The sequence below is a fragment of the Marmota monax genome, unplaced genomic scaffold (genome assembly GCF_021218885.2).
Source record: "Marmota monax isolate L192 unplaced genomic scaffold, Marmota_monax_Labrador192_F-V1.1 WCK01_AAM20220418_F8-fsc00051, whole genome shotgun sequence".
In the NCBI taxonomy this organism is placed as follows: Eukaryota; Metazoa; Chordata; class Mammalia; order Rodentia; family Sciuridae; genus Marmota; species Marmota monax.
Genome location: NW_026695202.1, coordinates 10,264,348 through 10,401,718, shown reverse-complemented (window position 1 = coordinate 10,401,718; position 137,371 = coordinate 10,264,348). Strand labels below are relative to the sequence as shown.

At 54.8% G+C, this 137,371-nt stretch overlaps 3 protein-coding genes and 2 long non-coding RNA genes across 12 annotated transcripts; 3 read left to right on the top strand and 2 right to left on the bottom strand.

The window, feature by feature from the left end:
• Window positions 1-21,283: 21,283 nt before the first annotated feature.
• On the top strand, window positions 21,284-54,668 carry Csnk1e (casein kinase 1 epsilon). Of its 5 annotated transcripts, none has more exons than XM_046429475.2 (12): window positions 21,284-21,372; window positions 34,742-34,829; window positions 43,904-44,014; window positions 44,091-44,239; window positions 46,006-46,234; window positions 46,837-47,007; window positions 47,482-47,630; window positions 50,625-50,685; window positions 51,362-51,554; window positions 51,653-51,792; window positions 52,608-52,672; window positions 53,485-54,668. In XM_046429475.2, the coding sequence occupies exons 2-11, from the start codon at window positions 34,754-34,756 to the stop codon at window positions 52,622-52,624; spliced, it is 1,296 nt and encodes a 431-aa protein (XP_046285431.1). In that variant the 5' UTR covers window positions 21,284-21,372; window positions 34,742-34,753; the 3' UTR covers window positions 52,625-52,672; window positions 53,485-54,668. The 5 variants fall into 5 exon arrangements, with proteins under 5 accessions (XP_046285431.1, XP_046285430.1, XP_046285433.1 ...); XM_046429474.2 differs by lacking the exon at window positions 21,284-21,372 and adding an exon at window positions 31,720-31,840; XM_046429476.2 differs by lacking the exon at window positions 21,284-21,372 and adding an exon at window positions 34,574-34,592.
• A 2,112-nt stretch (window positions 54,669-56,780) lies between these two features.
• On the top strand, window positions 56,781-65,958 carry LOC131423621 (uncharacterized). The gene is made up of 4 exons (XR_009225393.1): window positions 56,781-57,258; window positions 58,752-59,674; window positions 60,162-60,300; window positions 65,827-65,958. It is a non-coding gene; the product is annotated as an uncharacterized LOC131423621 (long non-coding RNA).
• On the bottom strand, window positions 63,014-66,003 carry LOC131423620 (uncharacterized). Its single transcript, XR_009225392.1, has 3 exons — window positions 65,887-66,003; window positions 64,871-64,947; window positions 63,014-63,764 (listed from the first exon to the last, which is right to left on the bottom strand). It is a non-coding gene; the product is annotated as an uncharacterized LOC131423620 (long non-coding RNA).
• A 402-nt stretch (window positions 66,004-66,405) lies between these two features.
• Tmem184b (transmembrane protein 184B) lies at window positions 66,406-112,533 on the top strand. Of its 2 annotated transcripts, XM_046429549.2 has the most exons (10): window positions 66,406-66,519; window positions 91,555-91,802; window positions 93,197-93,362; window positions 102,858-102,948; window positions 103,349-103,424; window positions 106,068-106,159; window positions 106,860-107,029; window positions 107,462-107,656; window positions 109,400-109,420; window positions 110,186-112,533. In XM_046429549.2, exons 2-10 carry the CDS (start codon window positions 91,611-91,613, stop codon window positions 110,425-110,427), a joined length of 1,245 nt encoding a protein of 414 aa, XP_046285505.1. In that variant the 5' UTR covers window positions 66,406-66,519; window positions 91,555-91,610; the 3' UTR covers window positions 110,428-112,533. The 2 variants fall into 2 exon arrangements, with proteins under 2 accessions (XP_046285505.1, XP_046285506.1); XM_046429550.2 differs by lacking the exon at window positions 109,400-109,420.
• Window positions 112,534-113,812: 1,279 nt separating this feature from the next.
• Maff (MAF bZIP transcription factor F) lies at window positions 113,813-125,136 on the bottom strand. Of its 3 annotated transcripts, none has more exons than XM_046429641.2 (3): window positions 125,053-125,136; window positions 116,052-116,118; window positions 113,813-115,561 (listed from the first exon to the last, which is right to left on the bottom strand). In XM_046429641.2, the coding sequence occupies exons 1-3, from the start codon at window positions 125,064-125,066 to the stop codon at window positions 115,109-115,111; spliced, it is 534 nt and encodes a 177-aa protein (XP_046285597.1). In that variant the 5' UTR covers window positions 125,067-125,136; the 3' UTR covers window positions 113,813-115,108. The 3 variants fall into 3 exon arrangements, with proteins under 3 accessions (XP_046285597.1, XP_046285598.1, XP_046285599.1); XM_046429642.2 differs by lacking the exon at window positions 125,053-125,136 and adding an exon at window positions 124,824-125,046; XM_046429643.2 differs by lacking the exon at window positions 125,053-125,136 and adding an exon at window positions 121,273-124,540.
• Window positions 125,137-137,371: the final 12,235 nt, after the last annotated feature.

The window sequence follows — 137,371 nt, the reverse complement described above, 5'->3', positions numbered from 1 at the left end:
CAGAAATTTCACTTGGTAAAATTGGCCCAGTGTATCTTTGCCCCCTCCCCAAGCTCCAGCGACCTTCAGGGACACCCCTACTCATTTCTGACTGCCTCAGATCCGGCATAAAATTCCCAAGGAGGCCCTCACGGGAAGCCCCAACCAAAAGTATTTGCCTGGAGCTAGTGGTCAGCACATTTGTCCACCCCGCCCTTCACAGAGTCCATCGTAGTCAAAAGGCCTGGAAGTGATTCGTGATAGATTTTAAAGAGCATCTCATTTCAACAAGTATCTGCTAAGCACCTACCGCGAGCAAGGCCTGTCCTACGAGAGGGGATCCAGTGATAAACCAACAGACCTGGCCCCCAGTCCCCAACCCTGGCCATGACTGGAGAGGAGTTTTGGGCTAGGAGTCCAGGCCTGCCCCTGCTTGGGACCATGGACAAACCCTGCCACTGCTGCTCAGACCTCGGACAGCAGCCAGTGTTCCTGGGTCACAGTCACCAGGCTGCCCGCTGTGGCTGCAGGTGCTATGGCAACAGCACAGCCCTGTAGGATGGAGGCTGTCATGGGCTCCCACAGTGAGAGGAAGGCCTGGGGACCCTGGGGGCCCCACACGCAGGAGGAGGACAGGCCCTCAGTAGTGGGCTTGCAGACACACACCGCAGGGTGGCCCCTGGCCTCATTCAGAACCAGGCTCCTTGTCCCAGCCCCAAAGTTATCACCAGGGTCACCTGCTCCTGGGATGCAGCCCCTGGGATGGGGGTCTAGAGGCAGCACTGGCCAGCCGGCTCAGCAGAGCCAAGGGACAGCTCCCCTAACCACCTCCTGGTCCTTGTCCAGGCCCGTCCAGCCCCTTCTTCTCCCTCCTCCTGGGCCTCTGTCAATACCAGGTCTGGGGGACGAAAGGCGAGTCCATGGAGGTGTGAGGGGCCAAGGGAGGGGACAGTGCCGTGAGGCCAGAGCAGCTGATGGAGAGAGGGGAGGGAAGAGGAGACGTGGAAGAGAGACAAGGTAGAGAGATGTCCGGCTGAGAGAGGGCCCGGGAGGGGAGCGAGACCCAGAGCAAGTCAGAGAGGCGAGGGAGACTCAGCAGCCTAACAGGAGCACAGCCGGCCTCCAGGGGGAGGCCAGCACCCACGTGAGGGGACAGAGGCACTGGCTCACCCAGGGGTGGGGAGAGGAGGTGCCTTGGCTGGGACAATGCAGGGGAAACGGTGGCCTCCCACCCTCTCCAAGGCCTGGTGTGTCTCTGGGGAGGCAGCTGGACACTCCTGGGGCTCCAGAACACAGCTCCTCCGGGGGGCAGACAAGAGGGGGCTGGGGCTGAGTGAGGGGCGTCCCTGAGGAGAGTGGTGGTGTCCCTGGGGAAATCCAGAGGAGGCCGAAGGGAATGCAGGGTGGGGGACCACCGGGCTGGGGGGGACCACCCGAGAGATGGGGCTCCGAGGTCTGCCCTGTGGGGTGGAGACAGGTGGCACCCCTGACCTGACTGTGAGTTCCTCCCCAGGACCCTCATCCCGTCACACACACCCACCCAGACTCTTGGGAGGTGGGAGGCCAATCCAGCCTCCCTTACACGGAACAGTCACAAGGCCCTCCCTTTCTGGGCCCCAAAGCCCTGCCCTCTGATTTTTGAGGTCTGCTCTCACCCCGTCTTTACAGCTGAGAAGGCTCAGAGGGCCACCGTGTCTGACCCAAGGTCAAGTGGCAAGTCTCGCTGGCCCTTCAGCTCTGAATCACACAGACTCTGGCTGACAGTGGGGGGAGGCTGGGGAAGGGGTGTGCGGCCCGGGTGGGTGGGGGAGGCAGTGCTGGGGAGCCGGGCCAGCAGGATGTCAGTGAAGGCACAGGACCTTCTCCCGCAGGCCGCAGGGAGCCCAGGGCGGTCCAGGAGCGAGGAGTGAGTGACAGAGGTGGCACTCAGGAAGCCGCATGTGGCAGCTGAGTGGGCTGGAGTTGGGGAGCTGGGGGGGAGGGGGGGGGGCTGCAGACCAGGGCAGGCAGAGCGGCAGCCGGATGGGACCCAGCCATCCTGCAGCCTCTGCCAACCCCCAAGTCTCAGGGACAACTGAAGAGAGCTGGAGGGGACGGCAGGGACAGAAGGGGTAGCCTTCCGGGCTCAGGAGAGACAGGCAGGACCCTGGAAGCTGCCAGAGGGTGAGGGAGGGGCCCCAAGTGGGGGAGGCACACGACAGACTAATGACAGGGAAGAGGAAGGGACAGTGGCTCCAGTCCTCTCGGTGACAGGTGAGAGGAGGGAGGCCATGGGCCACTGAGCAGGAAGGAAGAACCTGCTGTGAGGGACAGGCTATTTATGGCCCAGGCTCTGCAGGGAAGGAGTGAGGGGCCCCAAATGACCCTGCCACCCGCTGGCAGCCGAGGACCCTGGGGGGGGGGCAGAGGAATGCGCAGGCCCAGCCGCCCAGGGAGGGCGGAGCTTAGCGGGCAGGGCTCCAGGTTCTGGCCCAGGCCACCCTCCTCTCCAGGGAGTCAAGGGCAAGCTACTCTCCCCCCCTCCCTGGCCACAGGTGTCCTCCCTGAGGGTCCCGGTAAGTGGGTTTGCTGGGAAAGGCAGGCTCAGAAAGGCCTCTGTTGTCCTGGCCACCCCAGCTCCCTGTCAGCTCCCAGGGGACATGTCACAAAGCCTCAGAGCTGAATGGGTCCTTTGGGCCTGACCCATCTCAAGTTCAGATGGGGAGGTTGAGGCCCACTGCAGGGACTCAGGTGCCCACTGAGGCCGGCCTGTCCTGCACCTGACTTGGCCTTGACCGTCTGTGAGACCAGGATGATGAGGGCCTCTTGCCAGGGTGGGGCCCAGGGCTCACCCAGCGGGTGTGCACAGAGGGCTGGAACCCAGTAGGTGCACAGGTTCCTTCTGCTTGCTGAGGTCACAGCTGCTGTGGCCAGGAGCCAGCTTGGGCTTCAACCAGACCTGGGTCGAATCCTGGCCCTGCCTGCCGCTCACTGCTGAGTGACTCTGGACGAGCAGGCCGGCCTCTCTGAACCTCGCCTGCCCCTCTGTCAGATAGGGGGAGCCTCAGCGACCTCCTTTTGGGGTGGTTGTGAAAATGGAGTGAGGCAGCCGCAACATCAGCCCCAGACCTCTAGCACCTGGGCTGCCCTGTCCTCTCCCACACCACGGCCTGCACCCCGCCTCGCACCCACCATCAGAAATCACACAACGCGCTCCTACATGGGTGGGGGACCCAGTCTTAAAAACACTGGGGCCACCTCTCTTGTCTGGCAGGAAAGTGGCTCCCCCTGCCCGAGGCCTATTTTAGCCTCCTACTCCTGCCTGGAGAGGCCCAGAGCATGAGGCCAGGGCCTCCACCACCGTCCTTGGAGCCCTCCCTGACCCACCTGCCCTCCGTGGGGCAATCTGTGCCTGGGGGCTCTCCTTTCTCCTGGTCCCTGTCCCCTCTCCAGGGTACTGAAGGCATGACCAGTGGGCATGAAGAGGCCATAGTCTCACTGGGGGACCTGAGTGGCCTAGCTAGGGACCCTGCAACCTGGGTCCAGAGTTGGGGGAGGCCAGGGGACTGAGAACCAGGAGGGGAGGGAGGAGGGAGTCCAGATGTTGGCCCAGGCCCTTCCCGGCGTCCTCTGCAGCAGCGGAGGAGCCAGCTCCTGCCCAGGGAGATACTGGTGTCTCTGTCCCTGGGGAAAAGCCAGCCCAGGCTTGAATGGCCCGAGTCCCTACTCTGGGCAGAACCAGGACTCTCCCAGGGCTCTGAAGCCCGGGCTTTCTGCCATCACAGCGGCTGTTGGTTGAAATAATGGGGGTGCACTTCTCCGCCTCAGTGTCCCCTCCCCAGGAAAGTCCAGCCCGGACACTTGTTTCTAAGAACTCCCCTCTGGCCTCCACCAGTCCTGTGGCCCGGGATCCCTACGCGGTCCCCGGGGTCGCTGTCCCACAGCGCCGCCCCGTGGCGGCCCCGGGAAGGCAGGAGGACGGAGCCGGCCCCGGGGACCCCGGAGCAACCTCGCTGGGCCCTTCTCAGCCCGCAGACCGGCCCGCCTCCCGGCCCCTGCACCCCGCTGTCCAGGCTCTCGGGCTGGACACCTCAGGCCCATTTTGCAGGCGCCGAGGCTCTGAACACAAGGGGACTTCCAAGGTCACGCCTTGGAAGTGCTGGGACTCAGAGAGGAGTTGCAGGTGGATTTGGGGGGAACCCGAGTTTACAAAGAGCATTTTGCAGACATTATTCAACCCCGTATTTCCCCCAGGGTCCCCCGACCCCGCGCCGCCCCCACCCGGGCTGTGCTGCCCCAAGGCAGACACCACAACCCATCTGAGCACTCAGCTGGTCTAACTGAGAGAGCTGTACCTGTGAAACACCCCTGGATTGGCAGATAAAAAAGAATGCAAAATATCTTATTAATAAACTTTAATTATCGGTTACATTGTTTAAATGACAATATTTCAGATACAGTGAAAGTATATAATTAAAATTAATTTCACTTTTTTTTCCCCTTTGCAGTGCTGGGGATCAAACGTTTGCTAGGCAAGGGCTCCACCACGGAGCTACATCCTCACCCATTTTCACTGTTTTATATATTACTAGAAATTTTAAATTGACATGTGAGGATCATTTCTGTGGTGCACATATTTTCATAGAACATCACTGGACCAAAAAGACAAGAGATGCCATTCCTAGCCCCACCTTGACCCTGGCATCCTGTCAGGGATGCAACAGGCCCCAAGTGTTCAGAAGCTTTCTTTAAGGAATCTGAAGACCACCAAAATCTGAGATTTAAACTGCAGAAATCTCTCTGGCTTGGTCACCATTATAATTCTTAGGATCTTGCATGGGACCTGGCACAGAGTAGGTGCTCATTAAATACTTGTCCAGTGAATTATCTCATTCAATGTTCATCGTAGGTAAGTAATGGAACTAATGGAGCCCGTATGTGTTAAAAATAATGACTTACAGGGGTCTGTGCACCTGCTAAAAACCCCAAACTTGACTTGTATGTACTAAGAAGAAAGATGTCCCATTATATGGCTATTTTAAAGACATTTAAAATTTGTACTTTTTAAAAATATTTTTATTTAGTTGTTGATGGACCTTTATTTTATTTACTTATATGTGGTGCTGAGAAGCGAACTCAGTGCCTCACACCTGCTAGGCAAGCGCTCTACCACTGAGCCACAACCCCAGCTCTGTACTCTTTTTTAAAGTTGACAAACAAAAATGGTACATATTGCCAGGTGTGGTGGCTCACGCCTATAATCCCAATGACTTGGGATTATAGCCTGAGGCAGGAAGATGAAGAGTTCAAAGCCTGCCTCAGCAAAATCAAGGCGCTAAGCAACTTAGTGAGACCCTGTCTCTAAGTAAAATACAAAATAGGGCTGGGGATGTGGCTCAGTGGCCAAGGGCTCCTGAGTTCAATCCCCGGTGCAAAAAAAAAAAAAAAAAAGGGGGGGGTACATATTTATTGTGTACAACAGGTTGTTTTTGAAATCCGTAAACTCCATAGAATGATTACACTGAACAATTAACATATGTAACATCACATATATTTTTGTGCTGAGAACACTTTAGATGTACTCTCTTGGGGCTAGGGTTGGGGCTGAGCGGTAGAGCACTCACCTAGCACGGGCAAGGCCCTGGGTTTGATCCTCCGCACCACATAAAAATAAACAAAATAAAGGTATTGTGTACAACTAAAAAATAAATATTTATTTAAAAAAAACCCAAAAGATGTACTCTCTTAGCAATTGTCAAAAATATAATACAGGGCTGGGGATGTGGCTCAAGTGGTACCACGCTCGCCTGGCATGCGTGTGGCCCTGGTTCAATCCTCAGCACCACATACAAACAAAGATGTTGTGTCCGCCGAAAACTAAAAAATAAAATATAAATAAATATAAATATATATTACATTGTTATTGCAGTAGCCCATGCCAGCAACTGAGGAGGCTGAGGCAGGAGGATGGCAAGTTCCAGGCCAGCCTCAGCAGCTTAGCAAAGTGGCCCTAAGTGAATTAGTGAGATCCTGTTTGTTTGGTTTTATATATATATATTTAGTTGTAGTTGGACAAAATACCTTCATTTCATCCATTTTTTTTTTTAATGGCGCTGAGGATTGAACCCAGCACCTTGCACATGCTAGGCCAGTGCTCTACTGCTAAGCCACAGGCCCAGCCTCATGAGATCCTGTTAAGAAATAAAAAATAAAAAAAAAATTAAAGTACTGGGGGATGTAGGTCAGCGGTAGAGTGCCCTTGGGTTCATTCCTGGTACAAATATGTAGAGATGATACACTGATGACACATTATTATTAACAATATTATACAAGAGAATTCCTGAACTTATTCCTGGTCTAACTGACACTTTGTATCCTTTGACCAACATCTCCTGCCTGCGGCCTCTGCCCCAGCCCCCGGTAACTCTGTTCTGTGCTGCTCTGAGTTCAACAAACAAATGAGACCGGTTGGTTTCTGTCTTTTTGTAGCTGGTTTATTTCACTTGACACAGTGTCCTCCAGGTTCATGTGTGTTATCACAAATAGCAGCATGTCTCTCTTTTTAAAGGCTAAATCCTATTCCATGTGTAGCTGGACCTTAGGATTCCAAATCCTGGCTACTGTGGGTGACACTCCAGTAAACACAGGGCTTAGGGTGGTGGGCACACTGATCCCATTCCCATGGCTCTGCCGGGTGTGAGACTGTCACACCCTCTCTGGCATATATTGTCCAATATATGTTGTTAAAGGTCATTATATTTATAATTTCATTAAAGACACTTTTGTATAAGGGACAAAATTACTTGATTTTTTCAATGAACAAATTGTAAGGAAAACGAGAGGCAGAGGAGGAACCTTTAGATTCACTGAGATTTAAGACTAAGGTGCCATCTATTCACTTTATCCACATCTTGTGAAAGATGATGTTTGATGACATTAGGGAATTATAGAATGGTAATAGTATAGATTTTTTTTCCAGTACTAGGGATTGAACCCAGGAGCCCTCTACCACAGAGCTACGTTCCCAGCCCTTTTTTATTTTTTTATTTTGAGATGGGGGTCTTGCTAAATTGCTGAGGCTGACCTCAAACTTTCGATCCTCTTGTCTCAGCCTCCTGAGGCCGTGGGATTACAGGTGTGTACCACTGCCCCCAGGAAGAGTTGTTTTTTTTTTTTTTTTTTTTTTTTTTTTTTTTTTTTTTTAGAGGATACATATTCAGATATTTAGGGATTAGTTTATATGACGTGAGATTGGCTTGAAATTAACAGGGGAGGAGGAGCAGTGGGAATAAATATGTTGACTTGGTATATGTCTAAGATGGCTGATGGATACTTGAAGATTCATTTTCTATTATTCTGTACTTCTGTATATGTTTAAAAGTTTCCATAATAAAAATATTTTAAAATAAGAAATTGAGTCACCTCTCGCAAAGGCCAACTGGAAATTTGGAAGTGATTGACTCAGATAAGAAGAGGGGGAGGCAATAAAATGTCCTTCTTTGTCTGGAAAAAGATCAAAATCAAAAGATTTGTCATTATATTAATGTCAGACACACTAGGGTTCAAGGCAAAAGCACTATTAGAACAGAAAAAGACTATGGAACTCCAGGAAGATCCAGCAGGTCTAAACTCTTATACACCTGATAACATTACCTTAAAATGTAAAAAGCAAAACAAGGAGAAATTAACAATTCCATTGTCATAATTAGAGGCTTTATCACACACTTTCAGTGACTGACACATCAAGAAGATGAAAGAATCACCAAGGATGTAAAAGATATAAACAAAACAGATACTCAATATCATTAGTAATCAGGGAAATGCAAATTAGAGCCACAATGACTCGGAATCTTACTCCCACTATTTTGGCAGACATTATGAAGTTGAACGGTGCCAGATTTGGCAAGGATATGGATCAGTGGGGACTCTCATCCACTCTGGGTGGGAGTGTGAATTGGTTCAATCTTCTCAGAAAATAATTTGGCCTTGCCTAATAAAGTTGAACATGTTGCAAACATGATAATTTAACAATTCTCATTTCAAACTCATTATTTAAAGAAACACAGATGTGACCAATCTGTAAAGAAAATCATAAGAGGAAGGAGGAGGGGCCCAGGGGTGTGCTTGTGAGGTGCTGGCGATCTTTAGGGGTGGCGAGGACCTGGGTGTCCCCTGCTTTTCTTTAAATTGTATGCCTTTGGAATGTATATCCTGCCCTAAAATGCTATGTCTGTGTGATTCACCTATCACCCCTGTACCTAAAAGCAAAAGAGTTCAGGGAGGAGACCCCAGACTGTTCACAGTGGCTCTTCCAAGAAAGCATTATTGGGGGAGTGGGGCAGAAAGGGAGGGGACTCATTTTAGATATTTCTGGATTCCTGGAATGTTTTTACATAAGTATGTGGGACTTGAGGAATTTTCTTTTATTATTATTTTTAAAATTTGCGGGGTGCTCTGCTTTGAGATTCCTAACCACCCTCCCCCATTTTTTTTCCCTTTCTTTTTTTGAGAAAGTTGCCCGGGCTGGGCTGGCCTCACACTTGCGATCCTCCTGCCGCCTCAGCCTGCAGCGCTTCAAGGATGACAGGCCTGCGCCCCTGTGCCAGCTGACTTGGGTGACTTTAAAGACCTAATTAAAGCAAGCAAAGCAAAGCAAAGCAAAACAACATTAACCTGGGTGAGTGGAAATGCCCAACAGGCACTGGTGTGATGGAGAGATGGGCTCCTTTTTGGTGAGTCACGTGACCTGCCCAGGGCTCCTCTGTAGAATAGGCCCAATGGCGTCTGCCTGGTCTTATGGGGTCCGTGGCTGGCAGGTTGGCAAAGGGCCGGGATTCACAGGGAATGTTCAGAACATGGAAAGAAGGGACAAGTGTTCTGGGAATTCAGAGGAGAGGGTTGGGGGCTGGAACAAGGGACTGGAACAGACTTTCCTCTGTGGGCCTGGGGGACCGGGAGAAGGGAGCAGGGAGTGACATATTTGGCTGAGGGCAGGGAGTTTGTCCAGACCAGCCAGCTCTGGAGGGGCCAGATTTCCTGGGGATCCGGCAGAAGTGAGGACAGGGGATAACACAGGCTTTATTTGGAACTAGGGATGTCATGCAAATATATGCAAAAATAATGCAAATGAGCCTGGCTGAGTGGCCGGTAGGAAGGAGGACCCAGCTGGTGATTTTGTTCCCAAAGTGTGGTCCAGGACCACCTGTGACAGAATTACCTGGGGAGCTCATCCTGGTCCCTGCCACCCCCAGACCTGCTGCTTCTATGCTTTGGAGTCACAGCTCATGTTTGGGGAGCTCCCCAGGTGATTATTTACTTCTGCATTCATTTATTGAACACGCACATGGGAGCACATTATAATCATAACACATTGTGATCTGCGCACGTTGTGATAGAATACAAACATTCAAACACAAAAGTAAGTCTCCCTTTGCCTTCTCCACCCCCACCCTCGAGCCAACCAGGGGTCCTTGTGTTTCCTTCGGGAAGCTCCTCTGCACGCGACAGGGCCACTCAGCCTCTGATCTTTTAGCTCCACAGCATCTTAGAGTCTTAGGGTGATGCTCTGGGTCACTCAAAACGGAAACTGTCACTCATGCTTGTCTTTGTTGGCTCACTCACAATTCAGTAGGAGCCTGCAGGATGCCAGGGCCATGCTGGTGAGAAAGGCTGCAGCCCTGGCCCAGGAGTCGTGTGAGAGGACAACCTTGCATTCGCAAAGGGCAGTGCGGTCTGGTGGTGAGAGCAGGGCGGCCTGGATTCCCAAGACTCGCCCTTCATCTCCCTGTCTGCGTCAGGTGTTGATGGCACCTGCTTCCCAGGGCCTGATGTTGTGACTCAAGATCTCATGAGCCAGAGGAGAAGGGGAGCCTCTGCCTTCAATCAATGGGGGCTTCTTTCTGGAAGCCGAGGCCTGGCCTCAAGCAGAGGCCATGGGATGAGTGACCCTGAGGACACGGGGTGGGGGGGCCAGGGGAAGGGGAGGGGGAGTGTGCTCATCACCTGCCTGCTTCCTGGGCACCTGCCACTGGGTTTGGCAGTTTCATGCTTCAAAAAAATCTAATTCAGCCAGGCGCAGTGACACTCGCCTGTAATCCCAGCAGCTCAAGAGGTTGAGGCAGGAAGATCAGAGTTCAAAGCCAGCCTCAGCAACTTAGCGAGGTCCTCAGCAACTCAGTGAGACCCTGTCTCTAAATAAAATATTTAAAAGGGCTGGGGATGTGGCTCAGCGGTTGAGTGCCCCTGGGTTCAACCCCAAGTACAAAAAAAAAAAAAAAATCTAATTGACTCTTCCCACCCAGGGCCTGGGGGTGTGGCCCTGTGGAAGAGCTCTTGCCTGGCACTGAGGCCCTGGGCTCCATCCCAGCACCACAAAATTGTAAATCAGTAAACTTAGATAACATCTCCCAACCCTTTGGGAGACAAGTGTTTCTGAAACTGAGGCTCAGAGAGATAAAGTGACTTACTCAAGGCCACACAGGGAATCAGTCTCCAGGGGGGACTTGAGTTTGCCCTGTCCTCTTCTTGGCTTCCTGTCACCTCCCAGGGCATGGGCTGGGACAGCTCAACTTTCAGCTTCAAACACTCATGGCTGGGTAATCCTCTTCTCTGATCTTGGTGATCTCATCTGTTAAATGGGGCTTGGCTGGCCACCAAGCAGCCTCGGAGGAAACCTGTCTCCAAGAGCACCTACGCCTCTAGCTCTTCCTGCCTGCGCCCCTGGAGTTTCCCACAGCCCTCCAGCTCAGGGGCTCCCCACAAGCTCGGGAGCCCTTCCCTTGCAGGGATCTTCTGATCCCACAGCCCCATTTCCTGAACCAGAGCCCTTGGGGTCACCCTCTTCTGCCTGCACATGCAGTCCTGTTAGCGTCCCTCACCAAAATGCCCCAGCTGGCACTGGTCCCTACAGGGCTTGGTCTACAGAGCCCTCCCATGGGAGGGCTCCTGCTGGCTCAGCTCAGAGAGGTCCATTGCAGAACAGGGACCGCAGCAGGTGCTGGCGGGAGGCGCTGACCCCCTTGGCTAGCTCTGGCTGAGAATCCATGGAATCTGCGAAGGTCACTTCCAAATCCACACCAAGTTGCCAGGGGAGCCAGGCCCCAGAGTCACCACCGACTCACTCAGTTCCTTCCTTTCACAGTCATCCAGGATGGGCACATGTCGGGCCAGCAGGGACACTGCCTGGACTGCGGCAGCAGCTTGTCTCCTATCAAAGAGGAAAGGCAGCAGGCAGGGGCCCCAGCCAGCAGTGGGCTCAGAAGACACCTGCTGTGTGGAAAGTGTGCCCAGAACCCTGGCCACTCCCTCCCTCCCGAGTGGGGAAGGGAGATGGAGGCGCCTGCAGCTTCCTGCCTTCTCACCCCACTGTCTCTTCTGTTGACACACCTGTGTGCTTCTAAACTATTTTTACATAATGGTTGAAAACTTGCTTTTAAGTTAAACAGTTTTATTTTAAGGACTGGGGGATGTAGCTCAGTGATACAATATTTGTGGGTTGGATCCCTGGCTTGGGAAAAAAAAAATATATATATCCAGGCGTGGTGGCACGTGCCTGTAATCCCAGCAAGTCAAGACGGAGGCAGGAGGATTGCTAGTTTGAGGCCAGCTTCAGTCACTTAAAGAGGCCCTCAGCAATTTAGTGAGGCCCTTTTTCAAAATAAAAAAAACAAAAAGGGCTGGGGATGTGGCTCAGTGGTTAAGTGCCCCAGTGCCCCCTCCCTCCACAAAAAGAAAAGAACGATTTTATCTTTATTTTACAAGGGAGCTTCCGATCATCAGCGGAAACCACTTCTAACTTGCCATATAGAAAAGATGGAAATAAGTACAAGAAACTCAAACCGGGTGTCCCCACTCCTGCCAGGTACTCCTACCATCGGCGTTGGCAAGGCCAGGGAGGTGAGAGTGTCACAGGCTGACCCTGTCTCCTGCCACCTTCCAGGGAGAAGGGCCTTGAATCGGGACGCGCCTCAGCGTTGCTTCCCGCCCAGTCCCTGGGCTGCAGGCGCCGGAGCCATCCCCGGGAGGCGCAGTGTCCTCCGCGATTCCGGGCGGAGGCTGGGACAGTGCTCTAAACACCTTCCTAACTGGTGGTCACGTGCCTGGAGGGGGACGGGTATGAGCGACCAGGTCCTGCTGAGCAAAAGGAAGTTGAGAGAGCGAAGGACGGCTGGGTCCCGCGCTCCCGAAGGCTGGAACCCCGGTCAGTTCCAAAGCCCCCGCCCTGGCCGGGGTCCTGCAAGGCGGGGCGCTCCCAAACCTCGGGACCCCCTGCTCGAGTGACCCCGCCTGCCAGAGCGTCCCTGGTTTCCCGCTTGGAACTGAACGTGTCAGGTCACGTCTCCAGAGTTTCAGGCAGGGTCTTCTCTCTGTCGCTGCCCCCACGTCCGCCCTGGACTTGGCACAGAGAGGCCGCCCCGCCCCGCGCGTCCAGGACCTGGGGACACCGCGGCGCCTGGCTGCAGTACCCGACGGCGCCACACGGGGGCAGCAGGCGCGCGCTGCCCCTCGCTCCGGCCGGCGCTGGGCTGGGGGAGCTGAGGGCCGGGGACGCCTCGCGCCTGGGACCCCAGACAGGTCGCTTCACTCCGAAGCTTCAGCTTCCCCATCTGTCAGATGGCAGAGGCTTTAAGTAAGGGCGTTTGATATCCTGGCAGCCCCCGAGGGTCCCTCCTTGGTCTCCCACTAGCCTTTCAGACCCAGTGGAGACAAGTCACTGGGGGCAGAGGTGAGTCCCCTGAGGTCACAGGACTCCAAGCAGGGCTCTGGGTCGTGGAAACCCCTCTGTACAGATGGACAGACTGATCCCACAAAGGAAGGGGATCTGCCCATGCCTCATACCAAGGACAGTGCCGGCTGGCCCTGGGACCCCAGGTTTAGAGGGGGTCAGAGGCGGGGCCAGCACTTGAACCTTCCTCTCCCCAGGCCTGTCTACACCTCTGGACTGTCCTCTTCACGCCTCAGGGCAGAGGGATGCCGGCTGAGCTCTGCCCTGGCCCTGACCTGAATGAAGTCCTTACCTCCCTGGGTGATCCCGCCAGGCCACCCTGTGCCCACTTACAGATAGGCTGGCGCCTGCTTAGCAGACTGGACTCTGACTCCCCAGGTCAGAGTGGCCTGAGGTGTGACTGTCTCTTGGGCAGGGCCTCAAGGGCTGCTCACCTACGTGGCTACAGAGCCAGGGGGTGGCAAGGGAGATTTCCCGGGTGTCCTGGGCAAGCCTCCGCTTCCCCAGACCTCCCCACTCAGCAGACTGTCCAGCGCACCGGGCAGCGAGTTACAGTGGCCGGATGGGGTGGACTATGGGGCAGCCTGTGGGCAGCTTCCCCTGCTGGAAGATAAGGCCCAGGGGCTAGAAGGGCCCTTGGTCTCTGGGACCTGAGGCCGAACAGTCGGGGAGCCAGGGAGCATTCCAGACCAGCCTTGCGGGCCCCCTAGGCTGGGGACAACCAGGGCTACCACTGTGAGCCTAAGGGCCTTGGAGGAGGGGCAGAGGGGCTGGGCTGGTGCCGTGAGAGCCCCAATCCTCTCCCACGACCCTGCAGAGGGTGGAAAAGGCTGGCGCTGGCCTCCGGACACTGCCCAGGCTTGAGCGAGCCACCAGCCAGAGAGCCAGAGATTCTTCCTGCCCCTCATCATGGACTTCAGAGTTTCCTCCTTTGGCCAGACCGAGCTGTCCGCGGAAGCAGAGGCTGGGGAGGAGCCCTCTGGAGGCCACAGCCTTTTGGGTTCTGGGCTGGGGGTGGGGGGCCCAGGGCTTGTAGCCTCTGCCTGACTCCTAGGGAGGCGCAGCGGGTCCTGGAGCAGGTGGTACCCAGGGAGCGAGGATCCATAGACGGAGGGGACTCCTGGGTGCTGGGGCTGCAGGCCGGGAGATGGTTGACAGGGGCAGAGTCTCAGTAGGGCGGGAAGGGAGTTCCCATGATTGATGGTGGTAAAGTTCACACCTTAGAAATGGTTAAAAAATAACTTCCTGTGGTGTCTATTGGTGTCTATTTTACCACAACTTGTAGAATTACTTTCACTTTAAAAAAAATGAAGAAGAGAGGACAGTGGGGGGTGATGGGAAAGACAGCAGAATGAATGGGACAGAACTTTCTATGTCACATATGAATGCGCGACCAGTGTGACTCCACACCATGTGCCACCACAGGCTGGGAAGCTAGACTCCACGCAGGTGCCATACGTCGAACACACTCCACCATCACGTATAACTAAAAAGAACAACAACAACAAAAACCTTTTTAAAATGAAGGCATGATCAGGAATTGGGCAAATAGAACAGGAGAAGAAGATTCCCCAACATTGTACAGGGGTGGGGAGTGTCTCCAAAAGCAAGGACAAGAAATGGGGACACAGAATGAGAAAGGGGCTGGTAGGCCCAGAGGCAGGGCATGGCCAGCACACACTCATGTCCTCCTGCCCAGTCCCCACCTCCCAGCCCCTCAGACCCCACCCTGCCCACACAGCCATACTAGACAAGACCCTGAATGCTCATGACACCTCTGAGCCACCGTACGTCAGGGAGTCAGAGTCCTACAGTCCTGCATCTGCCCAGCTCACACACACACACACACACACAAACACACACACACCCCTGCCTGCCGGGAGACCCTCAGGTCTGGCCTCAGCTGACACTTTCTGGAACACCATGATCTACAAAACTCTCTTCAGGGCTTTGGTCTGGGGTTCAAGGCACCTGACCTGCGGACCTCTCCTGTCACTCTTGAGGATTGCTGGGCCCCCACCCTGGGCCAGATCCTGATGAGACCCTGCGGGCACCATGCCCACCTCCAGGAGTAGCCTGGCAGGACCCCTGCTACAGCCTAGATCCTGAAGCCCACCTTGCCCCACCTCCCAGCCCTTGGCCTCCGCCCTCCCTCTCTCTGGGAATGGCATCTCCCAGCCTTCAAGGTCAACTTTGCTCCCCCTTCTTAGTGCTTCCTGTGCGGCTGGTGGGGGCCCCTTCCCTGAAGTTCCCATGGTGAGAACTCCAGGCCCTCCCTGGTGCCGGTGCACAGTCCGGGATCAGCCAGAATCAGGGGCTCAGGGGCTGTGGGTCCTGCCCTGATCCAGATTTGCTGCGTGACCTCAGGTAAGTGCCTCTCTTCTCTGGGCTTTGCTTACAACCTTCTAGGAAATGTGGCCTCCTGGGCAGTCATTCCTATGGGATGTGCTCTGTCACCAGGCAGCAAGAGCCAGGGCAGAAGGAGTCACGGAGGACTGTGACCTGAGGGTGGGACAGAGTCAGGTGACACTCACACAGATATCCGGAGCTACCGTCAGCGCTCAGCTGAGCCTGCCCCAACCTGCTGGAATGTCAGGGCGGGGCCCGAGCTTGTCACCGCCACCATCCCATCCCATCAGCATCCAGAAGTTCAAAGAATTTCCTCCTCTGGAGGCATCTCTGGCCAGGGCCAGGACTGCTCTCTGGACACAACAGACTGGACAAAAAGAGCTTTCTGGACTGTCTGACCCTGACCTCCTCGAGGGGTGAGAGAGGAGAGAGAAGGACCCCACTCTACTGAGCACCTGCTGTCTACTGGGCAGTGGGTTTCACCTCTGTGGCTTCAAAGGCAGGATCCGTATCCCCATTTCACAGGCAGAAAAAGGGAGGCTCCCAGGGTGGTGAACCTCCTCCTCCAAGACCCTCCTGCCACCTCCCGGGCACAGCTGGCTGCCCCTCAGCAGCCTCCCTTCCCTGTGCAGTTGGGGGCATCTGGCCAAGAGTCCCGAGCGTTCCTGGCATCCTGGGATCTGCCAGTGCCTGACTGAGTGTGTGCACATTCCTGTCCTCCTCCCACGACTACCGGCACCTCCTCACCTCCCAGGAGTGTGGGGAATCTTCTGTCACCCCATCTCAGCTCGGCCTTGTGCCCCGGGAGCCGAGATCCTCCACCTTCCTGTCTTCCTGCTCCATCTCTTCCTGAGCCTGGACACCCCCTGGGTTCAGTCCTGCCCTCCAGGAGCCTGGAGTCCTGACATTCCCTATCCAGGGGCTGTGTGATCTTGGGCCAGGGCCTGCCCGTCTCTGAGCCAAGAGCCACTCAGCTGTAAAGAGGGAGAAGAACCAAGCTGAATGGTCCTGTGGCCTTGGGGTCAGAAGCTTAGGTCAGTCAAATTCACTCCTGTGGATCAGATCCCCTGCTCAAGGACAAGGTCTCTGCCAGGTGCTGGCAACCAGTAGATCCTGTCCCCAAAGAGCTGAGCCCCTGATGGCAGCAGTCCTGAAAGCCACCTGGTGTGACCAGGAAGCCGGGCGCAGGCAGGGTGAGGGCTGCCGTGGACAGGAAGAAGCAGCCTTCCACGAGATTAGCCAAGAAGTGGTGGGAGGCTCTGTCTCCCCTGGAAGCCCCTGGAAAGGTCTAGAAAAGCTTCAGAGAGAAAAGGAAAATTAAGTTTTGAAAGAAACACCATAATTCAATCCAAAAAAATACCCCGTTAATTTTGTCAAGGAACCAGTTAATTGAATCGAATTTCTTTCCAAATCCAGGCCTATTCAGAACCCAAGTTCTGCTAAATTTAAAGTAAACTCCCTAAATAATCCAGCGAATGGGCCAGCTGAGTCCAGTCCCTGGTAAATCCAGCCCCGAGCCATTCCAGTCCCGTGACCACTCTCTCAATCCGCTTAGCCAATTTTTTTTTCTTTTAATAAAATGTAATTTAGGCAAACAATGGTCCACTTTGGTCAAATGACCAGAAAGTTTAGACCGAAGGGGCTGGCGCCAGTTAAATGAGAAATTCGTCACGCCAGCTGGGGTGGCATGGTGTGGGGCCAGGGCTGGTGGGGTGCCATGGATGGGACTTGTGAGCCCAGGTGCCATGCTCCCACTGTGACCCTCAGTTTCTTCATCTGAATGAAGGAGAGGCAGCTATGGAGACCAAGCCAGGAACCTAGGGAAAGAGCCCTCCCAAGACCACCAGAGCAGGTTTCCTGGCTTCCCAGCTTCCCCTGGCCCTCCCTCCCGCCCTCCTCCATTCTGGTAGGGGAGGAGCTAGCCGATTGCTGGCCCATCTGGTTTTCCTCCCTGTAAAATGGACCCTGAAATTCTTACTTTTAGTTTTCTTGGTCCTAGGGATTAAACCCTAGGTGCTTAAGCACTTGAGCCACATCCCTAGCCCTTTTAAATATTTTATTTAGATACAGAGTCTCACTGAGTTGTTTAGGGCCTTGCTAAATTGCTGAGGCTGGCCTTGAACTAGCAATCCTCCTGCCTCAGCCTCCCGAGTTGCTGGAATCACAGGCATGCGCCACTGCCCCGGGTAATTCACTTTTATTTTGGGGATAGAAAAAGACTTCATGTCGGGCAAAATTCAGTTACCAAAGAAGTAACAGGTCTCCCTGGTTCCTCTCTGTCCTCAGCCACTCTCGTCTCTCTGGGAGGAAACCACCCTGTCTCCAGCCTCTCCGAGTGCCAGCCAGAGACAGCCATATCAACACATAGAAAAGGCTGGTGTGGCCCCTCCCTGCCTTTGTACAGTGAATAACCACAAACCGGAACCGTCCTGGGGACCCCACTTCCCCGTTGACAGACACTCCGTGCAGGGCTTTCTCCATCTGTACGGAAAGAGCCTCTTGATCCATCTGCACGGTTTATTGGGTTCCATTGGTTGGATGTTCTGTGACCATTTCATTATCTGATATTAATGCTGTGCACACAGGGGCTTAGGCCACTCCCTCCCAGGTGATTAAAACACACCTGAGCATGAATTCCAGGGACAAAAGAAATGTGCAATGTCATTTCCACAGACACAGCCCTCCCAGCTTCCGCGTGTGCCAAGGTACTCCCCAGGTGGGGGTACCTGCTTCCTTCCCTGGAGCCTCGCACTCAACGGGACCGATTTTCTTTGTCTTTCCTGAACCCACAGGAAAGAGTAGAATCTCAGTAGGTTAAATCTCCTTTTTTCTTATTGCCAGTGGGGTTGCCATCTTTACCTGCCTTTAAAAAGTCCGTGTTTCCTTTCTTGTGAACTCTTGTTCATATTCCTAGTCATGTTTACATTCCATTTTTTTTCTTATTGACTTCTAGATGTTCTTTACATATTAAGGAAAGCATGGGCTGGGGATGTGGCTTGGTGGTAGAGCCCTCGCCTAGCATGTATGAGGCCCTGGGTTTGATCCCTAGCACTGGGGAAAAAGACAAAACTATGTGAAGAAAGCATGACCTGCTAATAATGTCTTCCTTCTAGAACCTTCCAGAGTTATTCTATTCACATAACATCAAATACATTATAAGAAGCACTTTGAGTTAGGGTTTGCAGGAGTTCTTTCCAACTCATCATTTGGGGTATCTGGGTGGATCCCTGTGGCCAGAATCCTGGGGCTGGTGTTGAGGACGAGGGCTGGGGAGGCTTCTTCCTTCCTGGGGCGGGAGCTGCTGACCTCCCAGGCCTCTTTCCATCAACTCTTAGGCTCTCAAGCATCACCCAGGCCCCTCTCGCAGCCGGAGGAGGTCCACTCATGTCCAGCGCTCCATGCACTCTCCATACCTTGTTCTCACGGCCTAAGCATGCAGTGGGCCTCGCCCTCTTCCTCCTGCCCAAGGGCAGACATTCGTGTGAGGTCCTGTGTGGTGAGGAACGGAGTCCTTGGCCACAGCCCAAGTCACACCTCAGGCCTTACTCGGGTGGAGGGTCCCCTCCGCTGCCTCACTCCCCAAGGCGAAGCCTACACAGAGCGGAGGCTGCCTCGGTCCCTCCCTCGGGGGAAGACTTCCCGGACTCCTGCCTTGGGGTCCTCTGACTGCCCTGTCCTTTACCGAACAGGAGCCGGGCTTCCCGTCTCCCTGTCCTGCAGAATCTCCTGGTGTGACTCACGAAGGGCCATCGTAATGTTAGGCACCCACAAAGGGCAGTTGAGAGGGTCGTGGAGTCCGCTCCTGTGAAGGGCTGCACCGAGCGGCGCACACAGGGCTGGTGCCCCCAGCTGCTGCTTCTCACCCAGGGACCCGGGGGTTCTCTCGGCTTGGCCGAAGGGTGGAGTAGCAGGCCTAGCGGACGCCACCAGGGGACACGGTGGGTGAAAGGCGGATAGGAAGCTTGATGACAGAAGGATGAGGCTAAGGACCCTAAAGCTACCGACCAAACAGTGTCCCTACAAGGTGGGACGGCCACACGGTACTGTGACTTCAAATTGTTGTATGTTTAAATTTTGCCATTGGGCGGGGGCGGGGGCTCAGCCATAGAGCACTCACCTAGTACGTGCGAGGCCCTGGGTTCCATCTTCAGCACCACATACAAATAAATAAATAAAATAAAGGCATATATATATATATATATATTTGCAATAATAAAAGGTAAAGTATTAAATGGGTTGACTTTTTTTTTGGTACCAGGGATTGAACTCAGAGGCACTTAACCACTGAGACTTTTAAAATATTTTATTTAGAGACAGGGTCTCTAAATAAAATATTTAAAATATTTAAGGCCTCACTAAGTTGCTGAGGCTGGCTTTGAACTCGCAATCCTCCTGCTTCAGCCTCCTGAGCTGCTGGGATTATAGGCGTGTGCCATTGGCCCAGCGACTCTTCTTTTTTTCTTTTTTGGTACTAGGGATTGGACATAGGAGTGCTTTGCCACTGAGCCACATTCCCAGCCCCAGGGTCTCACCAAGTTGCTCAGGGTCTCAGTAAATTGCTGAGGCTGAACTCGAATTGTGATCCTCCTGCCTCAGCCTCCCAAGTCGTTTCAATTACCGCCATGCCGAGTATTGGGTTAAATTTTATTTTCTACTTCATATTATATTGAGTTCCCCAATTTTCTACTAAATATCTATTACTTTCATAATCAGAAAAACATATTAAAGATATAAAATTAACCGAGGTGGCTGAACTAGCTGACTTCTTAGCCTTCAACTCCACCTTGGGAGTCTGTCTTCCCTGAGGGATTCCAGGCAGGGCTCAAAACCTCCTGGGTGGGAGAGAGGGGCCCCCTGTCCAGGGAAGGGCATGCTGGGCTCTTTCCCCCACACCCCAGGGCCCCTCTTGCATCGCCTCCCCTTGAAATTATTACCAAGGGTGACAGGACAGTTCCCTCCTGGCTCCTGTCAGACAGTTGAGTCTGGTGGCCCTTTTAGCTCAGCGGATAATGAGGAGACTGCTTAAGAGGTCCCCTTGTTGGTAACACAGAAAGGCCTGGCTGGCCCTTGGGACTCATGTGACCCTGGTAATGAAACTCTCAGAACTTCTTTTCCTCACTAGTAACATGAGGGATACAATAATTCTTACCCCAGGGCTGGTGCAAGGATTGTACAGGGGCTTATAAGATCATAGTAGGTGCTCAATTAATGGGAACTTAAGAAACAAAGGAATTTCATAAGAGTGAAATAAGTCCACTGGATGTTGAAAATGTGTGAAAAGAGAAGGATAAAGAACAAGCCTCAGCCAGGTTCAAAACCAGCCTCAGCAACAGCGAGATGCCATCAGTGAGACCCTGGCTCGAAATAAAATACAAAAAAGGGCTGGGGAGGTGGCTCCGTGCACAGTTTCTTCCATGTTCCTCTGTACGAACAAATTGTATTTTGTTTTGAAGTTCAACTGTAATCCTGCTGTCACTACATATTTACACCCTGCTTTTATTCTCTCCGCATTGTAACATATTTCCTTATGTGATCATAAACTGTTTGTAAACATACTCTTAATGCTTGTGTAATACTCCGTGGTGTTGGTGCTGTTAACCAATGCCCTTTTGTTGACACCCTCGCTCTAATTTTCTTCCTCATAATGAACTCCACACGAACACGCATCTTCTAGACAGCTTCCTCAGGACAGATTTCCAAAAATGGAGTTGCTGGTCCACGGCAAACACATTTCTAAAGCTTTTGGGTAGTGGGCACCTTTCCAAAGCCCTTGACCTCTGCCCTTGACCACCATAAGCCGGCTGCTGCGTCAACAAAGAATTTTGTCAAATACAATCTCAGATAATGCAGAGAAGACAGATACAGACCCCGCATGTGGGGAGATCCCAAGATAGGAGCAGCCAACCGCGGGGCGCCACCCTCCCCTCCCCCACCCGGCCCAGGAGGGTGGGATCCAGGGAGGCACGGGGGGGGGGGGGCACCGACAGAAGGACACCCCGGGACCATCCTGCACCCAGGTGACCTGAACCCGGAGTCCAGGACCAGACAGTTCGAGCTAAACCAGGGGGTGAACCTGTCCTTGAGGTCCCCCAGGCCCCAGGGCCGCCCTGGGAGGCTCCTTGGGCGTGCGCGTCCGTGGAGCTGCGGGCACCTCACCGCGCAAGCACGAGACCACCGACCCGGGGCCGAGGCCCGGAGCCGGGGCGGGACCTGGCGGTGACGTCACGGCCCCGCCCCCGCCCCGCCCCGGCCGGCTCCCTGCGCCCCGCGCGCGCCCGGCCGGCCGACTCCTCACCTGGAGCGACAGGTGTGCGCGTCTCGGAGCCGACCTCCCGGGCCAGGTGAGCGCCGGCCGCAGCTGGGGGTGGGGCTGGGGGCCGCGCCGGGGTCGCGACCTCCCGGGGCGGAGGGGACGCCTTGTCGGGGAGGCTGGTCGCGGGGAGCAGGAGCTGAGCGCGGGTCCCCGGAGGTGCCTGTTGCTCCCAGAGCCCTTCTTTGTCTCCGGGTCGTGGCTTCGTTGTCCTGAGGACGCAGGCTTGGGAGGGATCTGAGGCAGAAAGGAAGTTGAGGAGGAAGTGGCAAGTTTTCAGAGACTTCACCACAAATGTTTGTTATTTTAGAATTTTATTTATTTATTTTTTGGGTACCAGGGTTAGAACCCAGGGGCGCTTAACTGAGCCACATCTCCAGCCCTTTTTTATATTTTATTTTGAGACAGGGTCTCGCTGAGTTGCTTAGAGCCTAGCTAAATTGCTGAGGCTGGCCTTGAATTCACAATCCTCCTGCCTCAGCCTCCTAAACTGCTGGGATTACAGGCGTGCGCCACCGAGCCAGGCCACAAATGTATTATTATTATATATTTTTTTTACATGATATTTTCTTCATTGTAAAAGAAGCGTGAGCTGATTGACTATTTGGTAAATGGAGAAGAATAGGAAATCTTCTGTGGTATTAAGTCAAGTCAGGCATGATGGCTCAGGCCTGTAATCGCAGCTACTCAGGAGGCTAAGGCAAGTTAGAGGCCAGCCTCAGCAACTCAGTGAGACCCTGTCTCAATGATAATAATAATAATAATAATAATAATAATAATAATGATGAAAAGAGTTGGGGATGTAGCTCAGTGGTACAGCCCTTGGATTCAATCCAAGTACTGCGAAAAGGAAGGAAGGGAGGAAGAAAGAAAGAAAAGAAAAGAAAGAAAGAAAAGGAAGACACATGCAGAACCACTGCCTTTACTTGGGTCTGTTCCTTCTAGTCATTTTTATTTATGATCACTTAAATATGATTGTATCATACCCTATTCACAGTTTTTATGTCTTGCTTTTCCTCTCACCATTTTCTCATGGTGTTCTTGATCATTTGAGTCTATGTAATCATTCTTTTTAATGGCTGCATAATTTTCCATGCGATGGATTGGCCATGGTTGGGTACATTTCGGAACCCTCAGAGGAAGGAACTGAGGGGAGACAGGGAAGTGATGTACAAAGAGCCCAGGCTCTGGGTGGGACAGGCCCTTCGCTGCCTCTCAAGCATGTTCCCCACCCCCGCTGGGAAATGGATACCTAAAGCCACTCCCAGGGTGATGTGAGGACTAAATAAGCTAATTTATGCAGGAAAACAGACCGTGTAGTCTGTGGACCAGAGGGAGGGATCTGGACCAGCTGAAGCCGCTGGGGGCCAGAGTAGGAGAAGAGCTGGGGAGAGGGGAAGGAGGTCTTGGGAGAAATGGTGAAGTCAGCGGGTCTGGGGCAGGTCGACCTGAGCCAGCAGGAACCGTCCACATCATCTTAACTCCCTGGCCATCTTCAGAGGGGGCCTGGGCACTAGTCTGCTCAATCACTGGGGTACCTGTGGTCACACCTCAATTCAGATGGGAAATCCACTCTGTGAGAGGCAAACACAGCACCCCTGAGGCAGCCCTTTGACCTCCCGCATCCCAGATGGGTTCAACCTCTTGGAATGTGCTTCTGGGGAAGAGAAGTAGGGGGTGGGGGTGGAGGCAATCAACCCATTATACACACAAGGAAACGGAGGCTCAGAAGACATGATTTGTTCACGCTCCACACGGGGAGCAGTGATGGAGTAGGTTTGGACCTCATGGCTCCCAACTCCCCCAGGGGTCTCTCTATCAGACGAGCAGATGCAGGAGTGTGGGGGATGGGGATGGGAGTCAAGTCTGAGTCATCACTGCATGTGGACCAGCTAAGGCTTGCTTAGAAAGAGCAGAAGTCTCTGTTCTCTGGGCCTCGGTTTCCTCATCTGTGAAATGGGAATAATGCCCCATCTACCTATTTACTAGGCCTGTCCATCAGTGGGTAGCCAGGCCTCCTCTGCCTTCGAGGGAGATCATGTGGCCCCACCCTCCTGACCCCCTCAATTCTTAACTCCCTGGCCATCTTCAGAGGGGGCCTGGGCACTTGTCTGCTCAATTGATGGGGTACCTGTGGCCACACCTCAATTCAAATGGGAAATCCATGTTTCCTGGAATCCACAGTCCCCAGCCCCTGTTCTGGGTTCCCAATTAGGTTTTGCTGTGATGGGCACCCACTGGTGTACTTACCGAATGGGTGACAGGGGACCCTGAGCCTTGGAGGGGAGAGTGCCCAAGTGGCAGGACGACCTTGTACTGAGGGTCCACAAGGCCACCCCAGCCGTCCCTTCCACTTCTCCTGTCGCACAGTAATGGGCAGGTCAGGCTCCCTAGCACCCGGGACCCGGGCGGCTCTCCTTCCTGAAACACAACTGGGGCAGTCACCCCTGGATTTACAGAAACTTGGTGGTGGCTCACTCCACAGTCACACTTTAGTCACTTGGAGAGACAATTAGCTTCAGGACTCAGCATCAAGTCCTGCCTTGGGCCTGGGAAACATCCCTTTCGGAAGCGTTCCAGTCTCTACCACTGGCCTGGTCAGGAACCCAATTCCCGATGATGACCAGAGCCTTGCCCCCAGCCCCCCTGTCCACGAGCTTCAGAGTAATGTTGGGCTTTTTTTTTTTTTTCCTTTTTCTTTCTTCCTGGTACTGGGGACTGAACCCAGGGGCACTCTACCACTGAGCAGCATCCCCAGAGCTTTTTGTTTTTTTTTTATTTTGAGAGAGGGTCTCACTGAATTGCCCAGTCTGGCCTCAAATTTGTGATCCTCCTGCCTCAGACTCCCAGTTGCTTGCGCTATAGACGTGAGCCACTGTGCTGAGTGGCATGTAAGTTCTGCTGCGTTAATGTGTACGTTATAATATACACTGAAATGGAAGAGTTAGAGCTGGGCTTGGTGGCACAGGCCTGTAATCCCAGCTATTTCTTTTCTTTCTTTCTTTTTTTTAATTAAAAAAAATTTTTAGTTGTAGATGGATACAATATCTTTATTTTATTTTTATTTATTTTTATGTGGTGCTAAGGATCGAACCCAGTGGCCCACGCATGCAAGGCAAGTGCTCTACCACTGAGCCACAACCCCAGCCCTTAATCCCAGCTCTTTCGTAGGCTGAGGCAGGAGGATTGCAAGTGTGAGGCCAGCCTGTGAAACTTAGTGAGATCCTGAGTCACAATAAAAAGGTCCGGGGATGTAGCTTAGTGATCCATCCTGGGTTCCATCCCCAGTACCCCCACAAAAGAACTTTTAGAAGGCTAAGATTAAAAACAAAATAAGAATATAAATTCCATTTTGTTCCTTCCCGCATTCTGCTGGTCACCTAGCGAGCTTGCTGGGGCACAGTCATCTACTTGAAGAAAGCTGCCTTCGTGGTCAGCAGGGTCCCTCCCCTGGATGCTTCCAGAGTGGGGGGGTGGGTTCCTGGTGTCTTAAAAGACAAAAGGACTCTTCGGTGGTGGGGGCCTGGGATATCTGGGAGGCCCTGTCTGGGAGCCCTGTCTGGGAGGCCCTGTCGCTGAGGGAGACAAAGGCAGGGTGGGATCCAGGCCCCAGGCAGGAGGCGGCTCCTGGGGGGCTTGCCCTGTGAACGTTCCCTTAGATTCTCTTAAACCCTCTGGTCCTCTGGCTTCTACCTGTAAAGCAGGTGGGGTGGGGTGATCTCCAGCCTGAGGGACTGTGTGGACTCCATGGTCAGGGCCCAGCCTGGGGGCGTCCATCCAGTGAAGTCCACTCTCGCCCCTCTCCCCATGCCGAGCTCTGAGCTGCTCTTGGCAGAGCCAGTGGACAAATGCCATAGTCAGCTGCCTGGGACCAGAGACCCCACCCACCTCCTCCTTCCCCTTCACTCTTCTCCCCAGAGGGAGGGGAGCCCTGGTTCCCCTTGATGGTTTCCCCATAAGGTGCCCCGCCCACCCCAAATGGCCAAGGTTTCTCCTTACTTGCTGGGCTGGGCTGTTCCTCCCCCGACCTCCCACCAACCTTTAAGACTTTAAGACCCCCCCCCCCCCACTCTCTGCCGGCCCAGGAGGTGGTGTGTTGGAATTTCTCTGTAGACAGGTCTGGGAGGTGGCATGTTTGTGGGGCAGGGGACTCGGGGACTGGCCTCGCAGTTGTACTGTGTAGCTTTTCACATGAAGAAAACAGGGCCCATGTGGAGCCCGCAGTCCCAGGCCTGGGATGTCGAGGCAGGAGGATGCCTTGAGCCCGGGAGCTGGAGGCCAGTCTGGGCAACAGAGAGACCCCAGGGCTGGGGGCTTAGCTCAGTGGTAGTGCGTGAGGCCCTGGGTGCCATCCCCACCCAGTACCACTCAGGAGGAGACAGGTGGGAGAGCGGCAGTGGGGCTGCGCAGGTGGAGGGCGTGATCTCTCTGCGGTGCGCCCCAGTCTTTGATCTTGCCCAAGGCCAGCCCCTGTAGTTGGGGGGGGGGGGTAACGCAGGCACTGGGGCCGACCTCTCAGGCTCTGCGGCATCAGGAAATGTTTGTGGACAGACTTGTGACGTGGCAAGGGCCTGATGAGTCGCACAACTCTGCCGGGCCCAGGAGGTTGTGTGTGGGAATCGGGATCATTAGTGGCTCTCCACGGAGTCCCGTGGGCCAGCTAATGAGTGGTTGTGTCTTGGGAAGAGGAATCCTCGGCTTCCCAGAGGGTGGAAGGAGCGAGTTCTGGAGACCGGTGGCAGTGGCAGCAACAAGAGACTTGGTGCTGAGTGGAGGGTCAGCTGAGCCCAGAGGGACAGGGAGCCCAGAGGTAGAGGGAAGAAGAGGCAGGGCCCAGCTCGGAGCAGGGCAAGGGGGCCTTTGGGGACACTGGGGGATTTGTTAGTGCTCCCTGTGCCTGGAGGACATGTGGCAGGGGTTCTTGATCCTCTGTAAATGGCTTCCCTGAAGGAGACAGCAGCATAGGGAAGGCCGAGAAGGGGTCTGCCCACCTCCGCCAGGTGGAGAGGGAGGACGGAAAGCCCAGAGGAAGGGTGGACAGGGTCAGGAGGAGCCACAGGACAGGGCCCGTCCCTCAGGGAAGGCTTTTTGGCACAGTCTGTCCAGAGATGGAAAGTGCCCGGCCTCAGGCCTCCCAGGACTGTGCGCCATCGCACGGGGGTTTACGGGGCACCCACGGGAGGGCTGCTCTCTGTTGGAGCAGATGTTCAAGGATGTTAAAAATAAATGGGTGTTTGCAGGCAATTCTAAGTAGCATAAGGAAAATAAAGCAGGCATGACTAGCAGAGGGGAAGAGTGCGGTCAAAGAAGGCATCAGGGAGAGGTGGCTTTCTGTTTTCTCTTTTGTGGTGCTGGGGACTGAACCCAGGGCCTTGGGCATGCAAGGCAAGCACTCTACCAACTGAGCTGTGTCCCCAGCCCAGGGGGTGGCTTTTTGAGTTGTAACCTGAGCTATGAGCAGGAGGCCTTTCAAGGATCTGGGCAGAGATCTTTGGGCCCAGGGAACCACAGGAGCAAAGCCCTGAGGGCCATGAAGTGAAGCATCAGGCAGGTAGGGGCCAGTTTGGAGCAGGCCCCGAGAAAAGAATGTGAATTTCCTACATGGTGTATTTTCAGTAGCCGAGGACACAATCTCGCTGGTTCACAGGTAGCTACAGGAACCAGATGGAAGACACAAGGTAAGATGCGGCCGCTCAGGAAATAGCTGGGAGAGCTGACAGGCCCTGCTCACGGTCGTTTAGTTTAGCTTTTTTTTGTACTAGGGATTGAACCCAGGGGTCCTCACCACTGAACTGTACCCAGCACTTTTTCTGTGGGGGGGATACCGGGGATTAAACTCAGGGGCACTCAACCACTGAGCCACGTCCCCAGCCCTATTTTGTATTTTATTTAGAGACAGCGTCTCATTGAGTTGCTTAGGGCCTTGCTGTTGCTGAGGCTGGCTTTCCTCCTGAGCCACTAGGATTACAAGCATGGGCCACTGTATCCGGCCCCAGGCCTTTTTTAAACTTTGACACAGGGTCTCACTAATTGCCCAAAATGGCCCTCAATTTACATTCTCCTGCCTTGGCTTCCAAGGAGTCACTGAGATCACAGGTGTGCCCCACTGCACCTGACTACACCACTCACCTTGGAAGATGGGGGTGGCAAGGGGAGCCTTTCCCCACTGAGCCAAGATTTCTGTAACCCCAGAGTCTTTCTCAACACAGGGCCCAGGGTGTGGCGTGTAGGGGATGTTCCCCATCCAGTCCAGCCTCTACTTTACAGAGGGGGACACTGAAGACCTCTAGAGGTCACTTTGCCCAGAATTCACAGAGGACCAAGGTTCCACTGATGTCCAATGACTGGCCTGGGACTCAAACCTGGGCCTCTGTGACCCCACCCTCCTGGAGCTGGAGGAGGTGGGAGGAACCATTGCCCAAGGATGATGAGACCAGGCATGGCCATGTGGTGAGGTCACCTAGGAGAAGCATCTAAAGGAGAGGCTTGTGAGGGCACTTCCCCTGCAGGATTCTGAGGTGGCGGACCATCATAGAGGGTCTGGGCACCGGGAGCCAAGGTCTCACTGGTGAGAAGTAAATGCACTAAGGCAGTGTCTTCAGCCCGCAGGCCTGAGGGGGGGGGCCTCCTGGAGCCCATGGGCCGCTGATCCTCAGAGGTCTTGGGAGAGACAGGAGCAGAACCTGAGAGAGGCCGGGAGAACCCCCCTGCAGCCCCACCCCCAAAGCCAAGACCAAGATGGAGAAGGGGAAGGGGGGCCGCAGCCTGCGGCGCTCGGAGTCCGGGTCAGGTGGGCGCCCGGGTCAGGTGGGCGCGCGGGTCAGGTGGCGCCCGGGTCAGGTGGGCTGGTTCTGCAGCTGCTCACGGACTCAGCGGAAGTGCAGCAGCCCCCGCCCCCTCACGCCGCCTGGGGCCAGGCTGCTTTTGTGCATTATTACCTGTGTGATCCCAATTTTACAAATGAGGTTCGGAGGGTTTAAGGACTTTAGCTGGTGTCACATGGTTAAAAAGTGGCAGCGTCAGCTGGCTCGCTGGACCACCCCTCCCTAGAGGGTCCGGGCAGGAGCCTGATGGAAGACAGCAGGGACATCCTCCGCTACCCTGGGTGAAGTGGCTCTGGCAGGCCGCAGCCTCCTCCCAGGGTGGATACTGGCACTGCATGAATCAACACAGGGCGGGCCCAGCCAGGGGCTGGCTCTTCACGTGTGGTCAGAGGGAGGGAGGCTGCCTCTTCACAGTCCATTCATTTGCTGTTTGTTAAATGCCTCCTAGGTGCCAGACACTATTCCAGATATTGGCGACACAGTGGTGCCCAAAATAGCATTAAGTCCCTGCCTTCATGCGACTTAGTTTTCTGAGTGGGGGATGCAGACAAAAAATAAGAAAAGATAAATAAAAAGTACCATATAGAGTATGCCAGATAGTAATGAGGGCCAGGGGAAACGTGGGGCAGACCAGGAGAGCTGGGCGCCGGGAGGCAGGCCTCCCTGTGAAGGTGACTGAGTTGGAAGGGCCAGGGCTAAGGCCCTTTGGCTGGAGCCTGCCCAGCTCCTTCTATGAGGCAGCATGGCAGGAGCAAGGAGCCTTTTAGAAGCTGAGTGAGGAGAGCTGGGAGACTGAGGACCAATTTTGGAGGGACCATCCTTCACATTTTCAGTAAGACTCAGGCTCCTCTGCAAGGTCCTAAAACCTTTCTCCGTGTCCCAGGGTTTCATCTGTTAACTCATCTGCCTGTGCTGTCCTTGAGGCCTCCAGCCCAGTGCTCTGCAGTGCCCCCGGGGTTCTGAGGGGTCTGAAATTAGGAATCGGGTACAAACCTCAGCTAGGAAGGGTTGCTGGGAGGGGGGACTGCAGCTCCCGAGTCTGGCAGCGCCCTGGAAAGCCAGCACAGCCCTGGTGGCCTGGGATTCCACAGTTTCCATTCATCCCCTGGGTGCTGGGGAGGGTGGCTTGGGAGCTTGAGTGGCCCCGCCCTTGGGCTTTAAAGTTAGGAGTCGCTGAGGGATGTCGTGGAGAGGAAGTTTGGCTGGAAGGAGGTAAGATTTCTTTGCTCTGGAACGGCCTCAGCTCCTTAGCTGATTTGCATCACGTCTGTTTCCCCTTAGAGCTTAGGTGCAGAGCTCTGTAGAAGGACTCACGCTTGGACTCATGGGGGAGTAGGAAGAAATGGGACTTGGACCCAAAATGCAGCTTGTTGGGCACAGGGTATGTTGGGCACAGGGTGTGTCGAGCATCCCTCCATCCAAAGGAAAGAGTGGGTGGGGCCCAAGGGAGAGAGATTGGGAGGGCCCAGGAGCTCTGGGCTTCTTATAGGCCCCTGGGGACCAGAGGCTCTTCAGACCTGTTGGCCTAGGAATTGATCCATCTCCCTCAGGGCTGGTGGGAGTGGGGGGTGGGTGGGAAGCAGGCCCACAAGTCCTGGAATGGGGAAGGGAAGCTGGGACAGTGGGTTGCTGACCTTTCTCTGAAGGCAGTCTGGGTGAGGATTGCAGGAGAGGTTTTTAGCAAGTTCCAGGTTTGAGTCTCCAGTGAGGTTGATCTATGCTAGAGAGCCTCAGATTCCCCTTCTGTAAACGGGAGGCCGGGGGGCACAATTCAATTTATTGTCCTTGCAGAGGATTCAGTGAAATTGCTACCAGGGTGCTTAGTTGGTGCTGTAGACCAGGAGGGGCCAAGTTTGTGAGGCAGGACCCAGGTTGGAAGGCCACAGTGGTGAGGACCAGAGGGCATAGTTGTACCAGGGTCCCACTGCCTGGGCTAATGTGGGGACACAGAATGAGGCCCTTGGGCTGCTGCCCAAGCTAGTGTGGCATGTGGCTAAGTAAGAATTTGTGCCCAGGGTGCTAGATCTCCCAAGGCTTCAAGACAAGTCAGGAATTTGGATCTATAATATGAAGTCTGCCAACTGGGAATCAATTAACAAAACAAAAACAAGAAGAAACCATCAGGCCAAATCAAGCCTGCCACATGTTTGGTGACCTCCTGCCCCAGCAAAGGTGGCACTGAGGGCAGGTCCCAGTTGACTGCCACAGGCATCATCTCTCGGGATCTGCTTCCTCCTCTCTCCTGCTCTTGGAAACGGTCTCTGAGGCCCAGCTTCCCACACACCATTAGGAGAATGGGCTATGTAGTGTGCTGTGTGGTTCTGGATAAACCCCTTGCCCTCTCTGGGCACATTCTGATGGCCTGCAAAAGGACCTGGTCTGTAGGGCTCCCACCAGTGTGAACAGTGTGTGACTAAGTCCCTCCAGCTTGAAGGAAGATGCGGTTATTATGGAAGTGAGTCTTCCTGAGACATGTGCTTCCGGGATTGGGTTGCCGTGTGCTTGGGCATTTTGTGTGTCTACAGCCACAATTGTGTGTGTGAGAATGTAGGTGTGTCATAATTTGGAGCTTCACATGGCACAGTGTAAATATCATCATTTTAATAACCCGGTCTTGAACATGTCATCAGCTGGAAGCCTGTAGGAAGCCTTAATTAATTCTGCCCGTGACCTGGGGAGGGCAGGGTCTTCTTCCCCCCACAAGCTTGCAGCCGGCAGGTGGCTTGACTGGATGTGTACTCAAGTGTTGCATTTACGGGAGTGCTGGAGTGCGTGGGGCTGCTCACTCAGTGAGGGTCTGCTCTGTGCTTAGTCTGAGCCACACGAAGAAAAGGGTCTTTGCCTTTGATTTTCCTCCGGGAGGAAGGTGTAACTGAACCCCCCAGGCTACCTCCCTGGGCCCTTTGTCAACACCCCTCCACCCCTCGGCCTGCACCAGCCCCTGAATCAACAGGGCCTGTGTTCTCCATAGCACTCAGCCTAGAGGTGCACCGAACCCCAACTATCTAACATCTTCCTTTGTGGTGCCAGGCATAACCACGGGCCTTCGGAGCGGAGAGAGAACCTGGCAGGGCGGGAGGGGGCTTTGGGGATAGAAAACCCCGCTCTAGTGCTCCCTTCTCTTTCCCGTCCCACTTTCTCCACCTGGACCTGGTGCTGGTGCTGGCACTGGCTCCGGTGGCGGTGACTGCGTGCGCACCCCGTGCCCCAGGCTTCCTGTACGGTGCTCCTCCAGGGGCCGGGGACACTGCGTTTCCTGGCTGCCCATCTCCTACCCCCCCACACACTCCCCCAGACTGGGAGGGCGCGGGCCCTTTAAATCCTCCGGGGCGGCGACGGCGGGCCGGGGATGACATCAGCGGGCGGGCCCGGGGCTCAATGGGAGCCGACGGGCGCGCGCCGGGCGGGAGCGCGCGAGCCGGCGGCGGGGGCGGGCGGCCGGGAGGCGGCGGCGGCGGCGGCGGCGGCGAGAGCCCAGAGCCTGAGCCGGCCGGGGCGAGCGGAGCGGAGAGGAGCGCGGCGCGACGCGGCGGCGGCGGCGGCGGCGGCGGCTGGGCCGGGAGAGGCTGGCGCGCCGGGCGGCCCCGCGAATCCTCCGGCATCCGCCCCGGCGGGCCGCCCCCGCCCGCGGCAGCCCCCCGAACAGCGGCCCGGCACCGGCGCCTTCCCGGAGGGGTAAATATGGGGGGTCCGCGGGCCCGCCGAGGGGCGCAAACCCGGGGGGAAACGGGGCTCCTCCGCCTCTTTGTTTTTGCCGGGAGCGGAGGGCGACACGCGCGCGCTCGCGCGGGGCTGGGGGGGCACTCCGGGCGCCGCCCGCTCGGCCCGCGAGGACAAAGGCGCGGCTGGGGACCGAGGAGGGGGACTGTTATTTTGCAGGCCTGGGGGGGAGGACCCCTCGGCCCCGGCCGCCTCCGCCTCCCCCAGCTGGACTGTCCAAGGCCCCGGCCGCCGAGGCGGCTTCAGGGCCGTGACTTGGGGACGCCGAGGGAGGGACTGGGGTGCTGAGGGCACCCGATACTGTTGATTCGGGCTTCCCGGCCAACCCTGGGCTTCTGTCGGCTTCGCGGACCATCACGGCCCCCCCTGCTCCCTGGCCCGGGTGCCCCAGAGCCAGGGTCAGCAAGGCTGTTCCGCTGGCGGGAGGGGAGTCCGGAGGTGATGGGGTGCCTGGTCGCCCAGGCCAAGGGCTTTGTTTTCCTTTGTGGAGAGAGGAAGGGGGGTTATTTATCGGACGCGATTCTCCCATTTGTGGGTGAGAAATCCTGTTCTCTAGGTCTCTGGAAGCAAAACTGTGGGTGCCCCGACCTTAGAGAGAGGGTTCCCAACTGGAAGCACCCAAACTCAGGGTGTGGGGACCCCCCTCCCCAAGTTTGCCCTCAGTTTCTTTACATGTTTTCTTGTTGGCCTAACCTCTCAGGCAGAAGGATTGGGGGCAAGAAGGGTGTCCTAAGATGCTTCCAGTACAGGGCCGCGCGTTTGGGTCTCCTTTGCCTGGGGGCTGGGATACCCCTTCAGTTTTTATCTTTAGGGTCCAGTGACAAGGGTCCTGCCTCTAGGGAAGGGAGGAGGTGTCAGGAAGTAAAAAACCTGCCCATGTGGCCCTCTGGTTGGTAGTTTGTCTCATTTTCTAACCCACTGAAACTCCTGACTCCATGTCTGCCTGTTTTTTGTTTTTTTACTTTGTTTGTCTCCCCCCATCCCTACCCCACCCTCATGGGAAAAGCAGCCAGAGAACTGGAAAGTTTCCCCCATTCTCGGATGAACCCTTTCCCTTCTCCTTTGGGGGATGCTGGGACACACAAGGCTCTCCCTAGGGCCCTGGGCCCCCAGCGCTGGGGAGGCCCTGCTGTCTGGGTGGCTGGCACAGAGCAGTTGGGGGGTCCCGGAGGGCTGGTGGTTTGCACCCCTGTTCCCTTCTCTGCAGACAGCCCGGTGAGCGAGGGGGGCTGTGGGGTTATGTGCAGTATATTTATGTAAGACACCCAGACAGAGGGCATGGGTATTTATATAACCCGGCATGGGTATTTATGTAATATAGGATGCGGGTATATTTATGTTTCTTTCCTAACCTGCGGCTCCCCGGCTGCCATGTGTGGTCTCTGAATCAGCGTTGGTGGAAACGGGCTGGGGGGGGGCTGTGTGCGTACTCGCCGGCCCCCCAGCAGGGCTCATTGCTTGTGTGCCTTCCTCACTTCCCTTGGCGGGTACACACCGGGCAGCTGGACGGCGTGTGAATGTGGGGTGTGTGGCGTGTGGGTTTCCTGCAAGTGTGGAGTGTGCTGCTGGAAGCCGTGGTGCCTCAGCTGGGCCAGGCCAGGCATGTGGGCAGAGGCTCTGATGGAGAGCCCCGAGTTTGGCTGCCACCGGGTGGAGGCTGTTTCCTGTGGCTGCCGATGGCTTGAGGCTTCTCCCTGGGAGCCGGCCCTGGACTGGGATATTACTCTGAGGCAGGAGCTCTTGGCTCCTCGCTCTGCCCGGTTCAGGGAAGTCTAACCTGACCACCAAAGGAAGGAGTCTCTCCCAGCTCCCTTCCCAGGTCCCTGGCTTCTGGGGGCAGCCCTTGGCATGGGGAAAGGTCAGCACAGCTGCTTTCCCATCTTCCTGCTTTGCCTTCCATCCCTGGCATGAAAGAAGCCCTGTGTGTGAGGGTTGGGGGCTGGGAGGGGCAGCAGGACCCCTGTCAGCTCCTTGTTGGGACCCTGGCACTGACTGCGGCTGGATGGCATGAGGGCTGTGGCTTGCTCTCTCTGGGCCTGAGTTTCTGTCTGCAAAAGGAGTCCCCTCTTGCTCATGCAGACTAACCCTCTTATAAACATGCTGAGGTCTCTTGGACCCCCCTCCCTGTTTCCCAGTCTGCCATTCCCTGCCATTCTCACCAAAACTGCCTGTGAGTCTCCTCTTTTGCTGGCAGGAGCACAGGTGCCCAGACCAGTACAGAGATCCCTGCCAGGGTGGCTTAGAGGTCCCTGTTGTTGGTGGGCTTGGGGTACCTAGATGAATAGCAGAAGGAAGGGGAGCTTCTCAAATCAGAATGACTCTAGTCCCACAGGGACTGGACACTTAAAACTGGCTTGGGTTGCCCCAGCCCAGGGCCAGTTCCCAGGGAGAAGCTCTCCTAATCTTGAAAAAAGTCAGCCCCAGACAGTCTTTCCAAAGAGATGCAGGCAGAGGGCTGTGAAAGGCTCTTGGTGTCAGGAGTGGAGGACGTGGTGGTTGGCAGGTCCTTGTCCTGCCTCTCCCCCAGTGTGGATCAGGCCCCCTCCCTCAAAACACACTGGGAACTGGCCAGGCTTGGGGGTGGGTTAGAGGTTGGGCCTAAAGGGGGCTGTTTTCTCTAGTGTCTTGTGCAGGACCTGCTGAGGCTGCTCCCAGATGTGTGGGTGTGGCTGCTGGGCTACCTGACATCTGGTTGCCCTCAAGCAAAGTGAGGTCAAATTGCTTCCTGGGTAGTGGGAGGGAGATGGTTGGTCTTCCAAGTCTCTTGTGGCTTTGCCTGGCCTTTGGTGGGGAGGGGTGGGTGAGGCCCCTTCCCAGCTCCCAGTTCTCTGACCCGAGTTCTGCTTCTCTCTGCAGCGAGAGTGAATCATGGAGCTACGCGTGGGAAACAAGTACCGCCTGGGACGAAAGATCGGGAGTGGGTCCTTTGGAGACATCTACCTGGGTAAGTCTGCCTGGCCCAGTTGGAGCCCTGGGATGGTCCTGGGGATGAGGAGGAGAAAAGATCCCAGGATTTCAGGATCTGAAGCCAGAACTGTGCTCCAGTGGCTGGTCTTGCCTCTAGGAGCATCCCAGGGGGAGAAGGAAGCCTCAGGTGGAGGGAGGCAGCTGGGGGATCCTGGCTCTATCTGGAACCCCGTCTGGCAGGGCGGGGCTCCCACTTGCTGTGCTGGGCAGAGGAGGATATTTTTAGCTGCAATTTCCAGCTGCAGCTGACCTGGGTCTCCATCTGGGCCTGGGAAAGCCCAGGCTGGGTTGGCATCCCGTGTCCTCTGTCCTGGAAGAAGGGTGATGGTAGGGAGAAGGCCTAGGCTACCACCTGGCCCCAGCAAGGCTGTCCCTGTGGTTGGCCTTCTGGAATGCAGCCCACACAGGCTTTGGAATGACCCGGGGGTGGGGGGGGTCCTCCTCCTCCAGGGAGTTCTCCCTCCGGATGTGCTTCCTGTTAAATCTGAGTTTGGTCAGTGTTGTCATTTTAAACAAATCATTGACATCTCAGCCCTCTCTGGCCTGGGAGAAGTGGTGCTTGTGCCATTGAGTGCTGCCTTCTCAACCTGCTGGGGGCACTGCTCCCAGGGTCGGGTTGCAGCCCTGCCTCTGAGTGTTGGTCTGAAGCTGGTTGTTCCCTTGATGATGGGCTTGGGGTTACAGAGCAAGGTGGCAAGCTCCCCTGGGGTTTATCCTCCATCCTGTCCCTGTGCCCTGGTAAGCAGAACCGGGCCACATCTGCTTCTCTGCTTGGGAAATGAAAATGAGTTGGTTCTGTCCTGGGCAGGAAATGCGACCCGTCAATGTGCCTGTGCACCAACTCAGACCTTGAGTGTTCCTCTTCACCAGCGGTCAGGGCCCTGTCCCCACAGAGGAGATCTGCTGCCCAGGGGGGCTGGGGCTCTCAGGTGTGGGGCGGGGCACGGCACACGAGGTCTATGAACACTTACCTGGATGTCCTTTCCAACGTTACCTCCCTCATGGAGCCCCTGGAGATGCTGCTGGTGAAGATGAGGCACAGCATAGTCAGGGTGACCACCCAAGGTTGCCCCAGGAAACTGGAGAAGGTGGCCTTTACACCACACGGTCCTGAGTGGGTGCCGAAGACAGGCAGTCCTGTGTTCTAGGCCTCACTTTGTGTGGCTGTCCTGTGATCTCAGGGTCCCCATCTGTAAAGTTAGCCCAGCTAGCCAAGTGCTGTTGGAGGTACAGATGAAGTGACCATGGGAAAGCGCCCTGTGGGCCATGGAGTGCTGGCCTGGTGGGCAGCTCCCCGCCCGGTGCTTGGCAGGTCGCGTCCCACAGTGCTGGGGTTCAGAACAGGAAGCAGGCCTGTGTGGCTGCAGCCGGTTTAAAGATCTTCTCCAGCTGGCGCAGTGGTGCGCAGTCCCAGTCCTTGGGAGGCCAGGTGGGAGCCATACTCGAGCCCAGGGATTCAAGGTTTTCCTGGGCAACGTAGTGAGACCCTGTCTCAAAACTTACTTAAATCAAGGTTTTGCCGCATCTCTGAGCTCCTGGGAGGCAAGCATAGTGTCGAGTTTGCCCACCCTCTCCTGGGCCTGGCGTGTGGCTTGCCCCAGTGGGTGTCCAGTGACTGTCAAGTGGACAAGTGCTAAACCAAGGACCAGGGTGTGCAAGAGCTTCATGGCAGGACTGGAAAAGCCTGGGATTTGGGGACTGCACCAGCTTTGGGTCCCAGTCTTTTCCTGGTTTGCTGTGTGATCTGGGATAACATACTTTCTCTGAGTTGCAGTCTTGTCTGTGTGGTGGAGGTCCCCATCACCTGTTTTGGAAGATGTACAGGTGGGGGAAAGGACGTTCTCACCACTGAGCCTTGGGCTCGGGACTGCAGGGCGCAGACTTGGCTCTTGGCACAGCAGGCACCCGCTCCTAGGCCACCCTTCAGGCCCTCTTTCTGCAGACGGAAGTGGGAGCCTCTGGAGGGAGGGGCCTCCCCAGATCACTGAGAAAAGCCACCGTCTCCCTGAAGGCAGGGCTTCCCGTTTCTCCACAGTCATCTCATTTATTGTAAAAACGTCCAGATTCACCCCTCTTCTGCCAGCTGTGGAGTACATTTGGCCTGGGTTTGGATATCGGTGTTTCCTTTTCTAGCTGTACACCCTGAGCGAGGGGTGACTTCTGCCAACCTTGACTTCTCCATTTTTTTAAAAGTTGTGTGTAGATGACAGTTCTACGGCGGCAGTCGGTTTTCTTAACTTTCCTTTCTCTGACTGCAGCCCTGGGTAGTGGACCAGGGGTGTTCCTACCACCCAGCTATATCCCTCGCCCTTTTTAAAATTTTGAGACCGGGTCTCACTAAGTTACCTCTCACTTGGAATCCTCCTGCCTTAGCCTCCAGAGTCCTGGGATGGCAGGCTGTGCCACTGCACCCGACGGGCTTCTCAGGGTGGAGGTGGGGTTGTGAGGAGTTTGAGGACCTGGCGTGGAAAGCACCTGCTTGCTGAGCCCAGCAGGTTCCACATCATGTCCCGCCCCTGGGCTGAGTTGGGAGTCATTGCTCTCCGAGGATCTGGGTCCTCTTGGGCCTGGGGGTCAGGGAGTCAGTTTGCGCCACCATCCAGACTCCAGTGGTTCGTGGGTGTGGGGGCTCTGCCCTGAGGTGCCCTCCCGTTGGCACCACCCTAGGCCGGTGTCCTCCTGGCCTGGAGACAGCAGGGATTGTGGGTCCCCCCGGCCGGCCTTGCTGGCTCTCTTTGTTCAGAGCTCTGGCCACTGTCTCATTACCAGTGCCCAGGCCAGGGCCTGACTCCAGATGGCCTCTGCAGGTGGGGCTGGACACGGCTTCCAAGCTGCTTTCCAGGATCAAACACTGATGGCCTCATTAGGGGTGCGACTGCGAGCCCCACAGCTGCTCTCCAGGGCTCCCAGCCCTTGTTGCTGAGGGATGGCCAGGAGAGTGCGCCCACTTTGTTAAGGGGCTCAAGTTGGCTGCACAAGGTCCAGAGGCGGCTTGCCCTGGGCCTGCCCACTGACTGTGCATCTTGGGCAACTCTCTAGACTGCTTAGAAACGCTGCCTTAGCCTGGTGTAGTGGCATATGCCTGCAGTCCCCGTGACCTGAGAGACTGAGAAAGGAGGATCACAGGTTTGAAGCCTGCCTGGGCAACATAGTGAGCCCCTGCCTCATAAATGTTTTTAAAAGGACTGGAGATGTCACTCAGTGTAGAGTGTCCTGGTTTCAGTCCCCAGTCCCCCTGCATGCACACACAAAAAGGAATCCCTGTCCTCAGCTCTTCAGGTGGTTATGGGGGTCCCTGGTTGTCAAGGGGGACACTCCAGCCTCTGACACCGGGTGCAAAGGTTGCTACTGCTGCTGTTGCTGGGCAGGTGGGTTCAACCCCTCCCTGCACCCCATGGGTCCCTATGGCGTCTGTTGTGAGCCCCATATGAGGCTGGTTACTCCTGTCCCCACCAGGCCCCCCATGTGGCTGCTATATAACCAATGGGCCACATTCTGCACTTGAAATGGGGCCATTTCTCTGGCTTCCAAGCCTTTCCACCTAGGCCCCCTCCACCATTCCTAGACCATTCACCTCCCAACGCAGCGTCTGCCAGGAAGCTGCGGCCATCTGCCTCCATGGGCCCCGCCCCGCGCGGTTCTCGCCAGTTATGCTTTACTGCATCGGCCGAGGGTGAGCAGAGCTCCTGCACGGGCCTGGGCTCCTGGTCAGGGCTCAGTACCTGTTTGGAATTGGGTGAGCCGGATGACAGGGAAGTGGAATGGAGAGAGAGCAGGGGCCTTGGGAGCATTACTTCAAGCCCTGCTCTGCCCCAGGGGGTCCTGTCCCTCATGGGCCAGGCACTTTCCCTCTCTGCTGCTCAGCCTAGTGGCTGTGAGAAAGGAGGACGATCTGGCAGCCTCAGTGGGATCTGAGGCACCAGAGGGCTGGCAGTCGGGGAGAACACTGCGACAGAAGGTTTCCAGCACTCTGGGGGCTAGAGGCTTTGCCCAACAGCTTGAGTCCCTGTCCTTGGTAAGTTGTGTGGCATATGGTCACTCGACCTTTGGAGTTTGAGGTTTTCATTATGTCAGATAGAGATGTAAGCAGTAGTTCTAGCAGGACGGCGCCAGGGCTCGGGGGATGAAGTGCCCCTCCTGTGTGCCACCCTCCCCCACACACCCCGCCCACATGCAGCTGCTGCAGTTCTCTGTGGCCAAGGCCCTGCCTCGGGCATCATCCACATCTGCACCCTGCCTGGGCAAGGCCACCAGCAGCTCCTGCCTGGACAGCTGCAGTGGCCACCTCCTGGGTCTCCTGACCCCCTCGGGTCCCCTCCAGCCCTTTCTGGTACACCAGTAAATCTTAGTGGGTGCTGACTTTTTCTCCCCATGGGACATTTGGCAAGGTCTTGGAACACTGTTAGTTACTACAGCTTGGGAGGAGGTGGGTAGAGGTCAGGGCACTGCCAACACCCAACAAGGAGCTCCCACACAAGGGCTTCTCTGGCCTCAAGTGTCAGTATCGGTGAGATCCCAGACCTCGTGCCTGGCTGGAGCCCTCAGGGAAGGCCGCACTGTCATCTGGCCTCTCGAGACCTTCAGATCCTGGCGCTGCCCTCGTTTTCCACCCTCCTTCAATGTCGGGGGTCCTGCTGTACCAAACCACTCAGAGTTGGCTGCATGCCCCCCGCTGGCCTGTGCCTGTGCCATGACCTCTGTGCCTGGCTCAGTCCTGCTCCTGTGCTGGGAGCCCTCGGCTGCCCGGGGAGGAGCGCCTTTGCTCCCTAGGGCCGCCCTCACCCCCTCCTTGGCAGCCTTCACATTGGTAGAGCTATGCCTGTGCGTGCCAGAGCCCATTGCTGAGCTCTGTGCCTGGGGCAGCCCAGGAGCATAGCAGGTGAGGCACCTGGGCACAGAGTGCGAGGTGACTCACCCAGGCCTTGGCTAGGAGGTGGGGAGTCGAGACAGGGGTCAGCAGCTTGGCATGGAGAATACCTGCTGCGTTCTGCTGCCTCGTGAACCTGTGGTGAGAAGGGGCAGGGCAGCGGATCGAGGATGCCCTGGCTCCCCTCCCATGCCACGTCTTCACTGTACCCTGAGACCTGTGGACTCTACCAAGCAGTGAATGCCAATGTGTCAGAAGCACTTTACAGTTTGCACTTGCTTTCTCCCATTGCTCACTGGGCTTAGTCACCTCTTCTTAATTTGTGTGGCTCAGAAATCAGAATATATACCTATAGAACTAACATCCAAACACTAAACTGTTAAGTAAAAGAATCAGATCATACAGCTCAGGAGGCTGAGGCAGGAGGATGGCAAGTTCAAAGCCAGCCTCAGCAATTTAATGAGGCCCTAAGCAACTTGATGAGACCCTGTCTCAAAATAAAATACACAGCTGGGTGCAGTGGCGCATGCCTGTAATCCCAGCAGCTTGCTGAGGCAGGAGGATCTGGAGTTCAAAGCCAGCCTCAGCAATGGCGAGGCCCTAAGCAACTCAATGAGATCCTGTTTCTAAATAAAACACAAAACAGGGCTGGGGATGTTGCTCAGTGGTTAAGTACACCTGGGTTCAAGAAGGTCAACAAATGATCATATATGATTCTGTTTTTGTGAAATGTCCAGAACAGGCAAATTCAGAGACAAAGTAGATTAGTGGTGGCCAGGGACAGAGGCTGAGGAGGGTTCTAAAGGGTACCCATGTCTTGGGGGTGATGGAAACATTCTACCCTTGCTCGTACATCCTTGGGAATATACCAGAAACCCGGGAGTTGGCCAGTTGGAGGGGTGTGTTGTTACCCTGTGCGGTTACAGTTCCTGGTGGAGGAGTTGCATTTAACAAAGTATCCAGCGAGCGCCCTGGTCGCCTGGCTGCTTCCTCCTGTTTCTTTTCTGCAGTGCTCTGTGTGGATACAACCAAAGGCAGATGCCGCTTCCCCAGCTTGCCCCGCAGCTGGAAGGAGAGGACAGTGTGGTTCAGTCCTTGGCCCTTCGCTTCCTGCCTTGGAGATCTTCCTCTCCTGCACAGAGAGCCTCCTCATTCTCCCTCCATTGTGTTCTGGCCTGTGGATGGGCTATTCTTTCTCTAACCAGTTCCCCAATGATGGACATTTGGGTCATTTCCAAGCTTTTGCTGCTGCAAACAGCCTGCAGCAGACAGCCTTGTCCAGGCCTCGGCTTGCACAGTGCAGGGGTGTCGGTGTTGGCTGAACCCTCAGATGTGCAGGTGCTGCTGGACTGTCACGCTGGCCACCTGGGGAAGAGCCACCTGTTGCGAGCCTTGCCAGCAAACCTGCCCTATCTCACTGAGGACCTTTGATGGTCCTAGCTGAGAAATGGTCTTTGGGGGTCACTGGAGTTTGCATTTCTCTTAAGAGAAATCGAGGCCTTTGCTGAGCGAGCCCTTCGTAGTTGGTCTTCCTCTGGGAAGGCGCTTCACGGTCTTTGCCCTATTTCCTGCTTCTATTTCCTACTGGTTTGTAGGAGTCTGTTAGCTGTCAGCTTTTTGTCTGTGATAAGAATTGAGTAGTTTTTCTTTCTGCTTCATTTCTGGTGGGTTTGCTGTTGTTTGGGGCGGTGCTGGGGATTAAACCCCGGGCACTGTACCACGTCTGGCATCTCTGCCATACGGGGGGTCTTTTTAAGCCCTGCCTAACCCTAAGGTCATATGGGACCCTTCCCTGGGAACTGTGCAGTTGAAAGAGGAGGCCATTCTTGTCCCTTTCAAGGCCCCTCAGTACCCCTGCCTGTCCTGTCATCTGCCTCCCCTCACAGAGATAACCACTAGTTGACATTTTAAATTATTCCCTTTCATTGAGGTTTTATCACGTTTGTATCCTTAAACTATATCTTTACAGAGCTTTGAAATTGAGACAGATAGAACTGTACTTTCATCTGTCACTTGCTTTTCCTCCTCTTTTAAAAATTGAGGTGAAATCCACATAGCATAAGATCAGGCATTTTAAAGTGTACAGTTCAAGCCAGGCAAGATGGCACATGCCTGTAATCCCAGCAGCCGGGAGGCTGAGGCAGGAGGATTGCAAGTTTGAGGCCAGCTTTAGCAACTTAGACCCTGTCTCAAAATAACAAAGGGTTGGGGATGTGGTTCAGTGGTAGAACACCCCCAGTTCAATCCCCAGTACCAAATAAATAAATGTGCAGTACAGTGGTTTACTAAAACATTGTGCAGCCACCACCCCATCTAGTCTCAAAGCACGTCCCAGAAGAAATCCCCATGCCTGTTAAGCAGCCACTCCCCACCCTGGTGTCTACTAATCTGTTTTCATCTCTATGGATATGGACATTTTATATAATGAATATAATATAATAGAACCACATTTTCTTTTGTGTACGGCTTCTTTGGCTGGGCAGAATGTTTTCTTTCAAGGTTCACCTGTGTTGAGGTATGTGTTACCAGTACTCCGCTCCTTTTCGTGGCTGAATAATATTCCGCATGTATATGGACCACTCTCTGTCTCCATTCATCGGCTCTGGGCCATTGGGTCATTTCCACTGTTTGGCTATTGTGGTGGCTGCTCTGGCCTGCTGTCTTTAGCCCAGTGTTGAGGAGCCGGGAGTGGCCTGATTGCCGGGTTAAAAGTATCACCATCTCTGGGACTCCTTATGTGACCACATTGCTGTCAGCGACTCAGCTGCCAGGCATCAGGGCTGTTGGTTCCAGTGTACATCCTTGTCCTTTCCCCAGATGTCGCCTAGGGCTTGTGTTCAGGAGTGGGGCTGCTGGTCGAGGGTGACTGCTTCCTCTCCTGGATGTGTGCAGAGTGGTTGTACTTTTTTCATCCCCTTCCTCGTGGACCCTTTCGCTGCACTTGGACCCCCTGGTTGTGGTGTCCGCCGTGGGCCAGGGTGTTCCTTGTCTGGTCCCATGCTTTCCCCTGGTTTGAGGTGCCGATGGTATCCTGCCCCATGGGATGTTCTGTATTTGTTCCCTGGCTTCCTGTTGGGTGCCGGTGTGACTCTGCTCTGGTGTTTGGAGCTGGAGGCGCTGCTGGCCCTTGAGGGGAACTCGCTGCCCTGCAGGTGGCCCCAGCCCTGCAGCTCAGCCTCCATTGCAGCTGGAGACACTGAGGCAAGGCTCTATCTGGATTTGGTCTTTCTGGTGGCTTCTGGAGCCCTGGGGCGGGCCCAGGCTGCGAGCTAGGCCTTGGTGTGTTTAGGGTGTTTCTTAGGCCATGCATACCCCTCAAGGCTGCAGTAAGAAGGGGACACAGGGGTTGCAGGCAGGACCCTGTCTACACCTAGACGCCGAAGCCAGCAGAGCTGGGGGTTGACCCCAGGGCTGTGGTGCCCCTGAGCTGCACCCCAGCCCCTTATATATTTATTATTTCTTAAGTGTAGAGGCAGCGTCTTACTGAATGAGCCAGTCTGCTAAACTAAACTAAGAGCCTGCTAAGCCCAGGCTGGTCTTGAACTTGTGATTCTCCTGCCTCAGCCTCCCAAGGGAATGCAGGCAGGTGCTACCGCTCCCACTTAGGTTTTGCTCCCCAGTCCCCCAATTGCCAGCCGTATGACCTTGAGTGGCTCTCAGCCTTCTCGTCTGTGCAGGGGGAATGATACTCCGATAATAGAGGAGGGGACGTCCTGGGACAGAACGTGTGGGCTACCTTTGAGGGGGGCAGCTTTGGTGGGCAGGCAGGTGCTGGTCAGTACCTTCTGCAGCTCAGGGTGTCAGGGGGGGCACAGTGCCCATCCCTCTGGGCTTCTGGTCCCTCCACATACACCTCAGTCCGCCACACCCAACTGGCCGGCCTGTCTCTGGGGTTAAGTGCCACCCCTTCTGTGGTCTGGGCACCATTTGTGTGTCCCCTCCCCCATCGGGCCCTCTCGAAGCCCTGACCTGGGGTTCTCTGAGCAGTTGGGGGCGTCTTGCCTCCTCCCGTGGCACATGGTACTGCTCACTCTCCCTCGGGAAGCCTCCTGGCCACCTCTCTGTCCCTGAGAGGCAGATGCCCAGTTGGCCCCACACCTGAGCTACAGCAGCCTCAAATGCTGGATGGCAACCACCTGGCTGTCTGGGAGTCACCTGGGCCTTTGCCCCTCCACCCTGGGCAGGTGCCAACATCGCCTCTGGTGAAGAGGTGGCCATCAAGCTGGAGTGTGTGAAGACGAAGCACCCGCAGCTGCACATCGAGAGCAAGTTCTACAAGATGATGCAGGGAGGAGGTGAGGCGAGGGCTGCTGTGGGCCGGTGGCTCGGGTGGGGAGGGACCGCCCTGACAGCCCTGTCGCCCCGCCCCAGTGGGGATCCCGTCCATCAAGTGGTGCGGGGCGGAGGGCGACTACAACGTGATGGTCATGGAACTGCTGGGGCCCAGCCTGGAGGACCTCTTCAACTTCTGCTCCCGCAAGTTCAGCCTCAAGACGGTGCTGCTCCTGGCGGACCAGATGGTGAGTCCCGCTGCACACCGTCAAGGTGGCCTGCCCAGCTGCCCTGCAGCGTCCACTTCCCCATCTTGCTAGTGGCCATGGATACTAACCCTGCATCCTGCCTCCAGAGGAAAGTAGGGGAGGGGGCAGGGACAGGGACAAGACAGACCTGTTTCCTGGGCCAGGAACCTTAACTGCTGGCCTCAGCGTCCTGGACATTTGTTTAAATGCAGATTCCAGGCACCAGGCTGCCAGGTCAGGGTCTGGGGAGGGCCCTCGGTTCTGCCCTGTGGTGATCACACAGGTTGTGTCCTATCCCGGTGTGGGAACCCGAGGTGAATTGCTGAGCCCCTCTGAGCCTCCGTCACCTACTCTCAGTCTCCCCCTCCCTGGGGTGCTGGGATTAAGTGGGAAGCCACACAGTGCCTAGGCCAGAGAAGGTGTAGATCCTTAGGCCCTTTCCATTCAGAGGAGAGCTTTTTAAAAATATAAAATGCATAGCCAGCTACTCAGGAGGCAGAGGCAGGAGGACTGCAAGTCAAGACCAATGTGGGCAACTTAGCAAGCAAGACCCTGTCTCCAAAAAATCGAAAAAGGCTGGGGGTGAAAGTCAGTGTAGCGTTTGGTTTAGCATGTGTAAGCCCCTGAGTTCAGTCCCCAGTACTGGGAGGAAAGAATCGAACTTTGAACCTAGTGGGGACCATGCAGATCTTGTCTTGTCGCAAGCACACTCCAATTTTAGGCTGTGGGTGCGCAGAGGAGGATCGTGAGATTCTCACAGGGTGAAATTCAGTAAAGCTCCTGGAGATATTTTGTCATGCCGGAGGCCCAGAGCTGGGCATGACATGCCAGAGGACCTGTCCTGTGTGTGGATCTTAATTTGAGTTTTTGGAAATTCTTAAAGGGCCAGATATGGGGGCACACACCTATAATCCCAGCAGCTCAGGGGGCTTGAGACAGGAGGATCACAAGTTCAAGGCCATCCTCAGCAACTAGCAAGTCCCTAAGCAACTTAGTGAGACTGTGTCTCAAAATAAAAAATAGGGCTGGGGGCGCTGGGGTTGTGGCTCAGGGGGAGAGTACTTGCCCAGCACGTGCGAGGCACTGGGTTTGATCCTCAGAACCGCATATAAACAAATGGATAAAATAAAGGTCCATCAACATTAAAAAAAAAAAAAATAGGGCTGTGGGGATATAGCTCAGCTGGTAGAGTGCTTGTCTTGCATGCATAAGGCCCTGGGTTCAATCCCCAGCACCACCAAAAATAAAATAAAAAAGGCCAAGGGTGTGGCTCTGTGGTAAACTATCCCTGGGTTAAATTGCCAGTACCCCCATCCCCCCAAAAAAAGTCACACCCTGACTCTGGTGTCCTTTGGAAGCCAAGTGGAGTCAGGACTTGGGTGCGCCATCTCGCACCTCTGCCCGGTTTAGGCCTCCTCGGTGCTCCCACCTGCCCCTCCCCCAGTTGCTTGCCTCTGGGCCCCGTGGCGGCAGGCCACTATGGTGGCCCACGGTCCTTCCCCCGCACCCTCCTTCCTGGGTCTCGCCCTTACCTTTCCTTCTGGCTCCCACTCCCTGCCACGACATCAGATCTCATCCTGGTGTCACTGTCTCCCGGCAGCCTTCCTTGGCCTGCACCTTGAAGCCATCCTTCATAGTTGGGGACAAACCTTTCTCCCTGGCCAGGGCAGGGACCCTGGGTGCGTTTGCCATCTTTGTTCTTCTGGGGCCTGGCCCGAGGCATGTGGCAGCGGCCCCTCCACTGACCCCGCTGGCTAACCCCCCAGATCAGCCGCATCGAGTACATCCACTCCAAGAACTTCATCCACCGCGACGTCAAGCCCGACAACTTCCTCATGGGCCTGGGGAAGAAAGGCAACTTGGTGTACATCATTGACTTTGGCCTGGCCAAGAAGTACCGGGATGCCCGCACCCACCAGCACATCCCCTACCGGGAAAACAAGAACCTGACTGGCACGGCCCGCTATGCCTCCATCAACACGCACCTGGGCATCGGTGAGTGAGCTCCCGGACAAGGGCGCCTTGGGCCGCGGGCCGCCTGCCTCCCCCCACCTCAGTCGGAGGCCCCCGGGTACTTTTCCTGGTTGGCCCACTGAGCGTCTCTACCTGAGTCTGCCCTAAGGCTGGGACCCAACGTCCACATCTTCCCTTCATAAGTAGAGTTGTGTGTGCTGGCCACCCCTTCATGCCCGGCCTTGTCCTCCTGGCAACCCCACTGAGTGGGGGGGCCATGCTCCCCAACTGTTCCTCTGGGAAGCTTGGGCCAGTTTAACATGGGCTGCTCCAGGGCACACAGCCTCGTGAGTGCTGGGACCGGATTTGACCTCGGCCCGCCTCGTGCCACAGCTTGTGCTGCTTCTGTGGGGTGGGCAGGTGGCGGGTGCCCACTCATAGTTGCTGAATGAAATAACCCCTGAGCCGAAAAGCTGGACCCAGACTGAGGTGGGAAGGTGCTGCCTCGGGCCCTCTTGCAGAACGGGAGCCAGCGGGCGCTGGAGATGGCTGTCTGCTGCCAGATATGCAGTAAAGAATGTGACCTGAGGAGGAGCTCGGGGCCTGTGTGGACCCTGCCCCTCACCTTGCCTCTGACTCTGCAGAGCAAAGCCGTCGCGATGACCTGGAGAGTCTGGGCTACGTGCTCATGTACTTCAACCTGGGCTCCCTGCCCTGGCAGGGTCTCAAAGCAGCCACCAAGCGCCAGAAGTATGAGCGGATCAGCGAGAAGAAGATGTCAACGCCCATTGAGGTCCTCTGCAAAGGCTACCCCTGTGAGTACCAGGTGGGGAGGACGGGCGCAAGAGGACTACCCGGGGGCTCTGCGGCTGCACGGCATGTAGGAGGCCTGGAGCCCCAGCCTGATGTCGCAGACTGGGTGTCCCCTTCCACACTCCTGCCTCGCCATCTAGAGCCCTCTCCTGGCCCAAGTTGTTAGAGGAGGAAGTGGCTGTTTGCCTGCTGTTGCTTAGATCGTGTTGGGAGTGTGTCCACTACAGGGCCCTTGGCCGCCCTTTGAGCTGTGGCTGCTGTGGGCCACATTCCCCGGAGCAGCTCCGAGAAGAGGCTGTGCTCACGGGGCGCGAGCACTAGTAGCATAGGGAGGCCTGTGGTTCTGTTCTTCATCCTGCCCCCTCTTAGGTTGAAACTGTTGAGAGGGACAGTGGGTGGCTTGGGCAATGGTGGCTGCCGGGGACCGGGGAGCGCGGGCCTCACAGTGACCTCCTCTGTTCCCTGTCACCCCCCAGCCGAGTTCTCCACATACCTCAACTTCTGCCGCTCCCTGCGGTTCGACGACAAGCCCGACTACTCCTACCTGCGCCAGCTCTTCCGCAACCTCTTCCACCGGCAGGGCTTTTCCTACGACTACGTCTTCGACTGGAACATGCTCAAATTCGTGAGTCACCCGGAGGCCAAGGCGGGCTTGGGGGACTGGATGGGGAAGGCCTTGCCTCATAAGGCCAGAATGGCCTGGTGGGGGGCAGGGCTCCCTACAGATGGGAGTTATGAGCTGGACAGCACAAGTGACCTCGCCAGGGTCCCAGAGCCACCCCTATCCAGCCACATCAGTGTGGACGGCATGTGCTGCCACAGTGGGCAGGGCGTGGGCAGGCTTAGGAGGACCTGGCTCAGCCTCCAGTCTGTCCTGGGGGCCCGGGGCAGGGCGTGGACGGCTCTGCTGGGCCCTCCCGCTGCCCTCCTTGCGGCCTGCTCCATCTTGCTCCTCTTGTTCTGCACGTCCTGGGTGACCGCCTTCACCGAGGCCCCCCTAGCCAGCCTGGACCCATTCAGAGTGGCTTCTCTCTTCCTGGTCATGGGACCCTGGATCTTGCTAGGCAGTTGTTCTGTCTCCCTCTTTTAAGGGTCCTGGGGGTGGGGTGGGGAGAAGTGGTCGCCAGCCGTGCCTGGAGCTCTGGAGTCCGTGAAATCGTGTGTCTTGTTTCACATCTCTTCTGGAAAAGGGGGCTTCTTCGAGCCAGGCTCAGCCCCGGAACAGCGAAGCTATTGCAGCACCCCGCCCCCGCCCCTGGCCCTATGCCGGGCCCCCGTATCCATCCACATACTGGTAAGGACCTCCAAGGCCTGGCCCTTCCAAGAGTTGCCACTTGGCCAGCCAGCACCAAAGTTGGACTCAGCTGTGCCCTCTCTGTCCCTTCCAGGTGCCCGGCGATCCTGGGCACCCAAGGCCCCCCAGATAGGCCTGTGGAGGAGGTGGAGGAGATGCCCCCTCAAAACTACTGGCCTGTGGTCTGGACTCCAGGGCCCCAGTTCTGACATCACCAGTGTGCCTGAGCCTGATAGGGCCAGGCATGAGGAAATGTCCCTTGGGATGGTGGGGGCACCCATTCCTGAGGTGGCCCTGTGGTGGAGAGTATTGGAAAAGGCCCTACTTGGGATCCTCAGGAATGAACCAGCTGCCTGAGGCCAGGACGAGCCCGAAGAAAACTGTGGCCCGGCCTGGGGCCTGTTAGGCCCTGGACCAGGACCAGGACCAGGCCCCGTGGGCGGCCTCTGTGTCGAAACTGAACTCATTAAATGTCTCCTGCCTTCGTCCTGGTTTGCTTCTTTTACATCGTGTCCCTCGGTGCTCCACCAGATGCCAAGGGCCAAGGCCGGGTCCTTCTGAATGCTGAGGTTGGCGTGTTGGTCCTGGGTTTCTCTTCTTCTTGGGTCCCAGGCAGAAGATGGCCATCTCGCAGGTCAGGGCTTTGAGGAGAAGGCTGTGTTGCCCTCCTCTGTGAGGGCAGAGAGGGAGATGGGCATTGAGTTCCTTCCAGCTTAGAGCATGACTGAGTGCCTGGGCACCCAGGCACCCCTTCCTCCTGCAGTGCGTTTCAGGGCCTCAGACACGAGACCCTTGCCCTATAGGAAGTTGTCCCCGAGTCTGGTTCTGTGATGGACTTAGTTCTTTGGCTCAGCCCAGCTCTAAGAAAGGGCTTTGCATTCTCTTGGACTGTGACGTCCACTTCCATAACTGCTGGTTACATGGAGAGTTTAATTAAAGTTAATCAAAATGGAAAATGCAGTTCCTTGGTCACATTCGCTACATTCCAAGCTCTTGGGAGCCACGAGATAGTGTCTGCTGCATCCAATGAGACAGATGTGAGCATCTCTGTCATCCTGGGAAGTTCTGTGGACAACGCTGTTCTAGATGGCTCCTTGACAGTTCCCCTTGTGGGACTGACCAGCAAGAAGATGTCTTCTCAAGCTGGGCCAGGCACTCCTCCCCCTTGCTGGCACTCTGACTCCATTCCTGGGGTCCCCTTTGAGTCAGGTTCTGGAGTCCAAAGCTAGGCAGGGCCACTGATAGTCTCATCCATCACCGACGTCTGCAACATCACCTCCGCGTGAGCCCCAGGCAGGAACAGCCACATGATGTGCAGTGGGGACCATCCACAGCCTTCCCCCAAGACCAAGACCCCCACACATACCTTGCAGGAAGCCATACCAGCTGGCAGGACTCCATGCTGGGCACCATGGGCAGTGACTCTCCCATGATCTTGACCTTGACCTTGGAGGAGCCTATCTGTGTTCCTCGGCATGAGGGCATTGGAATTCCTGGACACCTGAACTCTGGGATGCAGTCAGCACGTGTTCTCAGGACAAGCCACCGACAGGAGGAAGTTTCACACAGCCCAGGACAGACGTCCACACAGCAGGGGAGGATGCTCGGATGTTGACAGTTTTATGTTTTCTTATGGGCAAATAAAGGCCAGAAAAGCTCCTTGGCGCGCATTTCTTAAGGGGTTGTCTGGGTTGGATAGCAGCCGGGGCAGTAAGTAGTTCTCTTTCTCCTGCACGTGGACTGCTGGTGGCCTGAGCTGTGGGGCAGCCGCAGGTGGGTTCCGTCTACTCAGCTGCTGGCTCCAGGGCTGGGCGGGCACCCGAGCGCATCATTCAGCCTCCCTGAGCCTGGTTCCCACGAGGGAGTGAGGCCATCCCTGTCATAGGAGTCAAGCCGTGCTGTGGCTCCTGCCCAGCGCCGGCCTGGGGCTGAGTGGGTGGAGCCTTGGAGGGCCTAGGCCTGCCTGGTGGGCTTCTAGTGGGAGGAGTGACGGGTGTTTTGCTGGGTCAGGCCTTGAATAGTCCTCTTGAGGTGCATGGTAGGACTAGGTCCCCAGTTCTGTTCTGGCTGTGTGACCCCAGGCAGGTCGTGAGGCTTTGTGGCCAGGTCAGACAAGGATAAGGCCCGGGGTACCTCTGCCCAGCAGTGGGGCTAGGACTAGCCTGGCTTGGCTCCTTGCTAGGACTCGAGATCATTCTGATCCCAGCTGCTTCCAGAGGTGCCCAAAGGCAGGTCTGCTCCACTTCCCCAGGGCACAGGGCCCCTCAGCTAATTCCCCAGCCCATGTGAGGTCCCCTGCTCAGCCCGCAGCTCTCTCCTCCACAGATGCGGCCCCCCTCACGCCAGCCCCCTGCCCTTCCCTGTGGACGGCCCCGGGACCAGCTAGGTAACACAGCCAGGCCCTGCTCCCGCACCACTTCCTCTCTGGACCTTTCACTTCCTCCTGTGGGGACAGCAGTGGCTAGAGGGCAGGGCCCCGAGGGGCACCGGGCACCCTTCTCCAGCCTTGTCTGTCGCAGGGCAGCTAGCCCGGCTGCTTCCCTGCTCCCCTGAGCTCCCATCCTGCGGCAGGCACTTCAAGGCTGGGCCCCAGGTCCCCTGGCCAAGTCCTGGCCCTGCCTTCCCCGAGCCTTGCGACTCCTGTCCCCTTGATGTTCCCTGCCTTCTGCTAGATGGGCCTCTGAACTCCTTCCCTGCATGGTTTGGAGACCCTGAGGTGCCAAGGGCTCTTGGTAAATGGAGGGGGCCAGGTCGGGAGACCAAGGGTTGCCCTTGGTCACTGTGGAGTGTTAGCCACTCCTCTGGGCTCCAGTGCAGCCTGAGCTCCCCTGCTTCTCAGTGCTGTCTGTCCTTCCTCTGAGTGTTGCGTGGCTATTTCTCCTCTCTGTGACCCAGGGTCATTTCCAAGCCTCTGAGATCAAGGATTCCCACTTTGGGAAGGAGGCTGGGCCAGAGGGTTTGTGAGATGCCCCCAACTCGCTTCTCCTCTGTCCTGCAAAGGTGCTGGGCACAGAGCACCCAGGTCTCGGGGCTGACCAGCATGCCATCTCCCGTCCCTGCAGGGTGCAGCCCGGAACCCCGAGGATGTGGACCGAGAGCGGAGAGAGCACGAACGCGAGGAGAGGATGGGGCAGCTGCGGGGATCCACAACCCGGGCCCTTCCCCCTGGCCCACCCACGGGGGCCACTGCCAACCGGCTCCGAAGTGCTGCCGAGCCTGTGGCCTCCACCCCCGCCTCCCGCATCCAGCAAGCTGGTTAGTAAGGGCCTGGGGCTGTGAGCTTCGGGATGGGCCAGAGGGCTGGGGTCCTGCTTCTGTCCCCAGCTGAGGTCTGCTCCCCCCTCGCCCTCCAGGCAATACTTCTCCCAGAGCGATCTCACGGGTGGACCGGGAGAGGAAGGTGAGCATGCGGCTGCACAGGGGCGCGCCCGCCAACGTCTCGTCCTCGGACCTCACTGGGCGACAGGAGGTCTCCCGGATTTCAGCCTCACAGGTTAGCAAGCGGCCACGGCAGAGCCAGAGATCCCCATGCAGGACAGGCCTCTGGCTCTGCTCTCTTCTCCCTTTGACTTGGGTAACCCCAGAGCAAACCCCTGGCCTGGGCTAGGACTTGACCTCTTTACTTCCCTGAGGTTCATTAGCCCCCCTCACTGAGCAAAGCCAGAGACTGAGGCTCAGAACAATGTGCCCCAGCAAGTGGCAGTTCTGGGGTCTGACCCTCGCTGCTGGGTGCCCATCTTGGTGGGCATCAGGTGGTCACAGCCCCTGCCATCAGGAAGCCCCCAGTGGTCCTCACTAGCTTTGGCAAGAGCATGGGATAGAGGGACAGGTGAGCTTCTATCTGATGGCTTCTCTTTTTGGTGCTGGGGATCGAACCCACAGCCTTGTGCAGGCAAGGCAAGCACTCCACCAACTGAGCTATAGCCCCAGCCCCTGGTAGCTTCTCTTAAGGTCATATTTGGACTAGGAGAGGTCGGAGGGAGGGACTGTGTCCAGCTGGAGGGGAGTGGGAGCCCTGCCCCCATCCTGACTACGCAGGAGAAGCCTTAGTGGACTTGTCCCTGAGAGTGAACCCCTCCTTGGCCCACTGACTTGGGTGTGGCCTAAAGCAGTCACATTGTGTGTCTCTGTGCCCTGCCCCTGCCAACTCTGTCTACAAACGAGGACCTCCTAGGGTCTCTGGGATCACCCCTTCCCTTGATTCCCGGGGCTTACCAGGGGTGGGGCTGAGCTACACAGCAGGGAGACTTAGGTCCTGGCCTTGAAGCTCACCCACCTCTCTCTGCTCCCACCCCACCCCCTGCGAAGACAAGCGTGCCATTTGACCACCTCGGGAAGTGAGGAGAGCCATCGCTGGACCAGTGTTCGCTTAGGTGAGTGGGACCTGCCCCAAGCCAGCCAGCACAGCCAGGCCCGGAAGCACATGGCCCTGGGGTGGGGGGGACGGCAGATGGCACCTGCTAGCCCCAAAACAAGGATCCTCGAGGGAGCGCAAATGTCCAGTCCTGCAGGTTCCCAGCGGGGCTCAGGGCTCATTTGGCTGGGGGTTGACTTCCGGGAAATCAGCCCTCCACCCCCGTCCTTGACACTTTCTGGAACCTTGGTTCACGCTGACCTTCCACAGGGCTTTGGCCTGCCCCGGCCTCCGGGCTGTGAAACAGGTTAGCTCATGGGAAGGACTAGCACAGGCGAGCAGAGAGAGGCTGCTGGCCAGTGTGCACCGAGGTGGGACTGCTGCTGCTGCCTGGCAGGAAGCCGGGTGGTGACTAGGCCTGGCCTAGTGAGGGTGGTCCTCCAGGGAGGGTGGAGAGCTGAGCTCCCTGGGGACAGTGAGTGGCCTGTGTGCAGTGGTTCACCAGATGGGGGACGGACGTGACCTCTACCAGAACACCCTGAGCATGATTCGCTCAGAGCAATTGGCCCACAGACGGAGCTGGGGCGTGGGACTGGGCTCCCTGCCTCGGACGCCCAGCTTAGCCCAGGAGCCTGTCTGTTCACAGCTGGGCAGAGGACAGAGTCTGCTCCCTTCCCAGGGAAATGGAGTACCTACTGTGTGCTGGACTTGCGCCAGCTCTGGGCCCCGAGAGGGGTGGCCTCAGGGACGAGAAATTAGGGTGAAGGGGTCCAGCAGGTGGGGGAACAGAGGCAGCGGGGCGCCTCATGCGTCTTTTTTCTTCCCCTCTAGTGTCTTCACTGTATTTTCTTTAAAAAAACACAAAAAGATGGAAAAAAAACCACTCAAATGAACAAAAAGAAAAAACCCAGCACAAAACCGACGATGGATCTTGTTTCTTTGATTTATTTTGCCAACGGCAAAAAGATGGGATGCCCTTAGCACTGAGGACCGTGTCCCCTTGCACTGCCCGCTGTCCCCAGCCTTCAGGCTGCCAAATGCTCCCCAACAACACCGGCTCACACCAGCCAGATGCCAAGGCCCCACTTCAGCCACCTGTTCCTGCCACCACCATCCGCCTGCCGGGAGGGCGCCCCTCGGTGTGGGAGAGCAGCCAGCAGGGACGCCGGGAGCCCAGTCGAAGGCAGCCAGTCAAAGGCGGGTTCCACCGGGCTCCCTGAGCCTTGGAACCAAGGAGATGCGCACAGTCCCTGTCCCTCTGAGCTGACAGTGGCCAACTTTCTATGCTGGACTTTCCAGCATCCCCCTGAGCATTTGGGTCCTTCCTTTGTCTCTCCATGAAGCCTTGAGTGAGGTGGTGGCCACTATTGCCTTGTGTGTATGTGTGCGTGCGCGTATTTGACCTGTGTCCCAGAGCAGCGATGCCCCGTCCCCACCTGCCAGGCTGAGTTTGTTATCCCCGTGGAAGGGATGTGGGGGTGGACAGTGGCCTCCACATCCCTCAGGGCACAGCGGGTCCTTGCCACCACCAGTCCCCAAATGCCAGCCTGTGGCGGTCCCATCTTCCATTCCTGCCTGGTCTGGGGCAGAGACTGTGGAGACTACTCCCAGCCAGCACCTGCTCTGGGTTATCAGCTACTTCTCTGGTCCTGACAGTCACCTGGGGTCCCCCTCCCCTGGGCCCTGCCTTCTGGGGAGGAGCCTGGGGTCAGGGCTAAGTGTTGGATTTTCCATCCTTCCTAGTTAACACCTGTTTTTGTTTATTATTTTATTTTTGTTTGTTTTCTCCATGTGTGTATTTCCTAATTTATTTACCTCTGTTTCCCCTTTTCCTTTTTTTTTTTTTTTTTAATTAAAGAGCAAAGGTTTTTATTACTTTGTAATTTAAAAAATTGAAAAAAATACTGAAGAACTTTGGGGGGAATTTTGTACTTTTTTCCTGTGTAAATATCGGACTTTTTTGAGCTTTATTGTGGTTGTTAATTTGAAGTAATAAAGTAGAAGAGGATACCGTGGCGCGGCAGCCTTCCGTCTGCGTGTCTGCCCTGCGTCGTCTTCTCCCCAGCAGCCTGGGAGGCGTGCTGTGTGGGGCTGGGGACAAGACCTCACTTCATGGGGCTTCTTAAAGCACAGCCTTTGATCCAGGGGTCCTGGGGCGGGCTGTGAGCATGCGCCCTGCCTCCGCCAGTGATGCCCACGCCCAGGGCCATGCTCAGCAAAGCAGTCCCCTGAAGCTCCTCACCACCTTGTCCACATAGTTCTGGGAGCTAGGACCTCTCGACGGCCCTGCCTTATGCCAAAAGACAGTCCAGGGCAGCATGGCCTGCCCAGGGCTGAGCTCTCAGATGGCAGAGCAGGGTTTGAACCCTGGCCACCTTGCCCCAAAACAAGGGTCCTCAAGGGAGCAGAGGACAGCTAGTGTCCTCCGCATGACTGGCCACACAGCTCTGTGAGAAATAGTACAGGAGCTGGGTTCCAGGGGGTTCCCCAGGTGGGCCTGGGCAAGTTCTAGTGTAGTCTTCAAGGGCAGCCTTGAACCTGGTGGGCCTTTGTCTCACGAGCATGTAAAAGAGTGTCCATCAAAGTGGGTTTATCCGACACAGTTTACTGTTTTTTTTTTGGTACTGGGGATTGAGCCCAGCAGTACTGTACTAATAAACTACATTCCCAGTCTTTTTTATGTTTTATTTGAGACAGGATCTCCCTAGGTTGCTGAGGCTGGCTTTAAACTTGATGCCTCAGCCTCCTGAGTCACTGGGATTACAGGTGTGTGCTTCAGGTGTGTAACGCGGTTTGCTTTTCGTTAAACCAAAAGCACTGTTTGAACCCAGAGATAGCAAAGCCATCTTGCTGAGAGGCCAGCCCTGTGGGGTGGGCTCTGGGAGGCATTCTTTGGGCATAGTTCCAAACTCCTTCCAGGGCTGGAATTTGAAGACCTGGTGACCTCAGCCTGGCTCATGAGCCTGGAACTCATACCCCCATGTGCAAGGTGGAAGCAAAGGTGGGTTCTTTCTTTTTTAAAGTTGTAGATGGACACAATGCTTTTACTTTATTTATTTTTATGTGGTGCTAAAGATCGAACCAGTGCCTCACATGTACCAGGTGAGCGCTCTCCCACTGAGCCCCAGTCCCAGCCCATGGATTCTTATTCACAGACATCAGGTCTGTCAGGGGGTGTCACCCAAAGCCAAGAAATGCCAGTGGGCCCTGGAACTACAGTGGTGAGCAAGACCTTCCTGGGCTGGGTAAAGATGGGGCGCCATGGTCAACTGGTCGACCTAGGATGTGCCTTCCACTCACACACACTTGGCCCAATGAGGCCCTGGGGAACCCCACAGAAAACCCCCCGCCCGTCCCTTCCCTGTTTGGAGACCCTCTGGGCTGGATACCTGACCACACAGTGGAAAGTTACCAACTGTGGCCCTGAGAGAGAAATCTGAGGAGCTTATCCCTTCTCTTAATCTTTTATTTCTTTTACAGTGAAAATTGTAATAACACTAGTGTGTTCACTTGTTTGCTGTATTCTACAATACATTTGAAAATAACAATTTTAATATTACTGCCAAAAATAAACCTGTGGAGGAAAGCTTTTAAAAATATTTTTTTCTTGTCCTTAAAAACATTACAGTGCTCAGAAAGAACTTGAAATATTCTCTGGTTATTTTATCAGTTTTAATAAGGAATTAATGCATTCCCACACACTCACCCCAATTTGGTTTATTATTTTGGATGTGGGATGTTTACAGATACAAAAGTCACGCTATACAAAGCCATAATCAGAATCATTCCTGAGGAGGGCTCTTCCCCTTCATTCTCGCTAGTTTCCGGTTTGTCCTTCCTGTGTTGCTTCTTCAGGGAGTGCACTATGTGGGAGGGGACAGCAGTTGACATTAAGGTAATGACATTAAGCTGAGGCCAGAGGAGTGACCATCATGCATCACCCAGTCAGAGTTTATTACTTAACGCCAAACATTCACCAGGATATTTTGGTCTGACCAGAGAGGGCAAGCATGCCACCTGTGACTCATCTTCCATTAATGCAGCTAACAAGCACCTGACTGGGCTTGTGTGGGTGCCAGGGCTATTTGAGAGGTGCTAGATTGAGATGGGGCAGGGGTGGGGGTCAGGGGTGGGGAGCACAGGGTTGGAGTCCAGAAGGCCAGTTGGACACCTTGGGTACCAGGTCACAGTTTTCTTTTCTGCAAGCGAGCGGATGATGTGTGCTTCCGAGGGTCCTCAGAGTACAGAAGACCACGGATGGGCACAGGGCTAAATTCACAAGGACTCACCTGGGCCAGGCCGTTTCCAGTCCATTGCTCATGACAATCCAGTAAGGTGAATGTAGTGTGATCCCCATTTTGTAGATGACGAGACAAAGGCATGGAAGAGACTGGACTCTACCACCCATGCTCTTGACCTTCACTGCTCAGGTAACTCACGAGTGACGAGTGTAGTAATTACACATTTCAAATTTGAAGTGTGAATCTTGGCTTCCAGAGGCCCACAGCCTCGTCAGGGGAAGGAGTCAGGCTACAAGTGGCTCATCCAAATCCAGAATCCATTGTGTAATGTCCAGTTGTCAACGTAAGGACAAAGGAAGATAAGGTACGTGGTGTAGAGGAAGGTGTTTCAGATACTACTTGACCTTGAAGTAAATGTGAGTGGGAGTTTGCTGGGGGCTGGAGAGGTGGAGAAAGTCATTCCTAGATTGTGCAAAGGCCCAGGAGTTGGATCAACTCCCTTGCAAGGAGTTGCAAGTCCAGGGGATGGGGGAGGCACTTCGGAGCAGCTGAGACTGGAGGAGGCAGAGGCCAGAGTCTGCAGAAGTGGGTATAAATAGCTCTCCCTTGCCCTACCTGCAAGTTGCTCATCCTTCTTCAGCTCTGCTTTCCTCATCTGCAAAATGGGAACAATCAGCTCTAGAGATGCTGCTGTTCACCACAGCCCACACCACTTCACCACCTGACTCATCAGCAGCACCTGCAAGGTGGGGAGAGGACACAGGATGCTAACCTAGGAATGTGAATCTGGCCATAGTGGGCAGGCAGACTGAAGGAAGGAGAAAAGGGCAGGGAGAAGGGTTAGGGAGCTATGGTCACCACCACAGTGGGAGGTATCCAGAGGGCAAGGATGATCCGGAGGCTCTGGGGCTACCTGCCCGGAGACCTGGGATCAGGGACAGAAAGCTGAATGGAATCTGGCACAGTAGCACACACCTGTAATCTCAGGGAGGCTAAGACAGGAGGATCGAAAGTTCAAGGCCAGTCTGGGCAATTTAGGGAGACCCTATCTCAAAATAAAAAATAAAAGGACTAGAGATGTAGCTCAGCAGTAGGTAAGACAGAAAAAGCAAGCAAATGAGGACATGGATGAGGGAGGGGTGCATTTTCAGTCCCAAACCTAGGAGAGGCCACCAGTGAGGCAGATGCTCAGTTGGGAGGGGTAGATCATCCAGGGAGCAAGGTGGGGCCCAGGGGAGGCTCAATGTAACCCAGCCTTAAAAAGGGTGAGGCTGGCAAAACTGATCTTAGCTGATCAATTCCCCCAGGTCCTTAAAAAAAAATCGAATTATAGTGTATGTCTAAAGTGTGCACATCCTAGCTGGGAGGGCTGTGTGGCAGTCATTTCCTCTTGCTAGCCGATTCCCACCGGTAGGGGTGGAAGTGGGTCCTGGGTACAGTTAACAAACAGGAGGCTGGGGTGCACTCCTGTAATCCCAGCGGCTCAGGAGGCTGAGGCAGGAGGATCGCAAGTTCAAAGCCAGCCTCAGCAATGGTGAGAAGCTAAGCAACTCAGTGAGACCCTGTCTCTAAATAAAATACAAAATAGGGCTGGGGATGTGGCTCAGTGGTTGAGTTCCCCTGAATTCAATCCCCTGTACCGCCCCCCCCCAAAAAAAAAATGTGCACATCCTGCATTCAGCTCAGTTGCTTTTACCCATTCCTGTCCAGCTGTGTCATCACCCACTGGATGAAGATGTAGGTGGCTGTGGATACTCCAGCAAGTCCCCTCCTGCTTCTTCCCAGTTTTCTCCTTTATACCCAGTACCCCTGCCCTACTCCGTGCCCGCACGGACCACCGCTCTGTGTTCTCTGTAGGTTTTGTGCAGAGAAGAGTCAGAACAGGAGGAGAGGAGGGGCCTGAACCCAAGGGAGACAGGAAGAGGGGCCTGAGCCCAGCTCTCTGGATGGACGTAGCGGTTGTTGTGAGAATCAAAGGCCTGCGAGTGTTTTGGAGGCCAGAACCCTGAGGGTGGACCCTTCCCTGTACTTCTCTTCCCTGCAAAAATACAAGCCCCTCACATCACTGGCCAGCTCCTTCCCAGGACTACAAGCCACCTGCCCCTTCTCCTCCTCCTCCCTCTGGCTGCCTCTTCTTTCACCCTAGCCTGGAGGCACCACCATCCTCCTCTGTCCCAAGTGAGGCCGTGTCTGGTAACCTATTGGGATTCAGGGAGTGCACCCCCAGGGCTTAGCCTTCCTGGGGCTGGTGGGATGGGAAGCGCCCAGGCAGCTGCTGGGGTGAGCAGAGCAGAAGGCTCGGCCTTGGGCTGCAGGGAAGAGCACTGCCCCTTTAAGGAGGCCTCCCTGGAGGCCCCCCCATCATGGATGCGGGCAGACAGCAGCCTGGCTCCTCCTAGACTCTTGGAGAATCTTCTCAGGTAATTATACCTCTAAGGCTTTCATCCTGGCACCTTCAAAGCACCTGCAATTAAGGTGTACCCCACCCTCCCTTTGAAGCACTGCATCCAGGTTCACCCAGGGCAGGCCGGAGGCCTAATGCGTCCCTGCAGTCCTAGGCCTGGGACACCCAGGTCTCTGGCTCCCCGTCCTCCATTAAATCCTCCAGGACCAGACCCCCAGGTCCCGGGACGCCCCTGACCCACAGGGTGCCTGCCTTGCCTGACGACAGTGGTCCTGGATCCTTGGCAGCAACTAGGGATTTTGTAAAGAACCTAAAACCTGTTCCAGCGACTCCAAGGACACTGGCCGTAAATCCTCCTCTGTGGCCTGCTTTGTTGGTGAGTCTGTTTTGGCAAAGCAAGTTTAAAAAGGGACCCACCTACCTGTGTTGGAGGTACGGGTCCAGGTCCGCGCGCAACGAGTCAGAGAGAGGTTTCTTCCCTCCTGGGTCTCTGCTCAGGCTCGTCTCACAGCCTCCTGTCAATCATCTCAGGCCACGTCTGTGATTCACTCCCACGCCCCAGGTGGTGCCCCCCAGGAATGGCCTAGTTCTGCTTGCTGAACGTCACCACCCGGCCTGCCAGGAGGGCTGCGTGGCAGTCATTTCCTCTTCCTGGCTGATTCCCACCGGGAGGGGTGGAAGTGGGTCCTGGGTTCATTTAACAAACATGCTTGGGGCCAGCTCTGTGCCAGGCTGCTCCCGTGGCATCGCCAAGGAGCGTTGCCTTCCCGCGCCTCAGTTTCCTCGTCTGCCGAACGGCAGTCAGTCGGCAGTCACGGCTGCTTGCTGAGTTCGCCAAGAGCTTTGTGCTTGGCCTTTCTCAGGGTGAGCACTCAGGAAACAGCAGTTGTGAGGAAGACGCTGAAGACACGACTGTCAGTCCCTGAACGTCAGGCTTGGGGACACAGAAAGGACTCGATGGACTTCTAGAATTTTCCTGCTCCTTTAACCGCACACCCATAGGTAAACGTACACGCATACATTTTTGCATACAGGACACAGCCGATGTGTCTTCCAGGGTGTGATGTTTTCTTTTTTCCTCTTAACCACATACCTGGGAAAACTGAAGCTTTATCAGGGACTTGAAGGAATTTAAGAAAAGGACAGGGATGGAGGTCAGAGTGAGGAAGAGTATGTCAGGTGGTGCTCCAGCCTCAGGACACTGGTGTTCAACCAAAAGAGGTTGCTGGAGTGGAGTTGATGGAGTCAGTGTTTGGGGCAGGTTCGCTTCAAAATTGGTCCAAGGAGCTAGGTGTGGTGGCCACACGCCTGTAACACAGTGGCTCAGGAGGCTGAGGCAGGAGGATGGCAAGTTCAAAGCCAACCTCAGCAGCTGAGTGAGGCTCTACTCAACTTAACGAGACCCTGTCTCTAAATGAAAAGCAAAAAGGGCTGGGATGTGGCTCAGTGGTTAAGCGCTCCTGGGTTTAATCCTGGTACAAAAAAAAAAAATTTTGTCCATGAAGACTGTTTATGTTTTCACTTATACACAGGGATTTCAGAAAGGCTTTCTTACTCTGTTTATTATTGTAGGCATCACAAACAACGATTTTTTTTTCTTTTTTGCTGTTTTCGGTGTGGGGATCAAACCCGGCACCTAGTGCATGATAGGCAAGCGCTCTACCACTGAGATACAGCCCCAGTCCCAGAAACTCTTACTGAAGAGCTTAAAATGTGCCAGGCCCTGAGCTACAGAATTCCCTGGGGTATTTCATTTAATTCAGTCCCCACACCAGCCCCCAGAGGGTGGTTCTAGTATGAACCCCATTTCACAGGCGAGGAATCAGAGGCTCACTGAGGCCCGGGGCCTCGTGACCTGTCAGGGCCCGGCTGGAATTTGAACAGTGGTTTGGCCACTGCCCGGACTACAGTAGGCCTCCAAGTAGCCACTCTACATTGATGGCTCTGTCCTTATTCCCTCCATCTCTGCTTTGGCTCCTTCAGGGACTTCAGTCTCCCTTCAGGGACTCAGCCCTCTGAGTACTTGTAGCTTGGAAAGGGATGACTCCACCTTCTGTCTCCAAGCACAAGGCCGTGATCTGGGTCCCACCACTAATGCTCTGTGCTTCTCCACTACAGTGACCGGTTCAGAGACAGGACGGTGACCCAAGCTGGGCCAATCAGAGGTGATCCTGGGGCAACTTTGGAATTCTTGGGAGAGGGACCCTCTCTACCACTGAGGTGAAAGGACACCTGGGAAGGAGGCCACACACACACACACACACACACACACACGGGGGAGGGGGAAGGAGTAAGAAACAGGGAGGGAAATGGCATCCCAGCCACCCTGTGTGAGCCTTCAGTCTAGCTCTTTCTACCTTGAACTTCCTAATTGAGTGAAACCATAAATTCACTTTATTTAACTTAGTTTGAATTTTATTTTGTTAGTATTGGGGATTGAACCCAGGGGCACTTTACCACGAAGCTACATCCTTAGCCCTTTTTATTTTTTATTTTGAAGACAGGATCTCACCAAGTAGCAGAGGCTGGCCTTAAACTTGTCATCTTCCTGCCTCAGCCTCTCGAGTAGCTGGGATTACAGATGTGCACCACTGCACCTGGCTTAATTTTGATTTTAGTTCATTGCAACCAAAAAGGTCTAATATTCAGATGTTAGTTGAGGCGTCTGTAGGCAGTTGCTTGATTGTCAGTCAATGTTTTCATAGATATTTATCAGGACAATCCTGCCAGATGAGTCATTCTTACAATCCAATTATTGATGGGGAAACTGAGGCTCAGAGAGGCAAAGCCACACACCTGAGGTCACACACCTGGGAAGGAATGGGGCAGAGCCTGTGCTCTGGCTACCCCCCCCCACACACACACAGACACCTAGCCAGGTGCCCTATAGCACCCTGGGGACCTTGGGGGAGACACTGTGGCTGCAGGTATATGAGTTGGGAGTGGTCTGGGCCACGGGCCACTCAGGAGCTTGCCTCTCCCAGGCCTCTATTCTTCCCTCCGGGCTGCTCTGGACTTGGCAATGAGGGAAAGTTGACAGCTGGACTTGGGCCTCCCTTCTGCCTTGAGCACTTGGAACTGTCACCAGTGAGCAGCTTCTGGAATGCAGCCCAACTCCCCTCCACATCTGGCACCCAGCAGAGGGGCAGGCTTTTTGTCTGTGCACATTCATGAGCTGGGCGTGGGAGGACCCAGAGAAGTCCCACCTGAGTCCCTATTCTGCAGAGTCCCAAGCCTGGAGCGTCCTGGGGGGAGACAGATGTATTCAGATGAACTATGACAGGACGTGAGAAGAAAATAGAGAAGGAACAATACATCATTTCTTTCAATAACTTTTTTTCCTTAGTTTGAAAATATGACATGATTTCAAACAAATTTTGAAAAATACAAAGAAGCCAAAAAAAAAAAAAAAAGGAGATAATTGTTGTTTGTAATCATGCCACTTAAGAGGACCCACTGAAGCCAGGTGTGGTGGGGCGCACCTGTAATCTCAGTGGCTCTGGAGGCTGAGGCAGGAGGATAGCAAGTTCAAAGCCAGCCTCAGCAGCTAGTGAGGCCCTAAGCAATTCAGTGAGACCCTGTCTCTAAATAAAATCTTAAAAAGGGCTGGGGATGTAACTCAGTGATTAAGTATCCCTGGGTTCAATCCCAGATACTAAAAAGAAAGAACTAATTGATAAACCATTTGTTAGCTTTTCTTGGGATCTTTCCTCTAAGCACTTTTTTACAGAGTTCAGACCAGGCTATAACACAAATGTATTACTACCTTTTTTACCCAATATCATTCCTAATTGTTTCCCCCATGGAAATGATTAAGTGTGTGTAGGAATCTGACATAATATATTTCATAATTCTTAAGTGATTTTCAGGTTATTTTATTTTATTTATTTATTTATTTATTTTTAGAGAGAGAGAGAATTTTAATATTTATTTTTTAGTTTTCGACAGACACAACATCTTTGTTTGTATGTGGTGCTGAGGATCGAACCTGGGCCGCACGCATGCCAGGCGAGAGCGCTACCACTTGAGCCACATCCCCAGCCCAAAGGTTATTTTAAATTTATTTTATTTCATTTTTTATTTTTTTGGTTAGGGAGAAACTAATTAAAACAGAATGGGGAGTCGGGCATGGTGGCGCACACCTGTAATCCCAGCTACTCAGGAGGCTGAGGCAGGAGGATGACAAGTTTGAAGCCAGACCCAGCCACTTAGCAAGGTCCTATCTCAAAACAAAGGTGCTGGGATGTAGCTCAGCGCTCTCCTGGCCTGTGGGAGGCCCTGGGTTCAAGCTCCCGTACTGCAGAGGAACCAGGCGGTAGTCTGCCTTGGTCCTAGCTGTTTCCTGGGTAGAGAGGGCTAGTGCCTGCGGTGAGGGAAGGCTTTCTGCTTCGTTAGCCAGTGGGCTGGGAGACCGCCATAACTGTCCAGAAGTTAAGGTGGCCAAAACCAGGGTGGTGGACACAGGCCTGGAGAGGAGATAGGACAGAGATGGGGAGATCTCTGAGCCTCCACAGAAGGGGCCGATGGGTGGAGATAGGGAGAGGCAGGGGCAAATCTTTTCTTCCTTTTGGAAATCCTGAGCAAAGACCCCAACTGGAGAGGCTTGTATCTCCAAAGAGGAGCAACCAAGGAAAGTTCCCAGGGCCACCTGTTGACCTGCCGTGTCACCAGGCCAGGTGACTTTCTGTCTTTGAGCCCCTTTCTGAGGACCCATGCCTAAAAATACCCACCACCTGCCTCTGCCCCCAGCAGCCTTGGGCCTCTGTAAACTGAGACCAGTGGGTGAGCGTCCTTGCGGAGCAGGGACTGGGTGTGGTTTGGCCTGAAAGCCCTGCTCAGGACAGTGGATACCAGGTTGGGTCTGGTTATAAACATGCGAGACATAGCCTGGTTGGCACCAGGACTTTGTCCTTGTGGAGGGAGGGAGAAGTGGGAAGTCATTAACAAATGATCACAATGTAATTGATAATCCTGGTCCTGAGCCTGCAGAGACTTCGTAACTGGGCTGGGAAGGGATTTTTCTAGAAGGACTTTGCTTTCACAGGATATTTGTTCATGCTACGAATACACTGTGTACCCAGGTTTGCTCTGTTAACTCCTGTGCTAAGTACTGGGGTTACACAGGGGAATTAAAAGGATTAAAAATCTGTGTCTTCTTTGTATTTATGTTCTACTGGGAGAAAACAGAGAGCAAAATAGGCAAACTAATGTGATAGAAATGGAATGTTACTAGGAAAACAGAGCGTAGTGCAGGTGGGACAGGGTGTGCATGTGAGGGGTTTGACTACTTACCAAGGTGGGGGACAATGGAGCAAACCCTTGGACACTGAGGGGGAATCATTCTGTATCTGGGGAACAGTAACAGAGAAAACAGCCAGTGGGAAAGACCTGAAGCCAACTGTGTTCCACTAGTTCCAGGAACAGCAGTGGGTCATGTGGAGAGCCTGAAGGGTCCGAGATGAGGTCAGGCATGTCTGGGCAGGGAGAATGGCAGATCGAGCCTTTGTTCGGACTTGTAAGGGCTCCAGTTTTTATTTTGAATGAAATGAGAGCTGGGCATAATGGCACATACCTGTAATGCCAGTTAACTCAGGAGGCTGAGGCAGGAGGTTCACAAGTTCAAGGCCATCTGGGCAACTTAGTGAGACCCTGTCTCAAAATAAAAAAGAAAAAGGGCTGTGGGTGTAGCTCAGGGGTAGAAGATTTGCCTGGCAGATGTGAAGCCCTGGTTCAATGGGCAGTACTCCCCTCCCTCTCCAAAAAAGAGGAGTCAGTGGAGGATTTTGAGAAAAATGCTGTATTTGACTCAGGATTTACTTATTATTTATTTAGCCGTGCTGTGGATTAAAATCAGGGCCATGCACATGCCAGGTGAGTGTTCTACGGGTTTCAGAATAATTCTTCTGATTCCCACACTGGCTTTGGAGAGACTTGCAACAACCCTGGGTAGACCAGCAGTGGGGGTGGGGTAGAGGAGGTCAGAGCCTAGGTATATCCTGCAGATAGAACCAACAGAATTTCCTGCCTGCCTATGTGGATAGAGGCAGGAGAGGGGATTCAAGCATGATTCCAGGTGCTGGGCCACAGTGGCACATGTCTGTAATCCCAGTGACTCAGAAGACTGAGGCAGGAGGATGGAAAGTTTGAGCTCAGTTTTGGCAATGTATTCAGACACTGTCTCAAAATAAAAAGGTCTGGGAGTGTGGCTTTGTGGTAGATGGCCTCTGGGTTCAATCCTCAGTGCCCCCACCCTACACTACCCAAACCAAAGGAGTTCTGACCCAGAGAATGAAGGATGGAGTTGGCCACAGCTGGTGGGGTGGTGGTGAAGGCTGGGAGAGAGCAGATTTGCATGTGTGTAGAAGGGGTATGTATGACCTTGGACCTCCAAGCAAGAGATGTCAGCAGAGAGTTGGGGGAGGTGGGGGGGAAACATAAATTTGGGGCTCTTGCTCATCAACCCAGAACTTGATTGTATTTTTTTGAATTGTCTTTTTTTTTTAATTGATTGCATTTTATGCTTTTCAGTTCACTGGCTGAAGATGTGGACCTGGCAAACAGAAATAGGTCAGGCGGCTGGAATGATACCTGCAGAGTGTGGCTGGTCGGGCCATCTAGAGCGAGGAGGGGCAGGAACGAAGCGCAGCTAAGTAGAATGGGAAGAAAAATCCGCTTTCCGTGCTTTGCCGATTTGTTTCATGTTCCTGCACACAGCACTCGGTATACGTTCACGCCCCAATTCCACAAGCATCTTTCACGCCACAAATAGACACTGTTTTTAGTTTCACCTTCAAAACAGGCTCAACTGGAAGAAATTAGGGTTAAGAGAATTGAAGCGGCGACAGGACGCCACAGAATTTGTAGCGGGTGGTTCTGAGTCCAGGAGCCCAAGGAAGCTCTGTGATGGGCGGAGTTGCGGGGACGCGTTTTGGTGTGCGAGCGCAGGAGAACCAGGTCACCCCCTCCGAGCGAGCGGCGCGCTGCGCTGGACTTCGCTGCGAGGCTCCTTTAAGGCCGGGTGGGTGACCTCAGCCGCGCGCTCACCGCCCCGCCCTCCCGGCCGCGCGCCCAGTGCGCAAGCGCGCCGCGGCGGCACTCCGCTGGGCTCGGGACGCGCCGGCGGCGGCCGACACTCCGGGCTGCGGCGCCGCCCGCCCGCCCCGTGCGCAGAGCCCGACCGCCGCGCGTCGCCCGCACACGCCCCCGCCATGGGCTCCTGAGGTACCCCGCCCTGCCAGCCTCACGCCGGAGGGGGCGGCCGCGGACTCCCGGGGGCGGGGGGCTGCTCGGTTCGGGGAGGCCGGCGCGGGGAGCGTCGGCCTCTGGTCCTGGGGAGGGATGGGGACGGAGACCGCTGGCCTGGCCGGGGAGGGAGGGAACGTCCATGGCCCCGCCGGTCCCGCCCTGTGCCCCCTCTCCGCGACGCGGGTCGCGGGCGGCTCGTGGGTGTGCCTGCCCCCCCTCCCCGCCAGCGTGGCGGGGGCCGCGTCTGGAGTGTAATCGGACCTGCCCGTGGGGGTGGCCGGCGAGAGGGGCGGTGGACGCAGGCCCTTTGCAAGTGGATCGTGTGCGCTCGGGTGGGTGTGCTGGCGCCTGGCACTGCCGAGTGATGGGGGAGGCATCTGAGCCCTGTGCGGTGGCGGTGACCCTGGGGAGGGTACTTGGCTGGGGAGGCCTTTAGGGCAGTGTGCATGGATGGTGTACAAGCCCCATTCACTGTTCCGCGTATTTGGAGGGGAACCTGGGGCTCCAAGTCTATCTGCCTGCAAAGAGACCCTGGAGGCTGATTTGGGTATCATCCTGTGGGTTGTGCATTTCTTCCCTTGGGCCCCTTGCTTGGATCTACTTGCATCAGTGCCAGGTGACTCCAGGCCATGGCAAGGGAGTGAGGCTGGGAGTGGGCACAGATATCCAGTCCATGTCTTCTGGGGGAGGGGTTGTTTGAGGCCAGACATTTCACCCCTCCCTCCCTTCCAGGGCATCCTGGGCAAAGCAGGTGATTGCATGCCTGATACCTGTGTGTGAGGTGAAAGCCATGTATTATTTATTTGACTGCTGGGTGTTTTATGTAAGGAAAGAAGTAGCAATCTGTGCCCTGGAGGCTGGTGTGCTGCAGAGTCAGCCTGGCAAACAAGCTCACCTGCACCTGCAGAGGAGGTGAAGGTCTCAGAGGTGTGACTTTCTTGACAGGTTATGCATGTAACGTCCCTTTCCATGTCCCTTGTCAACATGCTCGGTGGGCCCTTGGGTTCTGCACATCCGAGTATCTTGTTGAGAGTGTTGTGCATGTTAAAGTTGGGACTGTGGGGTGGGAGAGCCCTCGAAGCCTAGCCTGTGCCCACTTGAGGCCCTGAGCCTCAAGGAATTTTCAGATGGGTGAGTGTACACAGACTTGGAAACAAGTAATCACAATGATGTGAAAAACACAAAACAAAGGAATAGGAGTGCAGAGGTGGGTTTAGTGCTGGGGGAGGGGAATGTGGCACAAAGGGACAGTTGAGCCATCTGATATTCCTTTGTGCTTCCCATGTAGACTTTCACAGTTAATTCTCACAGCAGTTGTATGAGTAAAGAACTGTTGTTATCCCTATCTATGGATGAGGAAAACTGAGGCCCAGAGGAAATTCATGGCTCACTTGTCCATCATGCATTGAGGCCTGAATGGAGTCATCTTTGAGCCAAGGACCTCCCTTGCTTCCAGATCTTGTTGCCTTCTAACTTATTAAACATCTAGTATGTGCCAGATACCATGCTGAAGATGAGCACAGAGATCTGAAGATGAATGGGTTCTAAGGGCCTGCCCTAGGGTGGCTCACAGTCTGCTAAACAGATGGAAATAGAGAGTGACCCCAATCCAGGTGACCCCAATGGCCAGCAGGTAAATGCACTGTAAATTCTCTCCAAGAACCATAGGCAATCTGGGGTGCTTTTTGCAGTTTGGGGGGTTTTGAATGTGTTATAAGTTGCTCTAATGGTGGTGTTGGATTTTACAAGGAGTCCCTTCTAAATGTCCCCACTGGGGTAGAAGAGCTTCCACATACGGCCAGATGAGTGACCTGTTGTCCTAGTTCACTTTGTGTCTGCTGAGTTCTGGGAGCCTGGGCTCCTGCCTGGAGGGGTTTTCTCCCACTCTCTGTCGTGAAGGTTTGGCTGCTGGCTGGCCTGCCCAGCCCTCTCCCTGCGAGGGGCTCAGTGCTATTTCTAGTCCCTGCTGTGCTCATGGCTCTCCATGCATTCCCTGGAGTAGAAACAGCCTTGGCAAGGCAGGGTTCAGCCCTTTGTTTTGAAACCAAGTAGCAGCGGATAGACTGGGGATTTGGTGTGTGAGTTCAGGGAGGCAGATGGGCTGGGGGAGCTCTGAGTGGGGTCTGCTCTAGGACCTTCAGCTGAGGCTCTTGTGGCAGCAAGCACTTTCTGAGTACTTACTGTGTGCCCTGCACTGTGCCAGACTTGGGGAAGAAAGGCCAGAATCATGGGTGGTGCCCTAGAAAAAGCTGTGGCTGGCTGAGGGAGCCCAGCATGTAACTAGTATGTGCAAGACAGTGCTCTACTTGTGGTGGAAACAGAGGGCCCTAAAGGGGCCCAAAGGACAATAGGAACAACAGCTCGTTTATTGAGCACTTACTGTGTGCCAGGCACAGTTCAAAGTGCTTTCCTGAATCATTGTGTTTCATCCTTGCGCCACCAGTGAGAGGGGCGGTCACCTGCATGGAGGCCAGGCTGATCGGACTTCAGAGCCTTGCTCTTCCCACTGTCCTAGGATGTGCGGCAAGTCTTCTATGCTCTGAAGGACAAGGGGCGCTGGACCCATGGAGGAAGGGAGAGATTCTAGGTAGAGGGGGACCCTGGGCAGCTGTGGAGGCTTGAAATGCCTCTCCTCCTAGATGTGGCTGTGATGGGTCTTGGGGAAAACCTTTGAAGACCATGCTAAGGAATTTGAACCTGATCCTGATGTGGTTGCCAAGGAGTCTTAAAAGTTTCCAAAAGGAAGTGACATGTTCACCCTTGTGTCACCTGGCAGTATCATCATCCCACATCGTCCTTCCTTCCTGCAGATAACTCCAAGAAGACCTGCTTTCCTCCAGAGTGCTTTCCCTCTTGTCCCTGCATCCTTTTAGTCCTGCTGGTCTTCATTTCTCTTCTCCCAGCGGCTTCTGGTCTAAAGGCTTGTGTACCCAGGGGGAACCTCTGGAGCCATGGCAGCTGGCCTCTTTTGCTGACTGAGCAGGCTTCACTGAGCTGGAGCTTGTTTTATTTAACGGACTGAAGGTCTCCACGAGCAGGACTCATGGATCCTCACTGACCTCTCATGCCACAGATCTGCCACAGAGGAGTGCCTTGGAAGCCGTGGCTCATCATGCAAGCAGCTCTGTAAATACAGGCAGAGGGGAGCAAGGGACAGTGCTGGAAGTGGAGCAGGGACACTGGGTTTACCTGCTGGGTCTCATCTGTGAGCTCATTGCCTGTCCGCTTTGCTGGGGTTTGCCTGTTGATGCAGTGACAGGCTAGTCCCACTAGGGTGTGGGGAAATAGATGCCATCCCTCCGTGTGCGGCTGAGAGCTGTGGGTTGATGTTCTGGTTGGGGTCTTTGCAGAGTACTCTGAAGCACAGCTGCAGGAGGGATATGGGAGCTGATAGGGTGAAGGATGTGAGGGCAGGAGTTGAGGAAAACTTCTGAATTGGGGGCCTTAGGATAGGAGGATGAGGATTCAGGGAAGGGTCAGAAATGGTCACTGGAAGCATGGGAACAGGTGGGAGATGGGGAGATAATGAAGGGAGCAGTTCTGGTGACCTGAAGAGATAATTCAGAGATATAGTTCAGATCCTTGCTGTTATTAGTCCTGTGGCCTTGTGCAAGTTGCTTACCAGGTTCTAATTCCTGTTCTTTAAAAATGGGGGCGGGGGTGCATAATGTAATATCTTTCATCTGCAAAATGGGAGCACTAATAGTGCAGCTGTCATGGGGCTGTCATGACCAAATGTCTACTTGGAGCTTGTCAAGGCACCTGGCACATAGTACATGCTCAATACACACTAGGTTGTACTGTTACCCTATAAGCCTCTTGCTTCATTCAGAAAAGAGATATTGAGGGCCTGTGTATGTGAGGAACTGCCCCAGGGAGCTGAGTCCAGCTGGGGAGACAGGTGTCAAACACACAAGTTAAAATTGTTTTGGGTGCTATGACGTCATTCTTGCTGGGCAGACACTTTCCTGGTGAGGTGATGATTAAGCTGTCACCATGTGAAAAGGCAGAGGAGATGGGCTGTAGGCAGAGGAACAGCATGTGCAAAGCAACGACTGATTTCACGTCTGCAGAATTGTATGGCAGACCCATACAAGGACTCAGCACCTAGTATAAATCTTCGTGGAATGTGATCTTCAGCCTCAGATCAGAAGGGGAAGCAGGAGAGTAGGAGGGGCTGTGGAGAGAGAATCGGGTGGTCACTCGGTGCGGGATCTTCTCTTCATTCCCCCCCCATCGCCTCCGCCTCTGCCAAAGGGACTACAGCACAGGTACCTTAATGCAGTGCACACCACATGGGAAGAGGGGGGGCTACCGGCTTTCTCATTAGGTGCTCCTTGAACTCTGCTTTTCTGAAGGACTGGAGAGGAAGCCACATGCAGAGGGAGTTGAGAACCAGAACTAGGCTGATACCCAGAGCGCTTCTGCTGTTGCGTTAATGTGGCTGAAACCCTGGGCTTGGGTGCAGCATTGAGAGCTGGCCAATAAGCAGGTGGTGGCGCATGCCTGTAATCCCAGCAGCTCAGGAGGCTGAGGCAGGAGGATTGCAAGTTCAAAGCCAGCCTCAGCAACTTAGTGAGGCCTTAGGTAACTTAGTGAGACCCTGTCTCAAAAGAAAAAGGCTAGGGATGTGGCTCAATGGTTAAGTGCCCCTGGGTTCACTCCCCAGGACCAAAAAAAAAAAAAAGAAGGCTGGCATGTGGTTTCGCATGGGCAGCATTTCCGGTCTTCAAACGGGGCTCAGTGTTGCTCCGTGTCTGGCATGAAATCTTGCACAGATAGGTTCTGAAATAGCTTTTGACTGAGCAGATGAAGAGTTGGATGGGTTAATGGCATTATCACACAGGATAAAACTGGAATTCTCTAAAAGTGACCACAAGGGCAATCAGAACAGAATTGTTAATTGGAACCAAGGTGGGGTCATCAGGCTCCTGTGGTGTCCATTAAACAGATTTTGGTTTTCCAAGGGCAGTCGCCCATGGGAGGTGCAGGAGCTCTCAGGCCTAAGGAGAGAGTCAGGAAGCCTGGCAGACACCTTCTTTCCTTCTTCGGTGGGGAGGAAGCCAGAGGGGAAGATCCCACCCAGAAAACCTTTGTGCCTAACCTGCGTCACTTCCAGCTTTACTGTGTTTTAAAAAGCTACACACAACTCAGCGAATGTTATCCTGGTGAGAAGTTTGCAGTGTTCCTGTCAGTGTTTCCACCTTGAGAAACAAGACACAGTGCTTGCTGGCAAACTCAGAACACAGAAAAGGTTGAAATAATTAAAGGGCTGGGGTTGTGGCTCAGTGGTAGAGCGCTCGTCTCGAACGCACGAGACCCTGGGTTCGATTCTCAGACCACATAAAAAATAAATGAGTGAAATAAAGGTATTCTGTCCAACTACAACTATAAAACAAATATTTGAAAAATAATAAAAAATGTTTTAAAAAAGAATTAAAATCACCCCACTTTCACAGTCAAGAAATGATTTATTGAAGTTTGGGTGGATGTTCGGGCGAGAACTGTGTTATCTCATTGTTCACTTACGCTCCGTCAAATACACTTACCCTCAAAATTGAAGTTAGTCATAGAAAAATCAGAGAATTCCTAAACAGAGCCCTGGTGCTCTGTCTCAAGTTCCCTGCGGGAAAGATGAAGGTCCCAGTCTGTATCCTGGATCACCATCATGGCACCAGTGGTGGACAGGGTACTGGGCTGAGCCTCGGAAACTGGGGTGATAGCCTCCAGTGGGTCACTCGCTCTCTCTGAGGCCCCCCCCTTCTCATACCCCTTCCCTCCTCCCAGTGCCACAAGACTCAGGGGAGTTCCCAGGTTAGAAAGCCTTGAGCCACCACAAGGGCGTGGCTCGGAGTGTGAGCAGGTCACTTGACTGAAGAAGGCAGGAGAGGGCGATTGTGTGTATGTGAGTGAGTGCGGTGCCTGTGTGTGTGTTGCTTTTTTTTTTTTTTAACTTTTTTTTTTTTAGTTGTCAATGTACCTTTATTTCACTTATTTATATTCACTGCTGAGAATTGAACCCAGGGCCTCACACTGCTAGGTGAGTGCTCCATGACTGAGCCACAACTCCAGCCCCTGCTGCTGCTTTTCTAGTAGATGGATGCAATACTTTATTTAATTTATTTATTTCTATGTGATGCTAAGGGGTGAACCCAGTGCCTCTCATGTTCCAGGCCAGCGTTCCACCACTGAGCCCCAGCCCAGCCCCCTGGGTTGCTTCTTTCTCAGTCTGGAGTCTGTTTGGGGATCCTTCTGAAGACTTGCCTCCTAGCTGCAAAGCCCTGATCTGTGGTCACGCTGGTCCCACAGTGGTTGGATGCCCCTCCCCACAAAGCAGGTGGAGTGAGACCTCCAGATGTTACTGCATCTGTCACCCTGAAAGGGATTTTCAGATCAGACAGCTTCCCCACCCTGAGGGACATATGGTACTTTTATTTTTCTCCTGCTGCAACCCCTGTGGACAGTCTGCACTGAGGGTGGCCCTGACCTGCTGGCAAGGGGCTGAGAACTTCCACTCTTTGGGCGGGGCCGTTCCCCCAAGCCCGCTGGGTCATCATTTACAGAAAAGCTCCCAGAGAAAAATAACTCACCCCGTGGTGTGCTGTAGCCACTGGCAGAGCCTCCTGGTTTCTGCCTCCCACACCCGTGGTTTCTGCTTTATCTGGGATGGGCAGTGAAGCTGGGTGCCCGCGCAGCACAGTGACAGGGGTTGGCAAAGGCTGTGTGAGGGTATTAATATTAATATTAGCAACTAATTGTATTTTGTCCTCACTGGAATTTGCGTTGGGCTTTGCCAATTACATTTCATATCTATCTTTTCATTGAATTTTCCCAATGGCCAGGAACCTTGAAAGAATTATTTATTTTTTGGTACTGTGGATTGAACCCAGGGGTGCTTTACCACTGTTCTACATCTCCAGCCCTTTTTATCTTTTAATTAAATAATTAATTGTTATTTTTTAAGTTGTAGTTGGACACAATACCTTTTACTTATTTATTTTTATGTGATTCTGAGGATCAAACCCAGTGCCTTGCTCGTGCTAGGCGAGTGCTCTGCCACTGAGCCACAACCCCAACCCCTTACTTTTTATTTTGAGGCAGGGTCTTACTAAGTTGTTTAGGGCTTTGCTAAATTACTGAGGCTGGCTTTGAACTTAATGATCTCCTGTCATGGCGTCTGGAGTTGAGTTGCTTGGATTACAGGTGTGTGCTACCAGGCCAAGCTATTTTTATTGTTGTTGTTATTTTGTAGATGAAGAGACTGATGCTCAGAGGGTAAATTGCCTGAGATCCTGGGGATGGAAGCACCCAACTTTCTGTCCCTTTCTGTCTTGAGTGGCCACCCCAACACTTCCTGCCCACGGAGAACGTGTGGCAAACTAGAAAGCCCTGCACCTTGGATTGCTGCCTGGACTGTGAAACACATTGGCAGGATTCAGGTCAAAACAGTGGGGGCCTCAGATGCTCTGCCGAGGTGTGCTGCTCAGGATTGCTTGGGACAGGTGGAGGTCCGGGGAGAGCTTTTCAGGTAGTGAGACCACCTGGAGCACACAGGCCCGGGACCCAGGCAACTCTAACTGAGGTCGAGTGAGCCCTCCTGGGGCTCTTGGGGTCCCTGCCTCACCTCCAGGAGATGGCAGTGCATCTGTATGTGAGTTTCTCAAGGGGGTTTAAACAAATAGGACTTGTGAAAATCTGGATTCCAAGACAGTGGGTATTTACTTTATGAAGGATGGTTGATGCACCGTGTATCGATTAGAAAATTATAATAGCCACAGCCCGGGTGCAGTGAGGTGTGAGTTCCCGCTGGCTCAGCCAGTAGAGCTGGGTGGTGCAGGCCGGCAGGGCTGGGAGGGTTCTTTCTCTCAGGGGCATCTTTCACCCAGCCGGGCGAAGACCTTTCCTTTTATCCACGCTCATTAGCAGGGGCCCTCGTTTGGGAGGTGGCAGGAAGCCCTGTCCTGCTCACTGCATATGTTCAGCTGTCCTCATCCTCAGGGAAGACACTCAGTTTCCTTCTGGAGAGTTCTTCCATTCTCCGTGGGTCACTAGCTTGAGCAATGCTTAGATAGCAACAGCTGTTGAGCACATGAGTTATGTAACAGGTTTGTGATGGGCCGGGAACAGAGCCAGTCAGAGTGAGTGTGGGCACCCCCTGTTGGGTCCCCTCTTGCCTGTGGGGGCTTTGTTTTTTTTTCCTTCTCTCTTGAACAAATCCTGCTCTTTGACATGGAAAAAAAAGAGTGAGCCTGGGTGTCCCTCACAGCTGCGATGGCCTGAAGCTTTTGCAGTGGAGGAGCGGTAGGTGCACCCTGCTGGGCTGTGCTAGTCTGGGAGCTGACAGCCCTTGGGCTTTGGGATCTGCCCCGCTGCTGCCTGCGAAGCCCACCCACTCCTCCTCTGTGCACTGGCACCTTTACCCAAGAAGGCCAGTTACAGCTGAGTGTGTGGGGACCCAGTCTGTCCCTTTATGCTAACCCTGGGACCAGAACATCAGAGCCAGAGCTGGGAAGGACTGAGAGGCCCAGTGGGTCTAGCCTTTTTTTTTTTTTTTTTTTTTATCCAATCCCGTTTTTTGACTGCTGGAAATCAAACGCAGGGCCTCACACTGTACCACTGAGCTACATCCCAGCTCCAGGGCTAGCCTCTTACCTAGTTAGGAAAACAACTTTGACCAGAGCACTGAGCAAGTTGGGGCTCATCTGGGTCTAGCACAATCTCCTGACTCAGAGCTCTGCTTGCTGAAACTCAGCTTTTCTCTACCATTTCTTCCTCTGGACATCTTAAAACTACACATGGTCAGTATTGTATCTAACTTTGGAGTTCATTTCTTGGATGAACAGTTTAGGTATATTCTGCCTCTCTAGTGATAGTTCTCAAAACTACATTTCTTAACACCTGGCAACTGTACTTCTAGGAATTTATCGTATGGATGTGTTAACACAGGTGCAGATGACTTATTTGCAAAATTAGTCATTGCTGCCTTGTTTGGAATAGTATAAGATTGGATGCCCCCAGGCATGGTGGCTGCCTGTAATCTCAGCAGCTCCTGAGGCTGAGACAGGAGGATCTAGTTCAAAGTTCAAAGCCAGCCCCAGCAACAGAGAAGCATGCTAAGCAACTCAGTGAGACCCAGTCTCTAAATAGAATACAAATTAGAGCTGGGAATATGGCTCAATGGTCAAGAAGTGCCCCTAAGTTCAATCCCCAGTACCCCCCCTCCCGCCAAAAAAAAAAAAAAAATGGGATGCAACTTCTGTATCCATTCAGAGGGAGCCATAAATTATGGCTCATTTAAATCACAGAAGATGCACAGCTGTAAAAAATAAAGTGAGGATGCCACACGCTGAGACAGAACAATCTCTAAGGGAGGGGGAGAAGCAAGCACACAGGGCACTGGGTCTAAAAACCAGCCTCTGCATAAAAGTGCTTATGTGTGTACAGAGCATCTCCAGCTGGGGGTGTCTGTTTGCTTGTTTGTTTTGCAGTACTGGGGCTTGAGCCCTGGGATGCTCTGCCACTGAGCCACATCCCCAACCCTTTTTTAACTTAATTTTTTTATTTTTAAGATCTTGTATTTTTCTAGTACCAAGAATTGAACCAGGGGTACTTTAACGACTGAGCCACATCCCCAGCCCTTTTTTTTTTTTTTTTTTTTTTTTTGTTAATTTTGAGACAGGGTCTTGCTAAGTTGCCTAGGGCCTCGCTAAGTTGTTGAGGCTGGTCTTGAACTTGGGATCCATGCAGGTATGCACCATTATGCCTGGCTTAATTTTATTTTATATTTTTGTCTTATCAAGGTACTGAGGCTGGCCTCAGCCTCCCAAGTTGCTGGGTTTACAGGCATGTGCCATCAGGCCTGGTGAGAAGCTGGGAATTATGGTGCCTCTAGGGTCAGCTGGTGCTGGAGACCTTGTGTATCCTCTTTTCCTCCCCCACAAAAAAACAGGATCTTACTGTGTTTCCCAGGCTGGCTCCAAACTCCTGAACTCAAGCAATCCTCCTGCTTCAGCCTCCTGAGAAGCTGGGACTAGGCATGCTGTGTTTGTTCCTTTTGACTGTCAAAATATGAATGTATGACCTTTTTGAGAAATTCAGATAAATTTAAAAACACAAGAACTGTAGCCTCACCTCTTGCCCACTGTAGGAAGACCAAGACTGTCCATCTCCTCAAGGACAGCCTCGCTCAGGCCCCTGACTACCATCTAATCAAAAACTTTTATCTAGGCTGGGGGTGTGGCTTTGCCTAGCATTCTCAGGACCTTTAAATCATGCCTAGTTCTTGTGAAGGGGATGAAGGACAAGGGCTTGGGGGTTCCTTGGTAAATACCACCCTCAGCCCAGAGAGGAAATTACCTCCCCCACTGACATTGACTGTCTTTGTCACTTTAAAATCCCTGCTGTGCAGGAAGGACAAGCCCCTGCCTGGGCTCCTTTCTTGGGGCTCCTGTGATTTCCTCTACAGAGGAGGACGAAGAGCAGACCCTACTTGTGGGGGGGGGGGACTTGGGCATTGGTCTGGCTACCTCCAAAATGCCTACATTTAATCAATTTTTCTGCCACTTCCCCCGAAACAAGGCCCACCTACTCCCATGACCTTTCCCTGCACAACCTTGTGGTGATATCCGAGTACATTTTCTTCCCCACTAGACTGTTGGCTGTTAAAGGGTCAGAATCTTGTCGTATATTCCCTTTTGGACCTAACACATAGAAAGTGCTCAAAGGTATGTATTTTTTTAAAAATAGTTTTTTAGATGTCGATGGACATTTATTTTATTCATTTATTTATATGAGGTGCAGAGAATTGAACTCAGGGCCTCACACGTGCTAGGCAAGTGCTCTACCACGGAGCCACAACCCCAGCCCCTCCAAGGTATGTATTTTTGAACTTTTTATGGAGGTCTAGCTTATTACAGTGATGTGCACACATCTCGGCTGTACAGCTGGGTGGACTTTGACATGTGCAAATACCCACGTAACCCTCTGTCCTGGAGAGGCAGGCTGCGCTAGACCCCAGCATATGCAGGCTCCCATGGCCCTGGGGACCTGCTGCACATGCCTCCAACACAGGTGCTTCTTAAGCCTGCTTTTGAGCACCCACAATAGCAGCCAAGAGAGCACTCTGGCAGTTGGCTTCTTGCCTCTGACGGTCAGCCAGGTGGCCCGGGGGGTTGTGTGTGGTCCTTTGTTCTGTTCCCTACAGCAGAGGTGTTTGTGTTTGAACATCTCCCATTCACGCATTCGCAGCCTCTTCTGCAGCCTCTTCTGTGGAGTGTCTTGTGCTTGCCCTCTGGCTGCTGCATGTGCACAGCGGTGGGGTGGGGCTGGCTCTCCCACTCACTCCCGGTTTACAGGAATGAAGCTCAGCTTGGGGTCTCTCCTCAGGTGTCTTGGGGTGGAGCTGAGCTTCCTGCTGGCAGGGTCTCAGGGGACAGACTCAGGGGCAGCTATGGGGTTTTTGACTTAGACACCTGCTCTCGTGGGCATAGTAGTATTGGGGTTCAGGACTTTGCACTCATTTGTTCAGTGCCAGAGGGGATTTTAGCTGGCTGGAAAAGTGGTCACATGTACAGGGGCTCAGAGACAGCATTGGCTGGGTGTTGTGGCACATTCCTGTAATCCCAGCTGCTCGGGAGGCTGAGGCAGGAGGATTACAAGTTTAAGGCTAGTTTGGATAACTTAGTAAGGTCCTGTCTCAAGATTCAGAAAGGATTGGGGGTGTAGCTTAGAGGTAAAAGAGCTCTTGCCTACCATGCTCACAACCCTAGCTTTGATCCCCAACAGGGTGCGCATGCACACACACACACATTGGTCCATTGGTTCTAATTTGGGAGAAAACTAGAGTGATCAAAATTCAGGCTGGTATACAGTAAGAAGATGAACTCCAAGGCTGAATTCAGTGGTCCTTTCTGAAAGCCTCTGGATCTCTGTTGGTCCTAGTCATTCCTTCGTCTCCTCCCTTGAGTGCTGGGAACATAAATGGATAATTTTTTCTTGCAGGCTTAGAGATTTGGGGACTATGGCCCCTGAACGGGAGAGCTGTGGAGCCCAGAGTGGCCTGGGCTGGTTTGTGTGCTTGGCAGGCAGTGGGAGGGAGATGTGGACCCCTATGGCCGCGGGTGGGCATGTGATCTCGGCCCACCAGGCAGAGCCGCAAGTGCTGGCTGCTCCTTCCCTCCAAGCCCCTCTGGAGAAGGAGCAGGCTGTGGTTGCAGACCTGTGCCCATGTGGGTCTGCCTCCCCTCTAAAGGCAGCCACCCAGCCACTGCTAACAGCCTGAATGGCCCCTGAGGCAGGAGAGCTCGCTGTCATTCCCAGGCAGCCCAAGTGGGGACAGCAGGGTCAGTTCAGATTAACAGTGCCCAAGTCAGATTCCACCTCGAGTTATGTGGAGATGGAAGTTCCTCTATGGGTAAGAATGCAAGAACAAAAACCAACCCAGGGTGCTTAACATTCCAGAGATGTTCCTGAGAACTTGCCAGTTTAGCTCTGTCTGTGGGTGGCAGCTGCCTGAGTGAGTGCTTGTGGCTACAGCTTAAAAGGGTTGGGATCTGAAACTGATGAATGAAAATCTGACCTTAGCAGGTTTCAAAGGAGCAAACTTGGGGCTGGGGCTGTAGCTCAGTGGTAGAGCGCTTGCCTAGCGCATGTGAGGCACTGGGTTCAATCCTCAGCACCACAAAAAAATAAATAAGATAAAGGTATTGTGTCCACCTACAACTAAAAAAAAAGAGGCAAACTAGGCTGAGGATGTAGCTTGGTGGTACTGTGTTTCCTGGGTTTGATCCCCAAGACAAAACAAGCAAACAAACTAACAACAGAGCAGGCCACCAGAGACAGGACTGGCCTGGGTCTTGGAGACTGTTGGGAACATAAATCCCACAGCCTGACCTGAGGATGAAATGACAGGGAGGGAGGAGCACTAATGTCAGGTGACATCACATGTGTCAGGCCCTGGCGTGGACTTCCTGTCAACATGTGCATCCCCACAGCTGCCCTGAGGTGATGTGGCTGCCCGCCCGTTTTACAGATGAGGATGCAGCACAGAGAGGTTGTGAACTTGCCTAGGCCACACAGCTGCAAAGTGGTGGAGATGAGAGTCCTGGCCAGGTGGTCTGGTTTCAGGGCCAGGGCTCTTGCAGCCTTGGAAATCTGGGGATTGGTCTGATAGCGCAGGGAGGGTGGTGTGAGGAATCAGGGCAAACTGCCTCTGGCCTCACATGTACATTTGGTGACTGAGAACACAAATGCTTATCAGTTTTTGGAGTTAGAAAACCAGAGTGTCTCACTGGGCTGAATGGAGGTGCAGCAGGGCCCACCCTCCTCTGGAGGCTCTGTGGGAGGAGCTGGTTCCACGCCTTTCCTGTGTCAGGAGGCTGCCGCATTATTTGACTGTGGCCCCTCCTCTCTCTCCCAAGGCAGCAGCAGAGCATCTTCTGCTCCTCAGCTGTCACACCGCCTTCTTCACACCCGGGGGTCCAGGGTGGCCCATCTCCAGATCCCCAAGTCAGCACACCTGCAGAGGCCCCTTGGCCATGACGGGGACATGTTCTCAGGTTCAGGGCTAGGACATGTACCTCAGCCCACCATGCATGGCTTAAAGGGTGGACAACAATGAGGTGTCCCTCAAACACAAAGTGAAAATGACTCAGAATAGAATCAGGCTGAGGTGGTGAAGTGCTCTGGGATGCTCGGATCCCAGGGTGGCGGCCAGGGGGCTTTATGTAGCTTCATGGCTTGTCTGGAAATGGATGGTGTTTGGGGAAGAAGGATCAGTCAGAGCCCATCTGTGTTGGAGAAGTATGCAGATGGGCATGTTCTGGGGGACATGGGAGTCTGCATCAGTTTTCTGGGCTTGGTGTAGTTCAGGCTTCCTGTGGCTGGCTGAAGTTTACTCCACACCACCTCCCCTTCCTGCTCCCCTGTCCTCTGATGTCCTGGTGGCTGGTTCAACTTTATTGGCTGTCTGGTGAGAGGTAGAGGGGACATTTGTAAGTTGACCGCTCACTCTGACTTGTTGGATAAACTGGGCTGGCCTCAGCCAGTTCCTCATTCCCAGCAGCTCCAGGCCCTGGAGCCTGGACCTTGGGCCAGAGAGGCCTTGTGGCTTGTGGCTCCGTGGGGCCAGCCTCCTGCTGCTCTTTTTTTTTTTTTTTTTAAATATTTTTTTTTTTTAAGAGAGAGTGGGGGGGGGGAGAGAGAGAGAGAGAGAGAATTCTCTTAATATTTATTTTTTAGTTCTCGGTGGACACATCATCTTTGTTTGTATGTGGTGCTGAGGATTGAACCCGGGCCGCACGCATGCGAGGCGAGCGCGCTACCGCTGAGCCACATCCCCAGCCCCCTCCTGCTGCTCTTAAGGCTCTTCAGAGAACTCGCGCACCTGCCTGGGTGCTCCGCCTGGATCAGACCCACTGCTCATGGCTGTCAGAGGGCTTTGTGAGCTGGAGAGCACCCTTCGCCCCCGCCGTGAGGTTCATCCCACAGCTGGTACTGTGCTCTCCACACCCGCCTGCCCAGCATCCACAGGCGACACGTTGTCTCCATGCCTTTGTCCATGCTATGTCCTAAAGCAGCTGTTCAGCAAATACTTTTCAGCATCCACGTTAGCCAGTCCCTGAGCCAGAGGCATGGTGGGGACCAAGGAGGATCCCATCCTGCTTTCCTGGAGCCTGCCTCTCCAAGAGGAGTTCAGTGACCAAATATAATCTCAGTTGTGGTAAAGGCTGCAAAAGAAAATAGCAGGCCAGGGAAAATGTGGCATGCTAAACATAATGAGGGATGGATGGGTGGTAGTTGGGGACAGAGCCAGTGAGAACCAGGGACCATTCCAGTCCCCAGGGCTTGTGTGCTGATGGAGAGTCACAGTTTTAGAGTTGGAAGGAACTGTAAAGGGCAGACATCACTGTTCCCTTGTCCAGCCAAGGCATGTTGGGGGCCAGCTGTGTCCAGGACCTGAGACGGACGTACCTAAGACAATCAGGAAGAAGACAGGTGCCTGGGTCAGTGTCCCTCACCCAGGGAGCATCTAGCTGTGTCGGGGGTGGGGGTCTCCTTATGCCAGAAGCAAACAGCACGTTGACCGAGCATCCTGGTTGGTGGGAACATCTCTATCTTGGCAGACTCACCTTCCCACTGTCCCCACCAGGTGGGTTGGGCTGCGTCTTGAAGAAGCCCATTGCAGGTGCCCTTGCCCTTGTTGGCGTGGCCTCTCTACCCTGGGAGATGGTGGATGGACTCAGCCTCCATCATCTGTCCTCCCCATCTTCCCCCAGCCAGACACCTTGGTCCTTCGGCCATGGGGCGGATCCCGGTGACAGAGAGCCTGTGGAGTGTGGGGTGGCTCAAGGCCAGGTGCTCAGTCCCCCAGGCGGCTGCATGGTTCTCTTCTCTCCCAGATGCCCGCAGATGCCTGGCCTTGTGCTGGGTCAGCCAGACACAGGAACAGGGCAGCTGCCCCTTTCAGTGCTTTGGAGTGAGCACAGGCAGCCACAGTGTTGGGGATGAGTTAAGAGGGGACGGTTATGGGCCTGCAAGGACCAGAGGTTAAGGCACATGGGCAAGGGCTGGGCCCAGCCTACTGGCACTCAGACAGGTGACTGGGAGAGAGGCCATTGCCATGGACTCCCTACCAAGGAGCCAGGCCCATGTCCCTTGGCCAGCTCCTGACGTGTTTTGAGTGGATTTCAGGTCCAGACTGGGGGGTACTGTCACGTTTGAAAGTCAGCATACGTCAGCCACCCAGGAAGTGGTCTGGCAGCTCCAGAGGACCACCCTGGCCATACCCCTTCTGCCCTGTTCTGGAATCCAGAGCACTCAGAAATCCCAAAGGCTTTTCCTAAGTCTGCAGCAGACTAATTTCGTGGCAAAAATCTGACCTGAATTGATGCAAGTCTAATTATAGTCTTTATAAATATCTTGCCTGGGGTGATCAGCGCATCTTTCCCTGTGTGAGTTCTGTGTATCTGATTTTTGGGGGCTGCCCACATCCCTGTGGGAGTGTCACACTGTGCACAGCACTGTAGTTCTCTCTGAAGTCTAGAACATTCTGAGTTCCTAACCTCATTTAGATTGGGCTCAAAGGCCACGGTGACAGGACAGTGCACACCTGTGCTCTGCTCCCCGAGGAGCAAAGTCAGACTCTAGTCACCCTCCCAGGCCCAACCCAGGTGACGGGTGTGAGATTCCAGTTCTACTCCCTCACTCACGTCCTGGGACAAAGAGCAGCCTGCGGGCAGCGGGCAGCTGTGGAGTGGCTGCGTGGGTGGGCAGGTGGGTCACCCGAGGGGGCTGGGCCAGTGCTTGGCTTTGTATCTGTTTGATCTGAGGCCTTGGACTGAGGAGCTGGAGGCACGTGTGGGGCAGTGTCCAGGGAAGAACAGGACAGAGAGGCAGAGAGGTTGGAACGGGGAGTGGCGTTTGCCCTTGGGAAGCCTTTGGCCTGAGCCCAGTACTTGTGGCATCAGACTTTTCTTGGGTTGCAGGTTCTTCCCAGTAACAACAAAACAAAGCTTTTGGAGCACCCCCCACCTCCCCAGTGTGTGGGTACTAATGTGGGTAGAGGGCTCTGCTGGGTTGCCTCCTTGTGTGCAGGACAGACTGCTCCAGGTAGAGTCAGAGACAGCAGGAGACAGGGCAGTTGAGCTTCTTGAAGGTACCCGCACCTGGCTCCCTGCGCCTGGCTGTCTGGGCAGTGCACTCCTTCAAGAGGCAGCCTCTGCAGGGCCCGGCTCAGCCTTTGGTTTGTTTCTCCTGGGCCTTCCCTGAGAAGGATCCCGGCCCTGGCCACGGACCGCATTCGGAGGAAGCTTCGTTGGCCCTTTCCAAGTCTGCTCACTCATTTCACAGCCCATCTCCTGAATACGCAAAGGGTTCCTTGAAATTTGGCTAGTACATTTCCATCCTCCCTGCTGCCAGTCAGATGTTTTTGTAAATGAAATAAAAGGTATTTTTTTTTTAAGATCTTAACACGAGTCCAAAACGCGCTCAAATGCTTTGGAAAATTTTTAACAGACTAGTAAATTCTGTTACATAGTTTTTTAGTTTAGATATGAGAGTTTTGGCATTTTTTTTAAAAATCAGTGTCAGACATACTTTAAAAAAAAAAAAAAGTCCTGTAATAGTAGAAACATTCCAGATATACATTTTCTGAATGTTCGCTCTAGTCCAGGTCTCAGAGCAGTGTCTTCTCATTCATTATGACAACACACCCTTCCTATGAAAGGACATCTTCAACACGCTTAAAGATGTTTTGAAACCAGCACTAAGAAGCATGTCTTCAACAGCCAATTGTAGAAAAGGCAGCCAAATGTGTTGAAAAATTTTTGTAAAAGGAAAATGTAACTGTTGTTATGTTCAGTTTTTTTAAAAAATCTTTTTTAGTTGTCAATGGATGATTATTTTATTTATATGTGGTGCTGAGAATTGAACCCAGTGCCTGACACATGCTAGGCAAGTGCTCTACTGCTGAGCCACACACAGCCCCAGCCCATTACGTTCATTTATTTATTTATTTATTTTGTGGTGCTGGGGATTGAACCTAGGGCCTTATGCATGTGAGGCTAGCCCTCTACCAATGGAGCTATAGGCCCAGCCACTAGGTTCATTTTTTGATGTTAGTTCTTTGTGGTGCTGAGGACTGAACCCAGGACCTGGGGAGCGCTGCTGGAGTGCTCTCCCATGAGCCAATCCCAGCCCCTGTTATATTGGTGGTGTTGCTTTTCCAACCCTGAGCTGCATCCCTAGCATCTCCATCTTTTTTTCTTTTGGGGGGTGGTACCAGAGATTGAATTCAGAGGCACTCGACCACTGAGCCACATCCCCAGCCCTATTTTGTATTTATGTAGAGACAGGGTCTCACTGAGTTGCTTAGTGCCTCACTTTTGCTGAGGCTGGCTTTGAACTCTAGATCCTCCTGCCTCCCTCTCCTGAGCAGTTAGGATTACAGGTGTGTGCTCAGCCACCCCACCTTTTCTAAAATATTGAGACAAAGTTTCACTAGGTTGCCAAGGCTGGCCTCCGATGTGTGCTCTTCCTGCCTTGGCCTCTAAATCACTGGGATGGCAGCAGGTGCCACTGCGCTGGCCTAGGTTGTCAGTTCTGATCCTCTTTCGCTGCTGTTCCACGAGATTACCAGTAAATCTCTGATCAGTTCCTCAGTTGCTTCCCATCTCAGTACAGATTTTTGTAGAAGAGTCTACAGTTCCACTGTCTGAAGTGTTTTATGGAAAATTTCAGACACTGGCGAGCAGTCGTGGGAGTGACTGCAGCCTCCGAGTTGCCGCTGGGTGTGGTGCCATGGCATCTTCCCCTCTCCCGCTTTAGAAAGAAAACTCCAAGCTGGACCAGGTGGTGTGCACCTGTGATCCCAGTCCTCGGAGGCGGTCTGGGTAATGCAGAGAGACTGTGTCTCCAGAAAAAAAGAAAGAAACTCTCAGAGGCTGCCAGGTTATTTTTATCTTTAAAAGATGTCAGTATGTATTTCTACCTGATAGAGAATTTTAAAGTAATTGGAGCCTCACAGGAAGTTACATACATAGCATAAAGGGCCCCCGGGCCTTCTCCCAGATGCCTCCTTCGGTGACATCAAAGCCAGGACACGGAAGTGAAAACAGCACTAGGAACTGGACTAGAGACCACTCGGCGCTCACTGCTTGCTCAGGGGGAGTGTGTTGTGTGTGTGGTTTGATCACTTTTAGATTCATGCAGCCACACCACTGTCAGCAGGCAACTGTTTCCCTACCTGGAGGGAACTCCCCACACGGCCCTTGTCACTGCCACTGATGTCTGCCAGCCACTGGCCTGTGTGCCTTCTTTGTGGTGTGTCATTTTGAGACCTTTTTTTGTGTGTACTGGGGATGGAACTCAGGGGTACTCTACCACTGAGCTGTACCTGCAGCCTTTTTATTTTTTATTTTGAGGCAGGGTCTTGCCATCCTCATGCCTCAGCCTCCTGAATCATTGGGAATACAGGCACGCACCACTGTGCCTGGCTTAGAATGTTCTATAGATGGGATCATACAGTATGTGACCTCCTGAGATTGGCTAGGAGGTCATTAAACATCATGCCTGGGGTCCCATACAGATTGCTGCAGGTATCAGTAGCGCCTGGTCTTTTATTGCCAGGCAGGTTTCTATGGCCAAGACGCGTCTCGGAGTGTGTTTAATCTTCACCTGTTGAAGGGCAGGTCTTTGGGTTGTTTGCAGGTTTTAGCAATTACAGGTGTAGGAGTGTGGAGGTTTTCGTGTGGACATCAGTTTTTGTTTCTCCAGGGGAAACAGTAACCATGGAGTTGTGTGGCAGATGTGTGTTTGTTTTATAAGAAACTTCTAAGTTGTTGCCCAGAGTAGCCTGTGCTGGATGCTTCTTGCCACAAAGTGTCGGCTCATGTATTCCGCCCATTTTCTAATCTCCTATAATTGCCCCTCAACTATCGTTTTTTTGGTGCTGGGGTTTGAACCCAGGGGCACTTAACCACTGAGCCACATCCCCAGCCCTTTTTTGTATTTTATTTATTTAAAGACAGGGTCTTACTCAATTGCTAAGGGCTTCCCTCAATTGCTGAGCCTGGCTTTGAACTCCTGATCCTCCTGCCTTAGTCTCCTGAGCAGCTGGGATTACAGGCGTGTGCCACCATGCCCAGCCCACCTTTGTTTTTAAGCCACTAATTTGTTTAGAGCCCAGGCCACTTGTCCCATGGACTGTCCCACTGTCCAGGATGGCCATTGCTTTTCATGGTGTCATGAATGCTGTTCCTCTGTCTGTTTTCTGGATATTGGTGGTTAGTTCTGGAGGCTTGGCTAGATTCCACCTCACACAGGCCAAAAGTCCTGCCGAGGGTGGGGCCTCATGCTCACACTATATCCCTCCGGGAGCCTTGGGATGGGGGGGCTGCCTCATGTTAGTGGTACTGATGTTGCCCTGTGCCCACAGCTTGATCTGTGCATTGCCAGGTTTTCCATCAACACTTCACTGCTCCTCCTTTTTTTTTTTTTTGGTACCAGGAATTGAACTCAAGGGCACTGGACCACTGACCCACATCCCCAGCCCTATTTTGTATTTTACTTAGAGACAGGTCTCACTGAGTTGCTTAATGCCTCACTTTTGCTGAGGCTGCATTTGAACTCGCAGTCCTGCCTCAGCCTCCCAAGCTGCCAGGATTACAGGTGTACGCCACTGCACCCAGCTGTTTTTTTTTTTTTTTTCATACCAGGGATTGAACCTGGGGTGCTTAACCACTGAGCCACATCCCCAGCCCTTTTTATATTTTATTTTGAGACAGGGACTTGCCAAGTTGCTCAGGACCTCACTAAGTTGCTGAGGCTAGCTTTGAACTCGTGATCTTCATGCCTCAGCTTCCCCAGCTGCTGGGATTACAGGTGTGCACCTCTGCGTCTGGCTCACCTCTAGTTTTATCATCAAGTTACATCATTGTTTGTATTAGGAATTACAAAATAGTCACTTTTTTTCTGTTGGTCTGTCTGCATTTATTAATAGGACTTCTGTAACCTGGAACTTTCCCTTGTCAATTGTGACTTATCATGGAATATTATAGATGGGGGAAACTAAGGCTTCGAAGGAAGTCACTTGAGCAAACTCGCAGACGGCAATGTCTGGTAGGAATTCCGTCCGTGACTTCAGGGAGTTCACTTGGTTCTGCTGCTAAAGACCCGGCCCCAAAGTTCCCATCACTGGGCCAGGCCAGCAAGCCAGGGTTGTCATTTCTCATCAGTGCAGAGGGGTAGGGTCTCCAGGTACCCCTGTCCTTTAGTGCCAGCAGAGTGGCTGTGAGCCCCCTCGGCTGAGGCTGGGTCTGCTGTGCTCAGCAGGAGTCCAGCAGCCTCACGACGTGTATTCAGCATCGTGCATCAGGGCCTCTGCCTGTTCTAGGCAGAAGTTATGGTGTGATCAATTGAGAAAATAATGGGAGTTGGTGTGGTGTCTATGGTCCACACCTGTGATCTAACAACTCCCAGGCACTCAGAAGGCTGAGGCAGGAGGATCACAAGTTTGAGCCAGCCTCAGCAACTTAGTAAAATTCTGTCTCAAAGTAGAATTAAAAAGGGCTGGAGATGTAACTCGATGATAGAGTACTCCTGGATTCAATCTGGGTACTGGAAGAAAAAATAGAAAGAGACCCTGCTAGATCTTTTGTATCCCCCCATCTTGGGGTCCATAGACTGCACCGAGAAAGGGGAGCCATGGAGGGCCCCCTTCACCAGGGGAGCAAAGGAGCTGGCTGCACTGGGCACAGTTATCTTTGCTTTCCAAGGCCTGGGGCTGGGTGTGGGGAGACAAGAGTCCCTTTCCAGGGAGGTTCCTGCCCCAAGTATGAAAGGATTGGGCCCCAGTGTCTATTCCTGTCCCATCCAGCACACGCTGGGCAGTCTGCAGGGCCTAGCACAGAGCAGACTCGGTGGGCTGCTCTGGGTCCAGGGAGCAAAGCCACCCCCGCCTTGAAGAGGTGCCAGCACTGGCCACTCACGGACACTGGGCCTTGCGACTGTGAGCCAGGATCTTGCTCTAAGTATTTTGGGGTTACTATAAAAGCCCTGGGATCATTTGGTGCCACTGGGGAGCACTGCAAAACTAAATTCTGCATCTCTTCCCTTATCTCCAAAATGTAAATAATGCTACTTACTCAGAGGGCGGGGAAAAGACACCTGAGGTGACATTTGGGAAAATGTGAAGGGTTAGGGGTATCTTGGCCTCCCTGCTTCTCCATCTCCCATGTTTATTCATTTAATTTGCAACGATAGACAAATGTGGTGATTTACAACCCAAATCTTTTTGAGGAAACATTTCTGGCACTGGTTTTCAACCTAGCAGCCATGCTTACAGAGCTATTATTAGATTGTCACTGTCTTTTTTTTTTAAGAACTTGCCACCAGTCTGTATATAGACACCTCCATTTTTGAGTTTCTTAATATAGATGCCTTCTCCAGTTTTGAGTTTTTAATCAGTTCTTAGTCGGTGTGTTAGGGACATTTCTATGTAAGAAAATAGGAATGCGAGGGCTCTGTGTGGGTGCCCGTTCAGAGCAGGAGCCAGTGGCTTATGGAGGCAGAGGATGCTGGAGACCCTGGTGAGAAGCCAGGCCCAGGCAGGAGGTGAGTGAGCAGCAGACCAGGAGCCTCTGGATCTCAGGGTCAGGCCCGGTGCTGGCACACTGGGAGAGCCAGGGAACCCTCCTGGTGTCACTGTGTTCTGGTTTGGATATCAGCTTGTGGACTTGGAAGGGACCCTGGGAGGATGACTTGGGGTTCAGGTCAAAATGCTGATTGAGTCCTGGGCTTGGGGATGCCCTGGTCCTGCAGCAGATTCCCTGGGGCCCAGTGAACCTGCACCAGGGCAGGTGGGAGCTGGGATCCTTGCTCCATCCAGGTTCCTTCCACAGCAGCCTCTCTGCTTTGTTCCTGGATTTCCTCAGCTGTCCTTGGGTTCATGGTTGGTAGAGTTAGGCTTCCAGGTCACTGGAAGCACTGACCAGCCTGTCTCCAGGGGGCAACACTACAAAAGGCCATACACTATCCTGTTTTCCCCATTTCTAGAGTCTGGGAAGTGCAGGATCAAGCCTTGGCAGATTCTGTGTCTGGTGAGGACCCCCATCTACTTTCCTCACGGTGTCCTCATGGGCAGAGGGCAGTGTCTGTCTTGGACTTTTTTATTTTATTTCTTTTTTGTGTGGGGGTAGGTACTGGGGATTGAACCCAGAGGCGCTTTCCACTGCACCACATCCCCAGCCCTTTTGTTATTTTTAATTTATTTGTTGATGAACCATTTAATTTAGTTGTTGATAAACCTTTATTTTATTTATTTATTTTTTTATGTGGTGCTGAGGATCGAACCCAGCACCTCGCACATGCTAGACGAGTGCTCTTCTGCTGAGCCCAGCCCCAGCCCTTAATCATTTCTCTATATGTGGTGCTGAGAACAAAATCCAGTGCCTCACACATGCTGGGCAAGTTCTCTACCACTGAGCCACAACCCCACCCCTTATTTTTCATTTTGAGACAGGGTCTTACTGAGTTGCTTAGTGCCTCGTTTTTTGCTGAGGCTGGCTTTGAACTCATGATCCTCCTGCCTCAGCCTCCCAAGCTGCTAGGACTATAGGCGTGCGCCACTGTGCCTAGCTCTTTGGGTTACTCTTTGTGTGTGTGTGTGTGTGTGTGTGTATGGTGCTGGGGATTGAACCCAGGGCCTTATGCATGCCAGGCAAGCACTCTATCAACTGAGCTATATCCCCAGCCCTCTTTGGGTTATTTTTTAATGTGAAATTGTTTATTTATTACCAGGGACACTGAAGTCACACTAGACTGGGACCTGTTTTCTTTCTAGAAAGACATTTCTTCCACTGAGAAGCCTCCTTGTGTCCCACACCTTCAGCTTCCCTTTCCCATCCAGGATTTTCTTGGTGCCACTCTCCATAACCCTTTGTTATTCTTTGCTTTCTCTGTGAGGCATCTCAAATTCCTTTTGAAATAAGAAATGAAAATCAGTAAATAATAAAAGTGAATAGCAGCAGGATGTGGTGGTGCACACCTGTCATCCCGGTGACTTGGGAGGCTGAAGCAGGAGGATCATGAGTTCAAGGCGAGCTAGAGTAACTTAGTGAGACCCTGTCTTAAAATAAAAAAATAAAAAAGGGCTGAGGATGTGGCTCAGTGGTAAAAGACCCCTGGGTTCCATTTCCAGTACCAAAATAAATTTAAATAAATAACTCTAGGTACATGTAAGACTACACATGTGGTGTGATGCTACATCGTGTGCAACCATAGAAATGTAAAGTTGTGCTGCAGTTGTGTAAAATGAATCAAAATGCAGTCTGCTGTCACATCTACCTAATTAAAATAAGTAAATAAATTTTAAAAAATAAAAAAAATTCAGCATAAATAGCCTGAGTGCTACATTCAGTGCTGGGGGCTCAGGGGGTCTTGTCTCATAGTAGGCAGGAGGGTAAATGGGTGATTAAAAGATGGAACCACTTGCGGCAGAGAACAGTAAGGGCACGTGAGATGGAGAGAAGGGTCTAGTGGGAGAAAGTGCACAGGGCGGGCTTCTAGGAAGGGAGCTTCAGGAGCGGAGTTACAAGGTGAGCAGTTTGGAGGTTGGGTGGGGCTCAGGGCCAGGCACTTGCCTGCAGTGTGTGAGGCACTGGGTTCCATCCCCAGCATTGCAAAAATAAAAAGCAGTTTGAAGGTGCAGAAATTGGGAGAAGGCATAAAGTTACCACAGTGGCACAGCTTGGGGGGTGAGGAATGGGTGTCAGCTATTAAGAAAATTGGGGAGAAATGGTAAAGAAAAATGCAGGCCCTTTAAGGAGGTGACCTGATCAATAAAGTGATTTTACTGTGTCCAGCAAGTGCTTACAGAATGCTCTGTTGCCCACCTCTATTCCAAGTGCTGCAGAACAGAGCCTGTGCCCTCAGAGAGCTTACATTCTATTTGGGGACAGTGGTGACAGCTAATAGGTAATATGAGTAAATATAGTTGGTTAGACAGAGTCAGATATTTTGAGTGTCCTGGAAAAAAAATAAAGCAGAGGGGTCATGTGTGCCACTGGGGGAGGGCCATGTTGGAGCCAGTGGTCAAGGTAGAGGCCTGAAGGAAGGGTGGAGTGAGCCACGTGACCGGGCAGAGGAAGGGGCCATTGCACAGGCCCAGCGACAGGAGCAGGGGTGGTGTGTTCAAGGGGTCCATGTAGCTGGGCGTCTGTCGGGGTGGAAAATGTAGTAGCTGAGATCAGAGGGGTATGGCAGGCCCTCAGGTAGTCTTGTGAGGACATCAGCTTAGTCCAGGAGCTGGGAGCTGTGGGAGAGTTTTGGCAGAGGAACGGCCTGGTCTGGCTAAGGTCTCAAAAGGCTCACAAGACTGCCGTGTGTGGCCTGGACTGTAGGCAAGGGCAGAGCTGGGGCTGTAGCGACGATTGGGGTCAGGGTGGCTCACGGAGGTGGCACAAGACCTGGAGGACTCTTTGATGCCGCCACTCACCCGGGATCTCTTCTCTCTAGGCTAGCTGTCCCCACTCCCAGGGTTTCTCTTAGAGAGCCTCCTGCTGGTGGGCACCATGACAGTAAGGGGGGCTGTGCTGGCCCCAGGTCCAGCGTTGCCTACAACTGCAGCAGCTTCACCCAGCGTCTCTGTGACCCCCGAGGGGAGCCCCACAGCCATGGAACAGCCTGTGTTCCTGATGACCACTGCTGCTCAGGCCATCTCTGGCTTCTTCGTGTGGACGGCCCTGCTCATCACCTGCCACCAGGTACACAGCTTGTCTGGGCCCCTCAAGAAGGATCCTGAGGGGTTTCTAGTCTTAACAAGATATGGCTGGGGTAGGCACACCAGGCTAGAGGAGCCTGGTAACCCCGAATTCTCAGCACCTCCCCTGGTAGAGCTGGTTTCCTGCTCATGTCCGGCTCAGTCGAGCGCCGGTCAGGTTGGCTTTTGCGGCTCGAGCATCAGCGGGCTGAAGGCTTCGTTCTTCTGACCACCAGGGAGATGGGGTGTGGGAGGCAACTGGATACTTGACCACCTCAACCCAGAAATGACACAGAGGGGTCATGGCCATCACTGTCACTTCTGCTCACCTGTCACTGGCTGGACTGGTCTTGTGTCCAGCCTAAGCTACAGGGAGTTGCAATGCAGGGACCCCTTGCAGAGGAGAAGCTTCAGAGCCCGGGGAGAGAGCTGGTTGGTCACATGCAAGTTGGTGGGAGGACAGGGAAAGAAGTTAAGTCTCCGATTTCTTGTGCTCTTGGCCCCAGAGGGGGCTGGTGTGGGCCGGCTGGGCCTGGGCAGCTGGGAGGAGGTTGGCAGCTGCCCAGTGAGAGGGCAGCTCCTCTGTCAGCTCCTCTGCAACTGTCCCTTTCAAACCCTGTACATCTAAGGCAATTTTCTTTTCCTCCTCAGTCAGGTCTCAGTTGGGCCAAGAGTGATGTCACAAGAGCTGGGACAAGATACTCAGGGGCTGCAGGGGCTGCGGGCTGGGCTGGGCGATTCTCGGCCTCTGTGGCAGCTTTGACCTCCCGTTTTCATTCAGCTAACTGCTGGCGGCAAAGTGCCTCAGTTTGGGGACGGGGCACTGTGAGCCTGTGCTGTGGCCGCTCAGCCAGGAAGCATGCCCACGTCCCCTACAGGGGCTGCCTCTGCCCCGCCCTCTCCACCATCAGTTAAGGGACAGAGCAGGGTGGCCACAGCCAGATGGCTCAGTGCTGCTGCTGGGAGACCCCAGAGGCCAGGCTCTGGGGAAGGTGGAGGGGTAGGGAGCACCCCTCAGAGAGCACCCCAGGGAGCTTGCAGGGCTGGGAGTTCTGGCCTTGTCCTTAATGCTGCTGTGCTCCTGGGTGAGGTCTCACAGTCCCCTCTATCTGGAAGTCTGGCCTGCGAGCCCCTCTGCATGTTTCCTGACAGCTTCATGCAGCCCCGTGGCGTGATTCGTACAATGGATGTTTTGTCACCCGTATTTACCGAGCCTCTGAGGCTCTGAGTCAGTGACCTGAGTCAGGCCATAAAAGGAGTAAGGGCAAAGCCGGAAGTGAGACATGTTCCTGTCCCCCTGTCAGGTGCCTTCTCCCAAGGAGCAGGAGCAAGAGGGCGGGGGGCAGGGAGGACATGGTGACAGAGGGGTCTTGGCCAACCCTGTGCTTCTGCCTGCAGATCTACATGCACCTGCGCTGCTACAGCCGCCCCAACGAGCAGCGCTACATCGTGCGCATCCTCTTCATCGTCCCCATCTACGCCTTCGACTCCTGGCTCAGCCTCCTGTTCTTCACCAACGACCAGTACTACGTGTACTTCGGCACCATTCGTGACTGCTACGAGGGTGAGGGCAATAGGAGGGCAGGGATAGGAGGGAGGGCGTCAGACAGGCTGGGAGCTGGTGGGCCTGCTGGGGCCCTCTCTGAGGGGCACTGGCCCTCGTGAGGACTGGCTTGACTCACCCCTCACTTCCTTACCCACTTTGGGGTCAGCACGTGGTCAACGCATAGGTGGCAGCACACTGTGCACTTTGCTGCAGGGCTCCCAGAACCTGGGTGGCTGCCTGGAGCTGGGGCCTCGCCTGCATCTCTTTTCTCAGGTCTGGCATCTCCAGGTAGGGCAGGCGGCACTGGGGGGTCCTCTTGTGCATAGAGGCCTCAGGCAACCCCAGGTACAGGTGGCTGGGGTTCACCCAGTTATCCATGGCAAGTTGGTGGCACAGCTGGTCCTCCATCCCCATATGTCTTACTTTGGAGGACTTTGTCCCATGAGAGGCTCTAATGCACTTCCTGTTGTGGGCCTTGGTTCTATGCCTCCTGCATTGACCTCAGCCGTGGGCCAAGCTCTGGGTTGTGAGGAGGAAAGCCAGCCCTCACCCTCCCGGCCCTCTGGAATCGGTGGCCCCTAAGTAGTCACAACAAAGAGATGAGCAGGTTGCTATCCCTGGAAGAGAGGAGTTGTCCGACCAGACCAGGAGGTCATGGGGGGCGGGCGTGTGCAAGGGGTTGATCGTGACCAGAGAGAGGCGAGTGGCTGGAGAGAGATTGTGCTGGGAGTAGGGACAGAGGTGGGGCCCACCCTGCAGGCTACAGAGAAGTTTAAAACCATGACACTTGGAGATTGCAGGTTAGAGCACTCTCACATGGAGGTGGTGAGGAGGGAAAGTCCAGAGGCCCCAAGACAGGTCATGGTCCGGTGGGCCCAGACCTGGCCATGAGCAGGCCAGCAGGGAGGGAAAGAGAGCTCTGAGTTCAAGATACCTGCTCTAGCGCCCGCTGCCTACCCTCCTGGGCTATGCAGAGGGCTCCCTGTGTCCGCCCGCTGGCTTGGGGCGAGCAGGCAGGGGTGGTTCCCGTGTATGCAGGCTGAGCGGGTCCATCCGTGCCCGGCAGCTGCTTGCTTTGCTGACCCTGGAAGGGTTGCTGTGACTGGGCTCTGTGAATGTTGGGGTGTAGCACGCTCAACCCCAAGCAGCTGGAGTCTTTCCTCCTGTCCCACGTGGAGCCTTGTGAATCCCCAGGGCTCACAGGACATGGAAATGCCTTTGAATTTGGCAAGGAAATGGAGGTGCCTACACAGCACCCTCCCTGCTGCGTCCCCCTCCACCTCCACACCTGCCCTCGCCCCCTCCTTTGCAGCCACACTGGCCTCTTTTCTAGCAAGAACGCATCAGGGGTTTTCTGTCCCTGTGCCATTTCCCTGGCACCTGGGAACCCGTTCCCCACCCCCCTGTGGCCTGCCCCCTCTCGCCTTACTCGCTCCCCCGTGGTTCAGCTGGAGAGGCTCCCGTGCTGCACGCTGCCAGCACCCCGACTGCCCTCCTCGGCCACACAGGTCACAGTCCTTGTTCATTCTCTGCCTCAGGAGACCCAGCCCCAGGAAAGCAGGCTCAGTCAGGTGTGTGGCCCAGGCCAGGTGGAGCCACGCACATGGGAAGTGTTATAAAATAATTATTTTGTATTGGTGCTGCGATGGAACGAAGGGCCTCGCCCTCGCTAAGCATGCGCTCTGCCACTGAGCGACACCCCCAGCCCACCCCGTAACTTTTGAACAAAGAAGGGACTTTATTAACTGGTGGGGCCTCATTGATTCGCAGTGTTCCTGCCCCGTGCTTCCAGGAGAGAATGCGAAGGTATGCGGGGGCCCACCCCCAGCTGGACTAGGGCTCTAGCTGTGGCATCTGTTGTTCTTGGAGTCCCCAGGGGAACCTCTGGGACTGGGGCAGGGCCGAGAGTCCTTTTCCCTTAGGTGCCAGGTTCGCATGGGTGCCCTGGACAGCCTTCACCCAGAAGCAAAAGGCTGTTCCTGCCAAGGGGGACTAGTGAGACTAGACCCCCTTCTTGGCTGGCCCTGAAGTTGGAGTGTTTAGCAGAAGACAGGGGCACAGTCAGAGAACCTCTGCTTGGCCCTTGCTCTGTGTCCCAGAGGTGGTGGCAGATGGTTGTGGGCACCCCACTCCAGCAGCCTCTTTGTCCCTGTCCCCCATGCCCCTACCCTGCTGCCTGCCCTGGCCCGCCTCCTAGCCCAAGAAGCCCTGGAAGCCTGTCCCCTGTTCAGCCATCTCCTAGCAACACTACTGTTCCTGCCTGGGCTCTCCCAGGGAGTCTTCCCACAGCAGGCAGCTACCCTGGACTTGACCAGCTCTTGGAGTCTGAGCCAGTGCGCCGGGCCTGGCCTACCTGTCCCTCCCGCACCTCCACACAGGTCTCTCCCCACCCCGTCCCTCTGTCTGTGTAGCTACCCCTTGAAACTTAGGCCTCCCACTTGTTTACCTTCCCCCTTCCACACCCTCTCCTCGGCACCCCAAGGCCTGCAAGGGGCCTGGGCCAGAGAACCCTTACCCCAGCCAGCCCATGCGAGGTCTGGGCATCACACAGTAGCCTCGAAACAAAACAAAAAGCTGATTAAAATCATGCCAAACAAGGTGCTGAGCAACTCAGTGAGACCCTGTCTCTAAATAAAATTCAAAATAGGGCTGGGGATGTGGCTCAGTGGTTGAGTGCCCCTGAGTTCAATCCCTGGTACCAAAAAAACAAAACAAAAAAAACCCCAAACAAACAACAACAAAAAATCACATGCTAAGAAGTTATTTTTGTTAAAGTAATACATGCATGTGGTTGAAACTCAAAACTGCCTCATCAGCTCCACACTTCAGGTTTACAGCGTTTTCAACTGTTTTGTTCTAGAATGACCTAACAGTGTCTTGTTTCTTGGTTTCCAGCTGGCTGTGGTGTTGGTAGTGCCCTGCTCTGTGGAAGGTCTTGCTGCAGGCGACCCCGCACCCCCACACACGTGTTCACATGCACTTTGCTTACCCTCATCTTTCAAAATGACTGTTGTGATTTTTTTTTTTCTTCTTTTTGTGGTGTTGGGGTTTGAATCCAGGGCCATGTGCATGCCAGGCAAGCACTCTACCAGCTGAGCTACAGCCCAGCCCTGTTGTGATTTTTTTTTTTTAATTCTGCATTGCATCATTATGCATCTCAATTTGTTTGGGGGGTTTTCCTTTGGGGACTGTTTGTCCTGCTTCTTAGTTTGCTCAGTGTTCTGTGTCTGCTGTCCACTTATTCCCAAGTGCACCCACTGAATTTTTAAAGACCAGCCCTGGCCCTGTACGCTGTTGGGCTTGTTGCACGGAACCTGTGGGCTCCGGCCTTTCCTAGCTGCATTGCTCCCTCTGCTGTGGGTGGACTGCTCACCCTCCGGCCTCCACTGCTTAGCGCTGCCCTGGTGCCATCACTCTCCATCTTCCTGGGACATGTGTTTGTTTCGGTGCCGTGTCACCTGTTCCCTGGATGCATTTCTCCCTTATTGGTTTGTTCTCTGATTGGAACGCATCCTCTGCGAGCTTCCTGAGGAAGAGGACACTTGGGAGTTCTCTTTTTTGAAATCTGAAAGTATCTTTATTATATTTTTGTGTGTTCCATTTGCAAGGAATACAATGCCAGATTGGAGCTGGGCATGATGATGCACTGCTTGTGATCCTAGCTACTCAGTGGGCTGAGACAGGAGGATCTCAAGTTCAAGGCCAATCTTGGCAATTTAGGGAGACCCTGCCTCAAAAATAAAAAGATAGATAGACAGTGCTGGGGTTGTAGCTCAGTGGTAGAGGGCCCCTGGGTTCAATCCCCAGAATGGAAAAGAAAAAAAAAAGTTGGAAATCATTGTGTCTTTGAATTTTGAAGGCGTGTTTTAGCTTCTGTTTATGTTTTTGTTTTGGTCTAGGGGATTGAACCCAAGGGCACTTTACAAACACTGAGCTATATCCCAGCCCTTTTTATTTTTAAATGTTTTTTATTTTGAGACAGGCTCTTGCTGAGTTGCTTAGGACCTGTCTAAATTGCTGAGGCTGGCTTTGAACTCATGATCCTCCTGCCTCAGCTTCTGGAGAGGCTGGGATTACAGGCATGCACCACCACGTCCGCTTTCTTCTCTATTCTTTGTAGAGGCCCCTGTTCCTGGCATGAGACAGAGTGTTCCTCTACTCTCTCTGGGGATGTCAGTTGCAGTTTTCTGCTGCTCCTGCATCACCTCTGTCTCCTGAGTTCTTTCATCTGGTTAGAAGCTCTCCTCAGATATCTCGTGTCTTGGCTATTTTTTGTATTGAGAATGAATCATCTAATTGCTGGGCCTCCCGATGGGGTGGCAGACCACGTGCCTTTCTTATGCAGCAGTGGGGCAGTTGGCACGTGCAGGCTTTTGATTCTGGGCCTGTTTCCCCAGAAAAGGCTACTCTTACTGCTTGGAAGGAAACAGGAGAGATGAAGTTATGGGTGCAGAGAAGGACCTTTGGGGCTCCTCAGCCTTCTTGTCCAGCCTTAGTTGTCCTCTTCTGCACGTCTCCCCATTACTGACCTCAGCTGGGCCAAGTTCTGTCTCAGTCCCTCTAGAAAGTGGCATTCAGTAGCTCCGTGGGGACCTGGAGCGCTTTCCAGTTTCCCTCTCCACAGCCCCAGAGCTGCTCGCAAGCCCAGGGCTGTTTTATGAAGTTCCTGGCTCCTCCCCTGCCCAGGTCAGTGACCTCAACACGTCATCCAGAGCTTCTGTTGATGTCTGTCACTAGTGGCCACCATTGCCGTCTCCTTCTCCTTACAGGTCTGCCTCGCCCCTTGTTCTCATTTCCCTGTGCTTTGCGGGAGGAGGTGGGGATGTTGTCTGTGAACCTTGAGTTGGTAGCATAGGTAGCCTGCCCAGGTCCCCTGCTTGCTCTGTTGACCCCTCTGGTGAGGGCCACAGTCCACACTGCACTGGGTGCACCATGGCCAGGGCGCAGGGGCTGAGAGGCGGGGCAGGAACCAGCCACCTGCGTGCATCTGCTATTGGATTGTGATTGGGGTGGGGAGTACCCCCTAAAGAGGACCTGAGGCGGACATGTGACTGCTGTGGTTGCCCTCTGCGGCCTGTTTTGTCACGAGTGTTATGTGGCACTTACAGTTTTATCACATGTTTGTCAGCACTTTAGCTCATTGTCACCGATAGAGTACACATCATCGAGCCTGTTAAACACCTGTGGAAACAGCTTCCAGTAGGCAGCAGACTTGCCCAAGATAATCCAGGGGCCAGACACCCCCTCCAGCCCTCCCACCCGCTACCCTCCGCCTCCGGATCCTGGGAGCTGCTCTGAGCCAAACTTGGCAAATATGGGGACAGGACCAGCTTCTCCCCTAGAGAAGTAGGAACTCTTGGTAGGGAAAGAAATTTTATTTATTTTATTTTTTTACTACTTTTCCAAATTTTCTTATTAGTGCCTTATAATTATACAGAGTAGGATTCATTTTGCCATATTTGTACAGGGCACGTGACATAATCCGATCAATAGGCAAAGAGATTTTACATGTGTGAGAGGAACAGGTAGAGCATGGTGCTCTATTCACCCTGTTTCAAACTTGAGACAAACGGAGCTTCTGGTGTCTGGCCCAAGCGAGCCATCTCCCAGGTAGAGAGAGTGCAGCTGCTGAACAGCTGGGGGCCCCAAGTGCAGGCCCCCAAAGCCAAGGGTTGGTTTGCTGCCAGAGGACACTGCTTGGTAGTAGCTCCAGCTGGCCATGGCTGACGGCTGATGACGAAGCCAAGAAGGACAAGAATGCAGTGGATCTGGGTAGAGGAAGCCATTCAGAGGAATCTGTGGAAGAGAGAAGCCAGACACAGCACTGGGGGTGGTGAGAAGCACTGTTGGAGTGGTGCAGAGTCGGGACACGTGCATAAGGGCAGGTCTCCTGCCTGCTGTGGGTGGCACACTGTACCTACCATTGCCTGTAACAGTCACCTGCCACTGAACGGGGTGAAGAAGGTCCCGAGGCCCCGTGTACTCAGCAGAGGTGTCTGTCCATAGTGTTGAGGATGCAGTCTTTCAGGCTCGTCTTCCAGGGTCTGGAACCTGGCGGGCCCCATGGCTGTCTAGATCCCCAGTGTTCTGTGCAGCAGAGACAGCTGGGCCTGAGGCCAGCTGTGAGTGCTGAAGGGGTGCAGAGGAGGTTAGCCTGCAGTGGCCCAGCGTGCCCAAGGCCATCAGGTGGGCACACAGTGCATGGCACCCAGTGTTGCCCGCGAGTATTCACTGAGTGATTGGCCGGATGTGCCTGCAGCTGCTGGCAGAAAAGCCTGAAGGGTACTTCCTAGCGGTTCTGATTCTCCCTGTTGAGCTGTTGGTTAGCAGGGTCTCCAGCTGGAGCACAGTTTTCTCTTGGGGTACAACTTCCTGTCCAGGCTACTCCAGGCTTGAGAAGCTGCTGTGAAAACAGGAAGTCTTGGATTTTGGAGTTGGAAGGGACCCTGTTATACTGTCTGTACCGAGGGACCCCTGCTTCTGATGCATGCTCCTATTGGCAAAAGCTCTCAAAATAAAAACTAAAACAGTCTGGGGATGCAGCTCAGTGGTAAAGCACCCCTGGTTAAAACCCTGTACAAAAAAAAGAAAAAAATTTCCCCATTAAGCTTAAGTCCATCTGGGATCTGCCCTGGGGCCATATAAGGCCTGTTTGGCCTGGTGGCTGGGTGCTTGCCATTTGCATGAAGAGAAAGACCCTTCGTCTTCTCTCCAGTCCTCAAGACCCCAGTCCAACCCTTGTTTCATCTCTGTCCTGGTCCTTCTCTTCTGATCACCTTTGTCTCTAGCTCAGGATTTGCTGGCTAGAATGGAGCAGAAATTTGCAGTTGATGGCCCAGAAAAGGATAGAGGAAAAACAGGCCTGACCTGCGGGTCTCTTGTCACTAACATGCTTCAGGGCCTCTTGCGGAGCCTGGGCAGGGCTCTGGTGGGTGGTTAGGGAAGCACCGGGCCATTTTGTAACTTGGGAACCTCTCCAGGGGCCAGAATTGGAACCGTGGTCTTCAGGGGGATGGGCGACAATCCTGCTGCTGAGTACTTTGTTCCTGGTTGAGTCTCTCTCGTGTCCAGGCCACTGGATTGCTTGCTGTTTCTGGAATGTTCGTGGAGGGTCCATTTTAGGCACTGTTGCTGGAACGTTGGGGATGGTGTTCTGTGCAGTTCCGTTATTTCCTACGAAGGGGCTGGGTTTGTCCAGATGGCAGCAGGCCTTGGTTTGGGTTGGTTGAGTCATATCCAAGGAAATTGTATGGTCTCCTTTCTCTAAGAATCAGTGAGTCTGTTATTGAGTCACTAATGAGTCTTTAAAGGAAACTGTCAGCAAATTGGTATTTTACAGACCAGCTGGCCCTGGAGCACCTTTAAAAGGTCAAGAATCTTGAACTAAGAGATGTATGAAATTCGGTGATTCTGACCGGCTGGGTGCAGAGCTGGCTATGATCAGGTGGCCCCACCCTGGCCTCAGGAGGGTGCTCGTGCCCCTCATGACACAGGAAGGGACCTGAGCTCATGCCAAGCTCCTCTCAGGAGCAGATTGCAGGGATGGCCTTGCCTGGGAGGGGCCAGATGACCCCAGGTCCCTGTGGCTTGTCTTGAGGGTCCACCTTGGGGGAGGTGGGCTTTCCAGCCTGCCAGAGGACGTGCTCCACAGCTGGGCCCTGGGGACCACTCAGGGTGGAACTTGCAGGTGGAAACTGAGTTCCATCCGAGTTGCAAGCCCTCTGCTCTGTGTGGGAAGAGGGACAGTCACAGTAAGGTTAGTGCTGTGGGCTGTGTCTATGCAGAGTGCTGCTTGGAGTCTGGAGCCCTGGATAAAGGGCCCCGAATATACACCTTTCTGACTTGCTGAAGGACTTCTGCCTAAAAACATATCGCCAGGGTTTTCCGTGCCTTAGTCAAGGCAGGTGAGTGTTTCTTCCATGCCTGGTGTGTGCTAAGCATTGAGCCTGCATCCTGAGCAAGGACGCCCCCTTTCAGGAGTCATGACCTGTGAGGCTGGTTGGTGACTTACTTTCTCTCTCTCTCTTTTTCTTTCTTTCAACATTGAGACATGCATTTATTTTCCATATTATCAGCCATGGGGCATGGCCTGATTATGTGTGGCTAAGTCTTGTATCTTCTCAGGAAAACAGATTTTTTTTTTCTGGAGCTGGGGATCAACCCAGGGCCTCAAGTGTGCTAGGCGCATGCTCGGCTGCACCCTAACCCTGCATACCATTTTTAAGTGACATGGCATCCCGTGCAGAACTGCAGTGTTTGGTCACAGCATCAACAGCTTTGGTTGCACAGTGCCACGAGCCATCTCAGGACTGACCTGTGCTATGAGCCATCTTAGGGGTGACCTGTGCCAGTAGGTGGGTGTTATGCCCACTGTGGGAAATTCTGGGAAGTGTCTGCTGATTCAGTTCAGTGGAGGGAGTGTGAGACTCCATGTTGGTCCCCAGAGACTTCAGAGCTGGGGTCAGGGTCCTAGGAGTGCAGAGAGGAAGCGCCCCCCCCAGGCAGTGGGAGCTGAGAGCACAAAGATGCCAGAGGGTGAGGACCCGCTCTGGGGTGAGAGTGGCCTTCAGCGCTACTGGGAAGTGTGGGAGCGGCAGGGATCCCGTCAGCACAAGCTGGGTGGCACAGGGGGCCTCAGGGACTGTGCTGCAGAGGTGATGGGGCCAAATGGGCAGGAGCCCTCTGGCTGCCCTTGTCCTCTTGCCCCATGCTCTAGGTCTTGGCTGCTGCCGTCCTCATTGCTTTTCTGGGTGCCTTCCCTTGGTGGCGCCCTCTGCAGGGCCCGCTGGCTCCTCCTCCTGCTCTCCTTCCAGGTGAGGCACACCTGAGAGCCCTGGCCGCACACCCCTCTGTCTGCAGCCGCACATTTCCATCTACTTTTCCCAGGCCATCGCTCACCCATGAAGATTTCAGGTCTCTATGGTGACGTTGCTCTGTGTCCCACTTCAGAAGGAGCCTACCAAGTTTCCCAGGTTGTGCCCTGCCGCCTGCGCAGCTGTCCTGTGCAGTCAGAGAGTGCAGAGCTGGGCACGCATCAGGCCACACGGGCACATGGCCGGATGGAGGTTCTCCTCTCCCTCTTTGTTTACAGTGTCTCTTGAGATCCCAGCAGCGTTGTGTTGTAAAAGTGTGACACACAAATAGACTGGTGAACCAAACTAGTAGATAACTAGCGAGCGACACCATTTCTCCCAGAATGTACACACGCCAGCCCCCAGCCCTTTGGCACTCGCCCTCCGCTCCCTGTGCCATCCTGGATTTATGGTTGTCGCTCTGTGCCTTTCTTTGGGGTATTACCACAGTGTAGGTGCCACTGAGACACTGGGAATAAATGGCACCAAATTTTAGACTCTCCCATCTAGACGGTGCTAACCTGCGGCCTCTGGGGCAGTCTCGTGTCCCACGGCTCCTCCCTGTTGGCTGTGGCTCTTTCGTTTTCGGTTGCTGTGTAAATTTCGCCAGCTGCCTGCCCGCTCTGCTGGGCTGAGTGGTTTTTCTGGACACTCTCCGCAGCCTTGGTCATCTATAACTTCCTGAGCCTGTGCTATGAATACCTCGGGGGAGAGAGCTCCATCATGGCGGAGATCCGAGGGAAGCCCATTGAGTGAGTAGAGTCTCCCTGGAGCCCCGCGCCTGGGCCTGGCTTCTTCAGGCTGTCCTGGTGTCAGCTGGACACAGACATCTCTCCCACACTCCTGAGCAAACCCCTTCCTTAGGACTCTTGGGAAGGTCTCGTGGCTCGTCTCTTCTCTTCCTGTCGCCCTTCCTTTCCTGTCTGTCTCTGGTGGTTTTAATTCTGTGCTTCCTGAGTTGGTTTCTCAGCTGAGGGCCAAGGCAGCCCTCTTCCCTCACCACCTGCTGCTCCTGCAGAGGCTGAGCTATGCTCCCCCTTGGGTTTATGCTGTCCCAGCTCCATGCCCCCAGCTTGTCTGATGGCGGGGAGGATGGCTGCCCAGCCCCACCTTTCCCCACTCACCAGCCCCTTCTGTGCTTCTCTCTCCCAGGTCCAGCTGTATGTACGGCACTTGCTGCCTCTGGGGAAAGACCTACTCCATTGGATTCCTGCGGTTCTGCAAACAGGTGTGTGTGTGGCAGCCGCCTGGGTCTGGAGGTGCGGGCTGGGGATCAGAAGCCAGGCCTGTGCCCTGGAGGGAGGCCCCTGCTGTAGGCTGCCCTGGGCCCCACCTGCGGGGTCCTGCCAGGTGCCCGACTCTAGCCCTAACCTGTTTGGGAGGCACCGGGTGAGTAGCATGTGCTCAGATGGACAGTGACCTGCATCCTGGGGTCTTCTGGTACAGCTCTGGATAAGAGCAGGTGGTCGGTGGTCGGTCTCAAACTCTTCCTCATTTTGACCAAGTCTTGATGTGTGAGACTCAGAGAAAGTCCATGGGCTATAGAATCTCAGTTTGAAAACTCATCCATTGTGGCTGGCTCTGGAGGATATTGGCATTAAAGACACATGACAGACAGACCCGCGTGGCTCCCTTCTCTCTCCTGTCCAGTGACTTCCGGTTTTCTCACTGCCCTCCCTGGGGCCCAGAGTAGCCTGGAGGAAGACATGTGGTGGTGTCCTTCAGTGCTAGGCCCAGGTCTCTAACTACTCACGTTTGACTTCCAGCTTCTCCTCAGACTGTGAGACCTCAGATAATCTACTTAACCTCTCTGTGCTTTAGTTTGCTCCTCTGTAAAGTAGACATAACAACACTTATCTCTAGGGGTGATGGTAAGGAACAGGTGAGGTAATGGATCTGCCTTTACCATAGTACTGGCTCATTCAGGGAGGCAGAACCTGAGGTGACACATCCAGTCTTCATTGGTTTGGCCCTGGTCTCCACAGGGCCCCTGCCTGTCCCTTCAGCATCACCGAGTAAGTCACAGGGAAAATGGAACCCACGGCCGAGTCATCGTGGCCTGCCTGAGGGCTGGCCCTTCTGCTCGCTTCTGTGCAGGGTCCAGGCCCAGCGTGGCATACCACAAAGCTTCCACCGGTCAAGCCAAGTGTGCAGCTCAGCTTCCAGGCCTTCCTTCTCCAGGGTGTTTCTGAAAGCAGATTCTCACCATTAGGCTGCAGGGAAGGAGCAGAGCTGCCAGCCTGGGTGGGGTGTTCCGGCTGTTTACAGCAGGTTCAGCTGCCCAGGCCCAGGTCCAGCTGTGACTCAGCCTCGTTTGAAGTTCTGTCGTCCACACATTGTTGTGACTGGTTCCCCAGCCTGTGTGCGCAGATGCTCCGCTCTCCTCCTGGAGGAGGTGGGAGAGGAGGGATGAGAAAGAATGGTGAAGCCTCTGGTCCCTTTCTCATACCCAGAGCTGCTGCGAGGGGGCCTGAGCGTCCTGCAGCAGCCCAGTGTCTGACTCTTCTCGAGTGCTTGCCAAAAGTAGATTTGCAGACCACCAGCCACCCCTCCCACGGGACAGGTGTGTGGTGGTGCCAGCCTGGCCTGTGTTGCAGGCTTCCTGGTGACTGCGCTGTCCAGCATGGCCCGGGAATCTGCCCTGACCCAGGTGTGGTTGGGCAGTGGCTCTGGGCCTGCCGACTCAGTTTCCGGTGCTTCTGCGGCCACGCCAGCTGCTCTGTGCCTCAGTTTCCCTTCTGTGACGGGGGATGCTGTGGTCTCACATCACAGGGAGGCACCACCCAGCAGCTCCCCATGCACATTTGGTGGGAACCGCTCTCCCCTTTCCCCAAAGGGTGTGGGTCCCACTTCCTCTGGGCCAGGTTCAGGGCCAGAAGAGTTCTGTGGGGTTTTCTGACAGCTCTGCCATCAGGGTCACCTGCACTCTGCTGGGCAGCCCCAGTGCAAGCTGCCCGGGGCCCCTCAGACTGGAACGGGTCCTGGGGACAGGAGCAGGCTCTGCAGCAGCTCATGCTGCCCCAGCTCCTTGTACCACTTGACGCCTCCCTAGCTCAGCCTTGATGACCAGAGCTCCAGCCACCTCCACGAGAGGCCCCATGCTTGGGCTGACTTGCTCTCAGGAGACTGGTGATTCTCGGTTCTGGGGTACAGTGTCCTGTGTGAGAGTTGTGGAAGCCTGCAGAGGGTGTTGCCGAGCTCTGGGGGGGCACTCCCAGAGTCCTCTGCTGAGCCCCCTGGAGGGGAACCCTCCAGGAGGACCCCCACTCCCCAGCAGTGATCCTGCATTGTGGGGCTGGTCACCTCCCTTGTCGCAGGGAGGCAGCACTAGGTCACATCTGCCACTGCAGCAAGCAGTCAGCCTGGCCTGCACGGACTCGGCCTTCAGACTCCAGAGCCCACGTCTGGGCAGCCGCGTCCTCACCTGCTGCCCCGCAGTCCGCCACCCGCCCAGCCTGACAGAAACCCTGGCCTTGGGCCCAGTGTGGGACAGGGAACCAGCCAGGAGCTCTAGAGCTCCCGTCCCAGCCCCCGCCCCAGCCTCCTCTCCCCAGATCTCGTGCCTGCGCTTGTCCACTCTGCCCTGGGCTTGTGCATGAGCTGCTCCCTCTGCCTGGTATGGAGCTGCCCCTGTTGTCGCTGGCCACCTTCCTGATGGTCCCTCATCGTCGCTGGGGCTCCCCTGGCCTTCCTTCCCCATGCCTGTCTCCTCACAGGGTCTCTTTGGGTTGTCATTGTCTCTTGCTTATTCTGCTCCTGTAGCCAGCAGTCCCCTTGGGGACCCGCGTGCCCCCCCCAGTGTTCGTCACAGGCCTGCCCGAGGAGGAGTCTGGCACACTCACCCTTCGCTGTCTCCTTTCTCTCCCCACAGGCCACGCTGCAGTTCTGCGTGGTGAAGCCGCTGATGGCCGTCAGCACCGTCATCCTCCAGGCCTTCGGCAAGTACCGGGACGGGGACTTCGAGTAAGCAGTGGGTCGTCCCTCCGGGTGTGTGGGAGGAATGCCAGTGCCCTGGTCTAGCAGGGTGGCTGTGCCCTTCCTGGGTTTCCAGGGCTGCTCTGAGCCCAGGCCTGGCAGTGCCCCCCTTGAACTTGGCCTGACGCTGGCCGAGGAGTGAGCCTGCCACTCAGTTATGTCCTCGCAGGCTGCATGGCTTCCCCAGGCGGAGCCGTGAAGGCCAGTGAGCACTCTGAAGGTGGGGGTGAGAGGGGACGAGCCCGAGAGGCCAGCTTGAGCCCCAGGTTTCATGTGGGGCAGTGAAGGTGGCCCTGTGCTCGTCAGTGCTTCACACGTACTGCCCGTGACCCAGCCACAGCCCCACCCAGGCAGGTGAGCGAACTGGGCTCAGAGCTGTACCCTGGTCACACAGCAAGCTTGGGGTCAACCACTTGGACACCACTGACTGGCTGTCAGTCTGTAGCCTCCAGCCTGACTCTGGTTTTCCTGCCGGTGTGTCCCAGCAGTGGGCCCAGACCTGGGACAGCACGGCACAGCAGAGGGAGCAGGCCGACCAGCACCGTGGGCGCACAGCCTTGTCCCACTTGGGATGCGTGCCCTTGACTGCCATCCCTCCCTCCTGCAGCTCACTGCACTCTGGGGAGGGGTGCGGGGGTCACGTGTGGCAGGGCAGGTTGGTCCCAACCAGAATGTGCCCGCTCTGCAGCGTCACCAGCGGCTACCTTTATGTGACCATCATCTACAACATCTCGGTCAGCCTGGCCCTCTACGCCCTCTTCCTCTTCTACTTCGCCACCCGGGAGCTGCTCAGCCCCTACAGCCCTGTGCTCAAGTTCTTCATGGTCAAGTCCGTCATCTTCCTCTCCTTCTGGCAAGGTCAGCTCCCTCCAGCTTCGTGAGGCCCCTGCCTCTGAGCCCCTTTCCACCGTCCCTGCGATTGGGTCCTAGGGTTGTGGAGCTCAGGCCACAGGGCTGTCCTAGGTGGTCCCAGTCTGGGACTCAGGGAGCCTGGCCCATGGGGCGCTCTCTGCACCCTCCAGGGCTTTTTAGAGAAGCTTTGGGAAGCTCCGGCAGAGCTAATTCATGGATGGAGGACCCCAGGGACCCCGTGTAATTGATGTCTCAGTCACCTCTTTTAGGTGACTGGCAAGGAGCTGGGAGAGTGGCTTTCTGGAGGCCTTGGCTTTGTGTCACCAACCCTGTCCTGCAGCCGTGCTCCCTTACCACTATAGTGGGCCTGAGGGTGTCTGGGGGTGTGTGGGAGAGGGGCCTGGAAGTCCTCACGGGCCAGGTGGCGCCTCCCCTCAGGCATGCTGCTGGCCATCCTGGAAAAGTGTGGCGCCATCCCCAAGATCCACTCGGCCCGCGTGTCGGTGGGCGAGGGCACCGTGGCCGCTGGCTACCAGGACTTCATCATCTGCGTGGAGATGTTCTTCGCGGCCCTGGCGTTGCGACACGCCTTCACCTACAAGGCCTATGCTGACAAGAGGCTGGACGCTCAAGGTAGGAGCCAGGGTCTGGGGGTGACTCTAGTGGGGGAAAGGAGCCAGGGTCTGGGGTGACTCTAGTGGGGGGAGCAGAGTTCCAGAGCACCTGCCATCCTCCAGTGCCCTGCAGGGGCGAACCCCAGTGGGAAAAGGGCCTCAGAGGTTGGGGAGAGGGGATGGCAGGACCAGGAGAGACCCCTCCCCATCGCTGGCACTACTGATATGGTCCTGGAAGCTAAGCTCACCTGTCCCTTGGAGTAGGTCACAGTGTGGACACAGGGATGACGGGAAAGACTGGCAGGAGACTGAATGGGCAGATCCCCAGGCTCCCGATGGCCAGGCCTTGCTTCTCTGTTGTCCTCCACTTCTATCCTCTCTAAATTTCTTTTTTTTTTTTCTTTCTTTTTTTGGTTGGGGCTTGGGTACCAGGGATTGAACGCAGGGGCACTCTACCACTGAGCCACATCCCCAGTCCTATTTTTTGTATTTTATTTAGAGACAGGGTCTCACTGAGTTACTTAGCACCTGGCTTTTTGCTGAGGCTGGCTCCTGAGCCACTGGGATTACAGGCCTCTTTAAATTTCTTTAAAAACAAAATACCGTGCTTACTCCTAAGAAACAGGTGGTGTGAGGTCTGACCGCTTTCTCTTTACACCTGCTGATCTCCTAGTTGGAAGGTGGTAGCAGACTCACCCCCTGTGCCAAGAAGGTCTGGAGCCCTCTAACCCCGTGCCCGCCCCACACTCTGTCTGGAGCAGCACTTGCCTTAGAGCCCCTTGGTGACTGGATAAGCAGTGGGCTGGGAGGATGGGGGCCTGTTTCAGGAGAAGGAGGAGGTGGCAGGGCGAGGAGAGGGAGCCTCTCAGCCCAGGTCCTCCCCGTCTTGGAAAGAGCACTGAAACTCCTCTGCTGGACTTTGTCCTGCGGGCACTCCTGCCGCTGGGCTCTCGATCACTCTTCAGTCTTTGGTCACACTGTCCAACTCTCTGCCAACTGGGAGGTCCCCACCTATTTCCCCTCCAGACCCCCATTTTTACCCCCAAAGTGGGGAGGATCTTACAGATGCCCACCCAGCACTGAGGGCCTTGTCCCTTGGACCTGGTCTGGCAGAGCCTATATCCATGGGAATGCTACCTGGGGCCTGGGGCCTGGAGCCTGGGACTGTCCCCAGAGCAGGCAGGGCTGTAGTGGAGAACCATTTCCATACCTCGGGCTCTGCAGAGGCTTCCTACCGCCAGCCTGGGCATCCTGCGCTCGCTGTCCCCTCAGACACACCCACCCCAGCAAGCAGTAGCCTGACTGGCTGTACTGCCAGGCCAGGGACAGCTGCTGCTGGCCGAGCTTGCCTCCCTCTGGCCTAGGCCCAGGGCCCATGGGCAAAGGCTCCTGGCCCAGCCTCTGAGGTGCCCAGCCCCTGTCACCCTAGGGTGAAGGCCAGCTCTGCTGAGCCTTGAGGTGTGAGGAATGGCCACTCCATGCAGAGGTGGCTCTGGCCAAGCCTGAGAAAAGGTGGAACAGGGGACGCCTCTAGCCGGGGTGCCCTTTGTGAGTGTGAGCACCATAGGAAGAGTCATCCCTGGGCAGATGTCCCCTCAGGCCTCGGGGGTGGGGGCAGTGGGAGCCGCTGAGGTGCCCGGGTGGGGGTGGGCCAAGGGCCTGGGGTGGGCGTAGTGCTCACTGAGCTCTCTTGTCTTCTCTGCCTCCGGCTTCTCTCCCTGCCCCTTTGCCTTGCATTTGCCCTGGGTTTGGCCGTGGGCAGTGCCAACATACGGCCCTTACGGTAGGTCCCACTCTTATCTGCACGTCCGTCCTGCACGTCACTTCTGGTCACTGTCACCAGCATGCCTCTCTGTAGCTCCTCTGTGTCCCCTTCTCCTCCCTGCAGGCACCCCTAAGGTGGGAGAGCCCCAGCACCTGCCTGCGAGGCCCCTCCACCTGCATTTGTCTGATCTCCCATTGTTCTGGAACATGCCCTGTGTGGTGCTGGGGCACAGGGCCTCCAGTGCTGTTTTCATGGCAGAGGACATGGGGGGTGGGGAGACTGGGGTCTGATTCCGAACCCAGAGTTGGGTTGTTCACTTGTGCCTGGTGGCCTGGGCCATTTCTCCCCTCTGAGCCTGAGGGAACGCATCATTAGAGGGGATTAGGAAGAAGCATGTCCTCTCTAGGGGGAAGCCAGCGGCCAGCCTGGTCCCCTCCCCACAGAGGAACCCTCCCGGGGCAGGGTGTGGGCCTGGCACCGCGGAGCCAGGGGCATTCCAGGCTCATGCCTGCAGCTCGCCAGTCTCTATTGGGGTCCCTTTCTCCCGCCCTGGCTTCCCCAAACGGTGTATCACTTTGCCTCTGGCCGGAGGCCAGCCCACAGGATGCCCTGGCTGCTCCCTCCCCCTGGGCAGCGGAGTTTGCTTCTTGCCTGTCCTTTCTCATGTCTTGGACCCGTTCTTGGTTCAAGAGGGAATGACTGGATGACAGCCTGGGTTGGGGGTCTGTTGCAGGGTCGGGGCAGGGGCCCACCCCTCACCCTACCTCCTGCCTCCTCCTTCAGGCCGCTGCGCCCCCATGAAGAGCATCTCCAGCAGCCTCAAGGAGACCATGAACCCACACGACATCGTGCAGGACGCCATCCACAACTTCTCTCCCGCCTACCAGCAGTACACGCAGCAGTCCACTCTGGAGCCCGGGCCCACCTGGCGCAGCGGCGCCCACAGCCTCTCGCGCTCCCACAGCCTCAGTGGAGCCCGCGACAACGAGAAGACTCTCCTGCTCAGCTCTGACGATGAGTTCTAGATGTGGCGCTGCGGGGAGGGACCCGCACCTGGGCAAGGGCGGGCCATGTCCTCCTCCAGCCTCACCGCGGGGCCAGGAGGCCACACAGCTTCGGTGTTGCCCTTATTTATTGGACCAGAAACATATCGCTTTCAGAGGAACAGCCAGACACCCTCTGTCTGGGGACATCACAGGCTCTCCCGTGAGCCTTTAGGAATATTTATACATGGCTAATCCTGCCTGCGCGGGCCAGGGCAGAGGACACTGGGAGAGCTCCCATACCCCTGCTGCCCGTCCTGTGGTGGAGGCACCTTGGACCAGCCATGCCCAGGCCTAAGTGCTTGTGTGTGGGCCATGGCTGCAGCCTCCCGGGCCTTCCTGCAGGAGGAGCTCATGCTGAGGTCGTGCCCCCTGGCCCACGCCATGCTCTTCCCTGCCTGCCTGCTCCTCCCTGCCTAGGGAAGGCTCTTCCCAGGTTCCTCCCGCCTGCTTCCCCCTGTGTCCACCCTGTCCAATGCTAGATTGCCTCAACCTGGGCAGGAGGAGGGAACGTGGACATTCTGTGGCTGTCCCTCCTGACCCAGGCCTGCCTGGCGTGCTGCAAGGATCAGAGCCAGACACCAGGGGACCTCTAGGAAGGGTGCTCTGGTGCCTCGGAGCCCTTCTGGTGAAGCAGGGGGCCTGTGGGCCCCAGGTGTCCTCGCCAAGGCCGCCTTCTGCCCACCTCCTCCTGGCCCTTTAAGGGCAGCCGGCAGCCTGCACTGCCCTCTCACTTGGTCCTTCTCTTGAAGGCGTTGGGGCAGAGCCAGCTGCCTGGCTGTTCACAAGTCGGGCTTCAGTCCTCCCCCCAGACGGAGCAGTCAGAGCCTTTGCTGAGCCTCTCCCCGGGGCTTCTCCCTCCCATTCAGGAGAAAGGTCTGTGTCCCACATTTCAGACCAGCTCCTGGGGGAGGACAGTAGGGATGGCCGTGCAGCAGGGAGCCAGGAGGTGAAGGGTGTCCCAGACTCCTCTCCAGGGCCCTCTGTCCACACAGGGCCTGGTATTCTGCCTCATCTGGCCCCCAGCCCATCTCTTCTGTGCCTTAGTCACATATAAAAGTCCCCTCCTCAGCCTGCATCTGCCCCAGACACCCCCTGGGGACTCCTTACTAAGCTGCTGGCACTCAGGATCCTGCAGTGCTGGGCCATGTGCCCTTAACAGGCCTTAGGAGTGACCAGGGACCACCAGTTCCTGTCCTTGCCCTCCACATCCGTGTATCCAGGGCTGAAGTCCCCAGGCAGGCTGGGCTTTTTGCCAGCCTGTCTTAGGAAGAGCCTCGTGGTGTAGTGCACGTTTGTGTAGCAGGGCGTTCTGTTGCTTGAAACCCAGGCAATACTTGGGTCTGGAGTGGAGTAGCCTCGATCCAGTGAGGGAGAAGGGTCCCCTGTCTGGTGGCACTTGCCAGAAGCTCTTTTGGTCACTCCTGGAATGAACAGGCTCCTGCCCCTGGATCTAGGGGAGGGTCCAGGTAGGATAGCTGATCCCAGCAACCTTCCTGACCTCCTTCCTTCCCGTGTGGCCCAGAGGCCTGCCCTGGGCTCCCGTCTGGGTGGGCGGCAGCTGGCAGGCACAGGCTGTCCCAGGAGCGGTGCTGGCTCCTTCCCGTGTCTGCCTCCATGAGTCGAGTCTGCCTCCCTGACACATTGCCCCTCCTTCCAGGCCAAAGCGTGTTGCTGATTCCTGCCCCCTCTGTCCTCGGCTGCTCTGGCACGCTTGTCCTCTAGCGTGGTAGGTAGAGCTGGGAGCCAAGTGGCAGGAACTAGCAGTCCCTGGGGACACAGGGATGGGGAAAGTGTTCCCAACTGCTGCATCCCCTCCTCCTTCCTAGGATGCATAACCTACCTTGTCTTTTTTTATTATTATTTTCCAGATAGAGTAGCCCTTTGTATATAAAAATACTTGAAAATTAATTGTATGATGTATGAGAAGACAGAGTCCCTAGTTTTGTATCTCGTCGTATGACTGCCATGAGTTTCCACCGAAAGCCGCTCTATTTTGGTCTCTGTGACATTTTAAATGCGTGACAGAAGTGAGCAAATAAAGTGAGGAAGAAATATATATATGAGATAATATAGATTGTACTGAAACCCCCTGCCTGCGGTGAGCTTCTGTCCCTGCCTCTTTCCTGCCCCCCTCCACCTGGGGGGGGGTGTCCACTTCGTCCTTCCTGAGTGTGATGTCTAGGTGATGGAGGGGAGTCACATTGCCAGGGACTAAAATCGGCATCCAGGTCCCCACTGGGCAAAGTGTCACCTCCTCCCCCAGCCGGCAGGTCACAAGGAGCTCAGCCTCCTTGTGACATAAGGGCTGGGCGCCATGGGGGAAACCAGTGTCACTGGCAGCCCCTCTGCAAGGACTTCCAGGGATCCTCCAGAATACCAAGCTCCCCTTTGCCTCTACCCTGGGACCCTGGGGCCAGGAAGCTGGGGTGGGGGTCCTAGGCAACAGGCACCTTCCCTCCACCCTCATTCCTTGCTGGGGCCCAGCCTCCAGCTGACAGGAGCTCTCAGGAATGCAGCGTGGGTGGGGGAAATTCCCAGTAACCTCGAGGTAACAGCCACTGGTCCCTCCCAAGGCTTCCTGCTGCCCATGCCCCAGGCCTGTGCTCAGCATTTCACACATCTAGGACCCGCCAGAGCCCCGGCCTGAGGGGAAGAGAGCTCCACAGACCCAGTTAAGCCCTGTGGTCTGGCCCTTTCCCACACTCAAATTCTGCAGCTTCCCCAGCCCCACCATCTCCCTACCCAGCCACCCACAGGGTCCTGCAGCCCCTCACCTTCAACCTCTCCGGCCCCAGTGCTTTCCTGCCTATCTTCTGATAGCACCTCCACTTTGTAGGTGGATAAGCCGAGGCTACAAGAAACCCAATTAAGCACCACAAGTTCCACAGCAAGGAAAAGAGACCCTGGAGCCAAACTCTGATTCTGCTGACCCCACAACCACTGTCCACCCGCCTTAAGGGGCCCTCTGAGGCCTGGAAGATTGGGATGACAGGAATATGGGCCTGGAATAAGGCCCAGGAGTAAGACTTAGTCCTGTAGGCTGGGACTCAAGAAGCCACTTCTCCCCATGCCTCCTTGTGCTTTCCAGAACTGGGGAAAAAATTCTGACTTGATCATAGAAAATCAGACCTTGGTATAAAAGAGCTGGAAAGATGACTCTAAAATCCAGGAATTGAACTACCCTAAGGAGGCTCCTAGGCTCTAGATGGAAGGTACAAATTTTTGGCACTGCCCTCCTCTATTCCTGTCCCCATATCAGCCAGCAACACCTAGCGATGGGGGCTTACCCTCCCACCCTCCAAAGGGTCCTGAGCACCCCATCTCAGGCCGCTTATTCAGTACACACACAAAACAGGCCAGGATGTACACTTCTCAATGGAAAAAGAGATCTTGACTTTATTCAGAAAGTCTACAAAATACAGAAGGCAGACAATGCTCACTGTAAGTCAGAAAATAAATAAATTCTGGGGCCGGGCAATTTTAAAAAACATATTTTTGTGATTGCCACCTGGCTTTCCCTAAATATAAGATAAAATGTGATTTATTTGTAGGTATAAAATATAAAGTCCAGCTCAGGGCCACATGCCACTCTTCCCAGGGAGCAAGAGCTGGGCTCTGGCTGGGGAGAATAACTTAGATTCATGCAATAAATAAAAAGTGGGGAGGGGCGGTTGTATACAGTGTTGGGGGGCTGGGCTTTCCAGGAGGACTGCAAACAGTGGCAGTGGCCAGCCCCCACCCCACAGAGGATACAAAGGTTGAAGGGGTTCCTTACATCCAAGGACCCCAACTCCAGGCTTTGGGACTGTGAATCTGTCTCCTGGTCTCCGCATCTGTCATAGTGGTCACCTCCATTCCCCTTTCTCTTGGACTAGCCAGCTCCAGGGCACTCTGGCTGCAAGGAGAGCCTTGCATGGATCCAGGCCGGCTCCCTCCCTCTCTTCCACCTGTCACCTTCTCTCTCCCTCTGCTTCTCTCTCCCTCCCTTACAGAGAACTGCTTCCCAGGCCAGGGAGGTCCTCCTGCCACCTTTTTCAGTCCCTGTTCACTGTCCCCTCAAAAATCATGGCTGGAATCTTGGGGCAGCAGTAAGAAGGCCCAGCTTTTGGTTCTAGCTCAGACACTAAGTGATATGTCGCCTTGGCTATGTCCTGTCCACTGTACGGCTGCCCCATCTCAGCATTTCGAATGACCCTCCTAGCTTTAGGAAGCCCGGCACGCCCTGGACCCAAAGCAGAGGTGGGAGGTCTCTTCAGTGCAGCTTCCCTGCCTGGCAAGTCACTCACAGGGCCAAACCTAGTCCCGAATCCTGGGAGGTTGGACATTGGCATGATTCGAGCAGTTTCGAACAATGAGCATGCCCTCCTCACCCGATTTCACTCCAGTCCTAAGAAGGCGGAATTTCAGCAAGGAAGACCCTGGACCCGGATGCCCCCGCAACCTAGCAAAGTTGCCCCTCGCCAGGGCCATTAGGTCCCAGTTTGGGGAACTGCAAGAGGAAGACAGAGCCTGGGAAGGAAATGTGTGTTCACCACAGGGACAGGTGACCGCAGAAAAACAGGACCTGGGGACAGAAGGCGCTCAGGCACTTTGGGAGAGGAGCGCGTCGGAGGGGCGTGGCTTTGGGTGGGCGTGGCGGGAAGGGGAGGCGCGGCGCGCACTAGGAGCAGGCGGCCGGGCCGGGGGCGGGGTCCGGGCCGGGGGCGGGGCCGGGGCCCGGCGCCGACTTGACGATGGTGATGACGCTGGCTGGCGCCACGAGCGCGGCGGGCCCGCGGGCGGCGGCCACCGAGCGCGCGAAGCCCTGCAGCGCCTCGCACTTGCCGCGCAGCGCGTCGAGCTCCAGGCGCATGGCGGCGTTCTCGCGCGCCAGCTTGTCCACCTCGCGCTCCAGCTCCGACTTCTGCTTCTGCAGCTCCTCCTTCTGGCACACGCGCTTCACGCGGCAGCTGGCGGCGTAGCCGCGGTTCTTGAGCGTGCGGCGCCGCTGCTTGAGCCGCGTCACCTCCTCGGCCGAGAGCCCGCGCAGGTTCCGGTTGAGCTCGCGCACCGACAGCCCCATCAGCGCCTCGTCCGACAGGTGCGGCGTGTTCTCGCTCAGCTCGCGCTTGACCTGCGGGCGGGGGAAACTGAGGCCGCAGCCGCTCCCGCCCCTGGGTCGCGAGTCCCGGGCCTGGCGCGCAACCCGCGCTGGGGACGGTCCTCTCCCTCCCCCACTCCCCCCCAGCCCCGTGGTCCTCCGTCGCCGCCTTGGCCACAGAGGCGGTGGCTGGACTTGATCCAGGCCCTTGAAGGGAACAGGAATCCGGAAGGAGAAACCAGGCCAAACCAGGATAGAACTCGAAAGGAGGCCACCCCAGGGCTCGGCAGAAATCTAACCAAGCGTCAAGTCCTGGACTCAGCCAGAACCCAGCCCGGAAAGCACCTCTGAATGGGGAAGCAGGCCCAGAGTGGGAAGTGACTTGGCCCCATGCCACCATAAATGCCTGATGCCGGCTGAGCCACCCACCCTTAGGGAGGCCAGGAAGGGAAGGGGAAGTTAGGATGTGGAGGCTCTGTGTGGGCAGAGAGGGAGCAGAGGACAACAGGAGCAGACACTTCACCTTCAGGGCTTTGCTGGATAAGGGATCCACAGACATGGTTGCAGAAGGTGCCCTCTGAGCTGCAGACCTAGGAGACAGAGGAGGTCAAAATCACTTTGGGGTCCTCCCACACACACACTTAGAGTAAAATCCAAACTCACTACCTGAGAACTGAAGCCTAACACCTTCCTCTGACCCCGAGGGTGCAGCCTTCTTAATTAAATAGATCATTCTAGCCTCAGGGCCTTTGCACTTACTGTTTTCTCCACTGTTCTCTCCCCATAGTGACTCCTGGTCATCCAGGTCTTTGCCCAATGCTGTCTCCTCTGAGAGATCTTCCCTGACCATCCAGACTCAAACCCCACGTGTCATATCATTAACTCCATTTATCAAGCCTCATAACAATCATCTTTTGTGAAGTTCTATTTGGTTCCAATTCTGGCTTATGCCTTGTCTCTCCCTCCCACACCTCTTCCACCAAAATTTCAGGCCCTAAGAATAGGGCCATCACCTGCCTTACCACTTCATCCTTCTGCCCACTTCCAAGACTGACATGCAGGGGGCTCTCAATAAATAGGCACCGCCCACAGGCCATTCTTCCGAGAAGCTAAGACATGCCTATTTGATGTTTCTAAAAAGTTTCATGGAAGTATAACCTACAGAGAGACTGTGCGTAACAACTTGGGTGGGGCTGGGGTGCAGCTCCAAGGTGGAGTGCTTGCCTGGCATGCTCAAGGCCTGACTCCCCCCCCACTACCACCCAGTAAACCCAAACCAAAAAACACATGCACAAAACGTGTACAGTGACTTCCCAAAGTACAGCCAGCACCGCAACAAGATATGACATCCCAGTCCCCTCCCCAGGTCACCCTCATTCAGGCCTGTATTTTAGGGAAAGCTTCCCCAGCTGCCTGGGGGCAGCTGGGCACTAACTCAGCTTGTCCCTGGGCAGATGGGGTAGCAGCCCTGGGCTGGTGAGGGACCTTCAGCCCCCAGTCCTTCCCTGTGGGCCTGAATGTCCTAACGACGACCTGTCAAGCAGCTACTGTTTGCCAGCCATACGGTCGGCCCTTGGGGAATGGAGGTGAATACAGCACTCATGGAGGGCTAGGCGTGGTGGTGCACGCCTATAATCCCAGCAAGGAGACCTCCTCTGGAGGCTGAGGGAAGAGGATCACCAGTTCAAGACCAGCCTCAGCAAGTAGTGAGACCCTCCCTGCCTCAAAAAAAAAAATTAAAAGGTCTGGGGATGTAGCTCACTGGTAAAACACTCCTGGGCTCAATCCTGAGTTCAAGAAACAAAACCAAAAACATTTCATGGAGGGGACATTCAAGAGGTCAGTGGTCATCACTTTAGGCTGGAGAAGGGACCCACCTCCCAAAGGGGACCATGCCCCTTTCAGAAGGGATCCTCTGTCCCCTGTGGATCTGATCTCTCTGCTTTAGTGTGCGCCTCAGTTTACTCACGGGACAATTCCCCTGGGGAGGGGACAGTGGTAAGGAGCAAAGAAAAAGGCAGGTGTTTTGTGATATGAGGTGTGGCACCCTAGGCACTGTCATTAGCGATACCCAGGAGGCGAAAGCCGGTCTGAGCTGTCTGTGGGTCAGACCTCATGGGTCAGCCCAGCCTCTGACACATCCTGGCAAGGTCCAGGGGTCTCCTGGGGACACATCAGAGAAATGGAAAGTGCACGGACCTGGTACCAGACATACCTGAGCCTTTTGGAAGGGTCCCCTTGCCAACCATGGGGTTCTGGCGGGTATGTGACCCCCTCTATGCTTGCTTTCCCCTTGGTGACAGAGTAGTTGGGTGTTAATCAGATCACCTCATGCCAGTCTTGGGACCCTTCCAGGGCTCCCATCTCACTGGAAGTAAAGCCAGGTCATCACAGTGGCCACAAGGAACTGCCCAATGTGCCCCGCTCAATCGCCTCTGACCAGCCACTGGCTTCCCCGGCTCTGTTCCGCCTGGACCCCTCCTCGCGGCTCCTCCAGCCCCCATGTGCTGCTCCAGGGCCCCTGCATGGCGCCTGCTCTGCCTGCATGGGTGTCCACTAGCTACCGCAGAGCTTGTGCCACCCCTCAGGTCTCTTCAAATCTCAGCGTAGAACCAACCCCGGCGCTGGCAGAGACCCACACAAGCTCTCTCCCCTTCTCCCGCCCCTGCCTATGTTTACAGCACTTTTCAATTTATAATTATTAGTTACAAACATTTTACATATTTGTTCAGCATCTGCCTCCCCGAGAGTGCCTGCTCCCAGAGGGACAGAGCTTGCACCCGTGGACTCCCCAGGGCTTAGAAGAGCGCTTGGTCAGAGCGCATGCTTAGGGTGCTAGTGGCTGAGTTCTCAGGGTGACTCAGGCTGAGGTGGGGACAGTCCAGGGCTTTTTGGGAACCCCCAGCCCCTGCAGGCCCACACAGTCAGGGGTCTGGCACCTCAGAGGGAAGGAGCAGACAGAAAAGGGAAGTTGGCATTTCAAGAGATTCCTCGGAGAGAAGAGCCACTGCGCCCCTGGGGCTGGGAGGGTCTTAAGAGCCACCAGGCTTCTGGGGTGTGCTGAGAGACCCGAGGCCTGAGTTTTAGGAGAACTTCCCCAACTGCCTGGGGCTGCTGGGCACTAACTCCACTTGTCCCTGGGCAGATGGACTGGTGAGGGGCGGCCATCGGCCCCCAATGCCTTCCCTGCAGGCCTGAAAGTGTTCTTCTAACAACCAAGAGAAGGCCCTAGGCAGCTGGGAACTTCCTCACAGATCCTGGTGGGGGCGCAGGGGGTAAGGCCCACTTCGTAGGGTGGACCCCTGAGCTGCAGCCCACATTGCTAAACGCAGGCTCAGCCTGGGCTCTGGCCGGGTTCCCTTCCTGGCCCTCCAGCCACTATGGGGCTCGGGCCCTGGTTGCCCCTTCAGCTGTCCTTGGGGACCTCTACGCCCTGCCCACCCCTCCTGTCTGGACAAATATGGAACATGCCAGCCTCCTGACTCAGCGGATGCTACCTGTAGATGTCCACACACCACTCATATCCCACCGGCCACACAGCCTCTTGAAAGGGCGCTGCCCCTGCCACACACCCGGGGAGTCCAGCATGCCTTGCCGTTGGCCTCAGCCCCCCTCCCCACGGCAACTGGAGAATCTTTCCACCAGGTGAATGTAAGCCACCCCCATGGCTCCCTCCGATCCTGAGTATGCAGTCCAGGCCACCCGCGCAGCACCCCAGGACCTGCGTGTCAGCCCTGGCCCTTTCCCACCACAGGGCTCCGTTCTGCATTCCAGACAGGAGGAATTTCTTTCACTTCCTCCCACCCCCATGTTCATGCCTCTGGGCTGTCCCCTACCTCGTGACACTTTCCGCTGTTCCCTCCTCCCCACTTCTCCCACCAGACTCCTGCTCATCCATCCGCCCTGGGCACAGACCTCTCCTCCAGGAAGCCCCCCCCCCCAGCCCTCGGCCCTCCCCACCACAGCCGCCGTCCCAGGGTCAAAACGGTGGGTTTCCTTTCCATCGATGAGCTGAGTCAGCCCTGGGGGTTTAAGGCCACCCAGCGCAGGGCCCTGCAGGGCAGGAGCCAGCAGGGTAGTCTCTGATGCAGTCGCCCAACTGGTCAGTGTCCAAACCCAGTTCCGAGCCCAAGCCTAGTGCAGAGGAAGCCCCCGGCCCGGTCTCCAGCTCTTTCTGTTTCCCTCTGCCTCCCTGTGGAGAGGTTACAGATGCCAGGAGAACAGGAGGGGAGCAGTAGGGACCCCATCTATGTGCAGCTGGGCCCGCAGAGGGCGAGGGAAACAGAGAAAGTGGCGTGGTCAGAGGCGAGCCCGGTTTCAGTCCCATCCCGGTGTTCTCCGGGCTGTGTGACCTCGGGGGAGCTGCTCAGCTTCTCTGGGTCTCCACTTTCCCATCTGTAGGAACAGAACAACACCTGCCTCATGGGGTTTTGGTGGAAGCAAGTGGTATAACTGCAGAGGTCAGTGACCATCCAGGAGGAGCGGGGTTCAGGCCTGCAGCCAGCACTGGGGTCCCGCTCTGATTCAGTGCCCTTCCTGCTGGCCAGAGTCACACAGGGAGCTGCAGGAAAGGCTTACAGGCCATTTGCCCCCACCCCAGCCCCATTTTGCCAAACAGGAGGTAGAGACCCGGAGAGGAGCATCATTTGCCTGAAGTCACACAGCAGGTGAGTGGCTGCCTCCCTGCAAAGAGAGAGGAATTCCAAAGCCTGTAGAAGCCCAGGACTGAATCCTGATCCCTTCCCTCCACTCCATCCCTGGCCCTCCTGACAACTCTGTGAAGTTGCCTCTGACAACTCTGGAGTAACCCACCCTGAGGAGGCCACCGGGACCACCTGCCTCCTCACAGTGTGGCCCTGGCAGAGCCCTTTCCCTGTGTCCTGTTTACGCCCACAGAGGAAGTGGACTTGACAGTCTCCAGGCCCCCTCAGCTCTGGAAAGCCAAGATTTGGGTTAGGCACTCAAGTATCCAGGGCCCCTCGCCACGGGCAGATTGGGGAGCTGGTGTGTTGAGTGATGTCTGGGCCACACGGAGACCCAATGGGAGAGGGAAAGCCTTTTCTGGCGCAGGTAACTAAGCCTGCTGGGTGCTGGGTGCTGGTGCTGAGTACTGGGTGCTGTGCCTAGCACAGAACCTGGGTTGCATAGCCTGGCCCCTCACTCGGGTCACTTTTCCTCTGGGAGCTGGTCTCCCCATTTGTAAAGCACGGGAGGATCGTAACTGCATCCACGTAGGGAACACAGGCAGCTTAGACAAGATCGCGGCTGCGCACGGTTGGCTCATCCGCGTCACCTCCCCTTCTCTCTGCTCCCAGCTCCAGGGACACCACGGCCCAATCACAGCACTTCCCCAGGGAGGTGAGACTCAGCCCCCACCCTCTCTCAACACTGAGCGCGGACACAGCCTCGGAATCCTTCCCAGCACAGCCCCCAGAGGAAGCCCAGGCTGAACGGCGGCCGTCCCCTCTTCTGGAGGCCACCGAAGCCGGCTGCGCTCTGAAGACTCTCAGCGGTTCCTCCCGCCTCTCCCCCGCCCCCTCCTGCCTTGCCTCAGCCCCCTGACGGCATCCTTGCTGAGAGCTGGGGCACCCCGTTTGCCCAGGGACGTCCTGGCCCGGCAGTTAGGCAGCTGCCGAGGCAAAGTCACAAGAACCGGGAGCTTTCCTACGGCCCTGGGCTTTCAACTCCAAGGCCCAGGCGGGGACTTCTAGGACGTGTCCTCCACCTCCGTCAGGCTGGCTGACCTGGCCGGGCCCTGCCAGCTGCTGCTCTTCTCCCTCAGAGACAGCAGAGCGGACCTCAGGTCTGGCTTCCCAACACTCTTGGGCGCTCCACGCGGTGAGCTGACTCGTGGTCGTCGGCTGCCCAGGCGGTGGCCGTGAACCCTCCCACACACCCGGCCTGGCCCCCGGGCCACTCCAGAGACACCCTATAGACAGGCCCACCCACTGGCACAGGCTCCGCCCTGGCTGCTGACCCCTCTTGCTTGCTCTGTGAGGACAGAGGGAAAAAATGTGTTTTCCTGGTTCTTGGCAGCGGCGCTGTGGAGCCTCCTCCCTGCTGGAAGGGACGCGGCGGAGAACAGGCAGGACAGGGCAGTGGCGGACTGGGGAGACGCCCCAGCTGCGCAGCCCACTCACTCGCTGTGCGGCGTCAGGTGTGTCACCCCATCTCTCTGGGCCTCAGGTCCCCAACATGCCTAACTTCCCCAAGCTTAGGGAACCTCCTACAAGAACCATCTCTGAGGTTAGAGATTCTAGCCCAGAATGCAGCTCCCAGACCCTCAGCAGAAAGGGGGCCTTGCAGGAGGGGAAGGGAATCAGTGAGGGCATCCTGGGGGCAGAGGCACCAGACACAATGCCATCTCAGCCTTGGTCATCCTGCTCCACCTGCACAGCCTGGCTATGTCCTCTTTCAGCTGGACCAGGACCACAGCCTTGGCCTTGAGTCTTGCCTCCCGTCATCTCCAGCCCCAAGAGAGCTCAGAGGGGTCATCATGGACCCCAGACTACAAACCTGGCCACGACTGGCATGTTTAAAGACTGGCACTACCAGCCTCTCCTCCAGCCCACGGGGGTCCCTGGGGCCTCAACACGTCTCCTCCACTCCCTCCCAGGATCAGGCTAACAAGGAAGGAACAGCAAGCAGCACACCTCCCTAATTACTGTCTCCCAAAAGGGACAAGGGGACTGTGTGTGTAGAACAAAATGACTTCAACTCTACAGGATCTGCTCACTTGGGGAGGCTGCCCACAGCCTAGCTGGGCACAGTGGCGCACACCTGTAATCCCAGCAGCTTGGGAGGCTGAGGCAGGAGGATCGCGAGTTCAAAGCCAGCCTCAGCAAAAGCAAGGTGTTAAGAGACTTGGTGAGAGCCTGTCTCTAAATAAAATACAAAATAGGGTTGGGGATGTGGCTCAGTGGTCCAGTGCCCCTGAGTTCAATCCCCAGTATATAAAAAAAAAAGAGTCCCACAGCCTATGCCCTGATTTTCTGCTTCCCTGGGGTCTCAGGCCTTTTTCTCCATGTGTCATGGAATTCTTCAAGGACATGAACCAGGTGCTCGATTATTCAATCAGTAAACATCCAAGAAGCACCTGTTGTGTGAAAGGCTCTGTGTTGGGCTCTGGGCCAGAGGAATCAAGCCCCTGCCCTCAAGGGCTTCACAGACAGTTACGGCTCCACCAGGCTCTGCTGAGTAGTCACCTCCCCTGGGAAACCTGCCTGGATTGCTGGCTAAATCAGAACCCTGTTAGATACTTTCAAGCCAGAGTGATGTCCGTCCACCCCATACTGCCCACTGCCCATCTCAGCTGTGGGTTTGCGTACAGTTTTGTGGCTCTTCCTTCAATGCTGTGTCCTGGGCTTGGCTGTAAACTCCAGGGATGGGGGGTGTCTCTGGATCTGGTTTGTCGTCTCCCAGCACTTGGCCCACCACCATAGGGCCCAGGGGCAATGCAGGACTAAAAGCATCAGTGAGGAACCCAGGTTGGGTCCTGGGCCCTAGTGGGTGCCCAGGATGACTGGAGGGGAGAATGAACCTTTCAATACTCACTTTCCATCTATGACTGAGCAAACCAGCCACTTCCCTCATCCCCTGGCCCTGACCCCTGGAGATGGGCCTGCCTGGTTCCTGTGCCCCTACTCACACCTCACATGCTCCTGGACACCCCCATGGCCCGGGGCTTGGCTCTGTTCTCTCTCCTACAGTTGCCCAGGAAAATAGGCTGTGTGTGGAAACTACTCCAGATGGCCGGTTCCCCTGCTCTGCCACTGGGGAATTGCTTAGTTCCTGCTGCAGGTAGGGACACAAGGGGAGAGGGGGACACAGTCGCCAGATGTGGTAGCAGAGTTCACCAGGGCTCAAAGATTCAAAATTAGATCACCCCAGCAAACAGCAAACTCAATTGCCCCCCCCCCGTAATGCCATAGACCCGGGGGGTGGGGGGCGCAGGAAGGCACATTAGGTAAGAGGGCGCCTTAGCCCCAGCCCATCCTGAGGCTGCAGAACAAAACGGGTAGGTGCTTTGGGCCGGGATGGTGGGTGGGTGGGGCTAGATCGGCTCCACCCCTCCCACCAACCCTTCAAGAGGAAAAACACCTATGCCTACTGCCTGCTGATCCTACAGGCCAGAGGGGCGGCGGGGGCGAGTGGAGGGACACTCCAGGTCTACCAACTGGCCCAGGTCCTTAAGTAGCCTCTGGGATCTGACAGTTCATGCAGGAGCCCAGTCCAACTAGTCCCACCTTTAATTGAAACTACGTGGAGAGTGGACTAGCTCCGCCCTATCCTCCACGACCCAGCAGGTACAGCCACCAGATCCCAACGAGCCAGATCCTTCCCTATCCCCATCTCTGCTGTGGGTTTTTTGGCCCTTCTTGTTCTTCCTGAGACTGAGGGGATGGGCAGTCCAGAGGTGTACAAAGTCCCAAGGGTCCGCCCTCCCCAGGGAGCCCGAAAACCTGGGATCAAGGACCTGGGCTCCAACCCACTCTGTTGCAGGTCGCTCTCGCCTCGCCCCCTGCTCAACTGGGCGGGGGGTTGATACCTCCGCCCCACCCTGTGGCTGCAGGCGCCGGCTCTGGGCGGAGGACAAACACAGGAGTCACATGGCTGCGGCCCTGGGAAACTCCGCGGAGGGCAGGGGCTGGGCCGTCCGGGCTGATGGCAACGGGGCGGCCCGGCGAGAATTCCCAGACCCTGTGACCGGGCCGCTTCCTTCGCTCGTGACCCTATTCGGTTTACTCCAGTGGTCACCGTGGGATGTCACCGTGGGACGCACCCGCTCCGGGGCACTCGCCGCTAGCATCGGGCTCCGGGGAGCGCACGCGCGGACACGCGCACACACCCCGAGTAGACCGCGCACGCACTCGCCGGGCAGGAGACCCAGGACGCCTGCCAGGGGACACACGCACGCCCGCCGCCCTCGGACGTAAACAAACCGAGCACACACCGCCCGCGGGCGCCGGGCCAGGGACTGTTCCCTGCGAGTCACGTACGTGCACACCGCCCCCGCCCCCGCCGCCCGCTGGCCTGCGCGGCCCCTTCCTCCCGCTCCGCCGCCCGGGCCGGCGCCGGAGAAGGGGCCCGTCTCCACCGCACCCCGCCCAGCTGGCTTCGGCCGCGTCTAGGTGTCCCCAGACTTCGGTCTCCTTTTCCCCCGCGCCGACCCGGCAAGGGATACCCAGGGCCACCGACGGAGCGGGCCCCGGCGCCCGCGCCCGGCACCACCCCGGGGCGCAGGAGCCCTGCCGCCCCAGGGTCCTGCGCGCCGTCCCCGACCCGCGTCTCTCACCCGCCTCTCGGCCCGCTAGGCCTGGCGCCCTCCGCACGCCCGCGTCTCGCTGCTGTCCCCGCGGCTGTCCCGGCCCGCGCCCGGGTCCGTCTCCCCTCCGGCCAGAACCGCGGGGCGCTCCGAGCCGAGCTCCGGGGAGCGCTGAGCCGACTTTTGTTGTGGAGCGGGCGGCGCAGGGGGCCGGGGCGCGCGGAGTTGTAAAGCGAGCTTCCCGGAATTACTCACTCACAGGATTCCTTTCATTCATAAAAACCCAGTCATGCGGTGACGTCACCCCCAAGCCTCCCCCGGGCCCGGAGAGGCAGCCGAGAGCCTTAGCCCCGCCCCGCCAGCCCCGCCCCTGGGGCCGCCGCGGTCTCGGCGCTGCCTGGGTTCTTGGCCCTTGTTCCCAGGACCCAGGGATACGTTCATGTGACACCTCCGGAGAGACTCGTAGGTGGAAGTGTCGTTTGCTTCATTTTACAGTGGACGGTCCCGGCCTCTTTCTTTTGAACTACACCCTCTGCCTGGATGATATCATCCAGTCCCGTGGTTGCAAAGGTAACTTGTGTGCCTGACTCCCAGGTTTGTGTTTCCAGAGTTCCAATACCTTCTTTGAGTCCCAAACTCGCAGCCAGGTGCCCATTCATTCCACGCTTCCACGTGGGTGTCAGATAGGGACTGCAAACATGACTCGACCCAAATTCAACTCCTGATGGTCAGCCCTGCCTCCGGCTTCCCCGGTCACAGGCGTCTCAATGCTCAAGTCTTGTCCATCCCTCTTTCTCCAAATCCTAAGTCCAACTAGCTCTACCTCCAACAGTCCGCATAGAAACCTTCAAGCCATCGCTGTATCCCTACTTTCCTTCTTCTGGGAGTGGAACTCAGGGCCTTGTGCATGTGAAGCAAGTATTGTGCCACTGAGCAATGTCCCCAGCCCTTTCTTTAATCCTTAAGGGCTTTCATGTACCAATCAATGTCACAGGGCTGGATGACACCTGGAGTCCCAGCTATTTGGGAGGCTAAGGCAGGAGGTTTATAGAGCCCTGCCCATCTGGCCTCTACCCAACCTGTCCACACCATATGGCCCGTTCCCCCAAAGCACCAAGCTCATTCTTGCCACAGGCTCTCTTCATGGGCTGTGTCCTCGTCTGTTTACTTGCCTGGCTTTTTCTCATCTTGCAGGTCAGCTTAGATGTCACTGTTTTAGAGAGGACTTCCCGTCCTTGGTTAAAGGAATGTTCACCTCTGAAGTTCATTCTAGTGTTAGTTTAGTATCTCTCTAGGGTGTTAGTCTATATGTTTGCTAACTCTTAGTCTGTCTTCTCCAACCAGAATGGAAAGAAGGCAGGACCCTGACGATCTTGTCACTACAGCATGTGCAGTTCCTGGGAGAGGAGGGCCACACTAAATGCATTTTGAAGGAATAAATGGGTGGAAACTTTGACACTGGGCACTTTGGTCAACCTGGTGAGACATTCTAAAGTCACTCGGCCAGGAAGTACGAGAACTGGAATTTGCATCCGGGTCTGACTGACTTCTGGTCCAGATATTCTGGAGGTACACCTAATGGGCAAGGAGGGCAGCGTCCGTGAGTAGTGGGTGCAGTGGCTGGGAGTCCCCCTCATGCCGAGATTTCGGAGGCAGCAGGGAGAAGGCTTGCAGTCCATTCATTCCCCTTTGCCTCTGCTGGGATTTCTCACTGCCGGGAGGCTGTCACTCCAGCAGCCTGGGCTCCGGGATGCTTATTCTACCGCACAGGGTGTAGGACCTCAAGGCTCTTTCCCTTGACAAGTGTAACTAGACTTCAAGGTCCTTGTTAGGCTTTCCTGCCTCCCAGCCTTGGTCTCCCTGGCACTGTGACATCTGTCCCTTACCTCCCAGAGGTTTCCCATGCAGTTGACCCACTCGCTTCCTAAGTGACCAGATGTTGAGCCAGCTTTCTCTAGGACTCAAAATAACATCCCACACCAATTGCTCACTGCCCTCTGCTTGCACAGCTAAGAGAGCCACTCAGGTTGCCTCTTGGGGCACAAAAGTCCTCAGTTCTAGAAACATCACAATTGTGACTTGTCTATCTTTTCCACCCTCCATTTTCCCCGGAGCTTCTCAAGAACTGGGGCCACCTCTGATGCACAGAGGTGCTCAACTAGTGAGTGATCCGCGGACCTGCACAGCACCCGTGGTCCCCGTGCTACCTAGAGCCCTTGCTACCTAGAGTCCTGGCCTGGAGGAGCAGGACAGTCAGGGCTTCATTATGGACCCTGAAGGGACTGCTTCCCACGGATGTGGTTCATTTTCTGGTCAAGGGGTATCATGTAACATTGTAGTTAAAAGTTTCTTCCTGGGCTGGGGATGTGGCTCAAGCGGTAGCGCGCTCGCCTGGCATGTGTGCGGCCCGGGTTCGATCCTCAGCACCACATACAAACAAAGATGTTGTGTCCGCCGAAAACTAAAAAATAAATATTAAAAATTCTCTCTCTCTCTCAAAAAAAAATTAATTAATTAATTAATTAACTGCTGTCATGGGAAAATCTGAAAATTTAAAAAACAAAATAAGTAGTGGAAATAGTGACTTATAACCTATTGAATAAGATGAGAATCTGTGAGTCCATACTGACATAAATATGTAAACAGACCAAGGGGAAAAGGGAACCTTCTCAAACAGAAGGTATGATGGCATTGGAAAATGACCATCCGAGCCGGGTGCAGTGGTGCACGCCTGTAATCCCAGTGGCCCTGGAGGCCCAGACAGCAGGTTCACGAGCTCAAAGCAAAAGTGAGGTGCTAAGAAACTCAGCGAGACCCTGTCTCTAATAAAATACAAAATAGGGCTGGGGATGAGGCTCAATGGCCGAATGTCCCTGAGTTCCATCCCTGGGCCTTCCACCTGCAAAAAAAAAAAAAAAAAAAAAAGACCATCCAGACGCTGCCATTACTACCGTGGTAGTAATGGATTGTAGCAGGTGTCATCAGTGCGTATGAAAATTCAATGAGAAGCAAGATATTTACATAGTTTCAAGATATTTCCCCACAAGACAATCATAACTATGGATGGAAAATAATAACTCTAACATTGGAGAAATTAGGCAGATCCAAACCTTCACTAAGAGACTCCCAAGTTAATATTGTCAGTTAAGTTAATGAGAACCGATTCCAGGCACAGGCTGGAATCCCAGTGACTCAGGAGGCTGAGGCAGAGGATGGCAAGTTCAAGGCCAGTCTCAATAATCAGCAAGACCCTGTCTCAAAATAAATAAAGAAACTTAAAAAGGGCTGCAGACGTACCTCAGTGGTGGAGCATCCCTGAGTTCCATCCCAGCACAAAAAACATTTCTTTTTCACCAGTAATGGGACGAAGGGGTCTGTGGTTTACAGTTAGGTGATGGCATTTTATGGATGTCAATTTCCTTGTTTTGATGATTGTTCTATGGCAATGTAGAAGGAAAAAGTAAGAAAAAATGATGGCAGTGTCGGAGAATGTTCTTGATTTCAGGAAGTTATGCACCGGAATACTTAGGGGCAAAGAGGCCTCATTCTGCATTTTACTCTGAAATGGTTCAGGAAAAAAAAATTGGAGATAATATATGGATGGAATTGTGTCTCCCCAAATTTATCTGTTAAAGTTCTACCCCCGCCCCGCCCCTGTGCTGCAGCATGTGACTATACTTGGATGTTAGGGTTTTTGGCGGGGAGTGGGGCAGGTACCGGGGATTGAACTCAAACACCCTGCCACTGAGCCACATCCCCAGCCTGTTTTTATATTTTATTTAGAGACAGGGTCTTAGTCTAGAGACAGTTGCTTTGAGGCTGGCTTTGAACTGGTAATCCTCCGGCCTCAGCCTCCTGAGCTGCAGGGATTACAGGCATGCGCCACCACGCCTGGCGGATGTCGGGTTTTTAAGGAGGTGAAAGGCAGTTCTAATCCCATCAAGCTGGTCTCCTTATTAGAAGACACAGTCTGGACACCCAGATGTCTAGGCTGCCCACGCAGGAGAGGCCTCATGAGGACACAGCCAGAAGGTGGTCAGCGGTAAACCAGGGAGAGAGAAGAAACCAACCACTCCTATACCTTGAGGCTCAGAGCTTCAGGGAAATGAGCTGCTGCTGCTGAGCCCCCCACCGTAGATACCAGGGGTTATTATAAGGGCACTTTGAGGCGTCTGGGCCAAGAGCATCTAAAAATGCTCTATTATACTTTAAATTTTCTTTAAATCTGAAATTATGTCATAATGAAAAAACTTGTAAGCAGGGACCCAAGTTAGTGTGTAGGATGGAAACCCAGCCCTATCCCGCCCCAGCTGCCCTCCCTGTCCTCTGTGACCTGGCTTCCTAATAAAGCCTACTTCCGGGCTCTGAAACAATGTAATTCGTTCACACTTAAGAGCCTTTGGCAGCGGGTGCTGAGTGTGTAATAAAAGATCAATTATATGGGGTTTGACAGAGAGTGTCCCTAGAGTTCCCTAGGACACTCCCTCTGAGAAACCTGCTTCTCCCAGGGGTGAGGGACTTTAGTGACACCAAGTCACCCTGCAGAGAGACCTCACCGGCCACCCACAGGGAGGGGACTTGTTGCCAGTTTCTAGAGAAGAACCCGCCCTCCGCCTGTTGGGCCCCACAGAACTGTAACTAGTCCGGCTGGTTCCCCTGTTCACCTGCCAGGGTGGGGGGTCCAAACCACAGAACAGTGCCCGGCCGAGTCCCAGCAGAACTGTGGCCCGCAGTGGAGGGCATGGCCCCTGTCTGATGCTCAGTGACAGAAGAGGGCTGCGACCCAAGCCCAGCCTTGCACTTCAGACTGGACACATGGCTGACTCCATGGGGAGTGGGAGGCGTTCCTCTCCCCAGGCTCAGTTTCCCCATCGGCAGACTGCGAGGTGAGTGGCTTTCAGACAGCCTGAAGCCACGCTGGATTTGCTTCAGACAGAGGTCACCCTGCAGCATGTCCCAGGATGGAAAGCAGCCAGAAGTTGGGCTGCCGTGGAGGAGCCAGGGCTGGCTTCCCGCGCCCTGGTCAAGGGACTAGTGATGTAACTCAGAGGTGGGGCACTTGGCTACTTGCACAGGTCCTGGGCTTGAGCCTCAGCACCCGGTGGTTGATATATGGCCTCTCATTATGGATGTGCTGCTCTCTGGTACCGAGATTGACTCCCCATGGGCTTCTGTCCTTGGGACTCTCAGTGGGGCAGACATCCAGCCCTGGGCCAGGTCCCACATTTCCATGGGTCCCTTTGCTGGATTTAAGCGATGCCAAAGGAACCCCCTTCTGCACTGTTGGCACCTTGTCTTGACACTTCCACCCACCACAGACTCACACCAGTTTCTTATTACTGGTAATTAATAATAATTAATCTAATAATGATGATTAGAATGTTAATGAGGCACTTCCTCTGGGCCTGGCTCTGTGCTCAGTGCTCAGTGCTCATGACCTGTTAGTATTTTGTATTTTTTCACCCACTGTTTTCTGTCACTGCCAAGAAACTGGGGGGGAAAAAATAGTCTGACACTGACATTTCAGAGTCTCAGCTTTCCCTTCTCATGAAGCCTTCCCTGGTGAGGGGACTGGTACGCACTAATGATCACCAGCTCAGAGCTGAGGAAATGGGCAGATCCATGAGTCACCAGCTGCCCTGGGACCCAGGCCCGGTCCCCAGTGTGTTGCTCTGTGCCCTGACTGCCCCTAACACTGTCCCGCATTGGAGCAGTCAGGTGTGGTCATCACCATGTTGTGACAAGAAAATGGAGACCGTGAGAGGTAAGGAAATCAGCCCAACATCAGCCCCCGGTCCCTGCCAGAGGAGGTCTTGAACTCAGGTGGCTCAGCTACAAGGGCCGACTGGTGTCCCCTGCTGCCCCTGCCAGGGATGGGCTTTTCTGGGAGAGGCATCCCCAAGCCACAGAGGGCACGGAGCCCTGTGGGCACCAAGTTTCTTCCCATTCACACACACCTAGGAGAAATTAGGCACAGTAGGAGGTTAATGACAATAGCTGATAATAAATAGAAGAATGATCACAATGTACCCTCCTAAGAGCTAGGTGATTGCCTCTCGAGGGAGGGCAGGCCCCCGGGATATCAGCCCTAGTTCCCCCTCTGACTTCTACTCCCCCATTGCTCCCCCCCCCCCCCAAGCCCTTTTGCCCTCTGACAGCCTCAGCCTCCGGGCTGTGTGTCCCGCATCTGAAACACTGGGAACCAGGAGGGTGTCGGGTTCCTGGTTTAGAACCTTTGCTGTGCCTCGTGAGGTGCCTGTGGGGGGCCCAAGTCTAAACTCGGTCCACCCGTGCTCCTCACGCCTGCTCACTGTCCGACTGCAGGCGACGTGGGGTACTGCTGGAAGCGTCTCACTGGACTCCGACTGTCACGTGAGGTCAGGTGTGGAATTTTCCACAGGTGGCTTCACGTCAGCGCTCAGAAAGCTTCAGATCCTGGAGCCGAGGTGCCCCGCGTGGCCGGGAAGAGAGCCATGCCTACTAGGCGTCCAGGCCCTGCCAGGGCTTGTCCAATTGTAACCCGAGAGCCGCCATTCCGCCCCGCCTGCTGCGCCCTGCTGCTCAGGGCCGGGGAGAGAGCCTGCAAGGTGGTCCTCTCCGGGCCCACCAGGCCGGCAGAGTGGCCAGGGGTCCTTCCTTCCGGTCCCTGCTCACCTCAGCACCCTTCCTTGTCCTACCACCTGTGGCTTCAGCAGGAAGCAGGCCAGGCCGCTAGACAGCTTCTGCCGGGGCTCCCAGCCTTCTCCCAGTCCCCCAGAAGCTTGCCCCAAACCCACCTTTGCCCTTCCTGGGCCCTCCCACGGGCATCTGTCCCTCACCCCTGGATTGTTCTCAAGTGGCTGTCATGTCTAACAGTCACCCCTGAGCCCCACCTCTCCCTCGTCCCTCACCCCAGCCCCTCCCTGTTCCTTCTCCCCTGTCGTGGCCGGACCCCAGCTCATCCTGGCCCCTGCCTCTGGACCCCTCCAGCTGGGTGCTGCTCTACCGCAGGCCTCTCACTGAGGTCCCAGGACCTCTCTGTCACTAAACCCAGGGTCTGAGCCAGTCCTCATCTCTCTTTGACAGCTGTCTTTGACAGCAGGCAGGCCAGGTGCAATTTAACCTCTGTTTTTAGTTTTTAATTTTTTCCTCTATTTTTTTTTTTGTGTGTGTGTTAGAGATTGAACCCAGGGCCTCACACATGCTAGGCTAGTGTTTTACTGCTGAGCCTCATCCCCAGCCCTTTTTATTTTGAGACGGTCTTACTAAATTGCCCAGCTGGCCTCAAACTCGCCATCCTCCTGCCTCAGCCTCCAGAGTAGCTGGAACAACAGATGTGCACCCCATGACCAGATTTTTTTCCCTCTTTTTGAAACACTCTTTCTAAAGCTTGGATTCTAAAGGTTGGATTCCCCTCAGCCTTCCAGCCTCCATCCTGCTCTCTCCTGAACTCCTAGTTAGTAGTGAGACTCAGCCTTGGCCTGAGCATCCGTCCTGTGAAATGTGACCAACTCCCAGGTTGTGCTCAGGGCTGTCTCCCATGCTCCAGGTCCACTTCTGCCCTTCCCAGCCAGCTCAGCATTGTCACAGTGGCACTTATCATCACCCTCCCACCTGTACCCCTCTCATGAGCTTTAACAGGTTGGTGACACTACATTTCTGTAGCCACTCTAGAGAGAGAGCAGCCAGCCTCCTGCCCAGCCTCCCTGCCTCCAGAGGACAGAAACTTTTCTGGACTGAGGATGTGACTCAGTGGCAGAGCACTTGCCTGGCATGTGAGAGGCCCTGGGTGAAAGAGAGGGAACGCGAGTTTTCTGAACCCTGACCTTGGCCTGGCCACGCCTCTTCTCCAAACACATGGCCCCCCATTGCCTCCGTCTGCTTCACTGTCACTCAGGACATCTGTCTCATGGGCACCTCCAGGCTGTCTGGCCGCAGCGCCCTCCACCTGGAGCCCCCAGCCTGGCGTCCTTTCTTCGGCAGGCTTCCTCCCGCCCTGCTGGCGTGGTTCCCGGCGCCGGGTAGGACACAGGGGGCACATCCCTGTGTGACAGTGTCTTTGACTCAGTGTCTTTGTGGCTGGAACCACAGGCTCTCTAAGGACAGGGAGTCTGTTTTTCTCACGTTTGTGTCTCGCCCGGGGCTTGGCATGTGGTAGGAGCCGAGTTGGATGAATGAAGTTGACCTTGGGCCTTGGGCCTGGGCTGGAGAGGGAGGCTCAGGCTGTGGCAGAGCGGGGAGGAAGGAAGGGGGCGTTGCTCACCTCCTAGAAGGTCCCTTGGCCCCCTGACGTGGGCCTGCTTGTGTCACTGACTGCCATCTCGTCCTGCCAAAGGCAGGGCCACCACTCTGGCTCTTGGGATCCTTGCCATTCCCTGCATCATCCCCGAACAAGTCCATTGGACCTGCCAGGAAGGCGTGATTGGCAGCAGTGGTCAGGAGACCCTGGGACCCAGAAGAGGACCCCCAGGATGGCGAGTAGGTAACTGGTGCTGGTGCAGCCTGGGCTGTCGAGGGGTACAGCCTTTACTCGACCTCAAGCCCTCTCACTCTCTGCCACTTCCCTCCCCAGGCCTCCCGCCTGTCATCCAGGATTTCCCACCATTCTCCACTCTTGAGGCTTCGGGCGTCTCCCCAGCCCAGGGCACCTCCTGGAGGGCTCAGAGGGCAGTTGGGTGCTGTTGTGTGACCAGCGCACTCCTCCTGCTGGCTCTGCCCATGCGCAGCCATCGCAGGAGTCGTCAGAGCTGCTGGTCCCGAGCTGAGCCAGTGGTAGCTCCTGATTCCTGGCCAGAGCTGCTGCTCAGGGGCGGGCGCACCACCCACCTTGGCTCTGTTCGCCCTCCCACGGGGACCCAGGGGAGAAGGTCAGTGTCTTTCCAGCCTAGTGCTGTGGGTTGTAGGGGCTGTGTCCTTCCTTCCTGGGCAGAAGAATTGTCGTGATGAGCAAAAGGTGTGACTTACGCAGTCGAGGGGAGAAACAAAGAATGTCCACGTGCTTCTGCCTCCTTCAATGCTTTATTCACTCAGATCCCCATACAGCTTCACTCTATAGGTTCTTAATCAAGAAAACGAAGTCCTACTGCTGGGCACTGCAACAGACATGATCAATTCACAGCAAAAAATTCTAGGTTAATTCCAAGCACTGCAAACACACTTACTCATGACAGGCTCATGACAGACACTCCCTCCGAGTGACAAGTTCAAGTGCCAGATCTAAAGTCTCAAGACTTGGGCTCTAAGTCCAGCAGGTGCCCACTCACTCAGCCCACGGAGATGAGGTCAGGAGCCAAGGCAGGCTTCTCCTGGGGTGGAGCTGACACCAGTTGGTGGAGGAGGCGGTCGTCGGGAGAAGTCGCGGCTCTCACCAGGGTCAAGAGGTGGCTGTAGGTTTTGACAGTGGTGAGGACAACACAGAGGACCAGGAAGGTGAGAAGAGCTGGGGTGTCAGCCCAGGCTCTCAGGTGAGGGCACCCGTGTCAGCGCTGTCTGCTCACTTGCTCCATCATTTATGCTAAATTCTGGGGTTTCTGACCCCGCTTTCAATCCCTATCAGCTACTACTGGATTTCTCAGTGACGTCATTTGTCCTGAGGTTAAAGCCTCTGGTCCCCTCCCTGATTTTCTTGCTTCTCACTCTTCTTATGGGGCCAGGGCAACATGCCAGAGGGTTCACTCTGAGCTTGTCAGGGTGGGGAGAAGTGACGTGTTTGTGCCGAGGGCCACACTGGGGGGCTCCGTGGGTGTACCTGGGGAGACTGCAGGTGTCAAACTGGAGCTTTAACATGGAGCTGCTTAGGCTCAGGCCCAAGGCCATCCCCACAAGAAGCCAGAGAAAGGAGAAGGAGTGACTGTGCAGAAAGACAAGCCGTGGAAGGCCCACCGAGGGATCACCCTGATGTCTCCACCACTGGCTGGCCCCTCCTTGTACTCTGGCAGATTCTCTGGTTACTTTCCAGTGGTGTACTCACTCGCCCACACTGATGTTGAGTCGGGTTTCTCTCACCATCAAGAGAGTCTGACTCATTCTGATCTTTCTTCTTGCTCCCGTAGAACCCTGGCCCTCTCAACTCGGGCCCCTGCCAGAACTCCCTGAAATGCATTCGCATCGTCATGTTGAGCTCATTTGAACACACGGGAGAGACTTCATGCTGAAGGTTGATGGGGAAGATGAGTTGACTAAGCGTGAGGGCTTTCTGTTCTCACAGACAAAACAGAACCTGTCACCTTGTCAATCAAGGTAGAAGTCACGTGGGATTTCAGTTCTTCCCTCCCTCCTTTGGCCATAGGGAAGGCTGCATTTCCCACTTTCTTTGAAGTTGGGTATGACCATGTGGCTTGCTCTAGCCATTGAAAAGCAGAAGAATCATGTCACTTCTGAGAAGTAGCTTTAAGAATCAGTACCTGATCCCCCACAGTCCCTCACTCCTGCCACAGAGGTCATGGAAGCTCATGTTGAGAGTTGCCCTTAGCCTCTCCACAAACAGAGACCCCTATCCCTCCTCACACTGGACACACAGAGTGAACAAAGACATCATGCTGGGGCTGGGATTGTGGCTCAGCGGTAGAGCGCTCGCCTAGCACAGGCGGGACCTGGTTCGATCCTCAGCACCACATAAAAATAAAGGCATTGTGTTGTGTCCATCTACATCTAAAAAATAAATAAATAAATATTTAAAAAAAAAAAAGACATCATGCTGAGCCAAGATTGAGGGGCTGTTTGTTACTGCAGCATGCCCTTGCCTCTCCTACTTCCTATAGGCTGGAATGTAATCCACTGAAATTTTATAATTTTGACTACATTTTCATGAATGTTGTCTAAGCCTGTTTGGACCACCGTAACAAAACACCTTAGATGGGTAATCTGCAAACAGCCATTTATTGCTTACGGTTCGGGAAGCTCATCAGTTCTGTCCAAGATTGAGGCATCAGCAGATTTGGCATCTGGTGAGGGCTCACTCTCTGCTTCAGAGACAGTGGCTTGGTTTCCAAGTCCACTTACACAGTGGAAGGGGGTTGCAGAAGGGGGCAAACAGGCTCCCTCAAGCCTCTTTTATTTATTATTATTATTATTTTTGTGTGGTCCTGAGGATTACCCAGGGCCTTGTGCATGCTAAGTAAGTACTCTACTATTGAGCTAAAATTTGTCTTTTGTTTTTAAATTTTGAAATAGACTGAGTTGCTTGGATTGGCCTCTAACTTGTAATCCTCCTGCCTCAACCTCCTGAGCACCCGGGATTGCAGGTGTGCACAACACACCTGGCTTCAAGCCTCATCTAATCACATTCTTTTTTGGGGGTACCAGGGATTGAACACAGGGGCACTCAACTGCTGAGCCACATCCTCAGCCCTATTTTTTTTTTTTAATATTTATTTTTTAGTTCTCGGCGGACACATCTTTGTTTGTATGTGGTGCTGAGGATTGAACCTGGGCCGCACGCACGCCAGGCGAGCACGCTACCGCTTGAGCCACATCCCCAGCCCCCCAGCGCTATTTTGTATTTTATTTAGAGTCAGGGTCTCACTGAGTTGCTTAGTGCCTCGCTATTGCTGAGGCTGGCTTTGAACTCACGATCCTCCTGCCTCAGCCTCCCAAGCCATTGGAATTACAGGTGTGGGCTGCCACCTGGGCCTCACTGACTCACACATGCCTATGTTCAATCTGTTCATGTTCCCCAAACAATCCCCATGATCTCATGATGGTGACCTTTCCCCAGAGGAAAGGGGTCCTCCTACCTAGGATGTTCTTACTCTCCTAATCCAGCAAACTCCTATTCGACCTTTGAAACCCAATTTCAGAACAGGGCTTGGTAAACACACACACACACACACACATATATGTGTATAATACATGTGTATATATGGTATATATATAATATTTTTATAACTTTATTTTTCTTATTTACTTTTATATGGTGCTGAGGATTGAACCCATGGCCTTGCACGTGTGAGGCGAGCACTCTACCACTGAGCCACAACCCCAGCCCCATTATATATATATAACATTTTATACACACACACACACACACACACACACACACACATAGTGTAAAGGGCCAGATAGAAATATTTCAGGTTTTTCAGTCCATACGATTTCTGTCCTAGCACTGAATCTGCGGTTGCAGGAAGTGCAGGTGGAAGCAGAAGATGGTGGGCTCCCTCCTGCTCCACAGTCAGCTCTCAAAGCTCCCACAGAGGAGAGCTAATGCCTCCAGCGATGGCGACTTCTCACACCACCCTGCTGTGATGATCCAATGGACGGGGGTCACTCCATTGTCTCTCATCTAGATTTCTGCGACAGTCTCCACTGGCCTCCTGGCTGGCCTTCTCACTGCCTTAGCCTCCAAGTCCACTCTCAGGGAAGGACGCATCTGTTAAAATGTAAGTCTGAGCCCATCGCTCAAGGCTCCCTGTTGCTCTGAGAGGGAAAGTCCACAATGTCCTACAGGCCTGACACTCCCCACGCCTTATATTTCTTTGACCTCATTACCTACTATGCTCCTGCATTAGCTTTCTGTTGCTGTGACCAAATACCTGAGAGAAACAACTTAAAGAGGAAAGATTTGTTTTGGCTCCAGGTTTCATAGGTGTCGATTCAGG

Excerpts from the sequence above, each read along its gene's own strand:
- Csnk1e (XM_046429475.2), top strand. The coding sequence starts at position 34,754 with ATGGAGCTACGCGTGGGAAACAAGTACCGCCTGGGACGAAAGATCGGG. Across the intron at positions 44,240-46,005 it reads TGCTCCTGGCGGACCAGATG|ATCAGCCGCATCGAGTACAT; the intron begins GTGAGTCCCGCT and ends CTAACCCCCCAG. Across the intron at positions 47,008-47,481 it reads CCTCTGCAAAGGCTACCCCT|CCGAGTTCTCCACATACCTC; the intron begins GTGAGTACCAGG and ends GTCACCCCCCAG.
- Tmem184b (XM_046429549.2), top strand. The coding sequence starts at position 91,611 with ATGACAGTAAGGGGGGCTGTGCTGGCCCCAGGTCCAGCGTTGCCTACA. Across the intron at positions 91,803-93,196 it reads TGCTCATCACCTGCCACCAG|ATCTACATGCACCTGCGCTG; the intron begins GTACACAGCTTG and ends TTCTGCCTGCAG. Across the intron at positions 107,657-109,399 it reads CAAGAGGCTGGACGCTCAAG|TGCCAACATACGGCCCTTAC; the intron begins GTAGGAGCCAGG and ends GGCCGTGGGCAG.
- Maff (XM_046429641.2), bottom strand. Across the intron at positions 115,562-116,051 it reads TATCCAGCAAAGCCCTGAAG|GTCAAGCGCGAGCTGAGCGA; the intron begins GTGAAGTGTCTG and ends CCCCGCCCGCAG.